Source organism: Mus musculus, chromosome 7, assembly GCF_000001635.26.
Source record: "Mus musculus strain C57BL/6J chromosome 7, GRCm38.p6 C57BL/6J".
Taxonomy (NCBI): domain Eukaryota; kingdom Metazoa; phylum Chordata; class Mammalia; order Rodentia; family Muridae; genus Mus; species Mus musculus.
In genome coordinates this window covers 15,551,287-15,695,465 of record NC_000073.6, presented here as the reverse complement: position 1 = coordinate 15,695,465, position 144,179 = coordinate 15,551,287, and the positions used below count along the sequence as shown (strand labels likewise).

Sequence of the window (144,179 nt, the reverse complement as noted above, 5' to 3'; positions counted from 1 at the left end):
GGATGGCTACTCCAGCTTGTTTCTTCATAGCATTTGCTTGGAAAATTGTTTTCCGGCCTTTCATTTTTAGGTAGTGTCTATCTTTTACTCTGAGATGAGTTTCCTGTAAGCAGCAAAATGTTGGGTCTTGTTTGTGTAGCCAATTTGTAAAAACATGGAACACTTCACGAATTTGCGTGTCAACCTTGTGCAGGGGCCATGCTAATTTTCTCTGTATCGTTCCAATTTTAGTATATTGCTGCCGAAGCGAGCACGCAATTTTTCAAGTCACTTCTGAACATTGTCATATCATTTAAATAAAGGTACTTTGATGTACTCCTTCCCCATATGTACCTCCTATACCTCCTACAAGTGTCTTTTTGATTAAGCTAAGAACTTCAAGTAATGCATTGAACAGATATGGAGAGAGTGGCAGCCTTGACTTGTTCCCAATTTTAGTGGAATTCTGTAAATGTTATGCCTGGTTCTTCCTCCCAGACTCTTCCTCCCAGAAATAAGTCTCAGATTAAAAAAAAACATTTTAAAATACCATGTCTAGGGCTGGAAAATGGCTCTGTGTTTAAGAGCACTGACTGCTCTTCCAGAGGTCCTGAATCAATTCCCAGGAACCACATGGTGGCTCAAACCATCTGTGAAGGGATGTAAGGCTCTCTGCTGGTGTGTCTGAAGACAGCTATAGCGTACTCGTGTACAAAAAATATTAAAAAAATACCATGCCTATAAATTTCAGCTCCTCTTTGACTAGATCATAACTTAGATGACTCAATTGTATTACCTTACCTTCTTCCATGTGGTTGATTACCTGTGCTCAGGTACTATACATCTGTCCTCCCTGACCCCCACATCTTCCTGAAGGCAGGTGTATTAACTCACCTGGAATTTCAACACTCAGGAGAAGCAAGAAGATGGCATGAAACACTTTGACAACCCATAATCCCTGTTTTCCTGATGTGAAGAGCAAGAAAGATACTATTGCTTTGATATTGATGGATGAAGATTCGCAGTCAAGAGGAAGGGATATGGGAGGCTTCTGCCATTACAGCTATTCATATGCCAACTTACCCCGCCTTCCTAGAAATTAGCATACTAGTAATAGAGGCACTGAAGAGAACACTTAAGTGGGTTGGGATACAGAAATGAACCTTTCCATAATGGGTGAGTAATGGAAGAGGTAGAAGGAGAAGGTGTATATTCTGTTATTGCGAAGTCCATGAAGATTATGTCCCCATACTCCAGTGACAATACAGAAGACAGAACTATGTCCGTTTTATAATTTTTTATTTTTTCACGCTTTGGGGAAGGGGAGGGCACAAAGGTGGGTAGACATAGCAGGACAGGGAACTGTGTGTAATCAAGTGGTAACCAATATAAAAATAGGAGAGAATCCATTTAATTGCTATGTTCAATGAATAGCTGTACCTTTGTGATACATTGAAAATAAATAACACTAGTTTAATTGCGACATTTTCACAAAGTCTTCCTTGAAAGCTTTCTACCTCATGTGTTCAGACAATCAGTCTCCAAGTTTAAACCTTTCACTTTGGTAGATGGAGAGAGGAGTGCCCCAAACTTCTGGATCAACAGTTCTTAGATGACATCCACAAGTCAGAAGTGCTCAGGGAAGTCAGACAGTGACACTTGGTCTGAGACAGAATCCAAGTCACTGAGATATACAGAGAAGAGCTGGTCTTATATAGCAGTCTGGTCTTAAACCCTATGAGTGTGTATTGAGCAATGGGTCTCCCTTGGATTCCCAGATGTCAAACCTTTGCTGGAATGTGGAGTTTGGGCTATTGCTGGTTCTTGATCTGCAGCAGGTTGTGCAGATAGTGCACAGATTGATAGTTGACAGACCATACCCCTGTTGCTGGGTTTCACTCAGCCTATAGAGACATCATGGCATCACTTAATAAATTCTCATTAATCTGAATAATGGACAAGGTTGACTCCGGGTCTGAGAACATACTTGGGCTGAAAGGAGGAGGAAAGCTGACATGACATGTTTCCTTCCACGCAGAAAATATGGATTCTGAGTCTGGAGATGTACTTGATGGGCTGCATGGAGGAGAACTGAACACAGACTGTCTCTCAGCCAAGGTATCCTGATAGGCAGAGCTTGGAAGAGAGACAGTGCCTTTAGGGCTTTCAGTTATTTCACAGGAATCCTGGCCATGCATCAAATTTTGCACCGTGTTCTTCTCCGTCTCCTTCCTTTGCTTCTTAGACCTTGTATTCTTTTGATAGATTTCACAGACCTGATCAATTTTGGAAAAGATGGCCATCTGGTCTAGGGAATTACTCAAGGGGCTGAGTTCAGGAAGAGGGCTCAAAACTGATGGTGTCTGGCACATGGAGAAGGTGGATTCTGAGTTTTGGGTCATACTTGGAGGTCCGAGTTGAGTAGAAAGGCTTAATCCTGAGGGTATGCCACACGAAGATTGAGCACTGGCTGGTGGAGAAGGTGAGGAAAGAACGTTGGAACAGCCAGACCTATCACTAGATAGGTGCCCCGGTTCCCTGGAAAGTTCTCTACATTTCTGCCTTTGATGCTCCGAGATAATGTGGCTCTTGCTGAAACACATGTCTTCCAAGGATTGATCAATGAGGGAAGAGTTGAATTCCTGGTGAGGGGAGTTCCTTGATGGTCTAAACTCAGGAGGATAGCTGACATTCACATGTCTCTGGCACACAGAATCTGGACTGGCAGCGAAATCAGGAACTTCACCACCACTGCTGGAAGTAGGCCTATAGTGAGGTCCACTTCCAATTCTCCGAGGGAGTTGTGAACTCTTCCGACATTCTTTAGCTCGTCTGTTCTTGAACCAGGTCTGGAAAACAAAGGAGACATCAGAGGAATACCTGATTGCTCCTAACGGGACCACAGGTTGAAGCCTTTAGATGGGAGGTGTTTTTATAGCCATAGAAACTGCATGAGGCAGAAACAGAGAAGTCTGAGGCTCTAAATCCTAAAGAGATCGCAGTAAGGTAGGATGTATATGACTTGGCACCAAAATCTGGGGAAGATTCAGGTAGTGTGTCCTGTGTCTTAGTAGAAGCCGTGGTGTATGGGTCTCTAAGACCCTGCAGGAAAATAATCTTGACCCAAAATGGTACCAGGTTGAATCAGAATGGGAGGTCCAGCCCTAGAGGGCTGAATATCCAGCATTCACAAATCTCCAAGGTGCCCATAGCACATAAGAAGCACAGAGTTCAGGTAATTGATTGAGGAAGAGACCCTTTTGGTGTTGAACAGAGGGAAAAGAGAGAGGCATACCTGGATCTTGTATTCTGTCACACCAATCAGTAATGCCAGTGCCTTCCGATGTTCCAGGTCTGGGTTCTGGCACTGGTGAAAATGTTCTTGCAGCAGACACTTTTGTTCTTTGGAGTACACGGTGCGTTCCTTTCGACACTTTCTTGGAGCCACAGGGCCAGATTGTTTGTTATAATATTTATCTGACAGTGGCATAGAACCTATGGGAACAGGGAAACCAGAACTCACTGAGGGTCTTGAAAGTATCTGATGACTTGGCTGCCCTGAGAGTCTTCTCAGAGTTGGTAAACCTGGGCCCATTACAACACTTGTTTGCATTCGCATACCCGAGTTTCTGGATGGTTCTTGGGACTCTTTCTGATGTAGGTCCCTTTCATGGACTGAATGACTTGATTGCAGTGGACGTTTTGGGGTCACTAGAGGACTCTGACACATTTGAAAAGGTAAGTACCTTGTAGGCTCTTTAGGCACTAGGAAACTGGTTTCTCTGGGTATATTTGAAGCCATTTGGAATTTAGGATGCAAGGAGGAATCTTTGGACATCTATGTGCTCTGAACTGATTGGAGTATGTTCCTGCACTGGAGAACCTGGATATAGGAAACACATCAAAAGAGCTCCAGAGAGCACCCATTTATACATCATGCCTACACAGCATTTGCTTTGGACTTCTTAGAAAGCAGGAATCAGGATTCCTCAGGTGGCCTCAGTCTTCCTGACAAACTGCCTCTGATTCCCAAAATCAGCATTCTCAGTATTGCAATAGACATGAAATTAGCTCCAGTGTTAATATCAGACCACAAAATAGGGCAATTGGCTGTCATCCCCTTGGGTTTAAAGCTAACATATCCTCTTCATTTCCACTGGTGTTCTCTCTCTCTCCCAACAAGGAGTCACGGGCCATGGAACAGGCAGCATCCATGTGATCCCACCCCACCCCTATCTCCTACACAAGAGCATTGATGATCTAATTACCCAGTATATCATGGGCTCTTACACCTAACCTAGACCTACCCTAGTATTGAAACTCTACTCCATGGACTTGGTCTTAATTGAATCTCCACCCAGTACACCCACATAGGTTCCTCTTTCATCCCCTCACATCCAGCAGATATTCCCACCCTGTAGCCTGGCTCAGTTGGCAGATATAACTTATGGAAACTTGGACAGGTGGCAGACACCTCTTTTGAGACAAGTTTTGTCTGTCTGACTTTGGCTGTCCTACAACTCGATTTGAAGACAAGGATGAAATTGAGCTCTCAGAGATACACCTGTCTGTGACGAACCTGTCCAGTGCCTCAAATAAATGCATGTAACACCGTATTGGACTCATTCTTTGGGGAGTCCTGCCCTCTTTGGTTTCATCCAGAAGAAATTTGTTCTACAATCTTCTGGGACCATCTCAAAAAACACCTCTTCTCATGCTAGAGCCCAAGGGGACCTGCTCATTCCTGCCCACTGTTTTCACCTTTTAATTGCCCTCTCTTTTCTTTTCTTGTCTCTTTCCTTTCCTTTCCTTTCCTTTCCTTTCCTTTCCTTTCCTTTCCTTTCCTTTCCTTTCCTTTCCTTTCCTTTCCTTTCCTTTCCTTTCCTTTTCCTTTTCCTTTTTTTTCCTTTTCCCTTTCCTTTCCTTTCCTTTCCTTTCCTTTCCTTTCCTTTCCTTTCCTTTCCTTTCCTTTTCCTTTTCCTTTTCCTTTTCCTTTTCCTTTTCCTTTCCTTTCCTTTCCTTTTCTTTCCTTTTTTTCTTTCCTTTCCTTTCCTTTCCTTTCCTTTCCTTTCCTTTCCTTTCCTTTTTCTTTTCCTTTTCCTTTTCCTTTTCCTTTTCCTTTTCCTTTTCCTTTTCCTTTCCTTTCCTTTCCTTTCCTTTCCTTCCCTTCCCTTCCCTTCCCTTCCCTTTCCTTTCTTTTCCTTCCTTTCTTCTCTCTCTCTCTCTCTCTCTCTCTCTCTCTCTCTCTCCCTTTTTTTCCTTTTTTCTTTTTCAAAATTGAGAATGGCAATTGTACATGTCCCTCACTTTCTGGATCCCACTACAATAACAAGCCAACCCTCAATATCAGAGTCCCACTGCCAATGGGTCCGGAGAACTGGGGTAAAATGTGAGCTCCACAAACCCAATATGATTACCTCTTCTTGTTGAATGAGGACCTGTTTAGTCATAAAGCTGACAAGTTGTCACACTTTCCAGTCAATATACCACCACCATGGTTTATTTTGGCCACCCCAGAGCTCACTTTGGTCCCAAGTCCACTCGAGATCTTATTGTGTGTTCATCCTACTCCTGCATGCCCATTTAAAGGGAAATAAATCAGAGAAACCCCACAGTTTAAATCTCCTCTTGTCAAGCCTCTATATCTAATGACTCAGGCTTTCTATACAACACAGCCCTCAGACCAGTGCCTAGAATTCAGAACAGAGAATCTAGGAGCCTCCTTAAGCTCATTCACAGACTGCTTGAATCCCTGCACCTGACTGATACTCAGCTCCTCATTTACATATTTTCTGCCTATCAAGCAACCATAGAAGCCAAATAGTGTGATCCAAGTTCCCCTTCTACTTTCTCCCAGTATTACCCTCTGTGATATCCCCTTCACACAACAACCTGAAACACATCATGATGCCCACTACCTCAACAGGTATCCAGTGGGCTGCTGTATCTTGGCCAATCCGCTATTTGACTTCTATTCAGAGGACCTGCACTTACATATCTCTCCAAACTCACTCTTTGGAATCTTTGAACCCTACGAACTTTCAAATCCATTATCCGCATTCACATTTGGTGCCACGCTGGTTTCAGAGTAACTGCTTAGAGCCCTACTCGTATGGGTATAATTCTACTTGTTTTTTTGTCTTTTGAGTCAGAGTGTCTCTACTAGCCCAGGCTATTCTAGACTTACTGAACATCAAAGGGCTCAGGTCTCTTCTTGGCTGGTACACAAAAGCACAGTAGCTGGGCCAGCAACATGGGGTCTTACCAGCCGTCTTGTTCTGTCATCTATGATCCCTGAATGCTTATGTTTTCCAGTGTTAACATCTATGTGGAAACATCTGCACTGCTCCTGCCTTTTCTCCAAGCTGCCCACTCAACTCTGGGGATGTGTTGGACCTCAATATCCAAACATGTACATCAGCTGCAGAATGATCACAAAAACCTCTTCATCTGCTAGATCCCTCTCTCCTCCATGAGATTAGCCACCCTCAGCATAGCCAATATATAAAAAATATATTCAGGACAAACACTCACCTGACAAACACTAGTTCTCTTTATCTTGTTCAGATTTCTTTCTGTTTGAACACTTCCTCAGGGAACAGCCTTATATACCTTGTCTGGGCAGGAACCTCAAATCTCCACCCACTCTTTGGCTCCTCCCACTCTGTGGACCTTCAAATTCAGTAGATAAACACTCCCTTCAGTTCCACTGGGATTTTGGCCCCACCCTAGAGAGTCTTTGTCTTTTTGATTGAATTACATTTTTTTGTTGTTTTGTTTATTTGTAAGTCAGTGTCTGTCACTGAGGGAAGTTGTCTTCATAGTCTATAAGGTGTCTAGTTCTCCCAAAAAAACAAATTCCTGGCTATTTAGGGGAAAATTTCCTACAATTCATTGCATCAGCCTTGCTGTCAGTATACCTTAATTCAAAGTACTCAGGAGTCAGAGGCAGGTCATCTGTGTGACTTCTAAACCGCCTTTCTCTACATAACACTTTACAGGACAAATAGAGCTACACAGAATAAAACAACCTCAAAATTACAAATATGCATCTAGAGAGATGAATATTTATGTAATCATAATCTTTCTCCTCCCCATGCTCTTATTCACATGTATACCCATCATACTTCAAGATCATGCTCTTAGCCATTCTGACTGGTGTGAGGTGGAATCTCAGGGTTGTTTTGATTTGCATTTCCTGATGATTAAGGATGTTGAACATTTTTTCAGGAGCTTCTCAGCCATTGGGTATTCTTCAGGTGAGAATTCTTTGTTTAGCTCTGAGCCCCATTTTTTAATGGGGTTATTTGATTTTCTGTAGTCCACCTTCTTGATTTCTTTATATATATTGGATAGCAGTCCCCTCTCTGATTTAGGATAGGTAAAGATCCTTTCCCAATCTGTTGGTGGCCTTTTTTGTCTTATTGACTGTGTCTTTTGCCTTGCAGAAGCTTTGCAATTTTATGAGGTCTCATTTTGATTCTTGATCTTAACAGCACAAGCCATTGCTGATCTATTCAGGATTTTTCCCCTGTACCCATATCTTCGAGGCTTTCCCCTACTTTCTCCTCCATATGTTTCAGTATGTCGGGTTTTATGTGGAGTTCCTTAATCCACTTTGATTTGACCTTAGTACAAGGAGATAGGAATTGATCAATTTTTCATTCTTCTACATGATAACCGCAAGTTTTGCCAGCACCATTTATTGAAAATGCTGGTTCCCCCCCCCCCCCCACTGGACGTTTTTTGCTCCCTTGTCAAAGATCAAGTGACCATAGGTGTGTGGGTTTATTTCTGGGTCTTCAATTCTATTCCATTGGTCTACTTGTCTGTCGCTATTCCAGTACCATGCATTGTTATCACAATTGCTCTGTAGTACAAGTTTAGGACACCATGGTGAATCCACCGGAGGTTTTTTTTTTTTATCCTTGAGCAGAATTTTTGCTATCCTAGGTTTTTTATTATTCCAGACGAATTTGCAGATTGCCCTTTCTAATTCGTTGAAGAATTGAGTTGGAATTTTGATGGGGATTGCATTGAATCTGTAGATTGTTTTTTGGCAAGATAGACATTTTTACTATATTGATCCTGCCAATCCATGAGCATGGGAGATCTTTCCATCTTCTGAGATCTTCCTTAGTTTCTTTCTTCAGAGACTTGAAGTTCTTATCATACAGATCTTTCACTTCCTTAGTTAGAGTTAAGCCAAGGTATTTTATATTATTTGTGACTATTGAGAAGGGTGTTGTTTCCCTAATTTCTTTCTTAGCCTGTTTATCCTTTGTGTAGAGAAAGCCATTGACTTGTTTGAGTTAATTTTATATCCAGCTACTTCACTGAAGCTGTTTATCAAGTTTAGGAGTTCTCTGGTGGAATTTTTAGGGTCACTTACATATACTATCATATCATCTCGAAAAAGTGATATTTTGACTTCTTCCTTTTCAATTTGTATCCCCTTGATATCCTTTTGTTTTAGAATTGCTCTGGATAGGACTTCAAGTACAGTGTTGAATAGGGGGGGGGGGGGGAGAAAGTGGGCAGCCTTGTCTAGTCCCTGATATTAGTGGGATTGCTTCCAGCTTCTCACCATTTACTTTGATGTTGGCTACTGGTTTGCTGTAGATTGCTTTTTATCATGTTTAGATATTGGCCTTGAATTCCTGATCTTTCCAAGACTTTTATTCTGAATGGTTGTTGGATTTTGTCAAATGCTTTCTCTGCATATATGGCTAAGATAAAAAAATTCAGGGGACAGCAGATGCTGGCGAAGATGTTGAGAACGAGGAACACTCCTCCCTTGGTGGGATTGCATGCTTGTACAAATATTCTGGAAATCAGTCTGGCGGTTCGTCAGAAAATTGGACATAGTACTACTGGAGGATCCTGCAATACCTCTCCTGGGCATATATCCAGAAGATGTTCCAACAGGTAGGAAGGACACATGCTCCACTATGTTCATAGCAGCCTTATTTATAATAGCCAGAAGCTTGAAAGAACCCAGATGCCCCTCAAAAGAGGAATGGATACAGAAAATGTGGTACATTTACAGAATGGAGTACTACTCAGCTACTAAAGACAATGAATTGAAGAAATTGTTAGGCAAATGGATGGATCTGTAGCATATCATCTTCATTGAGATAATGGAATCACAAAAGAACACATATGGTATACACTCATTTGTAAGGGGATATTAGCCCAGGTATTTAGAATACCCAAGATACAACTTGCAAAACATATGAAATTCAAGAAGAAGGAAGACCAAAGTGTGGATACTTAGCTCCTTCTTTTTTTTTTTCTTTCCATTTTTTATTAGGTATTTAGCTCATTTACATTTCCAATGCTATACCAAAAGTCCCCCATACCCACCCACCCCCACTCCCCTACCCGCCCACTCCCCCTTTTTGGCCCTGGCGTTCCCCTGTTCTGGGGCATATAAAGTTTGTGTGTTTAATGGGCCTCTCTTTCCAGTGATGGCCGACTAGGCCATCTTTTGATACATATGCAGCTAGAGTCAAGAGCTCCGGGGTACTGGTTAGTTCATAATGTTGATCCACCTATAGGGTTGCAGATCCCTTTAGCTCCTTGAGTACTTTCTCTAGCTCCTCCATTGGGAGCCCTGTAATCCATCCGTTAGCTGACTGTGGGCATCCACTTCTGTGTTTGCTAGGCCCCGGCATAGTCTCACAAGAGACAGCTACATCTGGGTCCTTTCGATAAAATCTTGCTAGTGTATGCAATGGTGTCAGCGTTTGGATGCTGATTATGGGGTGGATCCCTGGATAAGTCAGTCTCTACATGGTCCATCCTTTCATCTCAGCTCCAAACTTTGTCTCTGTAACTCCTTCCAAGGGTGTTTTGTTCCCACTTCTAAGGAGGGGCATAGTGTCCACACTTCAGTCTTCGTTTTTCTTGAGTTTCATGTGTTTAGGAAATTGTATCTTATATCTTGGGTATCCTAGGTTTTGGGCTAATATCCACTTATCAGTGAATACATATTGTGTGAGTTCCTTTGTGAATGTGTTACCTCACTCAGGATGATGCCCTCCAGGTCCATCCATTTGGCTAGGAATTTCATAAATTCATTCTTTTTAATAGCTGAGTAGTACTCCATTGTGTAGATGTACCACATTTTCTGTATCCATTCCTCTGTTGAGGGGCATCTGGGTTCTTTCCAGCTTCTGGCTATTATAAATAAGGCTGCTATGAACATAGTGGAGCATGTGTCCTTCTTACCAGTTGGGGCATCTTCTGGATATATGCCCAGGAGAGGTATTGCTGGATCCTCCGGTAGTACTATGTCCAATTTTCTGAGGAACCGCCAGACGGATTTCCAGAGTGGTTGTACAAGCCTGCAATCCCACCAACAATGGAGGAGTGTTCCTCTTTCTCCACATCCTCGCCAGCATCTGCTGTCACCTGAATTTTTCATCTTAGACATTCTGACTGGTGTGAGGTGGAATCTCAGGGTTGTTTTGATTTGCATTTCCCTGATGATTAAGGATGTTGAACATTTTTTCAGGTGCTTCTCTGCCATTCGGTATTCCTCAGGTGAGAATTCTTTGTTCAGTTCTGAGCCCCATTTTTTAATGGGGTTGTTTGATTTTCTGAAGTCCACCTTCTTGAGTTCTTTATATATGTTGGATATTAGTCCCCTATCTGATTTAGGATAGGTAAATATCCTTTCCCAATCTGTTGGTGGTCTCTTTGTCTTATTGACGGTGTCTTTTGCCTTGCAGAAACTTTGGAGTTTCATTAGGTCCCATTTGTCAATTCTCGATCTTACAGCACAAGCCATTGCTGTTCTGTTCAGGAATTTTTCCCCTGTGCCCATATCTTCAAGGCTTTTCCCCACTTTCTCCTCTATAAGTTTCAGTGTCTCTGGTTTTATGTGAAGTTCTTTGATCCATTTAGATTTGACCTTAGTACAAGGAGATAAGTATGGATCGATTCGCATTCTTCTACATGATAACAACCAGTTGTGCCAGCACCATTTGTTGAAAATGCTGTCTTTCTTCCACTGGATGGTTTTAGCTCCCTTGTCGAAGATCAAGTGACCATAGGTGTGTGGGTTCATTTCTGGGTCTTCAATTCTATTCCATTGGTCTACTTGTCTGTCTCTATACCAGTACCATGCAGTTTTTATCACAATTGCTCTGTAGTAAAGCTTTAGGTCAGGCATGGTGATTCCACCAGAGGTTCTTTTATCCTTGAGAAGACTTTTTGCTATCCTAGGTTTTTTGTTATTCCAGATGAATTTGCAAATTGCTCCTTCTAATTCGTTGAAGAATTGAGTTGGAATTTTGATGGGGATTGCATTTAATCTGTAGATTGCTTTTGGCAAGATAGCCATTTTTACAATATTGATCCTGCCAATCCATGTGCATGGGAGATCTTTCCATCTTCTGAGATCTTCTTTAATTTCTTTCTTCAGAGACTTGAAGTTTTTATCATACAGATCTTTCACTTCCTTAGTTAGAGTCACGCCGAGATATTTTATATTATTTGTGACTATTGAGAAGGGTGTTGTTTCCCTAATTTCTTTCTCAGCCTGTTTATTCTTTGTGTAGAGAAAGGCCATTGACTTGTTTGAGTTAATTTTATATCCAGCTACTTCACCGAAGCTGTTTATCAGGTTTAGGAGTTCTCTGGTGGAATTTTTAGGGTCACTTATATATACTATCATATCATCTGCAAAAAGTGATATTTTGACTTCCTCCTTTCCAATTTGTATCCCCTTGATCTCCTTTTGTTGTCGAATTGCTCTGGCTAATACTTCAAGTACTATGTTGACAAGGTAGGGAGAAAGTGGGCAGGCTTGTCTAGTCCCTGATTTTAGTGGGATTGCTTCCAGCTTCTCTCCATTTACTTTGATGTTGGCTACTGGTTTGCTGTAGATTGCTTTTATCATGTTTAGGTATGGGCCTTGAATTCCTGATCTTTCCAGAACTTTTTCATGAATGGGTGTTGGATCTTGTCAAATGCTTTTTCTGCATCCAACGAGATGATCATGTGGTTTTTGTCTTTGAGTTTGTTTATATAGTGGATTACATTGATGGATTTTCGTATATTAAACCATCCCTGCATTCCTGGAATAAAACCTACTTGGTCAGGATGGATGATTGCTTTAATGTGTTCTTGGATTCGGTTAGCGAGAATTTTATTGAGGATTTTTGCATCGATATTCATAAGAGAAATTGGTCTGAAGTTCTCTATCTTTGTTGGATCTTTCTGTGGTTTAGGTATCAGAGTAATAGTGGCTTCATAAAATGAGTTGGGTAGAGTACTTTCTACTTCTATCTTGTGAAAAAGTTTGTGCAGAACTGGAATTAGATCTTCTTTGAAGGTCTGATAGAACTCTGCACTAAACCCGTCTGGTCCTGGGCTTTTTTTGACTGGGAGACTATTTATAGCTGCTTCTATTTCTTTAGGGGATATGGGACTGTTTAGAAGGTCAACTTGATCCTGATTCAACTTTGGTACCTGGTATCTGTCCAGAAATTTGTCCATTTCGTCCAGGTTTTCCAGTTTTGTTGAGTATAGCCTTTTGTAGAAGGATCTGATGGTGTTTTGGATTTCTTCAGGATCTGTTGTTATGTCTCCCTTTTCATTTCTGATTTTGTTAATTAGGATTTTGTCTCTGTGCCCTCTAGTGAGTCTAGCTAAGGGTTTATCTATCTTGTTGATTTTCTCAAAGAACCAACTCCTCGTTTGGTTAATTCTTTGAATAGTTCTTCTTGTTTCCACTTGGTTGATTTCACCCCTGAGTTTGATTATTTCCTGCCGTCTACTCCTCTTGGGTGAATTTGCTTCCTTTTTTTCTAGAGCTTTTAGATGTGTTGTCAAGCTGCTAGTATGTGCTCTCTCCCGTTTCTTCATGGAGGCACTCAGAGCTATGAGTTTCCCTCTTAGAAATGCTTTCATTGTGTCCCAAAGGTTTGGGTACGTTGTGGCTTCATTTTCATTAAACTCTAAAAAGTCTTTAATTTCTTTCTTTATTCCTTCCTTGACCAAGGTATCATTGAGAAGAGTGTTGTTCAGTTTCCACGTGAGTGTTGGCTTTCTGTTATTTTTTTTGTTATTGAAGATCAGCCTTAGTGCATGGTGATCTGATAGGATACATGGGACAATGTCAATATTTTTGAATCTGTTGAGACCTGTTTTGTGACCTATTATGTGGTCAGTTTTGGAGAAGGTACCATGAGGTGCTGAGAAGAAGGTATATCCTTTTGTTTTAGGATAAAATGTTCTGTAGATATCTGTCAGATCCATTTGTTTCATCACTTCTGTTAGTTTCAGTGTGTCCCTGTTTAGTTTCTGTTTCCATGATCTGTCCATTGGTGAAAGTGGTGTGTTGAAGTCTCCCACTATTATTGTGTGAGGTGCAATGTGTGCTTTGAGCTTTACTAAAGTTTCTTTAATGAATGTGGCTGCCCTTGTATTTGGCGCATAGATATTCAGAATTGAGAGTTCCTCTTGGAGGATTTTACCTTTGATGAGAACAAAGTGCCCCTCCTTGTCTTTTTTGATGACTTTGGGTTGGAAGTCAATCTTATCAGATATTAGGATGGCTACTCCAGCTTGTTTCTTCATACCATTTGCTTGGAAAATTGTTTTCCAGCCTTTTATTCTGAGGTAGTGTCTATCTTTTTCTCTGAGATGTGTCTCCTGTAAACAGCAAAATGTTGGGTCTTGTTTGTGTAGTCAGTTTGTTAGTCTATGTCTTTTTATTGGGGAGTTGAGACCATTGATGTTAAGAGATATTAAGGAAAAGTAATTGTTGCTTCCTGTTATTTTTGTTGTTAAAGTTGGCATTCTGTTCTTGTGGCTGTCTTCCTTTAGGTTTGTTGAGGGATTACCTTCTTGTTTTTTCTAGGGCATTGTTCCCGTTCTTGTATTGGTTTTTTTCTGTTATTAACCTTTGAAGGGCTGGATTCGTGGAGAGATAATGTGAGAATTTGGTTTTGTCGTGGAATACTTTGGTTTCTCCATCTATGGTAATTGAGAGTTTGGCTGGGTATAGTAGCCTGGGCTGGAATTTGTGTTCTCTTAGTGTCTGTATAACATCTGTCCAGGCTCTTCTGGCTTTCATAGTCTCTGGTGAAAAATCTGGTGTAATTCTGATAGGCTTCCTTTGTATGTTACTTGACCTTTTTCCCTTACTGCTTTTAGTATTCTATCTTTATTTAGTGCATTTGTTGTTCTGATTATTATGTGTCGGGAGGAATTTCTTTTCTGGTCCAGTCTATTTGGAGTTCTGTAGGCTTCTTGTATGTTCATAGGTATCTCTTTCTTTATATTTGGGAAGTTTTCTTCAATAATTTTGTTGAAGATGTTTGCTGGTCCTTTGAGTTGAAAATCTTCATTCTCATCCACTCCTATTATCCGTAGGTTTGGTCTTCTCATTGTGTCCTGGATTTCCTGGATATTTTGAGTTAGGATCTTTTTGCATTTTCCATTTTCTTTGATTGTTGTGCCGATGTTCTCCATGGAATCTTCTGCACCTGAGATTCTCTCTTCCATCTCTTGTATTCTGTTGCTGATGCTCAAATCTATGGTTCCAGATTTCTTTCCTAGGGTTTCTATCTCCAGTGTTGCCTCACTTTGAGTTTTCTTTATTGTTTCTACTTCCCTTTTTAGGTCTAGTATGGTTTTGTTCATTTCCATCACCTGTTTGTATGTTTTTTCCTCTTTTTCTGTAAGGACTTCTACCTGTTTGATTGTGTTTTCCTGTTTTTCTTTAAGGACTTGTAACTCTTTAGCAGTGTTCTCCTGTATTTCTTTAAGTGATTTATTAAAGTCCTTCTTGATGTCCTCTACCATCACCATGAGATATGCTTTTAAATCTAGGTCTAGGTTTTCGGGTGTGTTGGGGTGCCCTGGACTGGGCGACGTGGGAGTGCTGGGTTCTGATGATGGTGAGTGGTCTTGGTTCCTGTTAGTAGGATTCCTACTTTTACCTTTCACCATCTGGTAATCTCTGGAGTTAGTAGTTATAGTTGACTCTGTTTAGAGATTGTTCTTCTGGTGATTCTGTTACCGTCTCTCAGCAGACCTGGGAGACAGATTCTCTCCTCTGAGTTTCAGTGCTCAGAGCACTCTCTGCTGGCAAGCTCTCTTACAGGGAAGGTGCGCAGATATCTTGTTTTTGGACCTCCTCCTGGTCGAAGAAGAAGGCCCAAAACAGGGCCTCTCTCAGAAGCTGTGTTGCTTTGGCAGTTCCCAGAAGCTGTCAGCTTCTGTGGTGCAGACTCTCACCTGTGCAGACTAAAATCCTAAGTTCCAGGGAGTCCTGGAACCAAGATGGTGACCGCTGCTCCTGAGGCTGAGGCCGTCTCCCGAGCCAGGCGGACACCTGTCCTCTGGTCCGGATGGTGGCCGGTTGTCTGTGGCCCGCCCAGGCTGCTGCCTCAGAGGCTCTCACTTAGCTCCTTCTTATAATTTTAAACAAAATACCCATGGATTGTGTTACAGTGACAAAGTTCAGGGCAGATATTGAAGAAATGACCATCCAGAGACTGCCCTACTTGGGGATACACCCCATAAACCACCACCAAACCCAGACACTAGGCAGATGCCAGCAAGAGCCTGCTGACAGGAGCCTAATATAGCTGTTTTCTGTGAGGCTGTGCCAGTGCCTGGCAAATACTGAAGTGGATGCTGACAGTCATCCATTGGACTGAGCACTAGATCACCAATTAAGAAGCAAGAGAAATATCCAGGAAGCTGAAGGGGACTTAGTCCCCATAGAAGAAACAACAATATGAACTAATTAGTACTCTCAGAGCTCCTTGGAACTTGTCTTAGTCAGGGTTTCTATTCCTTCACAAACATGACCAAGAAACATGTTGGGTAGGACAGGGTTTATTCGGTTTACACTTCCATACTGCTGTTTATCACCAAAGGAAGTCAGGCCTGGAACTCAAGCAGGGCAGGAAGCAGGAGCTGATGCAGAGGCCCTGGCTGGATGTTCTTTAATGGCTTGCTTCCCCTGGCTTGCTCAGCCTGCTCTCTTATAGAACCAAGACTACCAGCCCAGAGATGGTTCCACTCACATGGGGCCTTTCCCCTTTGATCACTAATTGAGAAAATTCCTTACAGTTGTATCTCATGGAGGGCCCCCGACCAGTGTCTCTAGTTGCATATGTAGCAGAGGATGATCTAGTATGCCATCATTGGGAAGAGAGGCTCTTGGTATTGCAAAGACCATATGCACCAGTACAGGGGAATGCCAGGGCCAGGAAGCAGGAGTTGGTGGGTTGAGGAACAGGGCAAGGGGAGGGTATAGGGGACTTTCGGGATAGCATTTGAAATGTAAAGGAAGAAAATAGCTACTAAAATTAATTGATTAATTAATTAATACATAAACACATGAAACATAAATAAATAAATGCCAGGAGAGGAATTGGAAAGGTAAAGAAAAAGGGAGGTGCTGGCAGCATGAGAAGAGAAGGCAGTTTTGCAGAAGAATTTGTTAGCACACAGTTTGACCAGGAGAAGCAAAGCTGAGAATGACAGTAGGCTAGAGCAGTTGTTATACTTTAGAGTATGGCATTGTGAAACTTGGAGAAGGGACTGTTTAAGCAATCTTTAAAAAACTAAGGGAGGAACTGTTGGTATAAATGTTTAAAAGAACTGGGAGGGAAACTTGGATTGGGGAAGGAGTTAAGAGAATTGTTCAGTGAAAATAGCCACTTTACAAAAGAGTCCCCCAGGTGGTGCTGGTTTTGAAGATCTGACAGGAGCATAAAGAGCAGCTGAGCGTTGGCACTCTGTAGCAGAGGTGTAGTCCCTGAAGGTAGTCCAGGTGAGGCTACTGTTGAAAGTGCGGGCCAGTTGCAGCAGAAAACCCCAGCATTTGGAGACAGCAGCAACCATGGGATAGTTACACAGAAGAGCAGCAGCAGTGAGATAGATCCACGCCAGACCCTAGGAGACAAGCTCCGGTGATGCATTGGCCAGAGCTGCAGACATTCGAATTGGAAAATTGCATTTAAAGTAGTCTTTTTTACCTTTTATTAAACATAGCTTCTCTTCTTATACAATATACTCCGAAAAGAAATTTCCCTCCCTCTACTCTTCCCACTTCTTTTTCCCTCCTCTTCCAACAGGGTCCACACCATTTCTCTCTCTTATTAGGCTTCTAAGAGGTAACTTTAAAAAACAGTAAAATATAGAAGACGAAACAAAAGCTACCATATGGAGCTTGGGCCTAACAAGTCAAGAGAAATATTCCTGACAGGAATGTTATAGAAACAATATGAAAAACCTGGCAGGAATGGAACAAAGTGTCTACAGTTATGCTTGGAGGGGTCAGTTTTCAACAACATCTTTTCCCCACTTTATATCAGGCTCACTGTATCTGGTATTATGTTGAGGTCTATAATCCACTTGGTCTTGAGTTTCTTGCAGGGTTATAAATATGTATCTATATTTATCCTTCTACAGGGAGGTATCTAGTCTGACAAGCATGTGGTGATGTCTACTCACTAGGTGTGAATTGTTTTCTTCTTCATCAAAAAATAAGGAATTGATATATGCATGTATTTATGTGCAGGTATTAAGTTTAATATAACTGAAAAATGTGTCTGTTTTTATGATAATACTCTGCTGTTTTTAATAACATAATTCAGGGTGTAGTCCATTTTGCTGAAGGTGACTGCTTCAGCAGTTCTTTTATTATTCAGGAGAGTTTTTCATAGTCTGGGTTATTTGTCTTTCCATAACTAAGTGGAAATTGTCCTCTGAAGATGTGTGAATCATTGTATGGGAATTTTGATGGGGATTGCACTGAATCTATAGATTGCTTTTGGTAGGCTGGCTGAGGATTGGAGATCTTTCTATCTTCTGATACCTTCTTCAATATTTTTCCTGAAATTTTTATCATAGAATATTTTTACTTGCTTGGTTAGAATTGCCTCAAGATATTTCACATTACTTGGGGCAATGTTAAAGGGTTTTTGCTTAATTTTTTTCTTAGTCAAATTGTTGTTTGTATAGAGAGGGGTACTGATTTTTCTGGTTAATTTAACACTACAGGTACTCTGCTGAAAGTGTTTCTCAATCATAGACATTCACTAGTGCAATTTCTCAAGTCACTTCTGAACATTGTCATATCATTTAAATAAAGGTACTTTGACATACTCCTTCCCCATATGTATTTCCTTTACCTCCTACAAGTGTCTTCTTGCTTAAGCTAAGAACTTCAAGTAATGCATTGAACAGATATGGAGAGAGTGGCAGCCTTGACTTGTTCCCAATTTTAGTGGAATTCTGTAAATGTTATGCCTGGTTCTTCCTCCCAGACTCTTCCTCACAGAAATAAGTCTCAGATTAAAAAAATATTTTAAAATACCATGCCTAGGGCTGGAAAATGGCTCTGTGGTTCTGAGCACTGACTGCTCTTCCAGAGGTCCTAAATCAATTCCCAGCAACCAAATGGTGGCTCACAACCATCTGTGAAGGGACGTAAGGCTCTCTGCTGGTGTGTCTGAAGACAGCTATAGTGTACTCATATACATAAAATAAATATTAAAAAATACCATGCCTATAAAGTTTAGCTCCTCTTTGACTAGATCATAACTTAGATGACTCAATTGTATTACCCTACCTTCTTCCATGTGGTTGATTGCCTGTGTTCAGGTACTATGCATCTGTCCTCCCTGACCCCCACATCTTCCTGAAGACATGTGTATTAACTCACCTGGATTTTCAACACTCAGGAGAAGCAAGAAGATGGCATGAAACACTGTGACAACCTATAATCCATGCTTTACCTGATGTGAAGAGCAAGAAAGATACTATTGCTTTGATATTGATGGATGAAGACTCGCAGTGAAGAGGAAGGTGTATGGAAGGCTTCTGCAATAACAGGTATTCATATGCCAACTTACCCCGCCTCCCAAGAAAGTAGCATACTAGTAATAGAGGCACTGAAGAGAACACTTAAGTGGGTTGGGATACAGAAATGTACCTTTCCACAATGGGTGAGTAATGTAAGAGGTAGATGGAGAAAGGGTATATTCTGTTATTGGGAAGTCCATGAAGATTATGTCCCCATACTCCAGTGACAATACAGATGACAGAAATATGTCCGTTTTATAATTTTTTATTTTTTCACGCTTTGGGGAAGGGGAGGGCACAAAGGTGGGTAGACATAGCAGGACAGGGAACTGCGTGTAACCAACTGCTAACCAATGTAAAAAGCTTAGAGAATTTTGTAGACCCATGGTTGAAACTATATTTCAAACTTAAAAAAGCTAATGCCCTTGATGTTCTTAATGAATTAGGTGATTCAGTGCACAAAGCTTTCTACAAGATTGGGAAAAAAATCGAAAAAATGATTTTCTTGGCTGGCTGCTCTTAGTATCTGTGGAAAAAATGATGAATGAAAGGAAGGATTTGTGTGATAAAATTGAAAGGCTCCAGACACAAGTAAATGATCTAAAAGTTGCTATGTGTGTCCTTGAAGAAAATCTTCTCTGTTGTAGCAATAGAGTTTAAGTTGCAGAAAATCAAACTGAAACCCTCATTGTAAGGTTGGCTGAACTACAGCGAAAATTCAAGTCTCAGCCTCAGAGTGTGTCGACAGTTAAAGTAAGGGCTGTAATTGGCAAAGAATGGGATCCTATAACATGGGATGGGGATGTGTGGGAAGACCATGTTGAAGCTGAGAATTTTGAATCTTCAGATTCTCAAAGGTTTGCCCCACCTGAGGAAGTAGTACCCTCAGCCCCACCCCTTGAAATAATGCCTTCCCCACATGAGGAAATTAATTTTGCAGAGTCTGATAAACCAGCAATGACTTTCACTACTGATGTTTCTCAAGGCCCACCAATAGTTTCTTCTAGACCTGTAACCAGACTCAAAGCAAAACAGGCTCCTAGAGGGGAGGTAGAAAGTGTAGTCCATGAGGAAATTTGCTACACTACTAAGGAGCTTAATGAGTTTGCTAATTCATTCAAGCAGAAACCTGGTGAATATGTATGGGAATGGATTTTAAGGGTGTGGGATAAGGGTGGAAGGAACATAAAACTACAGCAGGCTGAGTTTATTGACATGAGTCCTCTGAGTAGAGATTCTAGGTTTAATACGGAAGCTCGCATAGTTAAAAAAAGTGTCAAAAGTTTGTTTGAATGGTTGGCTGAGGTGTTTATCAAAAGATGGCCTACTGGAAATGACTTGGAGATGCCTGATATTCCGTGGCTTAGTGTTGATGAAGGGATTTTAAGACTTAGGGAAATTGCAATGCTAGAGTGGATATATTGTGTAAAGCATAATTGTCCACAATGGGAAGGTCCAGAAGATATGCCCTTCACCAGCTCTATAAGACGCAAATTGGTGAGAGGGGCACCAGCACATTTGAAGGGTTTTGTTCTTTCCCTTTTCCTTGTGCCAGATCTTAGCATTGGAGATGCTTCTGCTCAATTAGATGAATTAAATTCACTGAGTTTAGTTGGATTCCGAGGTAGCAAGGGCCAGGTGGCAGTATTGAATCGCCGGAGACAAGATGATCCTAGTTATTATAATGGACAGCGTAGACAAAAGAATGTTTATAATAACATACCCAGTAATGGTCAGCACAGAAGAGGTGAAATTTATAATGGCATGACTCGCTTGGACCTTTGGTACTGGCTAATCAATCATGGTGTTTCCAGGAATGAAATACATAGGAAGCCTACTGCATATTTGTTTGATCTGTATAAGCAGAAAAATTCTCAAACAAATGAAAGAAAGGCTACATTAGATCGTGGTAAACAGCAATCTCGGCCAGTGAATCAATTTCCAGACTTGAGACAGTTTTCAGATCTGGAACCCCTTGAATGAAGGGGTGGCCAGGTTCAGCTGAGGAAGGATCCTGATAAGACACCCAAAGGTTTTGCTGTTACCCTTTCTCCAGTTCTTCCCCAGAGGGACCTACGGCCTTTTACATGGGTAACTGTACACTGGGGAAAAGGAAATAATTAGACTTTTCGGGGTCTGCTGGATACTGGTTCTGAGTTGACACTGATCCCAGGGGATCCAAAGAAACATTGTGGCCCTCCAGTTAAAGTAGGGGCTTATGGAGGGCAGGTGATTAATGGAGTTTTGACTGATGTCCGACTCACAGTAGGTCCAGTAGGTCCCTGGACACATCCTGTGGTGATTTCCCCAGTTTCAGAATGTATATTTGGGATAGATATACTCAGAAATTGGCAGAATTCTCATATTGGTTCCCTGAACTGTAGAGTGAGGGCTATTATGGTTGGAAAGGCCAAATGGAAGCCTTTAGAGTTGCCTCTGCTAAAGAAAATAGTGAATCAAAAACAGTATCGTATTCCTGGAGGCATTGCAGAAATTATTGCCACTTTCAAGGACCTGAAAGATGCTAGGGTGGTGGTTCCCACCACATCACCGTTTAACTCTCCTATCTGGCCAGTGCAGAAAACAGATGGATATTGGAGAATGACAGTTGATTATCAAAAACTAAATCAGGTAGTAACTCCAATTGCAGCTGCTGTACCAGATGTAGTTTCGTTACTTGAGCAAATTAACACATCTCCTGGCAACCATTATGCGGCCATTGATCTGGCAAATGCCTTCTTCTCAGTACCTGTCCATAAGGACCACCAGAAGCAATTTGCTTTCAGTTGGCAAGGCCAACAGTGTACCTTCAGAGTTTTGCCTCAAGGATATATTAACTCTCCTGCCCTGTGTCATAATTTAGTTAGAAGGGATCTTGATCGTTTGGATCTTCCACAAAATATCACATTGGTGCACTATATTGATGACATTATGCTGATTGGACCAAGTGAGCAGGAAGTAGCAACTACTTTGGACTCATTGGTAACACATATGCGTATCAGAGGATGGGAAATAAATCCAACCAAAATTCAAGGACCATCTAATTCAGTGAAATTCTTAGGAGTCCAGTGGTGTGGGGCATGCAGAGATATTCCTTCTAAGGTGAGAGATAAGTTATTGCACCTGGCCCCTCCTACAACCAAGAAAGAAGCACAACGTTTAGTGGGTCTATTTGGATTGTGGAGATAACACATCCCTCACTTGGGTTTGTTACTTAGGCCTATTTACCAAGTGACTCGGAAAGCTGCTAGCTTTGTGTGGGGCCTGGAACAGGAGAAGGCCCTTCAACAGGTCCAGGCTGCTGTGCAGGCTGCTCTACCACTTGGACCATATGACCCAGCAGACCCGATGGTACTTGAGGTGTCTGTGGCTGATAGAGATGCTGTTTGGAGCCTCTGGCAGGCCCCTGTAGGTGAATCACAGAAAAGACCTTTGGGAGTTTGGAGCAAAGCTCTACCATCATCTGCAGACAACTATTCTCCCTTTGAAAAACAGCTCTTGGCCTGCTATTGGGCCTTAGTGGAAACTGAACGTTTGACAATAGGACACCAAGTTACTATGCGACCTGAATTACTCATCATGAGCTGGGTACTATCAGACCCTGCAAGTCATAAAGTGGGATGTGCACAGCAGCATTCTATTATCAAATGGAAGTGGTATATATGTGATCCGGCCAGAGCAGTTCCTGAAGGCACAAGCAAGTTACTTGAAGAAGTTGCTCAAATGCCTATGGTTTCTACTCCTGTTACAATGCCATCTGCTGCCAAGCATGTGCCTATAGCCTCATGGGGTGTTCCCTATGATCGACTGACCAAAGAGAAGACTAGGGCCTGGTTTACTGATGGCTCTGCATGTTATGCAGACACCACCCAGAAGTGGACAGCTGCAGCATTACAACCCCTTTCTGGGACAACCCTGAAAAACACAGGTGAAGGGAAATCTTCACAGGGGGCAGAACGTCGGGCAGTACACATGGTATTACAGTTTGTAAGAAGAAATGGCCAGATGTACGATTATTCACTGACTCATGGGCTGTAGTCAATGGATTGGCTGGATGGTCAGGGACTTGGAAAGATCACAATCTGAAAATTGGTGAGAAAGACATCTGGGAAAAAGTATGTGGATAGATCTCTCCAAATGGGCAAAGGATGTGAAGATATTTGTGTCCCATGTAAATGCTCACCAAAAGGTGACTTCAGCCGAGGAGGAGTTCAATAATCAAGTGGATAAGATGACCCGTTCTGTGGACAGTCAGCCTCTCTCCCCAGCCATCCCTGTCATTGCTCAATGGGCACATGAACAAAGTGGCCATGGTGGTCGAGATGGAGGTTATGCTTGGGCTCAGCAACACTGGCTTCCACTCACCAAGGCTGACCTGGCTACGGCTGCTGCTGATTGCCAGATCTGCCAACAACAGAAACCAACACTGAGCCCCAGATATGGCACCATTCCTCGAGGTGACCAGCTAGCAACCTGGTGGCAGGTTGACTATATTGGACCACTTCCTTCATGGAAAGGACAGCGTTTTGTTCTTACTGGAGTAGATACTTATTCTGGTTATGGATTTGCCTTTCCTTCACATAATGCCTCTGCTAAAACCATCATTCACGGATTGACAGAATGCCTTATCTATCGTCATGGTATTCCACACAGTACTGCTTCTGACCAAGGAACTCATTTCACAGCCAGAGAAGTTCGACAGTGGGCCCACGATCATGGAATTCACTGGTCTTACCACGTTCCCCATCATCCTGAAGCAGCTGGTCTGATAGAATGATGGAATGGCCTTTTGAAGATGCAGTTACAGTGCCAAATAGGTGGTAACAGCTTGGAAGGCTGGGGCAGAGTTCTTCAGAAGGCAGTATATGCTTTGAATCAGCGCTCGATATATGGTAAAGTTTCACCCATAGCCAGGATTCATGGGTCCAGGAATCAAGGGGTGGAAAAGGGAATAGTTCCACTTACTATCACTCCTAGTGACCCTCTAGGAAAATTTTTGCTTCCTGTCCCCATAACTCTAGGTTCTGCTGGCTTAGAAGTTTTGGCTCCAGAGAGGGGAGTGCTCCTACCAGGAGCTACAACAAACATTTCATTGAACTGGAAGCTCAGACTTCCCCCTGGTCATTTTGGGCTTCTAATGCCCTTAAACCAACAGGCTAAAAAAGGAATAACAGTGTTAGGAGGGGTGATAGATCCAGATTACATGGAGAAATTGGATTACCTCTTCACAATGATGGTAAGCAAGATTATATCTGGAGTGTAGGAGATCCCTTAGGGCGTCTCTTAGTACTACCATGTCCTGTGATTAAAGTCAATGGGAAACTACAACAGACTAATCCAAGCAGGATGACAAAGGGCGCAGACCCATCAGGAATGAAGGCATGGGTCAATCCTCCAGGAAAAGAGCCAAGACATGCTGAGGTGCTGGCTGAAGGTGAAGGAAATACAGAATGGGTAGTAGAGGAAGGTAGTTATAAATACCAATTAAGGCCACGTAACCAGTTGCAGAAATGAGGATTATAAAGTAATATGAATGCCCACTGTAAATTTACAAATGCGTTTGCGATTGTACGAGGGATAGTTATATCACGTTAGGCGTATTCACAACCTTGTTATTGTTTCATGTGAACATGAGATGTTATTTGTGTCAAGTTGACAAGGGGTGGATTGTAGTGGCTATTCCTGGTTGTCAACTTGACTATATTTGGAATGAACTACAATCCAGAATTGGAAGGCTCACTAGTGACCCTTATCTGGAGGCTTGGAGATCCCTATCTGGATCTTGGTATGGAGATCTTGAGCAATAGTGGCTATGGATTCCAGAAGATTAAGTCTCTGAGTTTAAGAAACACACCTTTAATCTGGGCTACACCTTTTCATCTGGGATTAAGGTTGTGGTGGAACACACCTTTAATCTGGATTACACCTTCTGCTGGAGACAATATAAGGACATTGGAAGAAGGGAGTCTAGCTCTTGCTCCTTCGCCTGCTTGCTGTGTGAGACTGAGTAACTGCTAAATCCTTGGACTTTCATTCACAGCTGCGATTGAACCATTGTTGGGATTTGGGCTACCGACTGTAAGTCATCAATAAATTCTTTTTTTTTTCTTTCCATTTTTTATTAGGTATTTAGCTCATTTACATTTCCAATGCTATACCAAAAGTCCCCCATACCCACCCACCCCCACTCCCCTACCCGCCTACTCTTTTACTATCTAGAAAATTCTTTTACTATCTAGAGACTATCCATAAGTTCTGTGACTCTAGAGAACCCTGACTAATACAGGTACTGATTGTTTGAACACCTGATGTAAAAAATTTCAAGGAAAATTTTGTGAATTTTTCTCAGTTAATGCGTATTATCTATTTTCAATATATCCCAAATGTACAGCCATTTATTCAACTTAACATTTGTATTGATTCTCTCATTCATATATATATATATATATATATATATATATATAGTTTTTTTCGAGACAGGGTTTCTCTGTATACCCTGGCTGTCCAGGAAATCACTTTGTAGACCAGGCTGTCCCCGAACTCAGAAATCTGCCTGCCTCTGCCTCCCGAGTGCTGGGATTAAAGGCGTGCACCACCATGGCCCGGCTCTCATATTTATTCGTATCAGATAACACCTGATCAAATGCACTGTCCTTCCATGCCCACCCACCCTTGTGACCACCTTGTCCCCTAAAGAGTGAAAATAAATAAAAATAACCTGATGAATTTGTGTTATGTATATTCTCACTGGAGCATGGGGACATACTCTTCATGGACTGCTCTATAAACAGAATATGTCACTTCCCCTCCTACACCCTTTCCATTAGCCATCAACTGTGCATTGGTACACTTCAGTGTTCCATCCCATTAATGAGTTCTCTTCAGTGCCTCCATGACTAGTATGTTACTTTCTTGGGAGGCAGGGTGAGTTGTCATATGCATAGCAGTTATACAGAAGCCTTCCATATCCCTCCCTCTCAACTGTGAGGCTGCAGTCATCAATATAACAGCAATATAATCCTTCTCACTCTTTACAGTAAGTGGAAGAATGGATTATGGGTGTTTACAGTGTTTCTGTAAAAACATACCATAAACACAGACCCTAGGAGCAGATGAATCATGGCCCCTGATAAGGTTCTCAGAGGCCTCCAGAATCATAGACACTGACATGGACTAAGGGAGAAGCATAGGTCACTCACCTCAATATGGTCTCTGTGCTCCAGCAAGGTCTGGTGACATCAACATGGCTTCAGGCTGCAGTCCAGACCATACAGATGTGTTTAGATACAGATCTCAAGTCGTCTAGGATAGCCTTTTTTTGGTCATTTTTTTTATTAGATAATTTCTTCATTTACATTTCAAATGCTATCCTGAAAGTCCCCTATAGCCTCCCCCTTCCAAGCTCCCCTAGCCACCCACTCCCACTTCTTGGCCCTGGCATTCCCCTGTACTGGGGCATATAAAGTTTGCAAGACCAAGGGGCCTCTCCTCCCAATGATGGCTGACTAGGCCATCTGCTACATATGCAGCTAGAGAAATGAGCTCAGTGGGTACTGGTTAGTTCATATTGTTGTTTCACCTATAGGGTTGCAGACCCCTTCAGCTCCTTGGGTACTTTCTCTAGCTCCTCTATTAGGTGTCTGTGTTCCGTTCATTAGATGACAATGAGCATCAACTTCTGTATTTGCCAGGCAATGACCTAGCGTCCCAAGAGATAGCTATAAGTGGGTCATTTCAGCAAAATCATGTTGGGATATGCCATAGTGTCTGTGTTTGGTGGCTGATTATGGGATGGATGCCAGTTGGGACAGTCTCAGGATGGTCCATCCTTTGGTCTCAGCTCCAAATTTTGTCTCTGTAACTCCCTCCATGGGTATTTTATTCCCCATTCTAAGAAGGAATGAAGTATTCAGACTTTGGTCTTCCTTCTTATTGAGTTTCATGAGTTTTGCAAATTGTATCTTGGGTATTCTAAGTTTCTGGGCTAATATCCACTTATCAGTGAGTGCATATCCTGTGTGTTCTTTTGTGATTGGGTTACCTCACTCAGGATTATATCCTCCAGATACATCTATTTGCCTAAGAATTTCATAAATTCATTGTTTTATTTTCTTCAAAATTTTATTAGATATTTTCTTCATTTACATTTCAAATGCTATCCAGAAAGTCCCCTATAGCCTCCCCCTTCCATGCTCCCCTACCCACCCACTCCTACTTCTTAGCCCTGGCATTCCCCTGTACTTTGGGCATATAAAGTTTGCAAGACCAAGGGGCCTCTCTTCCCAATGATGGCAAAGTAGGCCATCTTCTGCTACATATGTAGCTAGAGACACGAGCTCTGTGGGTACTGGTTAGTTCATAATTTTGTTCCACCTTTAGGGTTGCAGACCCCTTCAGCTCCTTGGGTACTTTCTCTAGCTCCTCCACTGGGGGGGGCCCTGTGTTCCATCTTATAGATGACTGTGAGCATCCACTTCTGTATTGGCCAGGCACTGGCATAGCCTCACAAGAGACAGCTATATCAGTGTCCTTTCAACAAAATCTTGCTGGCATATGCAATAATATCTGCGTCTGGTGGCTGATTATAGGATGGATCCCTGTTTGGGGCAGTCTCTGGATGGTCCATCCTTTGGTCTCAGCTCCAAACTGTGTCTCTGTAACTCCTTCCATGGGTATTTTGTTCCCAATTCTAAGGAGTAATGAAGTATCCATGCATTGGTCTTCCTTCTTGATTTTCTTGTGTTTTGCTAATTGTATCTTGGGTATTCTAAGTTTCTTGGCTACTATCCACTTATCAGTGAGTGCATATCAAGTGACTTTTATTGTGATTGGGTTACCTCACTCAGGATGATGCCCTCCAGGTCCATCCATTTGCCTAGGAATTTCATAAATTCATTGTTTCTAATAGCTGAGTAGTACTCCATTGTGTAAATATACCACACTTTATGTATCCATTCCTCTGTTGAGGGACATCTGGGTTCTTTCCAGATTCTGGCTATTATAAATAAGGCTGCTATGAACATAGTGGAACCTGTGTTCTTATTACCAATTGGAACATCTTCTGGGTATATTCTCAGAGAGGTATTGCTGGATCTTCTGGTAGTACTTTTCCAATTTTCTCAGGAACCACCAGACTGATTTCCATAGTGGTTGTACAAGCTTGCAACCCCACCAGCAACAGAGGAGTGTTCCTCTTTCTCCACATCCTCGCCAGCATCTGCAGTCACCTGAATTTTTGATCTTAGCCATTCTGACTGCTGTGAGGTGGAATCTCAGGGTTGAGACATTTTCCTGATGATTAAGGATGTTGAATATTTTTTCAGGTACTTGTCAGACCTTTGGTATTCCTCAGTTGAGAATTCTTTGTTTATCTCTGTACCCCATTTTTAATGGGGTTACTTGAATTTCTGGAGTCCAGCTCCTTAAGCTCTTTGTATATATTGGATATTAGTCCCCTATCAGATTTAGGATTGGTAAAAATCCTTTCCCACTCTGTTGGTGGCCTTTTTGTCTTATTGACAGTATCTTTTGCCTCACAGAATCTTTGCAATATTTTGAGGACTCATTTGTCGATTCTTGATATTACAGCACAAGTCATTGGTGTTTTGCTCAGGAATTTTCTCCCTGTGACCATATTTTCTAGGCTTTCCCCAACTTTCTCCTCTAAAATTTCAGCGTCTCTTGTTTTATGTGGAGTTCCTTGATCGACTTAGACTTGAGCTTTGGACAAGGAGATAAGAATGGATTAATTAAAATTCTTCTACATGATAACCGCCAGTTGTGCCAGCACCATTTGTTGAAAATGCTGTCTTTTTTCAACTGGATTGTTTTAGATCCCTTGTCAAAGATCAAGTGACCATCGGCGTGTGGGTTTGTTTTTGGGTCTTCGATTCTATTCCATTGATCTCCCTGTCTGTTGCTGTACCAGTACCATGCAATTTTTATCACAATTGCTCTGTAGTACAGCTTGAGGTCAGGCATGGTGAATCCTTCAGAGTTTCTTTTATTATTTAGAATAGTTTTTGCTATCCTAAGTTATTTGTTATTCCAGATGAGTTTGCCAATTGCCCTTTCTAACTCAGTGAAGAATTGAGTTGGAATTTTGATGGGGATTGCATTGAATCTGTAGATTGCTTTAGGCAGAATAGCCATTTTGACTCTATTAATTGTCTTAGTTAGGGTTTTACTGCTGTGAACAGACACCATGACCAAGGCAAGTCTTATAAAAAAAAAAACAACATTTAATTGAGGCTGGCTTACAGGTTCAGAGATTCAGTCCATTATCATTAAGGTGGGAGCATGGCAGTATCCAAGCAGGCATGTCACAGGCAGAACTGAGAGTTCTATGTCTTCATCCAAAGGCTGCTAGTAGAAGACTGACTTCTAGGCAAATATGGTGAGGGTCTTAAGCCCACACCCACAGTGACACACCTATTCCAACCAGGTCACACCTATTCCAACAAGGCCACACCTCCAGAGGGTGCTACTCCTTGGTCCAAGAATATACAAACTATTACATTAATCCTGCCAATCCATGAGCATGGGAGATCTTTCCATCTTCTGAGATCTTCTTTGATTTCTTTCTTCAGAGACTTGAAGTGCTTATCATATAGATCTTTCACTCCCTTAGTTAAAGCCACACCAAGGTATTTTATATTATTTGTGACTATTGTGAAGGGTGTTGTTTCCCTAATTTCTTTCTCTGCCAGTTTATCCTTTGTGTAGAGAAAGGCCACTGATTTGTTTGAGTTAATGTTATATCCAGCTACTTCACTGAAGCTGTTTGTCAGGTTTCGGTGCTCTCTGGTGGAATTTTTGGGGTCACTCATATATACTATCATATCATCTGCAAATAGTGATATTTTGACTTCCTCTTTCCCAATGTGTATTCCTTTGATCTCCTTTTGTTTTCTAATTGCTCTGGCTAGGACTTTAAGTACTATATTGAATAGATAGGGAGAAACTGGACAGCCTTGTCTAGTCCCTGATTTTAGTGGGATTGCTTCAAGTTCTCTCCATTTAGTTTGATGTTGGCTACTGATGTGCTGTATATTGCTTTTATTATGTTTAGGTATGGGCATTGAATTCCTGATCTTACCAAGATTTTTATCCTGAATGAGTGTTGGATTGTGTCGAATGCTTTCGCAGCATCTAATAAGATGATCATGTGGTTTTTGTCTTTGAGTTTGTTTATATAGTGGATTAGGTTGATGGATTTCTGTATATTGAACCATCCCTGTATCCAAAGATGAATCCTACTAGATCATGGTAGATGATCATTTTGATGTGTTTTTTTTTTTAATTCGGTTTTCAGGAATTTATTGAGTATTTTTGCATTAATATTCATAAGGAAAAATGATTTGAAGTTCTCTTTCTTTTTGGGTCTTTTTGTGGTTTAAGTATCAGAGTAATTGTGGCTTCATAGAATAAATTGGGTAGAGTACCTTCTGTTTCTATTTTGTGGAATAGTTAATTAGGTCTGCTTTGAAGGCCTGATAGAACTCTGTACTAACCCTATCTTTTGGTCCTGGGCTTGCTTTTTTTTTGGGGGGGGGTGCGAGTCTTTAGATTATTTTTAAAAATTAATTAATTAATTAATTAAATATAAGTACTCTTTAGCTGTCTTCAGACACACATAAAAAGGCATCAGACCTCATTACAGATTGTTAAAGCATTCCTCCATGGCCTCTGCATCAGCTCCTATTTCCTGACCTGCTTGAGTTTCAGACCTGACTTCCTTTAATGATGAACAGCAATGTAGATATATAAGCTGAATAAACCCTTTCCTCCCCAACTTGCTTCTTGGTCAGGAAACTCAAGCAGGTCAGGGTGTAGGAGCTGATGCAGAGGCCATGGAGGAATGCTTCTTACTGGATGGCTTCCCCTGGCTTGCTCAGCTTGCTTGCTTATAGAACCCAAAACTACCAGCCCAGAGATGGTACCACACACAAGGGTCCCTCCTCCCTTGATCACTAATTGAGAAAATGCCTTACAGCTGGATCTCATGGAGGCACCTCCTCACCTGAAGCTCCTTTTTCTGTGATAACTCTAGCTTGTGTCAATTTGACACAAAATCAGCCAGTCCAATGGCCACGTAATTCATTACCAGATTTGTGAAACCTTTCAGAAGCAAGGCCAATTAATGTTTCTCCATGGTAAGTTGTTCTAGGTAGTCTGTTTTGCCTTTGATGTCGAGAAAGAAGAATGAGGAATTGAAGGACAGCTTTGACTATACAGGAGCACCAACCTTGCATCAGCTGCAGATGGCAATGCTTTGAAAGGAAAAAAAAATACACGAAGTAACAACAGGCTAAAACTCTCCATGAGACTGGAGGATTTCAAAGAGAGGAATATTCATACACTCTTAATGTCATCATCGGCTACAGGAAAATCAGAACTGAGACCACAGGACTGTAATCCCAGCTACTTGGGAATCTGCTAGAGAACTGAAAATTCAATGATAGCTTGGGTGGCAGAATGACTTTGAAGTTAACCAGGGATATGTGACCAGAACTTTTCATTTGAAGACAGGGGAGTAGAGACTATAAATGTATCTCAGTGGGACACTTCTTTCTGTCTTTTTATGAACTAAACCCTGATTCAATCTCTATTATTCAGAAAACAAGAAAAAGGAGGATTGAAAATTATTTCACAAAATTACTAAATTTTGTGAAGGCCTAGCAAGAATCAAATGAGAGTCAATGTCTGGTTTATGTTGAGATGAACATGAAAGCCTCGCCTTTGCTCTCATGTAGGACTCTAAACCACAAGGAAACACCCAGTCCAAGAAGGGAGTAAAGACTATCACCTAAATCCTTCAGTCAAATTAAGCAAGCTTTATTTTCTGTCACACAGTGCTATCTTCCTAAAGCAGAGTTTGAAAATATAGAATCAAACACAGGCAAGGATCGGGTTATGTAGTCCAAAAAACTGCAAGGCTAGAGAGTTTTCAAGGATGCGGAATGTACAGAGAAATTCCAGAATCAGGTTAAAGCACTGTCTATTTGAATGTTGCAACCAGCAGAAGTGAACTTGCTCTGACCTTACACCAAAATAGTTCCCATCCTAAGGGTGGAGTGAGGCTAATTCATCAGTACTGCATATTCTACAACCATTATTCTGTTAAGGGACACCTGTTGGAGTCCAGCTCGACCCAGGATTGGAGTTCTCAAATGGAAGCAGGGATATCTGGAAGACACATAATAAATACACACAGACTACTTTTGGGGCACAAGCTGACAGGGAATTTTTCAAGGCTTAAAATTTCTCTCTCTTCTCTCTCATTTTCTGCTCTTGTTCTTGCTCATTCACTCTCAGCTTGAAGCTGCACACATTCTTCATTCTCCTGAACACACTGCTTTTCTCCTGTGCACTGCTCTTTACACACCTGTCCACACACATCTCACACACACACCACATGCACTTTTCTTTCACTTACACACACACACACGCACTCCATACACACCTCACAGTCTCTCTTTACTCACTCTTCACATTCTCTCTCCACTCAATCTTCACATGCTTTTCTCGTGCTCTCTTGCCTTTCCTTGCCCCAGTCTTTTATTGATATTCCAAAAGCAAATTTACAAAAGACATTTATATAATCATTGCCAAATCAAATTCAAAAGAATAAACACGTCCCACAAAAAAAAATCAAGAATTACAGTTGTTCCCCAAAGTTTCAAGCTTCCCTATTCCCAGGCCAATAGCCATAATAATAATAATAATAGCAAACTTATTATTCTTTAACTTTAAGTTATTATACTTCAGTGCTCAGAGCTCTGAGGCCAGCTACTTAAATTTTCTTGTGAAGCGCTAATGATAAATGATGTGGGCAAAGCTGCCAGGCAGTGACCAGAAAGAATGAAGTTACCCTTAACACAGTAGTTCTGCTAGCTTTCTGTTCCTGCACATTGCATACAACGACTCTCCTAAGAGTCCCAGTGATTTGACTTAGCTTTACTAATAAAAGATTTTACATATTCTATACTTGCTTATCGAGGAATCACTTTCAAACGTTTTGAAAAATTTATTTCATAACTTAAATAGTTTTTGGGTGGTGGGGAGCTGATGAAATGGCTCAGAGGTTAAGAGCACCAACTGCTCTTCCAGAGGTCCTGAGTTCAAATCCCAGTAATCACATGGTGGCTCACAACCATCTATAATGAGATCAGATGCCCTCTTCTGGTGTGTCTGAAGACAGTTACAGTGAACTTACATGTAATAAATAAATAAATATTTTTTAAAAGTAGGGTTCTCTTTTCTTTCTTGGGGTCCCAATGTTTGCTCTATTTTATTCTAATAATTTCTTCAAACTTTATTTGCAATTCAAGCATTAATCTGGAACTACCATTGTGCAGTTATTACATTGTTTCCAAGATGGGAACAGACAGCATCCACCTGGGCCATTAGTACTGTTGTACTGTGCCCCATGCCTCAATATTTTTTATTACGTATTTTCCTCAATTACATTTCCAGTGCTATCCCAAAAGTCCCCCATACCCTCCACCCCCACTTCCCTACCCAACCATTCTTATTTTTTTTTGGCCCTGGCATTCCCCTGTACCGGGGCATATAAAGTCTGTGTGTCCAATGGGCCTCTCTTTCCAGTGATGGCCGGCTAGGCCATCTTTTGATACATATGCAGCTAGAGTCAAGAGCTCTGGGGTACTGGTTAGTTCAAAATGTTGTTCCACCTATAGGGTTGCAGATCTCTTTAGCTTCTTGGGTACTTTCTCTAGGTCCTCCATTGGGAGCCCTGTGATCCATCCAATAGCTGACTGTGAGCATCCACTTCTGTGTTTGCTAGGACCCAGCATAGTCTCACATGAGACAGCTATATCTGGGTCCTTTCAGCAAAATCTTGCTAGTGTATGCAATGGTGTCAGCATTTGGAAGCTGATTATGGGGTGGATCCCTGGATATGGCAGTCTCTAGATGGTTCATCCTTTCGTTGCAGATCCAAACTTTGTCTCTGTAACTCCTTCCATGGGTGTTTTGTTCCCAATTCTAAGAAGGGGCACAGTGTCCACACTTTGGTCTTCATTCTTCTTAAGTTTCATGCATTTAGCAAATTGTATCTTTTATCTTGGGTATCCTAAGTTTTGGCCCATGCCTCAATTTTAACGGTTTAAGAATCATTACATTAAGGAAAATCTAGTTTCACAGAATGTACCAGAGCAGAAGAAAGAAGTAAGAAAGTCAGATATAATAGAATAAGTATGGACTCCAATGCGAAATGAAAAGCAGTCATGCACAAATGAAACCTATATGACCGTTGTCTGTGCCTAAAGTTAGGAGAAATGGGAACACTTTTTTTTTTTTTTACATGCTACTGAAATATCTCCATCCTGGCCTACTACAGGCAGTCCCTATTCTTGTATGCTGTCCCCAGCAGACACCTAGGCTATTTCTAATCTCTGGCTATTATGAATAGAGCAGCAATGTACACTGTTGATCAAGTGACCTTGTGGTGGGGAAAAGCACCCCTTTGATATATGCCCAGGAGTGGTACAGCTAAATCAAGAGAAAGATCCAATCCCATATTCTGACAAACCACTCCACTGAATTCCAGTGATGGAGGAGTGTCCTCTTGCTCAATAACATCATAAGACATCAATGGTGTTATTGACCTTCGCTATCCTAATAGGTCTAATATGGAATCTCAAAGTAGTTTTGATTTGTATTTTCCTGACAGTTAATGAAGTTGAATATTTCTTTGTTTCTCAGACATTTGATGTTACACTATTGCGAATTCTCTGCTTGGATCTATACCCCCATTTTAACTGGATTTTTTGGGTTTTAATGTCTAGTTTCCTGTGTTCATTCTACAATATTTATATTAGGCTTCTATCAGATGTGCAGTTAGCAAAGTTCTTTTCCTATTTTGTAGGCTTCTGCTTTGTCTGAATGACAGTGTCCTTTGTCTTACAATAGATTTCCAGTTTCATGAGGTCCTGCTTATTGATTGTTGATCTTACTGTCTGCAGAATCAGGGTTCTCTTCAGAAAGTCTTCCCCTCTACCAATGACTTCAAATCTGTTGGAGTCCAGGAGTCACCTAGAAACCACACAAACACTTATCTCAGTCAGACAGGGATGGTCTATTGAACATACACCCTAAGACTGATCAATCAGAGCTGTAGCTCAGAATTCAAGGGCTGAGGCTACAACTGTGAACAATTTTCTGTGCTCTCTTATAAAGGCTAAAACCAAACTAACTACAATGAGCTCACATGCAAGTGATGGAAGCACTGCTTTGTGGTTCAAGCCATGTTAGACATAGTAGTTCATATAGACTTTTAAATTTTAATTTTATTTGTAATTCATTTTTTACACTCCATATTCCATTCCCCACCCTGCCCCATCCATCCTCTGAGGACGTCCAGGTCTGTGTTCATTCATACAGACATTGAATACAATGGTGCTACATGAAGTCTATACTTGTGGAATTTCTTTTTTTTTCTTTCCATTTTTTATTAGGTATTTAGCTCATTTACATTTCCAATGCTATACCAAAAGTCCCCCATACCCACCCACCCCCACTCCCCTACCCGCCCACTCCCCCTTTTTGGCCCTGGCGTTCCCCTGTTCTGGGGCATATAAAGTTTGTGTGTCCAATGGGCCTCTCTTTCCAGTGATGGCCTACTAGGACATCTTTTGATACATATGCAGCTAGAGTCAAGAGCTCCGGGGTACTGGTTAGTTCATAATGTTGATCCACCTATAGGGTTGCAGATCCCTTTAGCTCCTTGGGTACTTTCTCTAGCTCCTCCATTGGGAGCCCTGTAATCCATCCATTAGCTGACTGTGGGCATCCACTTCTGTGTTTGCTAGGCCCCGGCATAGTCTCACAAGAGACAGCTACATCTGGGTCCTTTCGATAAAATCTTGCTAGTGTATGCAATGGTGTCAGCGTTTGGATGCTGATTATGGGGTGGATCCCTGGATAAGGCAGTCTCTACATGGTCCATCCTTTCATCTCAGCTCCAAACTTTGTCTCTGTAACTCCTTCCAAGGGTGTTTTGTTCCCACTTCTAAGGAGGGGCATAGTGTCCACACTTCAGTCTTCATTTTTCTTGAGTTTCATGTGTTTAGGAAATTGTATCTTATATCTTGGGTATCCTAGGTTTTGGGCTAATATCCACTTATCAGTGAGTACATATTGTGTGAGTTCCTTTGTGAATGTGTTACCTCACTCAGGATGATGCCCTCCAGGTCCATCCATTTGGCTAGGAATTTCATAAATTCATTCTTTTTAATAGCTGAGTAGTACTCCATTGTGTAGATGTACCACATTTTCTGTATCCATTCCTCTGTTGAGGGGCATCTGGGTTCTTTCCAGCTTCTGGCTATTATAAATAAGGCTGCTATGAACATAGTGGAGCATGTGTCCTTCTTACCAGTTGGGGCATCTTCTGGATATATGCCCAGGAGAGGTATTGCTGGATCCTCCGGTAGTACTATGTCCAATTTTCTGAGGAACCGCCAGACGGATTTCCAGAGTGGTTGTACAAGCCTGCAATCCCACCAACAATGGAGGAGTGTTCCTCTTTCTCCACATCCTCGCCAGCATCTGCTGTCACCTGAATTTTTCATCTTAGACATTCTGACTGGTGTGAGGTGGAATCTCAGGGTTGTTTTGATTTGCATTTCCCTGATGATTAAGGATGTTGAACATTTTTTCAGGTGCTTCTCTGCCATTCGGTATTCCTCAGGTGAGAATTCTTTGTTCAGTTCTGAGCCCCATTTTTTAATGGGGTTGTTTGATTTTCTGAAGTCCACCTTCTTGAGTTCTTTATATATGTTGGATATTAGTCCCCTATCTGATTTAGGATAGGTAAATATCCTTTCCCAATCTGTTGGTGGTCTCTTTGTCTTATTGACGGTGTCTTTTGCCTTGCAGAAACTTTGGAGTTTCATTAGGTCCCATTTGTCAATTCTCGAACTTACAGTACAAGCCATTGCTGTTCTGTTCAGGAATTTTTCCCCTGTGCCCATATCTTCAAGGCTTTTCCCCACTTTCTCCTCTATAAGTTTCAGTGTCTCTGGTTTTATGTGAAGTTCTTTGATCCATTTAGATTTGACCTTAGTACAAGGAGATAAGTATGGATCGATTCGCATTCTTCTACATGATAACAACCAGTTGTGCCAGCACCATTTGTTGAAAATGCTGTCTTTCTTCCACTGGATGGTTTTAGCTCCCTTGTCGAAGATCAAGTGACCATAGGTGTGTGGGTTCATTTCTGGGTCTTCAATTCTATTCCATTGGTCTACTTGTCTGTCTCTATACCAGTACCATGCAGTTTTTATCACAATTGCTCTGTAGTAAAGTCAGGCATGGTGATTCCACCAGAGGTTCTTTTATCCTTGAGAAGAGTTTTTGCTATCCTAGGTTTTTTGTTATTCCAGATGAATTTGCAAATTGCTCCTTCTAATTCGTTGAAGAATTGAGTTGGAATTTTGATGGGGATTGCATTGAATCTGTAGATTGCTTTTGGCAAGATAGCCATTTTTACAATATTGATCCTGCCAATCCATGAGCATGGGAGATCTTTCCATCTTCTGAGATCTTCTTTAATTTCTTTCTTCAGAGACTTGAAGTTTTTATCATACAGATCTTTCACTTCCTTAGTTAGAGTCACGCCGAGATATTTTATATTATTTGTGACTATTGAGAAGGGTGTTGTTTCCCTAATTTCTTTCTCAGCCTGTTTATTCTTTGTGTAGAGAAAGGCCATTGACTTGTTTGAGTTAATTTTATATCCAGCTACTTCACCGAAGCTGTTTATCAGGTTTAGGAGTTCTCTGGTGGAATTTTTAGGGTCACTTATATATACTATCATATCATCTGCAAAAAGTGATATTTTGACTTCCTCCTTTCCAATTTGTATCCCCTTGATCTCCTTTTGTTGTCGAATTGCTCTGGCTAATACTTCAAGTACTATGTTGAAAAGGTAGGGAGAAAGTGGGCAGGCTTGTCTAGTCCCTGATTTTAGTGGGATTGCTTCCAGCTTCTCTCCATTTACTTTGATGTTGGCTACTGGTTTGCTGTAGATTGCTTTTATCATGTTTAGGTATGGGCCTTGAATTCCTGATCTTTCCAGAACTTTTATCATGAATGGGTGTTGGATCTTGTCAAATGCTTTTTCTGCATCCAACGAGATGATCATGTGGTTTTTGTCTTTGAGTTTGTTTATATAGTGGATTACATTGATGGATTTTCGTATATTAAACCATCCCTGCATTCCTGGAATAAAACCTACTTGGTCAGGATGGATGATTGCTTTAATGTGTTCTTGGCTTCGGTTAGCGAGAATTTTATTGAGGATTTTTGCATCGATATTCATAAGAGAAATTGGTCTGAAGTTCTCTATCTTTGTTGGATCTTTCTGTGGTTTAGGTATCAGAGTAATAGTGGCTTCATAAAATGAGTTTGATAGAGTACTTTCTACTTCTATCTTGTGAAAAAGTTTGTGCAGAACTGGAATTAGATCTTCTTTGAAGGTCTGATAGAACTCTGCACTAAACCCGTCTGGTCCTGGGCTTTTTTTGACTGGGAGACTATTTATAGCTGCTTCTATTTCTTTAGGGGATATGGGACTGTTTAGAAGGTCAACTTGATCCTGATTCAACTTTGGTACCTGGTATCTGTCCAGAAATTTGTCCATTTCGTCCAGGTTTTCCAGTTTTGTTGAGTATAGCCTTTTGTAGAAGGATCTGATGGTGTTTTGGATTTCTTCAGGATCTGTTGTTATGTCTCCCTTTTCATTTCTGATTTTGTTAATTAGGATTTTGTCTCTGTGCCCTCTAGTGAGTCTAGCTAAGGGTTTATCTATCTTGTTGATTTTCTCAAAGAACCAACTCCTCGTTTGGTTAATTCTTTGAATAGTTCTTCTTGTTTCCACTTGGTTGATTTCACCCCTGAGTTTGATTATTTCCTGCCGTCTACTCCTCTTGGGTGAATTTGCTTCCTTTTTTTCTAGAGCTTTTAGATGTGTTGTCAAGCTGCTAGTATGTGCTCTCTCCCGTTTCTTCATGGAGGCACTCAGAGCTATGAGTTTCCCTCTTAGAAATGCTTTCATTGTGTCCCAAAGGTTTGGGTACGTTGTGGCTTCATTTTCATTAAACTCTAAAAAGTCTTTAATTTCTTTCTTTATTCCTTCCTTGACCAAGGTATCATTGAGAAGAGTGTTGTTCAGTTTCCACGTGAGTGTTGGCTTTCTGTTATTTTTTTTGTTATTGAAGATCAGCCTTAGTGCATGGTGATCTGATAGGATACATGGGACAATGTCAATATTTTTGAATCTGTTGAGACCTGTTTTGTGACCTATTATGTGGTCAGTTTTGGAGAAGGTACCATGAGGTGCTGAGAAGAAGGTATATCCTTTTGTTTTAGGATAAAATGTTCTGTAGATATCTGTCAGATCCATTTGTTTCATCACTTCTGTTAGTTTCAGTGTGTCCCTGTTTAGTTTCTGTTTCCATGATCTGTCCATTGGTGAAAGTGGTGTGTTGAAGTCTCCCATTATTATTGTGTGAGGTGCAATGTGTGCTTTGAGCTTTACTAAAGTTTCTTTAATGAATGTGGCTGCCCTTGTATTTGGAGCATAGATATTCAGAATTGAGAGTTCCTCTTGGAGGATTTTACCTTTGATGAGAACAAAGTGCCCCTCCTTGTCTTTTTTGATGACTTTGGGTTGGAAGTCAATCTTATCAGATATTAGGATGGCTACTCCAGCTTGTTTCTTCATACCATTTGCTTGGAAAATTGTTTTCCAGCCTTTTATTCTGAGGTAGTGTCTATCTTTTTCTCTGAGATGTGTCTCCTGTAAACAGCAAAATGTTGGGTCTTGTTTGTGTAGCCAGTTTGTTAGTCTATGTCTTTTTATTGGGGAGTTGAGACCATTGATGTTAAGAGATATTAAGGAAAAGTAATTGTTGCTTCCTGTTATTTTTGTTGTTAAAGTTGGCATTCTGTTCTTGTGGCTGTCTTCTTTTAGGTTTGTTGAGGGATTACCTTCTTGTTTTTTCTAGGGCATTGTTCCCGTTCTCGTATTGGTTTTTTTCTGTTATTAACCTTTGAAGGGCTGGATTCGTGGAGAGATAATGTGAGAATTTGGTTTTGTCGTGGAATACTTTGGTTTCTCCATCTATGGTAACTGAGAGTTTGGCTGGGTATAGTAGCCTGGGCTGGAATTTGTGTTCTCTTAGTGTCTGTATAACATCTGTCCAGGCTCTTCTGGCTTTCATAGTCTCTGGTGAAAAATCTGGTGTAATTCTGATAGGCTTGCCTTTGTATGTTACTTGACCTTTTTCCCTTACCGCTTTTAGTATTCTATCTTTATTTAGTGCATTTGTTGTTCTGATTATTATGTGTCGGGAGGAATTTCTTTTCTGGTCCAGTCTATTTGGAGTTCTGTAGGCTTCTTGTATGTTCATAGGTATCTCTTTCTTTATATTTGGGAAGTTTTCTTCAATAATTTTGTTGAAGATGTTTGCTGGTCCTTTGAGTTGAAAATCTTCATTCTCATCCACTCCTATTATCCGTAGGTTTGGTCTTCTCATTGTGTCCTGGATTTCCTGGATATTTTGAGTTAGGATCTTTTTGCATTTTCCATTTTCTTTGATTGTTGTGCCGATGTTCTCTATGGAATCTTCTGCACCTGAGATTCTCTCTTCCATCTCTTGTATTCTGTTGCTGATGCTCAAATCTATGGTTCCAGATTTCTTTCCTAGGGTTTCTATCTCCAGTGTTGCCTCACTTTGAGTTTTCTTTATTGTTTCTACTTCCCTTTTTAGGTCTAGTATGGTTTTGTTCATTTCCATCACCTGTTTGTATGTTTTTTCCTCTTTTTCTGTAAGGACTTCTACCTGTTTGATTGTGTTTTCCTGTTTTTCTTTAAGGACTTGTAACTCTTTAGCAGTGTTCTCCTGTATTTCTTTAAGTGATTTATTAAAGTCCTTCTTGATGTCCTCTACCATCATCATGAGATATGCTTTTAAATCTAGGTCTAGGTTTTCGGGTGTGTTGGGGTGCCCTGGACTGGGCGAAGTGGGAGTGCTGGGTTCTGATGATGGTGAGTGGTCTTGGTTCCTGTTAGTAGGATTCCTACTTTTACCTTTCGCCATCTGGTAATCTCTGGAGTTAGTAGTTATAGTTGACTCTGTTTAGAGATTGTTCTTCTGGTGATTCTGTTACCGTCTCTCAGCAGACCTGGGAGACAGATTCTCTCCTCTGAGTTTCAGTGCTCAGAGCACTCTCTGCTGGCAAGCTCTCTTACAGGGAAGGTGCGCAGATATCTTGTTTTTGGACCTCCTCCTGGTCGAAGAAGAAGGCCCAAAACAGGGCCTCTCTCAGAAGCTGTGTTGCTTTGGCAGTTCCAGAAGTTGTCAGCTTCTGTGGTGCAGACTCTCACCTGTGCAGACTAAAATCCTAAGTTCCAGGACTCCCTGGAACTTAGGATTTTAGTCTGCACAGGTGAGAGTCTGCACCACAGATACTTGTGGAATTTCTTAAGTTTAACAAACCTCATAACATAAGAAGATAGCAGGGTATGTGGTCAGCATGACCCTGATCTGAGTCTTTTTTTTTGTCTTTGAAAATGACTGGCAGTCATTTTATAGCAACAATATTAAGTAGCTGGCAGGCATGGGACAAAATGTCTACAGCTATGCTTATGGGGCAGTACTGAACAAATGCTATTCCCCATTTTCTCTTATATCTGGCTCAGTGTATCTTGTAGAGATTATGTTCAGATCAATAATTCACTTGGATTTGAGTTTTGTACAGGGTGATAAATGTGGGTCTATTTTTATTCTTCTACATGTAGGTATCTAGTTTGACCAGCAGTAGATGATGACTTTTTTTTAATGTGAATTTTTGGCTTCTTTATCAAAAAATAAGGTGTCCATATATGTATGAATTTATGCCTGGGTCTTAAGTTTAATCTAATTGATAAATCTCTCTCTCTCTCTCTGTCTCTCTCTCTCTCTCTGTCTCTCTCTCTTTTTTTTTTTTTACAATGCCCACTATGCAGTCCAGGCAAGAAGATCTCAATGTCACTAGGAAAAGAAAATGAAAAGACTCTGTTCCACCCTCTTCCATAGCCCAGAGTCAGAGTTGCTCTAAAACTCCATGTGATGTTTCTGGTCTTTGTGATGTCAAGTTGGTGAAGAAAGCCAAGACTATGATGAAGAAAGCTCAGAAGAAGATGAATCGCTTGGGGAAGAAAGGGGAAGCAGATAGGCATGTTTTGATATGAAGGCCAAGCACTTGTCTGGGAAGAGGAAAGCTGGTAAACAGGACAGGAGATAATGCCCTCTTCGGCTGTTACAGTTTAACTAGACTCTTGATTATTTTGGGGTGTGGTATGGTGTGTTTATAGAATTTGTAGTCACCATCTGTTAACCAAAAGAAACAAGAGGGATGACATTTATTTATTTATTTATTTATTTATTTATTTATTTAGGAATGGCTTTTAAATGCTTGTTGCTTTGCTGAAAACTGGTAAAGCTGACTAAGTGTGCAGTGCTGTGGTCACTGTGCAGTTCGGGTGTTTACATACAGAGCGTTCTGTACTTGATGAGTTTCTTTCAACATTTTACAGAAAGACTTATTGGTGTAAGGAGGCTGCTTGGGTGGGGAAAAAACTGGACTGGGTTTTTTGTCACCCAAAGTACCTATTTTTGTTAAGAAAGTATCCCTGCTGGGAAGTCTAAGAAGAAGGCTCCCCTCCTTACATTTAGGGTGTGTCAGAGCTTAAACTACTCTCCTAAATTATTTTCTAAACCTGTAGTACAATGTATTACTGTAACTCCAACCATTTTATCCAAAGTAAACATCCAGCAAAAACATAGTTTGATTACATAACATTTTGTTTGATTCAATTGCAAGACACTTGAGGGCCAAAAGAAGGTGGGGCAGGGGATAGGACTTTGTTTTTTTGTTCTTAGAGCAGAAATACTTTTTTTTTAAAAAAGGAAATAAGTGGCTAGGGTATGGGTTCAAAACAACAACAACAAAAAAAGACTTCTTTCATAAACAATTGCTGAATTAAGATTGATGTCCCAGAAAGTACAGAACCATCTATGAGAGGGACCCTGGTCTACTTGGAGCTACAGCCTGTCCACAGATTAGAAGATTTTCTTCAAACTGTCAGTGCTTCCTCTTAGAGTTACGGCTTCTGACTTTTATCAAAATCCAACAACTTACCAATGTATTACGTACTCTATCCTAAAATTATATGGACTCAATTGAGAATTCCTTTTTTTTTAGTTTAAAATTTAATTTATTATGAAAGGTGATTACAAAGTTTAGCTTTTTAAAATCTCAAATTCACAAGGCTTAATACTTTTTAAAGTATGAGTATAGAACAATAGTAGTATAACCTTTGGTATTCAGTTCTTGAACACAAATATTGAAATATTAATCTGTTATATATCTATATATATCTATATATATATATATATGGTAATTATTTCATTTACATTTCCAATGCAATCCCAAAAGTCCCCCACCTGCTCCCCCACCCACACCCCCAACCACCCACTCCCACTTCTTGGCCCTTCTTTTTTTGAATTGGTTTTTAATGTGTTTTAGTTCTGTAATGAAATTTATGTCTTGATCTATTTTTTAAATGTCTAGATGAATAAAATCTATAATCATTAAAAATGAGTCTCTTTTATGATAACACTGTGTTGTTATTGTCATTACTCAGTGTGTAGTACAACTTGCTAGAGGTGAGATCTTCCACAGTTCTTTTATTGTTCAGGAGAGTTTTACATATCCTGGGGGTTTTAATCTTTCCATAACTAAGTGGAAATTGTCCTCTCAAGATCTTTGTCTTGGCATTTTATTGGGATCGCATTGAATCAGTAGAATCAATATGGAGGTGGATGCTCACAGTCAACCAACCATTGGACTGAGCACAGGGTCCCCAGTGGAGGAGTTAGAGAAAGGACTGAAGGAGCTGAAGGGTCTTGAAACACAAGGGAAGAAAAACAGTATCAACCAAACAGACTCCCCCAGAGTTCCCAGGGACTAAACTACCAACCAAAGAGTATACATGGAGGGACCCATAGCTCCATCCTCAATGTAGCAGAGGATGGCCTTGTTGAGCATTAATGGAAAGAGAGGTCCTTGGACCTGTGAAGGCTCGATGCCTCAGTGTAGGGGAATGTGAGGACAGGGAGGCAAGAGTTGGTGGATGGGTAGGGGCACATTCTCATAGAAGCAGGGAGAGGGGTGATGGGATAGGGGATTTTCAGCGGGGAGGGGAACCAGGAAAGGGGATAACATTTGAAATCTTACATGCTTAGTTAGAGTTACTGTAAGATATTTCATATTATTTGGGGGCAATGTTAAAAGATGTTTTTCCCTAGTTTCTTTCTTAGTCAAATTCTTGTTTGTATATAGTTAGGAAGGGTACTGATTTTTCTGAGTTAACTTTGCAATACAGCTAATCAGTTGAAAGTGTTTATCAATCATAGGCATTCACCAGTGCAATTTCAGTTCAACTACTAAACACTATTATATCAGATGCAAAGAAAGATACTTTGACTTATTCCTTTCCCATATGTATCTCCTAAACTTCAAGTAATGTATTGAATAGAAATGGAGAGAGTGGCAGTCTTGACTTTTTCCTTATTTTAGCAGAATGGTGTAAAAGGTAAACCTGGTTCTTCCTCCAAGCCCCATTCTTCCAGAAATAAGACTCAGACTCAAAATAACTTAAAAGATACCTTGACTATATTGCTAGGCTCTTCTTTGATTAGATAATAAATTACATAACTCAATTATTTTAACCTATATTCTTCCATTTGGGTGGTAACCTGTGCTCAGCTACTATGCATCTGTCCAATCATCTTCCTTGGCAAATGTTCCCATTTTGTTCACTCCCAGAATGTTCTCTACCTACAAGATGTTTCTGCTTCCATTTCGTGCCTATGTCATAGACCACAGACTTTTTAAGTCATGAGTGAAGCATCCAAACATTACACAAGGCACTCACTACAGAATTACTTTGATTTCTGCTCCATTTAAGTTGATGTTGTCGATGGGCTTTTTGTAATCTGACCTTATTATGTTTAGGTATGTCCCTTTAATCCCTTAGATCTCCAGAACATTTCTCATGAACAGGAATTGGATTATGTCAAACACCTTTCTTCCACCTATTGAGAAGAGTATTACACAGCTATTAAAAACAATGGATTATGAAATTCTTAGAAAAATGGATGGATCTGAAGGATATCATCCTAAGTGAGGTAGCCAAATCCTAAAAGTACACACATGGGCTGGAGAGATGGCTCAGTAGTTAAGAGCGCCGACTGCTCTTCTGAAGGTCATGAGTTTAAATCCCAGCAACCATATGATGGCTCACAACCATCCTTAATGAGATCTGATACCCTCTTCTGGGGTGTCTGAAGACAGCTACAGTGTACTTACATATAATAAATAAATAAATAAATAAATAAATAAATAAATAAATAAAAAAAAAAGAATGCACATGATATGCACACACTGATAAGTGGATATTAGCCCAGAAGTTTAGAATACCCAAGATACAATTTGCAAAGTACATGAATCCCAAGAAGAAGGAAAACTAAACTGTGGATACTTCGATCCTTCTTAGAATAGGGAACAAAATAGACACGGAAGAAGTTACAGAGAAAGTTTGGAGCAGAGATTGGAGGAATGAAAATCCAGAGACGGCCCCACCTGGGGATCCATCCCATAAACAACCATCAAAGTCAGACACTATTGCATATGCCAACAAGATTTTGCTGACAGGAGCCTGATATAGCTGTCTCCTGAGAGGCTCTGCCAGTGCCTGACAAATACAGAAGTGGATGCTCACAGCCATCTATTGGATGAAGCTCAAAGTCCCCAATGAAGGAGCTAGAGAAAGTACCCAAAGAGCTGAATGGGTTTGCAGCCCCTTAGGAGGAAAAACACTATGAACTAACCGGAACCCCCAGAGCTTCCTGGGACTAAACCACTAATCAAAGAAAATACATGTGGAACTTGTGGCTCTAACTGTATATGTAGCAGAGGATGGCCTAGTCGGTCATCAGTAGGAGGAGAGGCCCTTGGTCCTGTGAAGGATCTATGCCCCAGTATAGGGGAATGCCAGAGCCAGGTAGTAGGAGTGGGTGGGTTGGGGAGCAGGGGGAGTGGGGAGGGTATAGGAGATTTTCAGAGGAGAAACTAGGAAAGGTGATAATATTTGAAATGTAAATAAAGAAAATATCTAATTAAAAAAAGAGGAGATCATGCACTTCCTTTCTTTCTGATTGTTTGTTGATGATGAATCACATTTATGAATTTTTTTTCAAGACAGGGTTTCTATGTTTAGCCCTGGCTGTCCCGAAACTCACTCTGTAGACCAGGCTGGGCTGGAACTCAAAAATCCTCCTGCCTCAGCCTCCCAAGTGCTGGGATTAAAGGTGTGCCTGGCCTTTTTTTTTTTTTTTTAGATTTATTTATTTATTAAGTACACATTGTTCTGCTTGCATTTATGCCTGCAAGCCAGGAGAGGGCACTAGTCCTCATTCCATATGGTTGTGAGCCACCATGCGGTTGATGGGAGTTGAACTTATGACCTCTGGAAGAGCAAACAGTGCTCTTAACCTCTGAGCCATCTCTCCAGCCATGAATTTTCTCATATTGAAACATCCATGCATCTGTGAAGTGAAAAGCCTACTTGATCATGGTCCATGATCTTTTGGATGTGTTCTCCTAAAAGGTCTGTTTATTGGTTTGACTAGGTTTGCACCCCCCCCCCCCATGTTTGAGTTCTTGGCCCATAAGGAGTGTCACTATTAGGAGGTGTGTCCATATTGAAGGAAGTTGTGAAGCAAGGGGAACATGTCTCCACTTCTGGTAAAAGTACAAACATGTACATACACTCTGGAAATCAAGGGTTCCATTGATGGGTATTGGGATATACACAGACAGTCTGGTTTCCAGTTGACCTGAGGTGTGGAACCCCGGGACCCAGTGGTGATAATTCACCTCCATGGGATGGAAGGAGTTCCCTCATTGCTCATAGAAACCTGGCTCCTGTTGAAGTTACAGCTGCAGTAGCCCCCACAGGAGAAGTGTGGCTAATAGTCACATAGACAATTTCCCAAGCTTCTGACCTTCAGGCTAAACTCCTCTCCAGTTACCTAGCATCAGTAAAGATAACAACATACCATAAGAAGGGCTGCTTGTCCCCTCCTCACTCTCTTTCTCTCTTGCTCATACTCTCCTTATTCTCCTCTAACTTTCTCTCTCTCTCTCTCTCTCTCTCTCTCTCTCTCTCTCTCTCTCTCTCCTTGTCCTCTCCTCTCCTCTCCTCTCCTCTCCTCTCCCTTTCTCCCTCTTACTCTCTAGCCTTTCTTTCTCTATCCTTTTACCCCTTCTCTCCTCTTGATCATGCCTGCTCTCTCTCTCTCCTCCTCCTCCCTCTCTCTCTCTCTGTCTCTCTTTCTCCCTTCTCTCCTTTCTCCCTGCTTTTCTACAATAAAGTTCTAAAACCACAGACTGTCTCTGTTCATCAAGGCCTGCTGTGCTTACTCTCCCCTGCATGGGAACCTCTCTTCTATAACCCTGGGTCTACAGGGTGTCGCCCCGGGGCCATGGTCAGGAGCTGCCTCTTGTCCACCCCCACCCCCACTCCCCCACCCCCTTCGAGTGTAGTCAGTGGCTTAGATGCCTACCCAGGGCTGAGAGGAAAACATCTGGCATCCCCCCTGCCTTGCATCTGCCTGCTCAGAGCATAGGAGGAACTCTGGCTGGGTGTGGGCTATCCTCCCTAAGATAGCCTAAGAGGCAATTACTTAGACAATGGAATACTATTAAGCCATTAAAAACAAGTATATCATTTCCAGTTTCCATCTCTGCCGGAGCTGACCCTATGCAACAGCTCTCCATACCCAAATACTGCCGGGAGAGAGTGCTGACATACCTGTGAGCACTCATTAAAAACAATGAATTCATGAAATTCTTACACAAATGGATGAATCTGGAGGATATCATCCTAAGTAAGGTAACTCAGTCACAAAAGAACACATATGATATGCACTCACTGATAAGTGGATATTAGCCCAGAAGCTCAGAATACCCAATATAAAATTTGCAAAACATGAAACTCAAGAAGAAAGAATATCAAAGTATAGTACTTCGATCCTTCTTAGAAGGGGTAACAAAACACCCATGGAAGGAGTTACAGAGACAAAGTTCAGAGCAGAGATGGAAAGAATGACCTTACAGAGACTGCCCCACCTGGGGATCCATCCCATAAACAACCATCAAAGCCAGATACTATTACATATGTCAACAAGATTTTGCTGACAGGAGCCTGATATAGCTATCTCCTGAGATGCTCTGCCAGTGCCTGACAAATACAAAAGTGGATGATCACAGCCATCATTGGATAAGCTCAAGGCTCGAAATGAAGGAGCTAGAGAAAGTACCCAAGGAGCTGAATGGGTTTGCAACACCTTTAGGAGGAAAAACAATATGAACTAACCAGTACCCCCAGAGATCCTTGGGACTAAACCAGCAATCAAAGAAAACATATGGTGGGACTTGTGACTCTAGCTTCATATGTAGCAGAAAATAGTCTAGTCGGTCATCAGTTGGAGGAGAGGCCCTCGGTTCTGTGAAAGTTCTATGCCCCAGTACAGTGGAATGCCTGGGCCAGCAGGCTGGAATTGGTGGGTTGGGGAGCAGGGGGACGGGGTAGGGGATAGGCGATTTTCAGAGGGGAAACTAGAAAAGGGGATAACATTTGTAATGGAAATAAAGAAAATATCTGATTTAAAAAAAAGCAGAAATGTAAATGCCACATATGTTGAAACTGAAGTATATGCTGTATTTAAGGGATTGTCAAAGATATGAAAAAAAGAAAAAGAGAAGAGAGCAGCATCATTGAGGTGAAATCTTCTGGGAAGTGTTTCCTGAGAGCACAGAGGCTGAGTTACAGAGGTAGCCATAGTTGTAACTTGTGCAGTGGCTGGACTTTGTAAGGCTTAAGAGTCACCCAGGTGGTACTGGTTTTGAAAGCATGAAGTGGTCATGAAGAGCAGCTGAGGCTCAGTACTGTGAGAGTCCATGGAATGCCATTGATGAAGGTTCAGCCTCAATTGCAATTGATGGCCCAGGACTTGAAGGGGTTATGCAAAGGAGTTGAGGCTTGGCACCAAGAAGAGAGCCTATGAAAGGCTACTGGAGAAGCCTAGTTGAAGTGAAAGACAGCAGTGTTTCGGGTATGCCTGTACCATGAGATGACTACGAAGAACAGCAGCAGAGGTGGAGTACAGGCATCTGGAGCATAGAAGACAAGGTATGTACAACAAAGTGCAGGGCTGGAGAAGTGACCCAAGCCCTTGGAGGAGCCTAGAAGAAAGAGAGTGGATCCCAGACATTGGACAGTTTTGGAGTTTGATTTTGCATTTGATTGTGACTGTGCCCTAATATTTTTATTTCCCCTCTGGAAGAAATTACTTTAATGGAGCCCACGGCTAAGAGACTTTTAACTGTAAAAAGACTGAAATTTAAAAGAGATTGATTATTTTAAAGAAATTGAAATTTTAAGAATTTGCAAAGACTGTGGGCCTTTTAAAGTTATTTAGATGTTTGGGATGAATAAGAAAGTAAGGGTTGAGGCTTAATAAATAATGTTGTGTTTGTGTGTCAAGTTGACAAGAGGTCAATTGTACTGATTGGGTTTATGTCAACTTGACAGAAGCTGGAGTTATCACAGAGAAAGGAGCTTCAGTTGAGGAAGTACCTCCATGAGATCCAGTTGTAAGGATCCTTGTGTGTGGTACCATCTCTGGGCTGGTAGTATTGGGTCCTATAAGAAAGCAAGCTGATCAAGCCAGGGGAAGCAATTCAGTAAAAAACATCTCTTCATTGCCTCTGCATCAGCTCATGCTTCCTGTCCTGCTGACCTCCTTTAGTCATGAACAGCAATGTAGAAATGTAAGCCGAGTAAACCCTTTCCTTCACAATTTGCTTCTTTGTGAAAATTGTGTTTGTGCAGGAATAGAAAATATGACCAAGACAGCCATCAACCTTGGTTCTATGTAAAGAATCAGTTTCTTTAGGATTCAGCCCCAGGAGAGCAAGAATGATGTTCTCTTACTCACCATCTTCCTCATAATCCTGCTCAGTAGGTGTTGTGTAAAAGAATGATTAAACTCTGGGTGATTCTAGTTACCCACACCTTTAATGCTAGCACTGTAGTAAGGTAAGGTAAATTAATGTGAGTGAGTGTAAGGCCTGGCTGCTCCACACAGTACATTTTAGTATACCTTGGTTTACAGTAAGAGACCTTGAGTCAAAATCAAACAAGAGAAAAGAAAGCAATTATGATTCAATCAATAAAATTAGGACTCTCTTGGGTGGGGCACAAATGTGAGTGGCTTCTGTTTGTACATCTAAAAGATTTGTGGGCAAGCCGGGCGTGGTGGCTCACACCTTTAATCCCAGCACTGGGGAGGCAGAGGCAGGTGGATTTCTGACTTCGAGGCCAGCCTGGTCTACAAAGTGAGTTCCAGCAGGACAGCCGGGGCTATACAGAGAAACCCTGTCTCGAAAAAGCCAGAAAAGGAAAAAAAAATTGTGGGCCTGCAAGGTCAGAGGATCCAAAGACTGGGCAGACCTTTGGCATTCTTTCGTGGACAATATATGTAAGCCCGGGTGTCAATGAATTTTAATCCAACAATATGGCGGCTCTGAGCAGATTCAAAGACAATCTATGTCCCTGTGATTTGTCTGGAATACAGATTGTCACACACGTTAATCATTCTGGCTGGAACTCTTGAGTTTTGTTCAGTTTTTCACTCCTTTCTTTGGAGTATCCTGGTTCAGCAGCACACCAGGCAGGGAGGATGAAACACAGGTGATTTTCACACCGTGCTTCTTTCCTTGGGATATGTGGAAGCTGATGCACACCAGGTGGGAAAGTATGATACAAAGTTCAGAATAGGTGGGTCAGCATGACTACGTGGCATTTCTAAAGTTAAAGATTGGTGTTGGGCTCCTGAGATCAGATGGAGAAGATGAAGCATTGAAAAGAAGAAAGACTCCTCTGTTTCGTGCTGAGGTTAGTAAGGCTGTATGGACGTAGTAGACCACAACTTTCCTAAGGTGGGAAGTACAACACTTTAGCACCTACATTTAATTGCAAACAATGACATTAAATTGAGGGGCAGAGAAAGTGATGAATTAAAGAAAAATTTGACAGAATGAGTCAGAGATAGGATGCATCAAACACTCATGAGTACAGCTACTTGAGAATATAGCAGAGAGAGGCAGTTGAGTGAGTTGAGTTAATTGAGAGTCAGTGCCCTGAGTGCAGGTCAGGTCAGTGGAGTTGAGTTTTTCTCTCTGTGAGTTCATTCAGTGCATATCAGCACAGGCACTTGAAGACAGAAAATAAGAAAGATGCAGAAGACTAGCACTAATTGACAGTTAGTTTGGGGACAAGCAGAGAAATTCAATGAGAACCTGACAGAAGATAGATTAAATAAGTCAGATTGCAAAGAAGGTTGAACCAAAACTGTTGAATCAAACCAGCAAGACAGGGTTCAGAAAGAGCTTTAAAATGTGAGTTATTCAGCAAAAAGACTCCAATATGGCACTTACATCAAAGGAAACAAAAGTTACATTTATATCCTGGCCATTGTCGTCGGGGTCAAACACAGAGAGGCATAATAACTTCCTGGTTATCTGGTGAGTTGGTCTTGTGAATAAAGTTTGTGTATGATGTGTAGGATTGGAGGGGTTACATTCATGAAAGAGAGAAGGCCCTTGTGGAGGAGATCCTTTGGTAGCATTCAGGAGATGGTTTGTGTGTGTTTGGAGATAGTGGTTTGTCAAAGGCCCAGCTTGATGGGTGTAGGGCCTTGAGAAAATACAGGAGAAGTTTGCAAGTTTTCAACATACAGAGATCCATAGGAGTTCAAGAATCATAGAGGACATGTGGAAAGTGCTGCTCAGACATCAGGGTGCTAGTTCAGTTACTACTATGCTTTGTGGACTTTTCATCAGTTCAACATGAGGCATTAGCCTCATATTATATAAGAAGTCTAGAGGAATTGATGTGGAGGCCTGAGTATAGAAGCTAGGGACTGTGGGGTCTTCTCTTATCTATTTTTATTTCTATGTTCTCCTGAGCATACTGGTCTCCCAATGGGAATTAATTTCCATGCAATGCTAAATCTGAAGTTCTCTCAGGCTTCCCTTTGCCACCTGATCCACAAATAATCAGAGGACATTCTAACTCCAAGTAACAAATCCTTTACGTTTCCAGTGAACCCAGACTGTGAAGCTTCTCAGGTTGCTTCAGGTCTACCAAAGTCAACAACTTCTCCTGACATCCCAAGTGTCTCTGGTGTCACAAGTCTCTTCCAAAGATTCAAGGAGGCAGAGGATAGACCTCACTGTATTCATTAAGAAAAAAGGTAGTCCTGGAAGAATATTTTAATATGCTCAAGTATCCATGCAAGGCACAACCAATGTCACTGGCTCAGATGTTGGATTGATTGACCACAAGATCAAGTTATGGCCTGTCTTATTTCTCCCCCCTCTAGTGAGGTAGACATTCCCCATCACCTAAGCACACACTTCCCTGACTGTCCATGTCCTTGCCCAGTTCCAAGTTGTAGAAGGGTTGTTAAGATGAATTCCGGGCTGGATTTCCATTGCCTTTAGTCTTGCAATGCAGAAATCTGGTACAGTTGTGAGGCATAGACAGTGGCTCCACAGTGTCTGGGAGGCATAAACCTCAGGGCACTCCTCCAAATTTCTGAGTCTTAAAAGACACATCGTTACACTGTGGCTTTCATGTCCAGGTCGTTCTGCTTCCTTGTTTCTTGGGTTCAGGAAACTTCCTGTTTTGCGATGAATTTTGTAAGGTTAAGGACAGATTCCAAAGACTGAACTACCTGTTTCCTCTGCCAGTGCAGTTTCTGCACACCCGATGCATTTGGACATCATCCGCTCTCTTATAATCTGTCCACTGATTACCTCTTCAGACTAGGAATCAAACTTCTCCCCATTGATCAAATCTTGAAAAAGAACTGCTTCAGGAAGGGCCATATTAGGGGGCAGCCACATAGCCAGAAGGGTAGAGAACTGTCTACAATGCAAGACCAACTATGTAGTGGCAGTTCTGGATTTCCCAAATTTTGTGTCCCCCTTCCTGTGTCAGCCAGTTCAGTTTTTATGTTTGAGAAACCACTGGGGTATCAGCACTCCTCCTCAACTCAGTTATTCAACTCTTGCCCCAAACTCAGAATCCACCTTCTCCATGTGTCAGAAACCAGCAGCTGTGAGCCCTCTTTCTGAACTCAGAACTTATAGTAATTCCTCAGACCAGGAATGCATCTTCTCCAACACTGGTCAAGGCTGTATGGAGCTCTATCTAAAGAATACAAGATGTAGGGCACAGAGGCAGCAGAAAAATGAATTGGGTCAGTTTTTTTTTTCACCTACATATCTACTGAAGCATGGTCATATTCTTCATGAACTGCCCCTTAAATATAACAGGGTGGTGTCCCTACATCACCCTGGCAAGAAACTGTCAACTGTGGAGAGATACACTTCAGTATCCCATCACATTTAAGAGATTTTTTCCTGTTGACTTCCTGCCTAGTTTGTTAGTTTTTAGGGATGGATTGCGTTGGCATGTAGTTATTGATTGTCAGAGAATATTTCCCTGTCATTCTCTCTCAACTGTAAGGATGGAGATACCAATATCACAGCAATAATATCCTTGCTGCTCTTCATAGTCAGTGGGAGCATATATCATTGGCATCCACATGGTTCCTTGAGAAAAAACAGAACAGGAATATGGCCCCCAGCAGGAGGAGAATGATGGAACCAGACAAGGCTCACAGAGCCAGGCAGGACCATTGACATGGACTTAGGTGAAATTATAGGCCACTCACATCAATATGGTCTTCCAGTAACAGCAGGCCTGCTGACCACAGCGTGGCTTAAAAATACAGCATAGACGACTGATATTTATTAGATACAGCACTTCTTCTTGGAGATAAGCATGGCCTTAACATTCTGTCTTTCTTCTTTCTTTTTCTGAGTATGGCGATTCCTAGTGTGTGCTAACACACTAGTTTTATTATCACCTACAGTCAATTAATAAGTTGAAGTAGTCTTCTATTGTGTTCTTTATACTTTATCCTTAAATCAATAATGCGATTTCTTTTGTGGTTTTTTGTTGTTGTTGTTGTTTCTTTGGAGACAGGGTTTCTCTGTGTAGCTCTGGCTGTTTTGGAACTCACTTTGTAGACCAGGCTGGCCTCGAACTCAGAAATCTGCCTGCCTCTGCCTCCCGAGATCAGGGATTGAAGGTGTGTGCCACCACACCTGGATTTTTTTTAACACAATAATACACGTCTCTCATACTTTACACTGTGTCACAACATCAAGAAAATTAAAATCTTGGGTACCAGTTCAGAGAAACCAGTTCAGTTCTCAATATTTCTGTTCTTTGTCTCTCCACTTTCAGAACATCCAGTGCAGCCTCTTCCACACTCTTCCAGACTTATGTGTTCATACATTCACAAATGCACATACTGCTTTCATACACTCAGTTGAGAAGACAGAATGCAGAAGCAGACATTTGTACAGTACAAAGAGTGGAGAAAGTTGGTTATGTTTTACCTTTAATCTCAGCATTCAGGAGAGAAAGGCAGGATCTGGGTGTGAGAGGATAAGGGGAGGGCAAAAGTGAATCATGATCTGGTGTAGGCAGTGGTTTGTGGGGGAGAGAGGAGAAAAGCCCTGAGGGCCAGCAGAATGAATGGAAATATGCAAACTCTGAGGGTGGGAGGTGGGGGACCTTGTAGAAAGTACAAAAGGCCTTGGAGGTGAGAGACTCTCAGGACTCAAGGGGCAGGATCTTAGATAAAATCTTCACCATTGGAGACAGGGAAGTCATGTAGTCCACCTCCAGTAGAAAGACAGGTCATACAGTGGAGGGATGGTATTGCTATCCCACAGTAAAAAACTCTCACCCAGAATTGTTTCTGTCTAACAAACAAACAAACAAACAAACAAAAATAAAAATAAAAAAAAAACAAAAAAACTGCAGGGACAAAAATGGAGAATGGACTGAGTAAGTGGAGTTCCAGTGACTGGCCCATCTTGGGATCCATGTCAAGAGGAGGCTCCAAGGCCTGACAATATTATTGATGCTATTGAGTGCTTATAGACAGCAGCTTAGCCTGGCTGTCTTCTGAGTGGCCCATCAGCAGTTGACTGAGACTGATGTATGTACTTACACCCAGGGATTGGACAGATGCCATGAAATCCTGTGGTTAAATTAGGGATATGTTCAATAATCAGAGGAGGAGGCCAACCCCATAGGATGAGAAGCAGTCTCACCTAACCCAGACCCCTGAGTTCTCTCAGACACTGAAAAACCAATCAGGGAGCATACATGGGCAGCCCTATGCCCCTGACACTTAAACAGCAGAGGACCTCATAGTGTAGCCTGAGTGGGAGAAGAGAAACCTAACCCAGGAAAGACCCAGGGTGTGGGGAGGCCTGGTTTAGAGGGCATCCTCCTGGAGTTGGGGGATGAGGAATGAGGTGAAGAATTGCAGGAGGGGGTACTGGGAAGAAAGCAGTGTTTTGACTGTGAAATAATAGAAGTAATGAAATATAAAATAAAAAGAAAGAAAGGATTACAAAGGAAAAAAAAAGGCATGGGCTTTACCACCAGAGGAGTATCAAAGGGTGTGTGAGAATTAAGGATTTGAATATTGTAAGTAGGTGGAGCCAACGTGTGGGAGGAGCATTGGATTCCAAGTTTGGAGAGATATATAAGGGCAGGTCTTCTGAGTAGAATTAAAACAGCCAGAGGATTTAGCAAGTTACAGCAACCGTCTGGATTCCTGGTGAGTTGGTGGGCTGAATGAAATATTTAAGGTTGCTGTGTGAAGGGGATATCATGGTGGAGCCTTGGTAACTTTTTGTAGTTTGTATGGGTTTTTGTTTGGTGACGTCTAAAATTTGCCCTGTGCATAGGCAGAAGATATTTAAAATTCGTAGATTTTTCAAGTCTATCCCGTACATATGAACAGTAAGGACCAGCAAAATGCCTGGATTGGGCAATCTATGAATGAACTTTTAAGAGACCTCTAGGTGCTCTATTCTTCATTTTAGGCAGAGGTCCAAGTCCTGGATTGTATAGAGAACCCGACATCAACCAATGGAGAGGCCTGCTTCTAGGACGAAGGTACTGTATGCATTCTCCAATTCATTTTCCTTTAAACATATATGCAGGACTAGAAAGAACTCACAATAGGATATTGAGAGACCTTGAGATCAATGGAAGCTCCAGATTGGCTAGATCAGGTATAGTGGTGGTATGCTGGCTCAAAAGTTTAACACTCAGGATGGTTTTTGGCTGAGCAGGCCCTTCTTCATCTAGAACGTGTAACCATATTGGTTTGTGGACCACACCTTTAACCCCAGGATTTAGGAACCAATGGCATGTAGATTTTTGTGATCAAGAGGCCTCACTTGTCTGTATAGTGAGATCCAGGAAGTCAGGGACATGTACATGGACCTTGCTCCAGTCTTAAAAAGAGAAAGATTGGAGAAATTAAGAGGTGACTGCAGTGAGCAGGAATGTGCATGTCCTCTGAGCAGCAGCATGAGAAGAGACCCATTTCTTGAAATGGTGACTAGAGAGTAAGGACAAAATTTTTCTGGATGGAGCCCAAGAGGGGAGTAAATCCCAAAGGATGGGACAGTTGTTTGTTACACACCTTTAATCCTAGCCCTGTGTGGGAAGGAACAGGCAGGTGAGTCCCTATGAGTCCTAGCTCAGACTTGTCTTCATTTTGACTTACACACAGCACAGTTCATACAGAGAAACTGTCTCAGAAGAAAAGAAGAGAAGAGAAAAAAAAGAAAAGCAAACAAAAAAATTTCTTTCACCTGGCCAGGTTTCCATTAGGTGTTAAGGTGTGGCTACAGACTGGGTGTGGCCACGAGGAGTGAATGTCTGCTGGATGTGAGAGGATGCAAGGTGGAGCTTGTAGGAGGGTCCTGTATAGGGAGATTCATTTAAGGCTATTTGACTTTATTGAAGTTCAATAACAGGGGGCATCTGGGTTAGGTGTTAAGAGTCTTCTGATGTCCAGGGTAATTAAATCATCAATGCTCTTGGATGGATGAGTGTGGAATGGGATCTATTGGATCTTGCCTGTTCCATGGCCCTTTATTATTTGTTTTGAGACAGATTGTCCAGTAGAAAGGAGGAGAATCTAGGACTCTCTCTCCTTTTTTTTACATTTATGATAATATTCCTTTTTTAAAAAAATAAATTTTATTTAATCTTTTTTTAACCTAGATTTTAGGCTAGATTTTATCCCCCTTCTGGTCCACCCACTGACTGTTCTGTATCCCATACCTTTTTTTCCTTCTCCAAAAGGATGTCCCCTATCCCCACCCCCTACCCTACAAGACCTTTCCACTCCCTGGGTCCTCCTGTCTCTTGAGGGTTAGGTGTATCTTCGCTGACTGTGTCCAGACCCGCAGTCTCCTGCTGAATATGTGTTGGTGGCCTCATATCGTCTGGTTATGCTGCCTTGTTGGTGGCCCTGTTTCTGAGAGATTTTTGGGGTTCAGGTTAGTTGAGACTGCTGGTCTTCCTATAGGGTTGTCCTCCTCCTCAGCTTCTTCCAGCTTTCCCCTAATTCAACCTCAGGGGTCAACAGCTTTTGTTAATTTGTGGGGTATAAATATCTTCATCTGACTCTTTCATCTGCTTGCTGGGTCTTTTTGGGAGGCAGACATGATAGGCATCCTTTTTTTAACACACCAAATTCTCAGTGATAGTGTCAGTCCTTGGTGCCTCTCCTTGAGCTGGATCCCAATTTGGGCCCTGTAACTGGATCCCCTTTTCCTCAGGCTCTTCTCCATTTTTGCTTCTCCAGTGTTCTCAGACAAGAACAAGTCTGTGTCAGCTGTGGAATGGCAACACCTTCCCTCACTTGATGCCCTATCTTTCTTCTGGAGGTGGGCTCTACAAGTTCCCCACTGTGGGGCATTTCATCTAAAGTCCCTCCATTTGACTCCTAAAGGTTTCTCACCTCCCAGGTCTCTGCTATTCTGGAGTGTCCCCCTACGTCCTACCTACCAAGCTTGCCTCTTTCCATTCTTTTGCTGGTCCTCAGGTTTTTAGTCCTGTTCCCCCAACCCAATACCTGATCATGTTCCCCTCTTCCCCTCTCTGTCTGCTTTCCCACAAAAGTCCACTCTCCCCCCTTTCAATGTTTCTTCTCCCTCCCAAGTGGAATTGAGTCATCCTCACTTTGGCCCTTTGGCTTGTTAAAATTTTTGAGTTTTGTGGATTGTATTCTGGGCATTCTCTACTTTTTTTGGCTAATATCAACATATTAGTGATTACATACCATGCATATCCTGTTGGATCTGAATTATGGCATTCTGGATGATATTTTTTAGTTCCTTCCTTTTTGTTTTGCCTGCAAAACTCAGGATGTCCTTGTTCTTAATACCTGAGTAGTATTTTATTGTGTAAATGGACCACATTTTCTGTATCCTTTCTTCTTTGTGGGGCATCTGGGTTGTTTCTAACATCTGACTATCACAAATAAGGTTTTCATGAAAATAGTGGAGCATGTGTCCATGTGTCGTGGTGGGGCATCTTTTAATTATATGTACAAGATTGGTATAGCTGGATCTTCAAGTAGATCTATTTCCAATTTTCTGAGGAATCTCCAGATTGATTTACCGAATGGTTGTACCAGTTTGCAATCCCAGCAGCAATTGAAGAGTGTTCCTCTCCACATGCTCTGCAACATGTGCTGTCACCTGAGTTTTTGACCTTACCTACTCTGATTGTATAAGGTGGATTCTCAGGGTCATTTTGATTTGCAATTCCATGATCACTAAGAATTTGAACATTTCTTTAAGTGTTTCTCAGTCATTTCAGATTCCTCTGTTGTGAATTGTTGGTTTAGTTCTATACCTCATTTTTGATTGGGTTGTTCAGTGTTTCTGGTGGTTAACTTCTTGAGTTCATTTATATTTTGGATATTAGACATCTATTGGATGTGGTGTCAGTGAAGTTTTTCCCCCAATTTGTAGGTTGCCAATTTGTCCTATTGACTATGTCCTTCGACTTACAGAAGATTTCCAGTTTCAAGAGGTCCCATTTACCAATTCTTGATCTTAGAGCCTGAGCCATTGGAGTTCTGTGTAGGAATTTTTTTCTTCTTCCAATGAGTTCAAGGCTTTCTCATTTTCTTTTCAATTAGATACAGTGTGTTTGGTTTTATGTGGAGGTGCTTTACCTACTTGGACTTGAGGTTTGTGCATGGTGACAAATATGTATATATTTTCCTTTTCCACATACAGACTGCCAGTTACTCCAGGATCATTTATTGAAGTTGCTTTCATTTTTCTCCATGTTTATTTTTGGGTTCTTTGTTAAAGATGAAGTGTCCATAAGTGTGTGGTTTCATTTCTGGGGCTTCAGTTCTATTCCATTGATCAACATGTATGGCTCTGTACCAATACTATGCTGTTTTTATCACTATTGCTCTGTAGTATAGCTTGAGGTCAGGGATGATGATTCCCCCAGAAGTTCTTTCATTTTTAAGAATTGTTTGAGAATTTCCCTGTCCATTTGTTTGAAGAATTGTGTTGGGATTTTGATGGGTAGTGAATTGAATCTATAGAATGCCTTTGGTAGGATAGCCCTTTTTACTCTGTTAATTCTTCCAATCCATAAGCATGGGAGATTTCTCCATTTTCTGAGATCTTCTTTGATTTTTTTCTTGAGAGACTTGAAATTATTGTCATACAAATCTTTCATGTGTTTGGTTACTTACTCCAAGATATTTTATATTATTTGTGTCTGATGTGAAGGGTGTTGATTCTCTAATTTCTTTCTCAGTCTGTTTATCATCAGCATAAAGGAAGGCTTATGATTTATTTCAATTAATTTCTTATCCAGTCACTTTAACTAAGTTTATCAGCTGTAGAAGTTCTCTGGTATTATTTTTGGGGTCATTCATGTATACTGTCACACCTTCTGCAAAGAGTGATACCTTTAATTCCTCTTTGCCAATTTTGTATCCTCTTTATCCATTTTGGTTGTCTTATTGTTCTAGCTAGAACTTTGAGTACCATATTGAATACATATTCAGAAGGTGTGCATCATTCTCTTGTTCCTGATTTTAGCGGAAGCACTTTCATGTATCTCTCCATTTAATTTGATATTGGTTATTGATTTGCAGTAAATTGCTTCTATTATATTTAGGAATGGGTCTTGAATTCCTGATCTGTCCAATAATTTTAACATGAAGGTGTGTTGTATTTTTTCAAATCTTTTTGGGTATCTAAAGAGCTTATCATCTGATTTTTTTTCTTTGAGTTTGTTTAAATAGTAGTATACATTAATGGATGTTTACATATTGAACCAACCTTACATCCCAGGGCTGAAGCCTACTTGTTCATGGTAAGTGAAGGTTTTGATGTGTTCTTGGATTGAGTTTACTAGAATTTTATTGAATAATTTTGCACAGTTATTCAGAAGCAAAATTGGTCTGAATGAAGTTCTTTTTTTTTAATGTGTGTCTTTGTGTGGTTTATGTATCAGAGTAATCAGCTTCCTAGAATGAGTTCTGTAGTATTCCTTCTATTTTATTTTATGGAATACTTTGAGGAATATTGTTATTAGTTCTTCTTTGAATGTCTGGTAGACTTCTGGGCTAAAGCCATCTGACCCTTGGCTTTTATTGGTTGGGAGATTTTAATGACTTCTTTTTTCTCCTTAGGGTTTGTGGGCCTGTCTAGTGGTTTACTTGCTCTTGATTTAACTTTGAAATGTGGTATTTGTCTAGAAAACTATCCATTTCATCTAGATTTTCCAGTTTTGTTGAGTATGGTCATTTGTAGTAGGATCTGATGACTTTTTGAATTTCCTCAGTTTCTGTTGTTATGTCTCCCTTTTCATTTCTGATTTTGTTAATTTGAAAACTGTCCCTGTGCCCTTTGTTAGTTTTGCTAGGGGTTTACCTATCTGGTCTATTCTCTCAAACAACCAGCTTTTTTTTTTTTAAGATTCTTTGAATCCTTCTCTTTGTTTCTCTTTATTTGATTTCCACCGTGTTTGTGACTTTTTCCTAGAGCTCTCAGCTGTGCTTTTAGGTTGCTGGTGTAGGATCTCTCCAGTTTCTTTTCCAGGGCACTTAGCATTATGAATTTTCCTCTTAGTACTGTTTCCATTGTGTTCCATAATTTGGGTATTGTGTCTCATCATTTTCTTTTTCTTTTTCTTCTTTTCTCTTTCTTTCTTTCTTTCTTTCTTTCTTTCTTTCTTTCTTTCTTTCTTTCTTTCTTTCTTTCTTTCTTTCTTTCTTTTTGAGTCAGGGTTTCTCTGTGTCGCTCTGGCTGTCCTGGAACTCACTTTGTAGACCAGGCTGGCCTTCAACTCAGAAATCTGCCTGCCACTGCCTCCCATGTGCTGGGATTAATGGCATGGTCCACCACCACTGGCTCCATCATTTTCATTGAATTCTTTGAAGTCTGTAACTTCTTCCTTCCTTCATGCCTGCCTTCTCTTTCCTTCCTTCCTTCCTTCCTTCCTGCCTGCCTGCCTGCCTGCCTTCCTTCCTGCCTTCCTGCCTTCCTGCCTGCCTTCCTGCCTTCCTGCCTTCCTGCCTTCCTGCCTTCCTGCCTTCCTGCCTTCCTGCCTTCCTGCCTGCCTGCCTTCCTGCCTGCCTGCCTTCCTGCCTTCCTGCCTTCCTGCCTTCCTGCCTTCCTGCCTTCCTGCCTTCCTCTCTCTCCCTCTCTCTTCCTTTCTTTTTTCTCTCTCCCCTGACTTTATTATCACTGAGTAGAAACTTGTTCAGTTTCCATGTATATGTGGGATTTCTGCTGTTTTTGTTGTTATTGAAGAACAGTCTTTTGGTTGATGATCTGATAGGATGCATAGAATTATTTCAATCTTTTTGTATTGGTTGAAACTTGTTTTTTTTTTTTTAGTGTGATATAGTGATTATAAAGTCAGGGGAGAAAGAAAAAAGAAAGGAAGAGAAAAGGAGAGAGAGGGAGAGAGGAAGGCGGGAAGGCAGGAAGGCAGGAAGGCAAGAAGGGAGGAAGTCAGGAAGTCAGGAAGTCAGGAAGTCAGGAAGTCAGGAAGGCAGGAAGGCAGGAAGGCAGGAAGGCAGGAAGGCAGGCAGGCAGGCAGGCAGGCAGGCAGGCAAGAAGGCAGAAAGGCAGGAAGGCAGGCAGGCAGGCAGGCAAGAAGGCAGGAAGGCAGACAGGCAGGCAGGCAGGCAGGCAGGCAGGAAGGCAGGAAGGCAGGCAGGCAGGCAGGCAGGCAGGAAGGCAGGAAGGCAGGAAGGCAGGCAGGCAGGAAGGCAGGCAGGCAGGCAGGCAGGCAGGCAGGCAGGCAGGCAGGCAGGCAGGCAGGCAGGAAGGCAGGCAGGAAGGCAGGCAGGCAGGCAGGCAGGCAGGCAGGCAGGCAGGCAGGCAGGCAGGCAGGAAGGCAGGAAGGCAGGCAGGCAGGCAGGAAGGCAGGCAGGAAGGCAGGCAGGCAGGCAAGAAGTCAGGAAGGCAGGAAAGCAGGCAGGCAGGCAGGCAGGCAAGAAGGCAGGAAGGCAGGAAGGCAGACAGGCAGGAAGGCAGACAGGCAAGCAGGCAGGCAGGCAGGAAGGCAGGAAGGCAGGCAGGCAAGCAGGAAGGCAGGAAGGCAGGAAGGCAGGAAGGCAGGCAGGCAGGCAGGCAGGCAGGCAGGCAGGAAGGAAGGAAGGAAGGAAGGAAGGAAAAAGAAGGCAGGCATGAAGGAAGAAGTTACAGACTTCAAAGAATTCAATGAAAATGATGGAGCCATTGGTGCTGGGCCACGCCATTAATCCCAACACTTGGGAGGCAGTGGCAGGCAGATTTCTGAGTTGAAGGCCAGCCTGGTCTACAAACTGTGTTCCAGGACGGCCAGAGCGACACAGAGAAACCCTGACTCAAAAAAAAAAAAAAGAAAAGAAAAGAAAAGAAAAGAATGAAAGAAAGAAAGAAAGAAAGAAAAGGAAAAAAGAAAAAGAAAAAGAAAAAAATCCCCCTCAAAATCCCAACCCAGGGCTGGTAAGATGGCTCAGTGGGTAAGAGCACCCGAGTGTTCTTCCGAAGGTCCAGAGTTCAAATCCCAGCAACCACATGGTGGCTCACAACCATCCGTAACAAGATCTGACTCTCTCTTATGGAGTGTCTGAAGAAAGCTACAGTGTATTTACATATAATAATAAATAAATCTTAAAAAAAATCCCAACCCAATTCTTGAAACACATGGACAGGGAAAATCTCAAATTCATTTGGAAAAGGAAAAAAAAAAACCTAAGAATAGTGAAAATAGTTCTTAAAAATAAAAGAACTTCTGGGGGAATCATCATCCCTGACCTCAAGCTATACTACAGAGCAATAGTGATAAAAACTGCATGGTATTGGTACAGAGCCATATATGTTGATCAATGGAATAGAATTGAAGACCCAGAAATGGAACCACACACTTATGGACACTTAATCTTCAACAAAGAACCCAAAAATGTACAAGGAGAAAAATGAAAGCAATTTCAATAAATGATCCTGGACTAACTGGCAGGCTGAATGTGGAAAAAGGAAAATAGATACATATTTGTCACCATGCACAGACCTCAAGTCCAAGTAGATCAAGCACCTCCACATAAAATCAAACACACTGTATCTAATAGAAAAGAAAGTGAGAAAGTCTTGAACTCATTGGCACAGGAGAAAATTTCCTACACAGAACTCCAATGGCTCAGGCTCTAAGATCAAGAATTGATAAATGGGACCTCTTGAAACTGGAAATCTTCTGTAAGACAAAGGACATAGTCAATAAGACAAATCGGCAACCTACAAATTGGGGGGAAAAATCTTCACTAACACCACATTCAATAGACGGCTATTATCCAAAATACAAAAGAACTCAAAATATAAAAGAACTCAAGAATCTAACCACCAGAAAAACTGAACAACCCAATCAAAAATGAGGTATAGAACTAAACCGAGAATTCACAACAGAGGAATCTGGAATGACTGAGAAATACTTAAAGAAATGTTCACATTCTTAGTGATCAGGGAATTGCAAATCAAAATGACCCTGAGATTCCACCTTACACAATCAGAGTGGGTAAGGTCAAAAACTCAGGTGACAGCACATGTTGCAGAGGATGTGAAGAGGAACACTCTTCAATTGCTGCTGGGATTGCAAACTGGTACAACCATTCGGTAAATCAATCTGGAGATTCCTCAGAAAATTGGAAATAGATCTACTTGAAGATCCAGCTATACCAATCTTGTACATATACTTAAAAGATGCCCCACCATGGCACAGGGACACATGCTCCACTATGTTCATGAAAGCCTTATTTGTGATAGTCAGATGTTAGAAACAACCCAGATGTCCCAAAATAGAAGAAAGCATACAGAAAATGTGGTCCATTTACACAATAAAATACTACTCAGCTATTAAGGACAAGGACATCCTGAGTTTTGCAGGCAAAACAAAAAGGAAGGAACTAAAAAAATATCATCCAGAATGCCATAATTCAGATCCAACAGGGTATGCATGGTATGTAATCACTAATATGTGGATATTAGCCAAAAAAGTAGAGAATGCCTAGAATACAATCCACAAAACTCAAAAATTTTAACAAGCCAAAGGGCCAAAGTGAGGATGACTCAATTCCACTTGGGAGGGAGAAGAAACATTCACAGGAGGGGGGAAGGGTGGACCTTGGTGGGAAAGGGGACAGAGAGGGAAAGAGGGGAACATGATCAGGTATTGGGTTGGGGGAACAGGACTGAAACACTGAGCACCAGCAAAAGAATGGAAAGAGGCAAGCTTGGTAGGTAGGAGTTAGGGGGACACTCCAGAATAGCAGAGACCTGGGAGGTGAGAAACTCTTAGGACTCAAATGGAGGGACTTTAGATGAAATACCCTACAATGGGGAACTTGTAGAGCCCACCTCCAGCAGAAAGATAGGGCATCAAATGAGGGACGGTGTTGCCATTCCACAGCTGACACAGAATTGTTCTTGTCTGAGAAAACTGGAGAAGCAAAAATGGAGAAGAGCCTGAGGAAAAGGGGATCCAGTTACAGGGCCCAAATTGGGATCCAGCTCAAGGAGAGGCACAAAGGACTGACACTATTACTGAGAATATAGTGTGTTAAAAAGGAGGCCTATCATGACTGCACCCCAAAAGACCCAGCAAGCAGATGAAAGAGTCAGATGAAGATATTTATACCCCACAAATTGACAAAAGCTGCTGACCCCTGAGGGTCACACTATATCACACTATATCACAATAACAGTCTTTTGGTTGATGATATGATAGGATACATAGAATTATTTCAATCTTTTTGTATTGGTTGAAACTTGTTTTGTGACCAAGTATGTGGTCAGTTTTGGAGAAGGTACCATTAGGTGCTGAGAAGAATGTGTATTCTTTTGTTTTAGGATGAAATGTGCTATAGAAATCTGTCAAATTCATTTGGTTCATAACCTCTCTTAGTTTCACTGTGTCTATTTAGTTTCTGTTTCAATGACTTATCCATTGGTGAGAGCGGGGTGTTGAAGTGTCCCACTATTATTGTGTGGGGTTCAATGTGTGTTTTGAGCTTTTGCAAAGTTTCTTTCTATCAATGAGGATGTGATTTCCTATGGGGCATATATGTTCATATTGAGACTTTCACTTCGTGGATTTTTCCTTTGATGAATAGAAGTGTCCTTTCTCATCTTTCTTGATAATTTTGGTTGAAAGTCTATTTCATTGGCTATTAGAATGGCAATGCCAACTTGTTTCTTGGGACCATTTGCTTGGAAGAACTTTTTCCAGCCTTTTCGTTTGAGGTAATGACTGTATTTGTTATTGATGTAGGTTTCTTGAATGCAAGGAAATGTTGGATCTTGTTCTCATATCCAGTCTGTTAGCTTTATGTTCCTTATAGGTGAGTTTAGTTCATTAATATTGAAAAATATTAAAGACAGATGATTGGTAGTTCCTGTTATGTTTGGTTTTTGTAGCTGGCATTATGTGCATGAGGTTCTCTCCTTTTGGCTTTTTAAAAAGATGATTATTATCTTGTTTTTTTCCCTTTGGTGTATGTACCCTCCTTGTGCTGGAGTTTTCCTTCTAGAATCCTCTGTAGGGCTCGATTGGTAGATAGATATTGTCAGAATTTTGTTTTGTCTTGGAGTATTTTGGTTTCATCATGTATGCTGATTGAGAGTTTTGCTGGATATGGTAGCATGGGCTGGCATTTCTGTTTTCTTAGAGTGTACATGACCTCTGTCCAGGCTCTTCTGGCTTTTAGTGTTTCTGTTGAGAATTCTGGTGTAATTCTGATAGGTCTGCCTTTGTATGCTACTTGGCTCTTTTATTGTGAGTAGAGGAATTTCATTTGTGGTTTCATCTGTTTGGTTTTTTTCCTCGTTTCCTGTATGCTTATGGGCATCTCTTTATTTAGTTTAGGGAAGTTTTCTTCTATAAGTTTGTTGAGGATGTTTGCTGGCCATTGGAGTTGGGATTCTTCAGTCTCTTCTCTACCTATTATTCCTAGGTTTTGTCTTTTCATTGTGTCCTGGGTTTCCTGGATGTTTTGGGTTAGGATATTTTCATGTTTTGAATTTTCATTGACAGTTGTGTCAATCTCTTCTATGGTATCTTTTACACCTGAATTTCTCTCTTCTATCTCTTGTATTCTGTTGCTTATGCTTACATCTCTAATTCTTGACCTCTTTCCTAGGTTTTTCATTTCAAGGGTTGCCTCAATTTGTGTTTTCATTATTGTCTGTACTTCCACTTTTAGGTCTTTAACAGCTTTAATCAATTTTTTCACCTGTTGGCATGTGTTTTCCCATATATCTCATGGGATTTATTGTTTCTTCATTAAGTGCTTCTACCTGTTTACCTGTGCTTTCCTGTATTTCTTTCAGTGAGTAATTTATATCCTCCTTAATGGAATCTATTATCTTCATGAGATAGGATTTTAGGACAGAGTCCTGATTTTCGGATATATTGGCATATCCAGGGCTTGCTCTTATGGGAGAACTGGGTTCTTTCTGATGATGCCAATGTATACTGGATTCTGTTTCATATGACCTTGCACTTGGCTCTTGACATATGGTTATTCCTAGTGTTTGCTGGCCTGGTTGCCTCTGTCCGGATGGAGCCTGCCTCTTTTGTCCCTGGCCTGCTTCAGGTCACCTGGTAGGCCAGTGGCATTGACTGCAGCAAATGTCCTGTGGTGCCTTCTGACTGTGGGGTCTTCAGAGGGACATGCACACTGGTGACTTGTTGCCCTGGCTGCAGTTGTCTTTTTGGATGCCTTTGAACTGTGGGATTTTCAGAGGGACAGAGAATCTTCTGATATGTTGCCCTGGCTGCAGGAGATCTACTAGGAGGCATTCAGACTGTTGGTTCTTCAGAGGATTAGTCAAGGTGTTGCCCTGCCTGTAGCTGTTCTTTCTCCAGGGAGGCCTAAGTATTGTGAGTTCTGTTTCCCTGTGTGAAGCAGAACTTTAGGGAGGCTTTCAGAAGTTTGATACATTTCCTGATGATCTTCTGGGAAGTCTTCAGACTTTGGTGTCAGTTGTCCAGTTGCCTTGTTTGTAGAAGAACTCCTGGCATTTGATTAGTCCATTGGTGTCAGTGGCAGGGTGTGAGCACAATGCCTGGGATTACTTCAGGCTGTGTTTGTTCAGGGGTGGGTTGCAGACGAGCTGGTTATCAGTTGTTTTGTGTGCAGTTGAACTTCTGAGATGTCTTTAGGCTGTGGTGTCTTCAGTAGAGCAGACAAGATGATGAGCAGTTACCCGGCATGCACAGGAACTCTTGGGATGCCTTCAGGCTGTGTTTTTTCATGGAAGGGGCAGACTAGCTGGTAGTCTGCCTTAGCAGAAGTTGCCAGCCAGAAGGGCAGGATCTAGGACATTTAAACATAGAGGGAGAACATCCAATTGCCAGCCCATCTCGACTGAACATCTCTTATCAATACTGGTGCTAAATGCATATTTATTGTAATACTGAAAATACTTTTAAGATTGGGAAACAGAGGCAGTTGTTCAGAAAGAATGAGGGTCCTGATGGATTCCTGCTCTAAAATGTCCACAACAAATGCTGGGTAGGTGTGATGGGTAAATGGGTGCTCTCTGGAGCTTTTCTATTGTGTTTCCTTTTACCAGGTTCTCCAGTACAGGAACATACTCCAATAAGTTCTGAACACACACATGGCCGAAGGCCCCTCCTTGCATCCAAAACTCCAAGTGGCTTCGAATATACCCATAGAACTCAGTTCCCAAATACCTCAAGACCCTGCAAGGAACTTAGCTTTTCAAATGTGTCAGAATCCCCTAATGACTCCAGGAAGTACAATGCAATCAAGACTTTCAGTCCCTGAAAGGAACCTACTTCAGCAAGAGTCTCAAGGACCAACAAGACAATCAGGTATCCAAATGCAACCAGGTGCTTTAATGGGCCCTGGTTTACCAACTCTGAGAAGACTCTCGGGGCATCCAAGTCATTAGATACCTTCAAGATCCTCAGTGAAATCTTGTTTTCATCTTCCCATAGGTCGTATGCCACTGTCAGATAGATATGTTAACAAACAAACTGGCCCTATGGCTTTAAGAAAGTTTCGAAAAGAACGCACTGTGTACTCCAAAGAACAGCAGTGCCTGCTGCAAAAACATTTTGATGAGTTCCAGTACCCAAACGAGAAGAAAATTGTGGAGCTGGCACTATCAGTTGGTGTTACAAAGAGGGAGATCAAGGTTAGCTTCTCTCTTTTTCCTCAGTCCAACAGCAACAATCTCTGCTTTCTCATTAGGAACTTGTATTGTGTGCTTCTGAAAGGCATAGGGGAGAGTGGACAAATATAGGTGGTGGATATTGATGTATCCATTGCTGGGCCTCACATTCTCCTGTAACCAGGTACCAGTATCAAAGAACATTATTCCCATGTAGGGTCTCAGTGACCTAGATATCAGATATCCTACTAAAACACAGGGCATACTAGCTCAATATCCCCGTTTTTTTTTTTGTTTGTTTTTTTTTTTTTTTTTTTTTTTTGATGTCTGTTCATACACAGTCTACCTTACTACAATCTCCTAGGGATCTTGAGTCTATGCTTTCTGTTGCTGACTTGTGAAGTATTGTTATAGAAACTCTGATTCAAAAGTTTCACCTTGTGGTCCAGTTGGGGGCAAAGAGGTATTCTTTTGATGTTTGCTTTGTTTTTCAGATCTGGTTCAAGAACAACCGAGCTAAGTACAGGCGGATGAAGCTCCAGAATATAAAACAAGCACTGCCAGAGACAAATGAAAGCTCTAAAGCGGTTTCTGAGTCAACCCATTTTCCTGGTTCCATACCTGTTGTTGACTCGGACAATGGAGAGTCCATGTGTTCAGGCACATTTGGTGAGGATTCCATTCCCAAACTCAACTGCAGCCAGGAATCTTCCCTGCATTGTTTTCAGGCCTGTGATGGGGACATGTGTTGTCCGCAAGAATACCAAGAATACCAAGAATACCTGCTTCATGGCCATGCCCCTGTTACAGCTTGGAACTCTGGTCAATCAGCAGCATTTGAATCTCAAACTGACTTAGCAGTAGCTGAAGTTCCAGTCGGCCTGGCATATGCCGCCCAAGCCCCAGAGGATGCTCACAATTCAGGTCCATGTGAAGATGAGCTCTGGCAAAGGATCCTTGAAGACTTGGACACATCAGATGACTGGCTTACTCTGAGAAACCTCTCCACTCCAGTTTACACCACTGAGGTCCTTGACCAGTCCAAGCCTTACAGCCATGAAGAAGTGTGTTATACACACCTTTAGTGTCAGTATTTGGAGAAAATTTTATTTTACTTTTTTATTGGGTATTTATTTCATTTACATTTCCAATGCTATCCCAAAAGACCCCCCTACCCTCCCCCCTTCCCTTCCCACTTCTTGGCCCTGGCATTCCCCTGTACTGAGGCAGATAAAGTTTGCACGACCAATGAGTGTAATCACTTTGAGAGCACATAATTCGGAGTCCATTGGTAGAAAATGATACTTTGTTTAGTATATATTTGGGGTGGCTGTGGATTCATGCAATATAGGGACTCGCTATCAAGTCTAACTCCAGTTATATGATTACCTACGCCCTCTCCTTGCTTCAGAGGTCACTACATGCAACAGGAACCCTCATATACATGCAGAACTTGCAATCATATGATAGAAAAGCAATACATCTGATAAATAAATACTGTGAGCCAACTCCCCACAGAACTATATCTCATTTCTTATGTACAAAATAGTTTTGTTTATTTTGAGCACTAATAGCTATTATGTGTGAATAGAGGTAAGAGGAAAATTGGCAGGGATTATTATTCTCTTTCATCCTTGTTAGTCTCAAGGCTGGAACACAAGGTCAGGCATTGTAGGAACATGCTTGTCCACAAGAGTCGAGCCACCTACAGGGCCCTTCTGCACTGCTGCTTTTTACTTTGATAATGGGTCTCACTGACCTGCCAAGCCTGCCTCGATTTGCCTTCTGGCTTCCTCAGCCTGGAGTGGCTGGCCTTCTAGATCTGAACACCCACCTGATATTTGAGGAATAACCCCATTATTTCTTTTTTAGAAATTTTCTTCCTTTTCCCTTTATTTATATATTTATTTACACTCCAGCTTTTATTCCCCCCAGCCCCCATGCACCCTCTGACTGTTTCACATCCCATAGCTCCTCCTCACCCCACAGTCTCCACAATGATGTCCCCACCACTCACCCTGGATCCATCCAGACCTCTAAACTCCCTGGGACCTCCAGTCTCTTGAGGATTATGTTCATCTTCTCTGAACCTAGACTCAGCAGTAACCTCTGCTGCATATATGTTGGGAGCTTCATATAAGCTGGTGTAACCTGCCTGATTGGTGGTCCAGTGCTTGAGAGATCTTGGAGGTCCAGGTTAATTGAGATTGCTGGTCCTCCTACAGGTTCTCACTTCTCAGTTTCTTCCAGCTTTTCCCTAATTCAACCACAGGGGTCAGCAGCTTCTGTCCATTGGTTGGGTGCAAATATCTGTATCTGACTCTTTCAGTTGCTTGTTGGATCTTTTGGAGGGCAGTCATGATAGGTCCTTTTGTGTGAGTGCTCCATAGCCTCATTAATCCTGTCAGGCCTTGGGGCCTCCCCTTGATCTGTAGCCTACTTTGGGCCTGTTGCTGAACCTTCTTTTCCTCAGTCTCCTCTTCATTTCCATCTGTGAAATTCTGCTTAGGGGGAGATCAGCCTGTCTCTCACTCTCTCTTACTGCGGCATAGTTTGCAGTGCTCCCAGGAGATCTGCTACACCCCAGGCACACAGGAGGAAGGCTCCAAACAGAGACATCTAGAAATTCCAAACTTATCGGGCACAATGAAAGTAGTGCCAAGGGAAAAAGCCATAGCTCCTAGTTCCCTTGTAAGGAAACTGTAGAGATCCTACCAACTCCACTATTTCTTTAGTACCTGTGCTAGGTTTCTCCCCACCAGCAGTGCATAAATGTTCCTCCTTGCTGACAACTTCTCCATCATTTATTTTCATTGGTTTTTATTGATCTTTGCCATTCTGACAAGGTAAGATAAACTGTCATTTAGTTATAATTTGCTTTGTTTTGATTGCTAAATATGGTGTAGTTTGCTTGTTTGTTATTTTGGTACGATGCCTTTCTATTAAAAGTCCCGGAGGTACTGGACCTCTTTTGGTAAGTCAGGTTGGAATGAATTTCACAATGGTCTTCCTGTCCATATCTCCTAAGACCTAGGATAAATGCTATGTTTTTAACAATCCCGGCATGTTTAACATTTATTAAAGTGTTTCTCTGGGATTTTGTTTATCTTTTAATAATTTCCCTTTAGTTCTATACATTTTAAAAATCTGATTACTGGTTTTCTTGGTTTTGCTTTATTTATTGTTGTTTTGTTGTTTGTTTTGGGACAGGGTTTTTCCTGTATGAGCCATAGCTCTTCTGGCCTTTCCCTTTTTAGATCAGCCTGAGCTTGCCTTCTGAATGCTGGGATTAAAGGCATGCACCATCAGGCATGGGTTGCTTAGGTTTGAAACTTAGTTTGTCTTTGTACCCCTGGCTTTTCTAGGCATTTTAATTAGATCAGGATGGCTTGGAACTCATAGAGATCTACTTGCCTCTGCCTCCACACATACTATGATGGCTACTTGTTCTTAGTCCCCATTTTAAAAGATGTTTTGTATATTCTAATCATTACCCCTCTGCTATTGTTGTATCAGCTAGTAAAAACCCTGAAGAGACCACCAGGAATCACAACCTGCTGTAATTGCATGAGAGTCTTTATTCCAGCTCAAGCTTGGGCCACCAACCTTCCTGAGTGAACCCCCAGGTCTAAGTGAAAGCATTTTATAAAGGAAAGAAAAACCACAGGCTGGGTTTGCAAGCCTTGGCATTATATGAGAGGGTAAAGGAAGGACATCCTTCAAATCTGATAATGTTGGTCAGATATTGAGACAGAACCGTGCAGCTGGAAAGAAACCTTTCTGACCTGGAAAAAGAAACTTGTGCTATCAGAGGCTGGTGTATTTTTACAACTGACCACAGCTGTATGGGAGCACTTCCTTGCCCTTCTCTCATGGTTAATTAGTGGGGCATTTATGGTTTTTTTTTGACAGTTACTGTGGTGTTTATTCAAATAATAAATTCTTTTTTATTAGGTATTTTCTTCATTTACATTTCTAATACTACCTCAGAAGTCCCCCAAACCCGCCCTCCCTGATCCCCTCCCGCCCCCACTCCCACTTCTTGGCCCAGGCGTTCCCCTGTACTTAGGCATATAAAGTTTGCAAGACATTTCATAAAAACAGACACATTTATCAGTTAGATTAAACTTAATACATGCACATAAATACATGCATATATCAATTCCTTATTTTTTGATGAACAAGATAACAATTCACACCTAGTGAGTAGACATCACCATGTGCTTTTCAGACTAGATATCTCCATGTAGAATAATAAAAGTAGATCCATAGTTATCACCCTGCATGAAACTCAAGTCCATGTGGATTATAGATTATTTCTCTTAGCTTGTTAGGTCAAAGTTTCATATGGTAGCTCTTGTTTTATCTTCTATACTTTACTGTTTTTCAATGTTACCTCTTAGAAGCCTAGTAAAAGAGAGAAATGGTGTGGACCCTGTTGGAAGAGGAGGGAAAAAGAAGTGGGAGGAGTAGAGGGAGGGAAATTTCTTTTCAGAGTATAATGTATGAGAAGAGAAGCTATGTTTAATAAAAGGTAAAAAAGACAACTTTAAATGCAATTTTCCAATTAGAATGTCTGCAGCTCTGGCCTCTGCATCACAGAAGCTTGTCTCCTAGGGTCTGGCTTGGATCAATATCACTGCTGCTCCTGTTCTGGGTAACCATCCCATGGTTACTGCTATCTCCAAAATGCTGGGGTTTTCTGCTGCAACTGGCCTGCATTTTCACTAGTAGCCTCACCTGGACTACCTTCATGGACTCCACCTCTGCTACAGAGTGCCAAGGCTCAGCTCCTCTTTATGCTACTGTCAGATCTTCAAAACCAGCACCACCTGGGGGACTCTTGTAAAGTGGCTATTTTCACTGAACAATTCTCTTAACTCACGTGTCCACTCCAAGTTTCCCTCCCAGTTCTTTTAAACATTTATACCAACAGTTCCTCCCTTAGTTTTTTAAAGATGGCTTAAACAGTCCCTTTTCCAAGTTTCACAATGCCATACTCTAAAGTATAACAAGTGATCTAGCCTACTGTCATTCTTAGCTTTGCTTCTCCTGGGACAAACTCTGTGCTAAGAAAATCTTCTGCAAAACTGCCTTCTCTTCTCATGCTTCCAGCACCACCCTTCACCTTTTCAATTCCTCTGCTGGCATTTATTTATGCATGTATTCATGTATTTATGTATTAAATAATTAATCAATTTATTCTAGTAACTATTTTCTTCCTTTACATTTCAAATGCTATCCTGAAAGTTCCCTATACCCTCCTTTTGCCCTGCTTCCCAACCCACCAACTCCTGCTTCCTGGCCTTGGCATTCCCCTGTACTGGGGCATATTGTCTTCGAAATACCAAGAGCCTCTCTTCCCAATGATGGCTTACTAGGCCATCCTCTGCTACATATGCAACTAGAGACACAGGTCTGTAGTTGGGGGTGTACTGGTTAGTTCATATTGTTGTTCATATAGTGTTTAGACCACTTAAGCTTCTTTGGTACTTTCTCTAGCTCCTTAATTAGGGGCCCGGTGTTCCATCCAATAGATGCCTGTGAGTATTCACTTCTGTATTTGCCAGGCACCGGCATAGCCTCACAAAAGAGAGCTATATCAGGGTACTGTTAGCAAAATCTTTCTGGCATATGAAATAGTATCTGGGTTTCGTGGTTGTATATGGGACAGATCCCCAGGTAGGACAGTCTCTCAATGATCTTTCCTTCAGTCTCATCTCCGAACTTTGTCTCTGTAATTCTTTTTTTATTAAATATTTTCTTAATTAAATTTCAAATGTAATCCTCTTACCTAGTTTAATTTCAGAAAATCCCCTATCACTTCCTCCCTCCCACTGCTCTCCAACACACCCACTCCCATTACTGGTCCTGTCATTCCCCTCTACTGGGTCATAGAAATTTCGATGTACCAAGGGCCTATCCTCTCATTGATGACCGACTTGGCTAACCTCTGCCACATAAGTAACTAGAGCCATAAGTTCCAACATGTGTTTTCTTTGACTGGCGGTAGAGTTCGGTACTGGCTACTTTTTGTGTCAACTTGACACAGCTGGAGTTATCACAGAGAAAGGAGCTTCAGTTGAGGAAATGCCTCCATAAGATACAACTGTAAAGCATTTTCTCAATTAGTGATCAAAAGGGAAAGGCCAGTTGTGAGTGGGACCATCTCTGGGCTGGTAGTCTTGGTTCTATAAGAGAGCAGGCTGAGCAAGCCAGGGGAAGCAAGCCAGTAAGGAATATCCCTCCATGGTCTCTGCATCAGCTCCTGCTTCCTGACCTGCTTGAGTTCCAGTTATGACTTCCTTTGGTGATGAACATCACTATGAAAGTGTAAGCCAAATAAACCCTTTCCTCCCCAACTTGTTTCTTTGTCATGATGTTTGTGCAGGAATAGAAACCCTGGCTAAGACATATTGGTACCAGCATAGTGTGGTATTCCTGTGACAATCTGACCATGTTTTGGGGAGGAATGTGGAAGGACTTTGGAACTTTGGGTTTGTAGATCCATTCGTTGTTAAGAGCTCTGTCAGATGTTGTGTAGGAGCTTGGAAGATAATGTTGAGAACAGTGCAGAAGATGACGGTCTGGCTTGTGAAATTTCAGAGGGAAAAATTAAAGATTCTTTTCAGGGCCATTGATGTTTTGATTGTGAAGATTCTGTAGTTCTGATTAGCTGGGGCTGAAGAATCAGCTGTGATTAACAAGATACCAGAACTACTAAAGCAAAAGCTTTGCATTACTGGGACTATTAATACTAGTTAGCTGGAGCTAAGAAATTAGTGGTGATTAAGAAGAGACCAGGAGCCATCTTGGTCTTCTCAATGATACCTCGGTCAAGGAAGGAATAAAGAAAGAAATTAAGGACTTTATGGAGTTTAATGAAAATAAAGCCACAACATACCCAAACTTATGGGACACAATGAAAGCATTTCTAAGAGGAAAACTCATAGCTCTGAGTGCCTCCAAAAAGAAACTAGAGAGGACACACATTAGTAGCTTGACAACACACCTAATATCTCTAGAACAAAAGGAAGCAAATTCACCCAAGAGGATTAAAAGGCAGGAAATAATCAAACTCAGGGGTGAAATCAACCAAGTGGAAACAAGAAGAACCATTAAAAAAATCAATCAATCAATCGAGGAGCTGGTTCTTTGAGAAAATCTACAAGATAGATAAACCCTTAGCCAAACTCACTAAAGGGCACAGGGAAAGCATCCTAATTAACAAAATCAGAAATGAAAAGGGAAACATAACAACAGATCCTGGAGAAATCCATAACACAATCAGATCCTTCTAAAAAAGGCTATAATCAGCAAAACTGGAAAACCTGGATGAAATGGACACGTTTCTAGACAGATACCAGGTACCAAAGTTAAATCAAGATCAGGTTAATAATCTAAACAGTCTTATATCCCCTAAAGAAATAGAAGCAGTCATTAATAGTCTCCCAACCAAAAAAAGCCCAGGACCAGATGGGTTTAGTGCAGAGTTCTATCAGACCTTCAAAGAAGATCTAATCCCAGTTCTTCACAAACTATTCCACAAAATAGAAACAGAAGATACTATTCCCAAATCATTCTATGAATCCAGAATTACTCAGATACATAAACCACAAAAAAACCCAACAAAGACAGAGAACTTCAGACCAATTTCCCTTATGAATATCGATGCAAAGATCCTCAATAAAGTTCTTGCTAACTGAATCCAAGAACACATCAAAACAATCATCCATCCTGACTAAGTAGGTTTCATTCCAGGGATGCAGGGATGGTTCAATATAGGGAAATCCATCAACATAATCCAGTATGTAAACAAACTCAAAGACAAAAACCACATGAACCTCTCGTTAGATGCTGAGAAAGCATTTGACAAAATCCAACACCCATTTCTGATAAAAGTCTTGGAAAGATAAGGAATTCAAGGCCCATACCTAAACATGATAAAAGCAATCTACAGCAAAGCAGTAGCCAACATCAAAGAAAATGGTGAGAAGCTGGAAGCAATCCCACTAAAATCAGGGACTATACAAGGCTGTTCACTCTCTCTCTACCTATTCAACATTGTACTTGAAGTCCTAGCCAGAGCAATTAGACAAAAAAAGGATATCAAGGGGATACAAATTAGAAAGGAAGAAGTCGGCCAGCAGAGTCTTGCCCAACACTCGCAAGGGCCCACACGGGACCCCCCACGGGATCCTAAGACCTCTGGTGAGTGGAACACAGCGCCTGCCCCAATCCAATCGCGCGGAACCTGAGACTGCGGTACATAGGGAAGCAGGCTACCCGGGCCTGATCTGGGGCACAAGTCCCTTCCGCTCGACTCGAGCCCCGGGCTACCTTGGCAGCAGAGTCTTGCCCAACACCCGCAAGGGCCCACACGGGACCCCCCACGGGATCCTAAGACCTCTAGTGAGTGGAACACAACTTCTGCCAGGAGTCTGGTTCGAACACCAGATATCTGGGTACCTGCCCTGCAAGAAGAGAGCTTGCCTGCAGAGAATACTCTGCCCACTGAAACTAAGGAGAGTGCTACCCTCCAGGTCTGCTTATAGAGGCTAACAGAGTCACCTGAAGAACAAGCTCTTAACAGTGACAACTAAAACAGCTAGCTTCAGAGATTACCAGATGGCGAAAGGCAAACGTAAGAATCCTACTAACAGAAATCAAGACCACTAACCATCATCAGAACGCAGCACTCCCACCCCACCTAGTCCTGGGCACCCCAACACAACCGAAAATCTAGACCCAGATTTAAAAACATTTCTCATGATGATGATAGAGGACATCAAGAAGGACTTTCATAAGTCACTTAAAGAATTACAGGAGAGCACTGCTAAAGAGTTACAGGCCCTTAAAGAAAAGCAGGAAAACACAGCAAAACAGGTAGAAATCATTAAAGAAAAACAAGAAAACATCCAAACAGGTGATGGAAATGAACAAAACCATACTAGAACTAAAAGGGGAAGTAGACACAATAAAGAAAACCCAAAGCGAGGCAACGCTGGAGATAGAAACCCTAGGAAAGAGATCTGGAACCATAGATGCGAGCATCAGCAACAGAATACAAGAAATGGAAGAGAGAATCTCAGGTGCAGAAGATTCCATAGAGAACATCGACACAACAGTCAAAGAAAATACAAAATGCAAAAGGATCCTAACTCAAAACATCCAGGTAATCCAGGACACAATGAGAAGACCAAACCTACGGATAATAGGAATTGATGAGAATGAAGATTTTCAACTTAAAGGGCCAGCTAATATTTTCAACAAAATAATAGAAGAAAACTTCCCAAACATAAAAAAAGAGATGCCCATGATCATACAAGAAGCCTACAGAACTCCAAATAGACTGGACCAGAAAAGAAATTCCTCCCGACACATAATAATCAGAACAACAAATGCACTAAATAAAGATAGAATATTAAAAGCAGTAAGGGAGGAAGGTCAAGTAACATATAAAGGAAGGCCTATCAGAATTACACCAGACTTTTCACCAGAGACTATGAAAGCCAGAAGAGCCTGGACAGATGTTATACAGACACTAAGAGAACACAAATGCCAGCCCAGGCTAGTATACCCGGCCAAACTCTCAATTACCAAAGATGGAGAAACCAAAGTATTCCACGACAAAACCAAATTCACACAATATCTTTCCACGAATCCAGCCCTTCAAAGGATAATAACAGAAAAGAAGCAATACAAGGACGGAAATCACGCCCTAGAACAACCAAGAAAGTAATCATTCAACAAACCAAAAAGAAGACAGCCACAAGAACAGAATGCCAACTCTAACAACAAAAATAAAAGGGAGCAACAATTACTTTTCCTTAATATCTCTTAATATCATTGGACTCAATTCCCCAATAAAAAGACATAGACTAACAGACTGGCTACACAAACAGGACCCAACATTCTGCTGCTTACAGGAAACCCATCTCAGGGAAAAAGACAGACACTACCTCAGAGTGAAAGGCTGGAAAACAATTTTCCAAGCAAATGGACTGAAGAAACAAGCTGGAGTAGCCATTTTAATATCGGATAAAATCGACTTCCAAAGTTATCAAAAAAGACAAGGAGGGACACTTCATACTCATCAAAGGCAAAATCCTCCAAGAGGAACTCTCAATTCTGAATATCTACGCACCAAATGCAAGGGCAGCCACATTCATTAGAGACACTTTAGTAAAGCTCAAAGCATACATTGCACCTCACACAATAATAGTGGGAGACTTCAACACACCACTTTCTTCAAAGGACAGATCGTGGAAACAGAAACTAAACAGGGACACAGTGAAACTAACAGAAGTTATGAAACAAATGGACCTGACAGATATCTACAGAACATTTTATCCTAAAACAAAAGGATATACCTTCTTCTCAGCACCTCATGGGACCTTCTCCAAAATTGATCATATAATTGGTCACAAAACAGGCCTCAATAGATACAAAAATATTGAAATTGTCCCATGTATCCTATCAGACCACCATGGCCTAAGACAATAACAACATAAATAATGGAAAGCCAACATTCACGTGGAAACTGAATAACACTCTTCTCAATGATACCTTGGTCAAGGAAGGAATAAAGAAAGAAATTAAAGACTTTTTAGAGTTTAATGAAAATGAAGCCACAACGTACCCAAACCTATGGGACACAATGAAAGCATTTCTAAGAGGGAAACTCATAGCTCTGAGTGCCTCCAAGAAGAAACGGGAGACAGCACATACTAGCAGCTTGACAACACATCTAAAAGCTCTAGAAAAAAAGGAAGCAAATTCACCCAAGAGGAGTAGACGGCAGGAAATAATCAAACTCAGGGGTGAAATCAACCAAGTGGAAACAAGAAGAACTATTCAAAGAATTAACCAAACGAGGAGTTGGTTCTTTGAGAAAATCAACAAGATAGATAAACCCTTAGCTAGACTCACTAGAGGGCACAGAGACAAAATCCTAATTAACAAAATCAGAACTGAAAAGGGAGACATAACAACAGATCCTGAAGAAATCCAAAACACCATCAGATCCTTCTACAAAAGGCTATACTCAACAAAACTGGAAAACCTGGACGAAATGGACAAATTTCTGGACAGATACCAGGTACCAAAGTTGAATCAGGATCAAGTTGATCATCTAAACAGTCCCATATCACCTAAAGAAATAGAAGCAGTTATTAATAGTCTCCCAACCAAAAAAAGCCCAGGACCAGATGGGTTTAGTGCAGAGTTCTATCAGACCTTCAAAGAAGATCTAATTCCAGTTCTGCACAAACTATTTCATAAAATAGAAGTAGAAGGTACTCTACCCAACTCATTTTATGAAGCCACTATTACTCTGATACCTAAACCACAGAAAGACCCAACAAAGATAGAGAACTTCAGACCAATTTCTCTTATGAATATCGATGCAAAAATCCTCAATAAAATTCTTGCTAACCGAATCCAAGAACACATCAAAGCAATCATCCATCCTGACCAAGTAGGTTTTATTCCAGGGATGCAGGGATGGTTTAATATACGAAAATCCATCAATGTAATCCACTATATAAACAAACTCAAAGACAAAAACCACATGATCATCTCGTTAAATGCAGAAAAAGCATTTGACAAGATCCAACACCCATTCATGATAAAAGTTTTGGCAAGATCAGGAATTCAAGGCCCATACCTAAACATGATAAAAGCAATCTACAGCAAACCAGTAGCCAACATCAAAGTAAATGGAGAGAAGCTGGAAGCAATCCCACTAAAATCAGGGACTAGACAAGGCTGCCCACTTTCTTCCTACCTTTTCAACATAGTACTTGAAGTATTAGCCAGAGTAATTCGACAACAAAAGGAGATCAAGGGGATACGAATTGGAAAAGAGGAAGTCAAAATATCACTTTTTGCAGATGATATGATAGTATATATAAGTGACCCTAAAAATTCTACCAGAGAACTCCTAAACCTGATAAACAGCTTCGGTGAAGTAGCTGGATATAAAATAAACTGAAACAAGTCAATGGCCTTTCTCTATACAAAGAATAAACAGGCTGAGAAAGAAATTAGGGAAACAACACCCTTCTCAATAGTCACAAATAATATAAAATATCTTGGCGTGACTCTAACTAAGGAAGTGAAAGATCTGTATGATAAAAACTTCAAGTCCCTGAAGAAAGAAATTAAAGAAGATCTCAGAAGATGGAAAGATCTCCCATGCTCATGGATTGGCAGGATCAACATTGTAAAAATGGCTATCTTGCCAAAAGCAATCTACAAATTCAATGCAATCCCCATCAAAATTCCAACTCAATTCTTCACCGAATTGGAAGGAGCAATTTGCAAATTTGTCTGGAATAACAAAAAACCTAGGATAGCAAAAAGTCTTCTCAAGGATAAAAGAACTTCTGGCGGAATCACCATGCCAGACCTAAAGCTTTACTACAGAGCAATTGTGATAAAAACTGCATGGTACTGGTATAGAGACAGACAAGTAGACCAATGGAATAGAATTGAAGACCCAGAAATGAACCCACACACCTATGGTCACTTGATCTTCGACAAGGGAGCTAAAACCATCCAGTGGAAGAAAGACAGCATTTTCAACAATTGGTGCTGGCACAACTGGTTGTTATCATGTAGAAGAATGCGAATCGATCCATACTGATCTCCTTGTACTAAGGTCAAATCTAAGTGGATCAAGGAACTTCACATAAAACCAGAGATACTGAAACTTATAGAGGAGAAAGTGGGGAAAAGCCTTGAAGATATGGGCACAGGGGAAAAATTCCTGAACAGATCAGCAATGGCTTGTGCTGTAAGATCGAGAATTGACAAATGGGATCTAATGAAACTCCAAAATTTCTGCAAGGCAAAAGACACCGTCAATAAGACAAAAAGACCACCAACAGATTGGGAAAGGATCTTTACCTATCCTAAATCAGATAGGGGACTAATATCCAACATATATAAAGAACTCAAGAAGGTGGACTTCAGAAAATCAAATAACCCCATTAAAAAATGGGGCTCAGAACTGAACAAAGAATTCTCACCTGAGGAATACCGAATGGCAGAGAAGCACCTGAAAAAATGTTCAACATCCTTAATCATCAGGGAAATGCAAATCAAAACAACCCTGAGATTCCACCTCACACCAGTCAGAATGGCTAAGATCAAAAATTCAGGTGACAGCAGATGCTGGCGTGGATGTGGAGAAAGAGGAATACTCCTCCATTGTTGGTGGGAGTGCAGGCTTGTACAACCACTCTGGAAATCAGTCTGGCGGTTCCTCAGAAAATTGGACATAGTACTACCGGAGGATCCAGCAATACCTCTCCTGGGCATATATCCAGAAGATGCCCCAACTGGTAAGAAGGACACATGCTCCACTATGTTCATAGCAGCCTTATTTATAATAGCCAGAAGCTGGAAAGAACCTAGATGTCCCTCAACAGAGGAATGGATACAGAAAATGTGGTACATCTACACAATGGAGTACTACTCAGCTATTAAAAAGAATGAATTTATGAAATTCCTAGCCAAATGGATGGACCTGGAGGGCATCATCCTGAGTGAGGTAACACATTCACAAAGAAACTCACACAATATGTACTCACTGATAAGTGGATATTAGCCCCAAACCTAGGATACCCAAGACATAAGATATAATTTGCTAAACACATGAAACTCAAGAAGAATGAAGACTGAAGTGTGGACACTATGCCCCTCCTTAGATTTGGGAACAAAACACCCATGGAAGGAGTTACAGAGACAAAGTTTGGAGCTGAGATGAAAGGATGGATCATGTAGAGACTGCCATATCCAGGGATCCACCACATAATCAGCATCCAAACGCTGACACCATTGCATACACTAGGAAGATTTTATTGAAAGGACCCAGATGTAGCTGTCTCTCGTGAGACTATGCCGGGGCCTAGCAAACACAGAAGTGGATGCTCACAGTCAGCTAATGGATGGATCATAGGGCTCCCAATGGAGGAGCTAGAGAAAGTAGCCAAGGAGCTAAAGGGATCTGCAACCCTATAGGTGAAACAACATTATGAACTAACCAGTACCCCGGAGCTCTTGACTCTAGCTGCATATATATCAAAAGATGGCCTAGTCGGCCATCACTGGAAAGAGAGGCCCATTGGACTTGCAAACTTTATATGCCCCAGTACAGGGGAACACCAGGGCCAAAAAGGTGGAGTGGGTGGGCAGGGGAGTGAGGGTGGGTGGATATGGGGGACTTTTGGTATAGCATTGGAAATGTAAATGAGCTAAATACCTAAAAAAAATATGGAAAAAAAAAAGAAAGGAAGAAGTCAAAATATCACTTTTTGCAGATGATATGATAGTATATATAAGTGACCCTAAAAATTACACCAGAGAACTCCTAAGCCTGATAAACAGCTTCATAGAAGTAGCTGTATATAAATTGAAGTCAACCAAGTCAAAGGCCTTACTCTACACAAAGGATAAACAGGCTGATAAAGAAATTAGGAAAACAACACCCTTCTCAATAGTCACAAATAATATAAAATACCATGGCGTGACTCTAACTAAGGAAGTGAAAGATCTGTATGATAAAAACTTCAAGTCCCTGAAGAAAGAAATTAAAGAAGATCTCAGAAGATGGAAAGATCTCCCATGCTCATGGATTGGCAGGATCAACATTGTAAAAATGGCTATCTTGCCAAAAGCAATCTACAGATTCAATGCAATCCCCATCAAACTTTCAACTCAATTCATCAACGAATTAGAAAGCACAATCGGCAGATTCATCTGGAATAACAAAAAACCTAGGATAGCAAAAACTCTTCTCAAGGATAAAAGAACCTCTGGTGGAATCACCATGCCTGACCTAAAGCTGTACTATAGAGCAATTGTGATAAAAACTGCATGGTACTGGTATAGTGACAGACAAGTAGACCAATGGAACAGAATTGAAGACCCAGAGATGAACCCACACACCTATGGTCAATTGATATTTGACAAGGGAGCTACAACCATCCAGGATAGCATTTTCAACAAATGGTGCTGGCACAACTTGCGGTTATCATATAGAAAAATGTGATTTTATCCATTTCTATCTCCTTGTACTAAAGTCAAATCTAAGTGGATTAAGGAACTCCACATAAAACCAGAGACACTGAAACTTATTGAGGAGAAAATAGAGAAAAGCCTCGAAGATATGGGTACAGGGGAAAAAAATGCCTGAACAGAACAGCAATGGCTTGTGCTGTAAGATCGAGAATCGATAAATGGGACCTCATAAAATTGTAAAGCTTCTGCAAGGTAAAAGACACTGTCAATAAGACAAAAAGACCACCAACAGATTGGGAAAGTATCTTTACCTATCCCAAATCGGATAGGGGACTAATATCCAATATATATAAAGAACTCAAGAAGGTGGACTCCAGAAAACCAAATAACCCCACTAAAAAATGGGGCTCAGAATTGAACAAAGAATTCTCACTTGAGGAATACCAAATGGCTGAAAAGCACCTGAAAAAATGTTCAACATACTTAATCATCAGGGAAATGCAAATCAAAACAACCCTGAGATTCCATCTCACACCGGTCAGAATGGGTAAGATCAAATATTCAGGGGACATCAGATGCTGGCAAGGATGAGGAGAAAGAGGAACACTCCTTCATTGTTGGTTGGATTGCAAGCTTGTACAACCACTCTGAAAATCAGTCTGGTGGTTCCTCAGAAAATTGGACATAGTTCTACTGGAGGATTTCGCAATACCTCTCCTGGGCATATATCCAGAAGATGTCCCAACGAGTAAGAAGGACACATGCTCCACTATGTTCATAGCAGCCTTATTTATAATAGCCAGAAGCTGGACAGAACCCAGATGCCTGTCAACAGAGGAATGGATACAGAAAATGTGGTACATTTACATAATGGAGTACTACTCAGCTATTAAAAAAAAGAGTTTATAAAATTCCTAAACAAATGGATGGACCTGGAGGGCATCATCCTGAGTGAGGTAACCCAATCACAAAGGAACTCTCACAATATGTGCTCACTGATAAGTGGATATTAGCCCAGAATCTTAGGATACCCAAGATATAAAATACAATTTGCTAAACACATGAAACTCAAGAAGAACGAAGACCAAAGTGAGGAAACTTTGCCCCTTCTTAGAAATGGGAACAAAACACCCATGGAAGGAGTTTCAGAGACAAAATTTGGAGCTGTGACAAAAGGATGGACCATCTAGTGATTGCCATATCCAGGGATCCATCCCATAATCCGCTTCCAAACGCTGACACCATTGCATACACTAGCAAGATTTTGCTGAAACTTCCCAGAGATAGCTGTCTCTTGTGAGACTATGCCATGGCCTAGCAAACACAGAAGTGGATGCTCACAGTCAGCTATTGGATGGGTCACACCCCCCAATGGAGGAGCTAGAGGAAGTACCCAAAGATCTAAAGGGAACTGCAACCATATAGGTTGAACAACAATATAAACTAACCAGTACCCCTGAGATCTTGTCTCTAGGTGCATATGTATCAAAAGATGGCCTAGTCAGCCATCACTGGAAACAGAGGAAACAGGGGAACGCCAGGGCCAAAAGGGGGGAGTGGGTGGGTAGGGGATTGGTGGGATGGGTATGGGGGACTTTTGGGATAGCATTGGAAATGTAAACGAGGCAAATACCTAATTAAAAAAAAAGAGAGAGGAAAAATGAAATTAACTGAAATAAGTCATTAGCCTTCTTTTATGCATATGATAAACAGGCTGAGAAAGAAATTAGGGAATCAATACCCTTCACACTAGCCACAAATAATATAAAATATCTTGGACTAAGTAAGCAAAGAAGTGAAAGATCTGTATGACAATAACTTCAAGTTTCTCAAGAAAGAAATCAAAGATCTCAGAAAATGGAGATATCTCCCATGCTCATGGATTGGAAGAATATCATCATGAATGTAAAAAAAAAGGAGAGAGGGTGCTAGATTCTCCTCCTTTCTACTGGACAATCTGTCTCAAAACAACTAATAATGGTCCATGGAACAGGCAAGTCCAATAGATCCCATTCCACACTCATCTGTCCAAGAGCATTGGTGATATAATTACCCTGGATATCAGAAGACTCTTACACATAACCCAGAAGCCCCCTGTTATTGAATTTCAAGAAAGTCAAATAACCTTAAATGAATCTCCCTTAAAGGACCCTAGCACAGGCTCTACCTTTCATCCTCTCACAGCCAGGAGACATTCACACCTTGTGGCCACACCCAGTCTTCTGCTTATGCACAAGGCACATTTTAGACTTCACCAATCAAAAACCCATACAACCTACAAAAAGTTACCAAGGCTCCACCATGACATCCCCTTCACACAGCAACCTTAAATATTTCATGTAGCCTACCAACTCACCAGGAATCCAGAGGGTTACTGTAACTTTCTAAATCCTCTGTCTGTTTTAATTCTACTCAGAAGACCTGCCCTTATATATCTCTGCAAACTAGGAATTCAATGCTCCTCCTACACATTGGCTCCACTCACTTGCAATATTCAAATCCTTAATGCTCCCCCACCATTTGATTCTCTGAAAGATCCTGACAGAATGTAAAGGTCACATAAGCCCTGAAATTGGCAAGATAAATGTTACTGTTAGCAGCACTAGCTTCACTGTTTTAGAAAAAAAGAGGTGCACAATGCTCTGGCCACTCCTTGAACCTGTGTGTCTGCCAATGTTTTGACCGTTCCTTGATCCCATTTGTGTGCTCACTGATGAAGCCCATTGCCAGGTGTTTGTGATATTGGTTGCTGAGAAAGAGTCAGAAAATCTCCCCAGCAACCACAGTCCGGTCAATCCTGAGTTGCTACACCTGTACCAGACTCTTTCCTTGTACCCTTCCCATACCCATTTCTTGAGAATAGACATTGTTTAGATCAGGAAATCCCCTATTCCCCCTTCTCCTTTCTCCCCTGAGGGCCTATAAAAATGGGACTTCTTACCCCTCGAGGTTGACTCCTCTACCCCTTGTGGGATATGAGTCATCCCCAGAGCTCTGGCTTTCCCTGAATAAAGCTTCATGTGGTTTGCATCAAGCTTGGTCCATTGTGAATTCTTGGGTGTCTGCTATTGTCCTGAGATCTGAGCAAGGGGCTCCACTCGGAATCTTTCATTTGGGGGCTCGTCTGGGATCTCGTGACCACCCACATCTCTGAAGACCCACTTGGAGGTGAAATTTTTTGTCTAAAAATATTTCTGTGAGCCGGCGAGGTTCAGTGTTGAAATTTGCAGCCTCTATGTTTCATGAGAAACGGAGACCTTTGCCTCAGGATGAGGCACTGAGTGTGAACAGCAGACGTGCTGGAATCACCGGATGCTGCTCGCACTGGGGGACCCCCCTGATCAAGGGAAAGGACTCCAGGAGTCCTTCTGGGGCGGGTTGTGCACTTCCCCAACCTTCTGCATTTCTGAGTTGGTTTTGACAGTCCGTTAGAAAATGTGCATCTGTCAATGTGTGTATGTGTGTTTTCTGTGTTTGTTTCGTGTTTTACGTGGTGGTGTAAATGATGGGGCAGGCTGTAAAGACCCCCCTAAGTTTGACTTTAGACCACTGTACTGAAGATATATCAAGGGCCCATAATCTTTCAGTAGAAATTAAGAAGGGACCTTGGCAGATTTTTGTGCCTCCGAGTGGAGTAGCCGACTTTAAATGTAAAATTGTCACTGCAGGGGACTTTTGGTTTGACTCTTATCTTTGAAGTTAAAGCCATTGTTTTTCAGAGCAGACCTGGGTCCCACCTGGATCAACAGCCTTACCTTGTCCAGAATTCACTGCCATAAATCAAACCAAAGATTCCCGGAGCATCTCAGAGCCCTCCCCCCACTGCTCTCATGTGTGTGGGTGCGTCAGCACAGAGCCCTTGCTTTCTGCCCTAAGAAGCAGTAAGCACAGTGGTGGCAGCAGCAGAGGCAGTGAGTACCCTGCCTGGACCAGCACACTTTCTGGCCCAGTGATGAGAATGCGCAGGGCTCCTCCTCCAGCTGCTCCCACTCCTCAGGCAAGCATGCAGCCCTGAGCCTGAACAGAACTGAAACCACAGGCTCTGCCCGAAACAGAGCCTCCTCTTGAACCCCAAGATCTATCCTGAAATTGAAGGGACTCCCAAGTGGCCAGGGTCCCCTCCCCCTCCACTCTATCTTCTGCCTCTGCAGGTCCCTGAACCCGGCTCTGGGATTGCTGGCAGCAGTCAGTGTACCAAGACTGGCGGCAGGGACCGGTAACCGACTAGCCCTTCAGCAGATGGAGCTACTGACACCACTTTTGCCTTTTCCTTTGCGAGCTGTAGATGACCTGCCCACAGACCCACAGTCTCTGCAGACCCTCCAATATTAGTCTTTTGTCATCATCTGATCTATATAATTGGAACGCTGGGTTCCGTCTGGACATGCCAGATTAGAACTACAACAAGGTTCAAGGTAGGGAAATGTTGACATTTTACTGGTCGGGCTCTAGCCTAAAGGGAGTGATGAGACTCTGCACCAATTTGGCTCAGGTAAGAGAAGTGATGCAGGGCCCTACAGAGCCCCTATCTGTTTTTCTAGAAATATTCATAGAAGCGTATAGATACTATATTCCTTTTAACCAACAAGCCGCGGTTGCTATGGCTTTTAAAGATTACATGCCATGGCTTTATAAGATTTAGTCAGGGAGGCAGAAAAGGTGTATCACAAGAGAGGGAGAATAAGAGGGAAAGAAGACAGGACAGGAATTTAAGCAGGATTTTGGCCGCAGTAGTAGGGGAACGTGAAGAAAGGAACAGGCCAGAGAATAGACAGACAGGGTACCTAGGCAACAAGGAACCCAGACCTGAAGGAAGAAGGTCTGTCCAGAAGATTTTAGAGAAGGAACAATGTGCCTATTGCAAGCAAAAAGGACATGGGCATGGGAATGCCCAAAGAAGGAGGGAAGGGCCCCTAAGTACCTGACTCTGAAAGATGATGAATAGGGGAGCCTAGGGTAACCCTGATGGTGGAGGGGACTCCCATGGACTTTTTAATTGACACAGGGGCAGAGCATTCTGTGTTGAAACATCCGCTGGGAAAATTTAAAAAAATAAAAGAACCATAGTGATTGGAGCCACTAGTCAGAAACAATACCCCTGGACACTGCGTGCACTGTAGATCTGCGGAAAGGCCAAGTGAGTCATTCCTTCTTGGCCATTCCGGAATGTCCCACACCGCTTCTAGGAATAGATCTTCTGACTAAATTAAAGGCCCGGATTAGCTTTACCCAAGAAGGGCTGAGAATAAGTTGGGAACCTCCCACCTCTGTAGTTTTAGCCCTGCAGCTTGAGGAAGAATACAGACTGCATGAAGGCATAAAGCAAACGGAGGTGCCAGACCTAAAAGATTGGTTGACTGCTTTCCCTAGAGCATGGGAAGAGACTGGAGGCATGGGAATGGTTGTCAAAGTTTCCCCTGTGGTTATGGGACTGAAAACAGACCCAACCCCTATAGGAGTGAGACAATACCCAATGAGCCATGAAACAAGAGATAAAATCAGGCCATATATTCAGAGACTATTTCAAGTAGGTATTTTGGTAATTGCCAGTCACGCTGGAATACTCCTGTACTGCCAGCAGAGAAAGCTGGCACGAGTGACTATCGACCAGTCCAAGACCTGAGAGAGGTTAATTAGAGGGTACAAGATATTCACCCAACTGTTTTTAATCCCTATAACCTCCTCGGCCCACTCTCTCTGGAGAGAAAATGGTACACAGTACTTGATTTAAAAGATGCTTTCTTTTGCCTGAAGTTACATCTCTCCAGCGAGCCCATATTCGCGTTTGAGTGGAGAGATACTGACACTGGACAAATGGGACAATTGACCTGGACTCGGTTACCCCAGGGGTTCAAAAACTCCCCCACCCTTTTGATAAGGCCGCACAATGAGATTTAGCCTCCTTCTGAGCTGAAAACTCCCAGATAACTCTGCTTCAATATGTTGATGACCTGCACCTTGCTGCAACCACGGAGAGAGAATGCTGGCAGGGGACCAAGAGATTGCTAGCAGAACTGGCATTATCCGCCAGCCCCCAGACTGATGGATGACAAATGCCGGGATGACTCACTACCAGATTCTGCTGCTGACTGAACGGGTCATGTTTGCTCCTCCTGCTATTCTCAGACCTGTTACCTTCCTGCCTGAAATGGACGATTCCTCACCCTTCACTGCTGTGCAGACATCCTTGTGGAGGAAATTGGGATTCGAAGTGATGTACGCGACTTGCCATGGCCAGGTGTTCCAAACTGGCAGACAGATGGAAGCAGTTTCCTAGTGGAAGGTAAGAGGATGGCAGGTGTGGCAGTGGTAGATGGTAAGCGAATCGTGTGGGCTAGCAACCTGCCAGAAGTTACATCAGCTCAAAAAGCTGAATTAATTGCCCTGACCAAGGCCCTTCAGATGGCTGAGGGGCAGTCCATTAACATTTACACCAATAGCAGGTAAGCTTTTGCTACAGCCCACGTCCAAGGTGCCATCTATAGACAAAGAGGGTTGCCGATGTCAGCAGGAAAGGACATAGAAAATATACAGGAGATTCTGAGTCTCCTTGAGGCTATGCATCTGCCTGCCAAAGTGGCCATTATATATTGTCCTGGACATCATAAAGGACACAATGCTGTGACAAGGGGAAATAACATGGCTGATGTTAAAGCTAAACAGGCTGCACTCAGCCCTATGATACTGCCCTTCAGGCCTCGACAGAGAGAATCTCTCCAGAAAGTTGCTTTGCCAGAACTGAAACTGTGTAGCCAGAGTTTTGAGTATACCTATCCCTGAAGATATGAAACAAATGGACAATTTAGGGTTTACTGCAGAAAATTCACAGTGCCAACCAGCAGCCAGTAATGGTAAAATAATATTGCCACAAAAAGAAGGGAAAAGATTTATTGAAAATATACATCTGCTGTCCCACCTGGGAGCCAAACACCTGCAAACACTGGTCAAAGCATCTACTTTTTATGTTTTAAGACTCTCTGATGTTGCAGAAGCAGTAGTTAAGAAGTGTGTACTATGTGCCATGACTAATGTAGGACATTCAAGATATCCTCCTGGGAGAAGACTATGAGAAGATCACCCTGGAGCCTATTGGAAAGTAGATTTTATTGAAGTAAAGCCAGCTAAGTATGGTAATAAATATCTTTTAGTTTTTTTTAATTTTTAATATTTTTTATTACGTATTTTCCTCAATTACATTTCCAATGCTATCCCAAAAATCCCCCATAACCCCCCCCCCCCCAATTCCCTACCCACCCAAAACCAACTTTTTGGCCCTGGCATTCCCCTGTACTGGGGTATATAAAGTTTATGTGTCCAATGGGCCTCTCATTCCAGTGATGGCCGACTATGCCATTTTTGATACATATGTAGCTAGAGTCAAGAGCTCCGGGGTACTGGTTAGTTCATAATGTTGTTCCACCTGTAGGGTTGCAGATTCATTTAGCTCCTTGGGTACTTTCTCTAGCTCCACCATTGGGAGCCCTGTGATCCATCCATTAGCTGACTGTGAGCATCCACTTCTGTGTTTGCTAGGACCCGGCATAGTCTCACATGAGACAGCTATATCTGGGTCCTTTCAGCAATATCTTGCTAGTGTATGCAATGGTGTCAGCGTTTGGAAGCTGATTATGGGGTGGATCCCTGGATATGGCAGTCTCTAGATGGTCCATCGTTTTGTCACAGCTCCAAACTTTGTCTCTGTAACTCCTTCCATGGGTGTTTTGTTCCCAATTCTAAGAAGGGGCAAAGTGTCCACACTTTGGTCTTCGTTCTTCTTCAGTTTTATGTGTTTTGCATCTTGTACCTTATATCTCGCTATACTAAGTTTCTGGGCTAATATCCACTTATCAGTGAGTACATTTCATTTGAGTTCTTTGTGATTGCGTTACCTCACTCAGGATGATGCCCTCCAAGTCCAACCATTTGCCTAGGATATTCGATAATTCATTCTATTTAATAGCTGAGTAGTACTCCATTGTGTAAATGTATCACATTTTTTGTATTCATTCCTCTGTTGAGGAGCACATGGGTTCTTTCCAGCTTCTGGCTATTATAAATAAGGCTGCTATGAATATAGTTGAGTATGTGTCCTTCTTACCGGTTGGAACATCTTCTGGATATATGCCCAGGAGAGGTATTGCGGAATCCTCCAGTAGTACTATGTCCAATTTTCTGAGGAACCACCAGACTGATTTCCAGAATGGTTGTACAAGCTTGCAATCCCACCAACAATGGAGGAGTATTCCTCGTTCTCCACATCCTCGCCAGCATCTGCTGTCACCTGAATTTTTGATCTTAGCCATTCTGACTGGTGAGATGGGATCTCAGGATTGTTTTGATTTGCATTTCCCTGATGATTAAGGATGTTGAACATTTTTTTCAGGTGTTTTTCAGCCTTTCATTATTCCTCGGGCGAGAATTCTTTGTTCAGCTCTGAGCCCCATCTTTAAGGGGGTTATTAGATTTTCTCGAGTCCACCCTCTTGAGTTCTTTATATATTTTGGATATTAGTCCCCTATATGATTTAAGATAGGTAAAGATCCTTTCCCAATCTGTTGGTGGTCTTTTTGTATTACTGACTGTGTCTTTTGCCTTGCAGAAGCTTTGCAGTTTCATGAGGTCCCATTTGTCAATCCTCGATCTTACAGCATAAGCCATTGCTGTTCTATTCAGGCATTTTATCCCTGTGCTTATATCTTCAAGACTTTTACCCACTTTCTCCTCTATAAGTGTCAATGTCTCTGGTTTTATGTGATGTTCCATGATCCACTTAGATTTGACCTCAGTACAAGGAGAGAGGAATGGGTCGATTCGCATTCTTCTGCATGATAACAACTGTTATTAACGCGTTCTCACGCCTGGCCAGGAAGAACACAGCAAACCAGAATCTTCTGCGGCAAAACTTTATTGCTTACATCTTCAGGAGCAAGAGTGTAAGAAGCAAGAGAGAGAGAAAACGAAACCCCGTCCCTATTAAGGAGAATTATCCTTCGCCTAGGACGTGTCACTCCCTGATTGGCTGCAGCCCATCGGCCGAGTTGACGTCACGGGGAAGGCAGAGCACATGGAGTGGAGAACCACCCTCGGCACATGCGCAGATTATTTGTTTACCACTTAGAACACAGCTGTCAGCGCCATCTTGTAACGGCGAATGTGGGCGCGGCTCCCAACATATCCCCCTTTCCTTTTAATAAGAGCAAATAGGCCACCCATATTAATGAGAGTGGAGATAGAGGTCAAATCCCCAGTGTGTAGGTAAAGGAGCCATGTACAGGATTAGCTCTTAGGCTCACAGGCTTTTACCCAGAGCAACCCTGACCTGCTCCCGTGTCGTTTTGCCTGGAGAGAAGGACACTTGGACACTCAACCTTCTTGAAAGATGACATGTCTCCCTAGAATAGGCTCATATATGCCGCAGAGCCTTTCTACTGCAGTGCTTAGCCGTGCAACTCTCTCGGGCTGCTGAAGCACACTCACTCTATCCCGTGCAATGAGACTAGCCTCATGGGATATAAGAGCTGAGTGGCCAGCGACCTATTGCCTAAGCATAGATATATCAGGGGAAGCTCCACGTTCTAGTCCTGCAAGCGCCTGGGCAATAACCACCTTGTCTCTCCTAGTTTGGGCCTTAAGCTTACAGACCAATCAAAGAAGCAACACTAATCCACAGCAAAGTGTATCTCCAAATAATATTAATCCCACCCATTTTTTAAAGAAAGAAAATGCTGAGGAGATCCAATTGGGTAATCCTTTGGTCAGGGACAGGTCCAAGCGCGTGGAGTTGACCTGAAGTCTCAATTCCCGAAGGATCTGTTCAAATTCAGCCGTCCAATTCTGTAACATATACTGAAAAAGACTTTTTGACAAATTAGCTGCCCTAGTAAATTTAACATACTGAATGGAAATAACACACAATCCCGGAAACTTTTGTTCACATCCCAGCTGAGTTATTTGTCATAATACATCTAGTTGTATCTGGACAAGATCTATGAGTTGATTAACCAGCATGAGACCTCTCTGTATCTTGACATTAGCTGAGGCCTGTTTATCTATGACTGTAGTCACTGAGGCTGACAAAGTGTTAATGGTGTCAGTCGTCTGGACCTGTCCAGACAGAGCCAAGGCTGTCTGAATTAAGGCCAAACCCAGTTCCCAGTTAGTGGTAAAAAAGCAGGAGAATACTTGAGCATTATACATCACCGTCATTGGGAGTGGAAATGTCGACATTATCCCCCAACGCTGCTCTCTTTTTATTATTGACGCCCTGGACATCACCAAGACGAGGGACATCAGTATTCCCTTGGTCAGTCTGGATTTTTCGGGTGAGTCTTTCTGGTATCCAAAATGGGTTGTCTTCATTCTGTGGGAAAACACAGATAGCTCCCCTGGATCTTATCAAAATAGGATCCGGGCCATACCATTTATTATCAAGGACATTTTTCCATTTAACCATCTCATTGGGCCTATCTGGCTCTGTACAATGACGTTCAGCCGCAGTATGGCCATGAGCATCAATATTTAAAAAATTGAGTGTAAAGAGTGCCATAGACACAGACACTCTTGGTGCTCGGGGTAAAATCTCTTCAATTCCCCTCTTCTGTTTTATAAGATAGGTTTTGAGGGTGCGATGCGCACGCTCAACAATACCCTGTCCTTGAGGGTTGTATGGAAGTCCAGTCAGGTGGGTCACGTCCATCTGACGGCAGAACTGTTGGAATTTTTGAGACGTATAAGCTGGTCCATTATCAGTCTTAAGGAGTCTGGGTTTCCCCCAAGCACTCCATGCCTCAAGGCAATGTTGAATCACATGTGAGGCTTTTTCTCCGGTTAACGGAGAGGCAAACATGATGCCAGAACATGTGTCAATGGACACATGGAGATATTGAAGTTTTCCAAAGGAAGAAACATGTGTAACATCCATTTGCCAGACCTGTAGAGGTCGAATACCGCATGGGTTAATTCCCACATGAGGAACTGGCAAGAACTCACAGCAGCTTTGACATTGAGTAACAATGTCACGGGCTTCTTTTCTTGTCAAGGAGAAACGACTGCGTAATGTTTCAGCCGTCACATGAAAATTGTTATGAAAATTTCTTGCAGCCTCTACCGGGGATGATAGGGCAGCAGCCACCACTTTAGTGGCCTTATCTGCCAAATCGTTTCCCAGAGCCATGGGGCCAGGTAGGCCTGAATGGGCTCTAACATGAGTAATATAAACAGGAGATCTTCTAGATAACAAAACTAATTGTATCTGCTGAAAAATATTGGCAACTCTACTGGAAGGCTTAATCACTCCAGCCACTTCTAAAAGATTTACTGCATTAACCACATAACAGGAATCTGACACAATATTAAGGGGTTCTAAAAAGGTTTTTAAAACTTCTAAAACCACTAAACATTCTACCACTTGAGGTGAAATTTCATTATACTGTTTGGATACCACTTTACCATTAGCCACATAGGCACCTATGCCAGTTTTTGATCCATCAGTATATACCACAATCCCATTTTTAAGTGGGTTTCTTACTGTTATTTGTGGAAACACAACAGATTGATTTTGGGCAAACTGTAAGATTGGATGCTTTGGATAATGGTTATCTATTTTTCCTGAAAAGGAGGTAACTAAAACTGCCCAATCATTAGATGTGGCTGCCAAGGTTTGAACCTGTGCAGCGGTATAAGGTACAATTAAAAGATATGGACTTCGCCCAAAGTGGGTGATTGCTGCTTTTAGACCTTTAAGGGCAAGCTGTGCAATTGCATCAGGATACCAATCTATTATTTTAGCTGGGGATACGTTTGGATGGATCCACAACAATGGCCCATTCTGCCACAAAACTGCAGTTGGCAATTGTGCTGTCTTAAAGACACACAAACTGAAAGGCTGCGAATCCTCAATACGTTGTAATTGTGCATTTTGTAAGGCTTTTTCCACCTTTTGTAAGGCCTGGTTAGCAGCTAGAGTAAGAGTCCTAGGGGAGGAGATATGAGGATCTCCTTCTAAAATACCAAACAAAGGCCTTAACTCAGCGGAAGGAATCTTTAAAAAAGGTCTGAGCCAATTAATATCTCCCAACAGCTTTTGAAAATCATTTAAGGTATGGAGGTGATCTCTTCTTATCTCTACCTTTTGGGGCACAATCTTATCTGGGGACACCACAGAGCCCAAGAATTGTCCTGTATCAGAAATTTGGACCTTTTCTGTGGCTATCTGTAAACCCCACTGACTTAAAGTTTTAAGTAGAAAAGGATATGCCTTTTGTAGCATGGTAAGGTCTTTATGGCACAGGAGGATGTCATCCATGTAAAGGAGCAAAATTAAAGAGGGGAGTTGTTCCCTCACTGGCAAAAGAGCTTCTTGCACATAAAGTTGGCACATTGTAGGACTATTGGACATTCCCTGTGGTAAGACCTTCCATTGATACCTCTTATCAGGTTCCATGTGATTAATAGAGGGGATGGTAAAGGCAAATCTGGGCCTATCCCTTGGACACAAAGGTATAGAAAAGAAACAATCTTTAATATCTATAATAATTAAATTCCAGCCACGTGGTAAGGCGGAAAGTACAGGGAGACCCCTCTGTACTGGGCCAAATAAGTTCATTTGCTCATTAATGGCTCTGAGGTCATGGAGCAGTCTCCACTTTCCTGACTTTTTCTTAATTACAAAAATTGGAGTATTCCAAGGTGAGGTAGATGGCTCAATATGGCCTAGTTTTAATTGTTCCTCTACCAGTTGAATCACAGCTTCCAGTTTTTCAGAGGATAGGGGCCATTGAGGAACCCACACTGGATTCCCCGTTTTCCATGGTATGGGCCGTGCTGCCCCAATGGCCACTAAGGAAAAACCCAGACCCTGTCTGTCTTGGTTTCCATTAGGTGAGATGGGCTCTATCCTTCCCTGTTCTTGATGTCCTAACCCTTTTCCTTCTTTATAACCCATCTTTGCCATGATATTTTTTGCTTTAGCTGAATACCCTCCCGATGGGGCGTTTTCATTGGACAAAATAAGGCCCAAATGCTGCATAATATCCCTTCCCCAGAGGTTAACCGGGAGTGGGAGCACATAAGGTATGAATTTCCCTTGCTGCCCTTCAGAGGATTCCCACGTCAAGGCAATGGAGCTTATAGTGGGACATGATTGATAACCTAGGCCCTGTAATGAATGAGATGACTCTGTGGTGGGCCATGCTTTGGGCCACCAATGTGTAGAGATTATACTTTTATCTGCTCCGGTATCAAGGATGCCTTCAAACTCTTTTCCATTAATCTTAAGGCGGAGCTTAGGTCTATCATTTAAAGATACAACCAAATAGGCAGAATCATTTCCTGAGGAGCCCATTTTCTTTATCTCAGGTCCTGCAGATTTCTCCCTGGTATTATCAGGGAGGAGCAGCAGCTGAGCTATCCTATCTCCTTTACTAATAGAAAAAACGCCCTTAGGGCTTGAGCACAGGACCTGTATTTCAGGGGAATGTTGACAATCCATAACTCCAGGGTGGACTACTAAGCCCTGCAAGGTGAGTGAACCCCGGCCGAGAATAAGGCCCATGGTTCCCGGGGGCAAGGATGGTATAGGCTCCACCGGCACCGGCTGAATACTCATTTGAGGCATTAATAGGAAGTCGGAGGCGGCACGCAGGTCCACCCTTGTGGGTCTTCCTGGGTCGCCTCTCTGACTGCTTCCTGGGTCCTGACAAACCGGTTCCCATATCTTTGAGGGCCCTGGGACCGAGGGCCCGATGACCCGTTTTTTGGCACATCAGTTGATTGACTATCAGGTGGGGGAAGGATTCTGCCCTTTATATCCCTCACAGAGCGACACTGGTCAGCTCTATGATAACCCTTGCCACACTTAGAGCAAAGAGTGAGAGTCCCCCCCTGTTTATCTGGAGCTCTGCAATCTTTCTTAAAATGCCCAGGCTTTCCGCAATTAAAACATGTCCTCTGATCATTTCTGCTCATGGAGCGGTTCTGAGATTGGAGGATGGCGGCCGCTAAGCCTGCATTGGTGAGAGGTCCCCCAAGCTCTCGACAGACCCTGAGCCAGTCTTGTAAGCCTTTGTTCTTTCTTGGGGCTATGGCCGCTCGGCACTCCTTTGTGGCTTGCTCATAGATTAGCTGTTCTACCAGAGGCGCGGCTTGCTCTGAATCTCCAAAAATACGCTCTGCTGCCTCTGTCATTCTGGCCACAAAATCTGAGAAGGACTCCTGAGGTCCCTGGACAACTTTTGTTAATTGACCAGTGGTTTCACCTGCTCGGGAGAGCGCCTTCCAGGCCCTAATAGCCGTGGAAGAAATCTGGGCATAAGCTCCCCAATGGTAGTTTGTCTGGTCAGCAGAATAAGCTCCCTGACCCGTTAACAAGTCAAAAGTCCAATCTCTCTGCTCTGGAGTCAAAGCAGCTGCGTTTGCTCGGGCCTGCGCTTGTGCAGTTTCATGCCAAAGAGCTCTCCATTCCATATATTTGCCCATACTAGGGAGAGCGGCTTTTACAACCGTTTGCCAGTCGGCAGGAGTTAGTGCCATGCCGGCAAGCCTGTCTAACTGCACCAAGGTAAAATTAGCATTGGTTCCGTATTTACGGACCGACTCGGCGAGTTCTTTAATTTGTAAGTATTCTACCGGAGCGTGGACACGCCCACCCTCGGCTCCTTCAAAGACTGGAAATGCCTGTTGTATTTTCCTTTGTTCCTCTCTGGGAATGAATGAGTCTGCGCACTGCCTCTCTGCGCATTGTCTCTCTGCGCAGGGCTGACGCACTACGCAGGGCGGGGACTCCGCATAGGGCGGACCTTGAAGCCGACTGCCCTGAGGCCAATCAGCAAACTGGCCTTCGCCAGCCGCTTTTGGCTTCCTTAACTGATTAGCTAGCACTTTACCTGGCTGGTACCCTTTTTTCTCATAATGAGCTGCTTCTTCCTCCCAGTCTGTTTCTTCAGAGGAGAATTCATCATCTGATTCAGAGCTACCAAGAGCTGGCTCCCCGAGCCCATCCAGCGATGAGCACAGGCTCCTTTTCCTAGAGACCTCCGCTAATTGATCTTTCTTCTTTTCCCTTTTTCCTCTTTTTCTTCTAATCTCTCTCCAGGTATTCCTACCTAACCTTAACTTTTCCTCGGGTTCAAGACCCTTGGAAAGGCCTGTATACTTATTTTGTGTACCATATTTCCTCTTTGTTCCTACTCTCTCTCCCCACTTTACTTCTGATAGCTTGTCCTGAATTTCCTCTAGAATTTTCAGCCCTATCTTAATCACTTGATAACATGTGAAAAGGAACAAAAGGGCTCCTAACACCAGAAAAAATTCAAGGCCAAACATATTCCACTTTACTTCTGATAGACTGTCTTGAATTTCCTTAGAAAGTTCAAGACCAGGCTTACCTCGTAAAGCTATACTCACTGGTACTCTCGTTCCCCAGCTGAAAAGTTCTGTATTCATACAGTTGAATCCTTCTTAACAGTCTGCTTTACGGGAACCTTTATTACCGCGACCCGCAGTTCTGGTTCTGGAATGAGGGATCTTCCTTGCGCCAGTCCCGAGTTTTTTCTCGTCCCGGAATTCGGCACCAATTGTTATTAACGCGTTCTCACGCCCGGCCAGGAAGAACACAGCAAACCAGAATCTTCTGCGGCAAAACTTTATTGCTTACATCTTCAGGAGCAAGAGTGTAAGAAGCAAGAGAGAGAGAAAACGAAACCCCGTCCCTATTAAGGAGAATTATCCTTCGCCTAGGACGTGTCACTCCCTGATTGGCTGCAGCCCATCGGCCGAGTTGACGTCACGGGGAAGGCAGAGCACATGGAGTGGAGAACCACCCTCGGCACATGCGCAGATTATTTGTTTACCACTTAGAACACAGCTGTCAGCGCCATCTTGTAACGGCGAATGTGGGCGCGGCTCCCAACAAACAACCAGTTGTGCCAGCACCATTTGATGAAAATGCTGTCTTTCTTCCACTGGATGGTTTTAGCTCCCTTGTCGAACATCAAGTGACCATAGGTGTGTGGGTTCATTTCTGGGTCTTCAATTCTATTCAATTGGTCTACTTGTCTGTCACTATACCAGTACCATGCAGTTTTTATCACAATCTCTCTGTACTAAAGCTTTAGGTCAGGCATGGTGATTCCACCAGAGGTACTTTTATCCTTGAGAAGAGCTTTTGCTATCCTAGGTTTTTTGTTATTCCAGATGAATTTGCAGATTGCTCTTTCTAATTCGTTGAAGAATTGAGTTGCAATTTTGATGGGGATTGCATTGAATCTGTAGATTGCTTTTGGCAACATAGCCATTTTTACAATGTTGATCCTGCCAATCCATGAGCATGGGAGATCTTTCCATCTTCTGAGATCTTCTTTAATTTCTTTCTTCAGGGACTTGAAGTTTTTATCATACAGATCTTTCACTTCCTTAGTTAGAGTCACGTCAAGATATTTTATATTATTTGTGACTATTGAGAAGGGTGTTGTTTCCCTAATTTCTTTCTCAGTCTGTTTATTCTTTGTGTACAGAAGGGCCATTGACTTGTTTGAGTTAAATTTATATCGAGCTACTTCACCGAAGCTGTTTATCAAGTTTAGGAGTTCTCTGGTGGAATTTTTAGGGTCACTTATATATACTATCATATCATCTGCAAAACATGATATTTTGACTTCATTGTTTCCAATTTGTATCCCCTTGATATCCTTTTGTTGTATAATTTCTTTGTCTAGGACTTCAAATACAATGTTGCATAGGTATGGCGAGAGTGGACAGCCTTGTCTAGTCCCTGATTTTAGTGGAATTTCTTCCAGCTTCTCACCATTTACTTTGATGTTGGCTACTGGTTTGCTGTAGATTGCTTTTATCATATTTATGTATGGGCCTTGAATTCCTGATCTTTCCAAGACTTTTATCATGAATGGGTGTTGGATTTTGTCGAATGCTTTTTCTGCATCTAATGCGATGATCATGTAGTTTTTGTCTTTGAGTTTGTTTATATAATGGATTACATTGATGGATTTCCTTATATTGAACCATCCCTGCATCCCTGGAATAAAACCTACTTGGTCAGGATGGATGATTGCTTTAATGTGTTCTTGGATTCGGTTAGTGAGAATTTTATTGAGGATTTTTGCATCGATATGCATAAGGGAAATTGGTCTGAAGTTCTCTATCTTTGTTGGATCTTTCTGTGGTTTAGGTATCAGAGTAATTGTGGCTTCATAGAATAAGTTGGGGAGAGTTCCCTCTACTTCTATTTTGTGGAATAGTTTGTGCAGAACTGGGATTAGATCTTCTTTGAAGGTCTGGTAGTACTCTGCACTAAACCCATCTGGTCCTGGGCTGTTTTTGTCTGGGAGACTATTAATGACTGCTTCTATTACTTTAGGGGATATGGGACTGTTTAGATCGTTAACTTGATCCTGATTTAACTTTGGTAGCTGGTATCTGTCTAGAAATTCGTCAATTTTGTCCAGGTTTTCCAGTTTTGTTAAGTACAGCCTTTTGTAGAAGGATCTGATGGTTTTTTGGAATTCTTCAAGATCAGTTGTTATATCTCCCTTTTCATTTCTGATTTTCTTAATTAGGATGTTGTCCCTGTGCCCTCTAGTGAGTCTAGCTAAGGGTTTATCTATCTAGTTTCTTTTTGGAGGCACTCAGAGCTATGAGTTTCCCTCTAAGAAATGTGTCCCATAGGTTTGGATATGTTGTGGCTTCATTTTCATTAAACTCTAAAAAGTCTTTAATTTCTTTCTTTATTCCTTCCTTGATCAAGGTATCATTGAGAAGAGTGTTGTTCAGTTTCCACGTAAATGTTGGCTTTCCATTATTTATGTTGTTATTGAAGATCAGCCCTAGTCCTTGTTGATCTGATAGCATGCATGGGACAATTTCAACATTTTTGTATATGTTGAGGCTTGTTTTGTGTCCAATTATATGGTCAATTTTGGAGAAGGTACAATGGGGTGCTGAGAAGAAGGTATATCCTTTTGTTTTAGGATAAAATGTTCTGTAGATATCTGTTAAGTCCATTTGTTTCATCACTTCTGTTAGTTTCACTGTGTCCCTGTTTAGTTTCTGTTTCCATGATCTGGCCATTGGTGAAAGTGGTGTGTTTAAGTCTCCCACTATTATTGTGTGAGGTGCAATGTGTGCTTTGAGCTTTACTAAAGTTTCTTTAATGAATGTGGCTGTCCTTGTATTTGGAGCATAGATATTCAGAATTGAGAGTTCCTCTTGGAGGATTTTACCTTTGATGAGTATGAAGTGCCTCTCCTTGTCTTTTTTGATTATTTTGTGTTTGAAGTCGATTTTGTTAGATATTAGAATGGCTACTCCAGCTTGTTTCTTCATAACATTTGCTTGGAAAACTGTTTTCCAGCCTTTCATTCTTAGGTAGTGTCTATCTTTTTCTCTGAGATGAGTTTCCTGTAAGCAGCAAAATGTTGGGTCTTGTTTGTGTAGCCAGTTTCTTAAAAATATGGAACGTTTTTTGAATTTGCTTGTCATCCATGTGCAGGGGCCATGCTAATTTTCTCCGTATCCTTCCAATTTTAGTATATTGCTGCCGAAGCGAGCACGCAATTTTTCAAGTCAATTCTGAACATTGTCATATCATTTAAATAAAGGTACTTTGACGAACTCCTTTCCCATATGTATCTCCTTTACCTCCTACAAGTGTCTTCTTGCTCAAGCTAAGAACTTCAAGTAATGCATTGAACAGATATGGAGAGAGTGGCAGCCTTGACTTGTTCCCGATTTTAGTGGAATTCTGTAAATGTTATGCCTGGTTCTTCCTCCCAGACTCTTCCTCCCAGAAATAAGTCTCAGATTAAAAATATTTTAAAATACCATGCCTAGGGCTGGAAAATGGCTCTGTGTTTAAGAGCACTGACTGCTCTTCCAGAGGTCCTGAATCAATTCCCAGCAACCACATGGTGGCTCAAACCATCTGTGAAGGGACGTAAGGCTCTCTGCTGGTGTGTCTGAAGACAGCTGTAGTGTACTCATGTACATAAAATAAATATTAAAAAAATACCATGACTATAAATTTTAGCTCCTCTTTGACTAGATCATAACTTAGATGACTCAATTGTATTACCTTCCCTTCTTCCATGTGGTTGATTACCTGTGCTCAGGTACTATGCATCTGTCCTCCCTGACCCCCACATCTTCCTGAAGACAGGTGTATTAACTCACCTGGAATTTCAACACTCAGGAGAAGCAAGAAGATGGCATGAAACACTGTGACAATCCATAATCCATGCTTTACCTGATGTGAAGAGCAAGAAAGATACTATTGCTTTGATATTGATGGATGAAGACTCGCAGTCAAGAGGAAAGGATATGGGAGGCTTCTGCCATAACAGTCATTCACATGCCAACTTACCCCGCCTCCCAAGAAAGTAGCCTACTAGTTATAGAGGCACTGAAGAGGCCACTGAAGTGAAGAACACTTAAGTGGGTTGGGATACAGAAATGTACCTTTCCACAATGGGTGACTAATGGAAGAGGTAGAAGGAGAAGGTGTATATTCTGTTATTGGGAAGTCCATGAAGATTATGTCCACATACTCCAGTGAGAATACAGATGACAGAAATATGTCCGTTTTATAATTTTTTTTTTTCACACTTTGGGGAAGAGGAGGGCACAAAGGTGGGTAGACATAGCAGGACAGGGAACTGTGTGTAATCAAGTGGTAACCAATATAAAAATAGGAGAGAATCCATTTAATTGCTATGTTCAATGAATAGCTGTACCTTTGTGATACATTGAAAATAAATAACACTAGTTTAATTGAGACATTTTCACAAAGTCTTTCTTGAAAGCTTTCTACCTCATGTGTTCATACAATCAGTCTCCAAGTTTAACCCTTTCACTTTGGTAGATGGAGAGAGGAGTGTCCCAAACTTCTGGATCAACAGTTCTTAGATGGCATCCACAAGTCAGAAGTGCTCAGGGAAGTCAGACAGTGACACTTGGTCTGAGACAGAATCCAAGTCACTGAGATGTACAGGGAAGAGCTGGTCTTGTATAGCAGTCTGGTCTTAAACACCTATGAGTGTGTATTGAGCAATGGGTCTCCCTTGGATTCCCAGATGTCAAAGCTGTGCTGGAATGTGGAGTTTGGGCTATTGCTGGATCTTGATCTGCAGCAGGTTGTGCAGATAGTGCACAGACTGATGATTGACAGACCATACTCTCCCCTGTTGCTGGGTTTCACTCAGCCTATAGAGACATCATGGCATCACTTAATAAATTCTCATTAATCTGAATAATGGACAAGGTTGACTCCGGGTCTGAGAACATACTTGTGCTGAAAGGAGAAGGAAAGCTGACATGACATGTTTCTTCCCATGCAGAAAATATGGATTCTGAGTCTAGAGATGTACTTGATGGGCTGTATGGAGAACTGAACACAGACTGTCTCTGAGCCAAAGTATCCTGATAGGCAGAGCTTGGCAGAGAGACAGTGCCTTTAGGGCTTTCAGTTATTTCACAGGAATCCTGGCCATGCATCAAATTTTGCACCGTGTTCTTCTCCGTCTCCTTCCTTTGCTTCTTAAACCTTGTATTCTTTTGATAGATTTCACAGACCTGATCAATTTTGGAAAAGATGGCCATCTGGTCTAGCGAATTACTCAAGGGGCTGAGTTCAGGAAGAGGGCTCAAAACTGATGGTGTCTGGCACATGGAGAAGGTGGATTCTGAGTTTTGGGTCATACTTGGAGGTCCGAGTTGAGGAGAAAGGCTTAATCCCGAGGGTATGTCACACGAAGATTCAGCACTGGCTGGTGGAGAAGGTGAGGAAAGAACGTTGGAACAGCCAGACCTATCACTAGATAGGTGCCCCAGTTCCCTGGAAAGTTCTCTACATTTCTGCCTTTGATGCTCCGAGATAATGTGGCTCTTGCTGAAACACATGTCTTCCAAGGGTTGATCAATGAGGGGAGAGTTGAATTCCTGGTGAGGGGAGTTCCTTGATGGTCTAAACTCAGGAGGATAGCTGACATCCACATGTCTCTGGCACACAGAATCTGGACTGGCAGCGAAATCAGGAACTTCACCACCACTGCTGGAAGTAGGCCTATAGTGAGGTCCACTTCCAATTCTCCGAGGGAGTTGTGAACTCTTCCGACATTCTTTAGCTCGTCTGTTCTTGAACCAGGTCTGGAAAACAAAGGAGACATAATAAGAATACCTGATTGCCCCTAACGGGACCACAGGTTGAAGCCTTTAGATGGGAGGTGTTTTTATAGCCATAAAAACTGCATGAGGCAGAAACAGAGAAGTCTGAGGCTCTAAATCCCTAAGAGATCGTAGTAAGGTAGGATGTATTTGACTTGGCACCAAAATCTGGGGAAGATTCAGGTAGTGTGTCCTGTGTCTTAGTAGAAGCTGTGGTGTATGGGTCTCTAAGACCCTGCAGGAAAAGAATCTTGACCCAAAATGGTACCAGGTTGAATCAGAATGGGAGGTCCAGACCTAGAGGGCTGAATATCCACCATTCAAAATCTCCAAGGTTCCCTTAGTACATAAGAAGCACAGAGTTCAGGTAATCGATAGAGGAAGAGACCCTTTTGGTGTTGAACAGAGGGAAAAGAGAGAGGCATACCTGGATCTTGTATTCTGTCACACCAATCAGTAATGCCAGTGCCTTCCGTTGTTCCAGGTCTGGGTTCTGGCACTGATGAAAATGTTTTTGCAGCAGACACTTTTGTTCTTTGGAGTACACAGTGCATTCCTTTCGACACTTTCTTGGAGCCACAGGGCCAGATTGTTTGTTATAATATTTATCTGACAGTGGCATAGAACCTATGGGAACAGGGAAACCAGAACTCACTGAGGGTCTTGAAAGTATCTGATGACTTGGCTGCCCTGAGAGTCTTCTCAGAGTTGGTAAACCTGGGCCCATTACAACACTTGTTTGCATTCGCATACCTGAGTTTCTGGATGGTTCTTGGGACTCTTGCTGATGTAGGTCCCTTTCATGGACTGAATGACTTGATTGCAGTGGACGTGTTGGGGTCACTAGAGGACTCTGACACATTTGAAAAGGTAAGTTCCTTGTAGGCTCTTTAGGCACTAGGGAACTGGTTTCTCTGGGTATATTTGAAGCCACTTGGCATTTAGGATGCAGGAGGAATCTTTGGACATCTATGTGTTCTGAACTGATTGGAGTATGTTCCTGCACTGGAGAACCTGGAAATAGGAAACACATCAAAAGAGCTCCAGAGAGCACCCATTTATACATCATGCCTACACAGCATTTGCTTTGGACTTCTTAGAAAGCAGGAATCAGGATTCCTCAGGTGGCCTCAGTCTTCCTGACCAACTGCCTCTGATTCCCAAAATCAGTATTCTCAGTATTGGAATAGACATGCAATTAGCTCCTGTGTTTATATCAGACCACAAAAGAGGGCAATTGGCTGTCATCCCCTTATGGCTGTTTAAACCTAACAGATCCTCTTCATTTCCACTGGTGTTCTCTCTCTCTCCCAACAAGGAGTCAAGGGCCATGGAACAGGCAGCATCCATGTGATCCCACCCCACCATCATCTCCTACACAAGAGCATTGATAATATAAATACCCAGTATATCATAGGGCTCTTACACCTAACCTAGACCTACCCTAGTATTGAAACTCTACTCCAGGGACTTGGTCTTAATTGAATCTCCACCCAGTACACCCACATAGGTTCCTCTTTCATCCCCTCACATCCAGCAGATATTCCCACCCTGTGGCCTGGCTCAGTTGGCAGATATAACTTATGGAAACTTTGACAGGTGGAAGACACCTCTTTTGAGACTTGTTTTGTCTGACTATGGCTGTCCTACAACTCAATTGGAAGACATGGATGAAATTGAGCTCTCAGAGATACACCTGTCTGTGACCAACCTGTCCAGTGCCTCCAATAAAGGCATGCAACACCATATTGGACTCATTCTTTGGGGAGTCCTGCCTTCTTTGGTTTTATCCAGAAGAAATTTGTTCGACAATCTTCTGGGACCATCTAAAAAACATCTCTTCTCATGCTAGAGCCCAAGGGGAACTGCTCATTCCTGCCCACTGTTGTCACCTTGTAATTACCCTCTCTTTTCTTTTCTTTTCTTTTCTTTTCTTTTCTTTTCTTTTCTTTTCTTTTCTTTTCTTTTCTTTTCTTTTCCTTTCCTTTCCTTTCTTTTCCTTTCCTTTCCTTTCCTTTCTTTTCCTTCTCTCTCTCTCTCTCTCTCTCTCTCTCTCTCTCTCTCTCTCTCTCTCTCTCTCTTCCCCCTTTTCTTCCTTTTTTTTTTTTTCAAAATTGAGACTCGCCATTGTACATGTCCCTCACTTTCTGGATCCCACTATAATAACAAGCCAGCCCTCAATATCACAGAGTCCCAGTGCCAATGGGTCCGGAGAACTGGGGTAAAATGTGTGCTCCAAAAACCCAATATGGTTACCTCTTCTTGTTGAATGAGGACCTGTTTAGTCATAAAGCTGACAAGTTGTCACACTTTCCAGTCAATATACCACCACCATGGTCTATTTTGGCCACCCCAGAGCTCACTTTCGTCACAAGTCCACTGGAGTTCTTATTGTGTGTTCATCCTAGACCTGCATGTCCATTTAAAGGGAAATAAATCAGAGAAACCCCAAAGTTTAAACCTTCTCTTGTCAAGCCTCTTTATCTAATGACTCAGGCTTTCTATACAACACAGCCCTCAAACCAGTGCCTAGAATTCAGAACAGAGAATCTAGGAGCCTCCTTAAGCTCATTCACAGACTGCTTGAATCCCTGCACCTGACTGATACTCAGCTCCTCATTTACATATTTTCTGCCTATCAAGCAACCATACAAACCAAACAGTGTGATTCAAGTTCCCCTTCCACTTTCTCCCAGTATTACCCACCATGATATCCCCTTCACACAACAACCTGAAACACATCATGAGGCCCACTACCTCAACAGGTATCCAGTGGGCTGCTTTATCTTGGCCAATCCGCTATTTGACTTCTATTCAGAGGACCTGTGCTTACATATGTCTCCAAACTCACTCTTTGGAATCTTTGCACCCTACGAACTTTCAAATCTATTATCCACATTCACATTTGGTGCCATACTGGTTTCAGAGTAACTGCTTAGAGCCCTACTCTTATGGGTATAATTCTACTTGTTTTGTTGTCTTTTGAGTCAGAGTGTCCCTACTAGTCCAGGCTCTTCTAGACTTACTGAACATCAAAGGGCTCAGGTCTCTTCTTGGCTGGTACACAAAAGCACAGTAGCTGGGCCAGCAACATGGAGTTTAACCAGCCGTCTTGTTCTTCCATCTATGAGCCCTGCATGCTTATGTTTTCCAGTGTTAACTTCTACGTGGAAATATCTGCACTGCTCCTGCCTTTTCTCCACACTGCCCACTCAACTCTGGGGATGTGTTGGACCTCAACATCCAAACATGTACACCAGCTGCAGAATGATCACAAAAAGCTCTTCATCTGCTAGCTCCCTCTCTCCTCCATGAGATTAGCCACTCTCAACATAGCCAATGTATACAAAATATATTCAGGACAAACACTCACCTGACAAACACTAGTTCTCTTTATCTTGTTCAGATTTTTTCTGTTTGAACACTTCCTCACTTCCTCAGGGATCAGCCTTATATACCTTGTCTGGGCAGGAACCTCAAAGCTCCACCCACTCTTTGGCTCCTCCCACTCTGTGGACCTTCAAATTCAATAGATAAACACACCCTTCAGTGCCACTGGGATTTTGGCCCCACCCTAGAGAGTCCTTGTCTTTTTGATTGAATTACATTTTTTTTGTTTTGTTTATTTGTAAGTCAGTGTCTGTCACTGAGGGAAGTTGTCTTCACACTCTATAAGGTGTCTAGTTCTCCCCCAAAAATAAATTCCTGGCTACTTAGGGGAAAACTTCCTACAATACATTGCCTCAGCCTTGCTGGCGGTATACCTTAATTCAAAGTACTCAGGAGTCAGAGGCAGGTCATCTCCGTGACTTCTAAACCGCCTTTCTCTATATACCACTTTACAGGACAAATAGAGCTACACAGAATAAAACAACCTCAAAATTACAAATATGCATCTAGAGAGATGAATATTTATGTAATCATAATCTTTTTCCTCCCCACACTCTTATTCACATGTATACCCATCATACTACAAGAGCACGCTCTTAGCCATTCTGACTGGTGTGAGGTGGAATCTCAGGGTTGTTTTGATTTGCATTTCCTGATGATTAAGGATGTTGAACATTTTTTCAGGATCTTCTCAGCCATTGGGTATTCTTCAGGTGAGATTTCTTTTTTAGCTCTGAGCCCCATTTTTTAATGGGATTATTTGATTTTTGGTAGTCCACCTTCTTGATTTCTTTATATATATTGGATTTCAGTCCCCTCTCTGATTTAGGATAGGTAAAGATCCTTTCTCAATCTGTTGGTGGCCTTTTTTGTCTTATTGACTGTGTCTTTTGCCTTGCAGAAGCTTTGCAATTTCATGCGGTCTCATTTGTCGTTTCTCGATCTTAACAGCACAAACCATTGCTGATCTATTCAGGATTTTTTTCCCCCTGTACCAATATCTTCGAGGCTTTTCCCTACTTTCTCTTCCATATGTTTCACTATGTCTGGTTTTATGTGGAATTCTTTAATCCACTTAGATTTGACCTTAGTACAAGGAGATAGAAATGGATCAATTTGCATTCTTCTACATGATAACCGCCAGTTGTGCCAGCACCATTTGTTGAAAATGCTGTCTTTTTTCCACTGGATGTTTTTTGCTCCCTTGTCAAAGATCAAGTAACCATAGGTGTGTGGTTTCATTTTTGGGTCTTCAATTCTGTTCCATTGGTCTACTTGTCTGTCCCTATACCAGTACCATGCAGTTTTTAACACAATTACTCTGTAGTACAACTTTAGATCACCATGGTGAATTCACAGGGGAGGTTTTTTTAATCCTTGAGCAGAATTGTTGCTATCCTAGGTTTTTTGTTATTCCAGATGAATTTACAGATTGCCCTTTCTAATTCGTTGAAGAATTGAGTTGGAATTTTGATGGGGATTGCATTGAGTACGACGTAGATTGCTTTTGGCAAGATAGCCATTTTTACTATATTGATCCTGCCAATCCATGAGCTTGGGAGATCTTTCCATCTTCTGAGATCTTCTTTAATTTCTTTCTTCAGAGACTTGATGTTCTTATCATACATATCTTTCACTTCCTTAGTTAGAGTCAGGTCAAGTTATTTTATATTATTTGTGACTATTGAGAAGGGTGTTGTTTCCCTAATTTCTTTCTCAGCCTGTTTATCCTTTGTGTAGAGAAAGGCCATTGACTAGTTTGAGTTAATTTTATATCCAGCTACTTCACTGAAGCTGTTTATCAGGCTTAGGACTTCTCTGGTGGAATTTTTAGGGTGACTTACATATAGTATCATATCATCTGGAAAAAGTGGTATTTTGACTTCTTCTTTTCCAATTAGTATCCCCTATATATCCTTTTGTTGTCGAATTGCTCTGGATAGGACTTCAAGTACAGTGTTGAATAGGTAGGGAGACAGTGGGCAGCCTTGTCTAGTCCCTGATATTAGTTGGATTGCTTCCAGCTTCTCACCATTTACTTTGATGTTGGCTACTGGTTTGCTGTACATTGCTTTTTATCATGTTTAGGTATTGGCCTTGAATTCCTGATCTTTTCGAGACTTTTATCCTGAACGTGTGTTGGATTTTGTCAAATGCTTTCTCTGCATATATGGCTAAGATAAAACATTCAGGGGACAGCAGATGCTGGTGAGGATGTGGAGAAAGAGAAACCCTCTTCCATTGTTGGTGGGATTGTATGCTTGTACAAACACTCTGGAAATCAGTCTGGCGGTTCCTCAGAAAATTGGACATAGTACTACAGGAGGATCCTGCAATACCTCTCCTGGGCATATATACAGAAGATGTTCCAACCATTAAAAGGACATACGCTCCACTATGTTCATAGCAGCCTTATTTATAATAGCCAGAAGCTGGAAAGAACCCAGATGCCCCTCAACAGAGGAATGGATACAGAAAATGTGGTAAATTTACAGAATGGAGTACTACAGCTACTAAAGACAGTGAATTGAAGAAATTCTTAGGCAAATGGATGTATCTGGAGGATATTATCCTGTGTGAGATAATGCAATCATAAAAGAACATATATGGTATACACTCATTGATAAGGGGATATTAGCCCAGGAAGTTAGAATACCCAAAATACAACTTGCAAAACATATGAAACTCAAGAAGAAGGAAGACCAAAGTGTGGATACTTAGCTCCTTCTTATAATTTTAAACAAAATACCCATGAATTGATTCACAGTGACAAAGTTCAGAGCAGATATTGAAGGAATGACTATCCAGAGACTGCCCTACTGGGGGATACACGCCAGAAACCACCACCAAACCCAGACACTAGGCAGATGCCAGCAAGAGCCTGCTGACAGGAGCCTGATTTAGCTGTTTCCTGTGAGGCTGTGCCAGTGCCTGGCAAATACAAAAGTGGATTCTCACAGTCATCCATTGGACTGAGCACAAGTTTTTAAATTAAGGGGCAAGAAAAATACCCAGGGAGCTGAAGGGGACTGAGTCCCCATAGAAGAAACCACAATATGAACTAATTAGTACTCTCAGAGCTCCTTGGAACTTGTCTCAGTCAGGGTTTCTATTCCTTCACAAACATCACGACCAAGAAACAAGTTGGGTAGGACAGGGTTTATTCAGCTTATACTTCCATACTGCTGTTTATCACCAAAGGAAGTCAGGCCTGGAACTCAAACAGGGCAGGAAGCAGGAGCTGATGCAGAGGTCATGGAGGGATGTTCTTTACTGGCTTGATTCCCCTGGCTTGCTCAGCCTGCTCTCTTATAGAACCAAGACTAGCAGCCCAGAGATGGTCCCACTCACATGGGGTCTTTCCCCTTTGATCAGTAATTGAGAAAATGCCTTACAGTTGTATGTCATGGAGGCCTCCGACCAGTGTCTCTAGTTGCATATGTAGCAGAGGATGGACTAGTAGGCCATCATTGGGAAGAGAGGTTCTTGGTATTGTGAAGACCATAAGCCCCAGTACAGGGGAATGCCAGGGCCAGGAAGCAGGAGTTGGTGGGTTGAGGAACAGGGCAAGGGGAGGGTAGAGGGGCCTTTCGGGATAGCATTTGAAATGTAAAGGAAGAAAATAGCTACTAAAATTAATTGATTAATTAATTAATAAATAAACACATGAATACATAAATAAATAAATGCCAGCAGAGGAATTTGAAAGGTAAAGAAAAAGGGAGGTGCTGGCAGAGTGAGAAGAGAAGGAAGTTTTGCAAAAGAATTTGTTAGCACACAGTTTGTCCAGGAGAAGCAAAACTGAGAATGACAGTAGGCTAGATCAGTTGTTATACTTTAGAGTATGGCATTGTGAAGCTTGGAGAAGGGACTGTTTAAGCTATCTTTAAAAAACTAAGGGAGGAACTGTTGGTATAAATGTTTAAAAGTACTGGGAGGGAAACTTGGAGTGGGCAGGGAGTTAAGAGAATTGTTCAGTGAAAATAGCCACTTTACAAGAGTCCCCCAGGTGGTGCTGGTTTTGAAGATCTGACAGGAGCATAAAGAGCAGCTGAGCCTTGGCACTCTGTAGCAGAGGTGGAGTCCCTGAAGGTAGTCCAGGTGAGGCTAGTGGTGAAAGTGCGGGTCAGTTGCAGCAGAAAACCCAGCATTTTGGAGATAGCAGCAACCATGGGATGGTTACCCAGAACAGCAACAGTAGTGAGATGGATCCAAGCCAGACCTTAGGAGACAAGCTTCTGTGATGCAGAGGCCAGAGCTGCAGACATTCTAATTTGAAAATTGCATTTAAAGTTGTCTTTTTAACCTTTTAGTAAACATAGCTTCTCTTCTCATACAATATACTCTGAAAAAAATCCCCCCCTACTCCTCCCACTTCTTTTTCCCTCCTCTTCCAACAGGGTCCACACCAGTTCTCTCTCTTACTAGGCTTCTAAGAGGTAACATTAAAAAACTGTAAAATATAGAAGATGAAACAAAAGCTACCATATGGAACGTGGGCCTAACAAGTCAAGAGAAATATTCCTGACAGGAATGTTACAGAAACAATATGAAAAATCTGGCAGGAATGGAACAAAGTGGCTACAGTTTTGCTAGGAGGGGGGCAGTTTTCAACAACATCTCTTCCCCACTTTATATCAGGCTCACTGTATCTGGTATTATGTTGAGGTCTATAATCCACTTGGACTTGAGTTTCCTGCAGGGTTATAACTATGGATCTACATTTACTCCTCTATAAGGAGATATCTAGTCTGACAAGCAGGTGGTGATGTCCACTCACTAGGTGTGAATTGTAATCTTCTTCATCAAAAGATAAGGAATTGATATATGCATGTATTTATGTGCAGGTATTAAGTTTAATCTAACTGATAAATGGGTCTGCTTTTAGGATAATACTCTGCTGTTTTTTTTTTTTTTTTTTTAGATTTATTTAGGTTCATTTAGATGAGGTATTCTATCTCATATAATTTTTTTCTTTTCCATTTTTTATTAGGTATTTAGCTCATTTACATTTCCAATGCTATACCAAAAGTCCCCCATAGCCACCCACTCCTACTCCCCTACCCACCCACTCCCCCTTTTTGGCCCTGGCGTTCCCCTGTACTGGGGCATATAAAGTTTGCATGTCCAATGGGCCTCTCTTTCCAGTGATGGCCGACTAGGCCATCTTTTGATACATATGCAGCTAGATTCAAAACTCCGGGGTACTGGTTAGTTCATAATGTTGTTCCACCTATATGGTTGCAGACCCCTTAAGCTCCTTGGATACTTTCTCTAGCTCCTCCATTGGGAGCCCTGTAATCCATCCATTACCTGACTGTGAGCATCCACTTCTGTGTTTGCTAGGCGCCGGCATAGTCTCACAAGAGACAGCTACATTTGGGTCCTTTTGATAATATCTTGCTAGTGTATGCAATGGTGTCAGCGTTTGGATGCTGATTATCGGGTGGATCCCTGGATATGGCAGTCTCTACATGATCCATCCTTTCATCTCAGCTCCAAACTTTGTCTCTGTAACTCCTTCCATGGGTGTTTTGTTCCCAAATCTAAGGAGGGGCATAGTGTCCACACTTCAGTCTTCATTCTTCTTGAGTTTCATGTGTTTAGCAAATTATATCTTATGTCTTGGGTATCCTAGGTTTGGGGCTAATATCCACTTATCAGTGAGTACATATTGTGTGAGTTTCTTTGTGAATGTGTTACCTCACTCAGGATGATGCCCTCCAGGTCCATCCATTTGGCTAGGAATTTCATAAATTCATTCTTTTTAATAGCTGAGTAGTACTTTATTGTGTAGATGTACCACATTTTCTGTATCCATTCCTCTGTTGAGGGGCATCTGGGTTCTTTCCAGCTTCTGGCTATTATAAATAAGGCTGCTATGAACATAGTGGAGCATGTGTCCTTCTTACCAGTTGGGGCATCTTCTGGATATATGCCAGGAGAGGTATTGCGGGATCCTCCGGTAGTACTATGTCCAATTTTCTGAGGAACCGCCAGACTGATTTCCAGAGTGGTTGTACAAGCCTGCAATCCCACCAACAATGGAGGAGTGTTCCTCTTTCTCCACATCCACGCCAGCATCTGCTGTCATCTGAATATTTGATCTTAGCCATTCTGACTGGTGTGAGGTGGAATCTCAGGGTTGTTTTGATTTGCATTTCCCTGATGATTAGGATGTTGAACATTTTTTCAGGTGCTTCTCTGCCATTCGGTATTCTTCAGGTGAGAATTCTTTGTTCAGTTCTGAGACCCATTTTTTAATGGGGTTATTTGATTTTCTGAAGTCCACCTTCTTGAGTTCGTTATATATGTTGGATATTAGTCCCCTATCTGATTTAGGATAGGTAAAGATCCTTTCCCAATCTGTTGGTGGTCTTTTTGTCTTATTGACGGTGTCTTTTGCCTTGCAGAAACTTTGGAGTTTCATTAGTTCCCATTTGTCAATTCTCGATCTTACAGCACAAGCCATTGCTGTTCTGTTCAGGAATTTTTCCCCTGTGCCCATATCTTCAAGGCTTTTCTCCACTTTCTCCTCTATAAGTTTCAGTGTCTCTGGTTTTATGTGAAGTTCCTTGATCCACTTAGATTTGACCTTAGTACAAGGAGATAAGTATGGATCGATTCCCATTCTTCTACATGATAACAACCAGTTGTGCCAGCACCAATTGTTGAAAATGCTGTCTTTCTTCCACTGGATGGTTTTAGCTCCCTTGTCGATGATCAAGTGACCATAGGTTTGTGGGTTCATTTGTGGGTCTTCAATTCTGTTCCATTGGTCTACTTGTCTGTCTCTATACCAGTACCATGCAGTTTTTATCACAATTGCTCTGTAGTAAAGCTTTAGGTCAGGCATGGTGATTCCACCAGAGGTTCTTTTATCCTTGAGAAGAATTTTTGCGATCCTCGGTTTTTTGTTATTCCAGATGAATTTGCAAATTGCTCCTTCTAATTCATTGAAGAATTGAGTTGGAATTTTGATGGGGATTGCATTGAATCTGTAGATTGCTTTTGGCAACATAGCCATTTTTACAATGTTGATCCTGCCAATCCATGAGCATGGGAGATCTTTCCATCTTCTGAGCTCTTCTTTAATTTCTTTCTTCAGAGTCTTGAAGTTTTTATCATACAGAACTTTCACTTCCTTAGTTGAAGTCATGCTGAGATATTTTATATTATTTGTGACTATTGAGAAGGGTGTTGTTTCCCTAATTTCTTTCTCAGCCTGTTTATCCTTTGTGTAGAGAAAGGCCATTGACTTGTTTGAGTTAATTTTATATCCAGCTACTTCACCGAAGCTGTTTATCAGGTTTAGGAGTTCTTTGGTGGAACTTTTAGGGTCACTTATATATACTATCATATCATCTGCAAAAAGTGATATTTTGACTTCCTCTTTTCCAATTTGTATCCCCTTGATCTCCTTTTGTTGTCGAATTGCTCTGGCTAATACTTCAAGTACTATGTTGAAAAGGTAGGGAGAAAGTTGGCAGCCTTGTCTAGTCCCTGATTTTAGTGGGATTGCTTCCAGCTTCTCTCCATTTACTTTGATGTTGGCTACTGGTTTGCTGTAGATTGCTTTTATCATGTTTAGGTATGGGCCTTGAATTCCTGATCTTTCCAAAACTTTTATCATGAATGGGTGTTGGATCTTGTCAAATGCTTTTTCCGCATCTAACGAGATGATCATGTGGTTTTTGTCTTTGAGTTTGTTTATATAATGGATTACATCGATGGATTTTCGTATATTAAACCATCCCTGCATCCCTGGAATAAAACCTACTTGGTCAGGATGGATGGTTGCTTTAATGTGTTCTTGGATTCGGTTAGTGAGAATTTTATTGAGGATTTTTGCATCGATATTCATAAGAGAAATTGGTCTGAAGTTTTCTATCTTTGTTGGATCTTTCTGTGGTTTAGGTATCAGAGTAATAGTGGCTTCATAAAATGAGTTGGGTAGAGTACCTTCTACTTCTATCTTGTGAAAAAGTTTGTGCAGAACTGGAATTAGATCTTTTTTGAAAGTCTGATAGAACTCTGCACTAAACCCGTCTGGTCCTGGGCTTTTTTTGGCTGGGAGACTATTAATAACTGCTTCTATTTCTTTAGGGGATATGGGACTGTTTAGAAGGTCAACTTGATCCTGATTCGACTTTGGTACCTGGTATCTGTCCAGAAATTTGTCCATTTCGTCCAGGCTTTACAGTTTTGTTGAGTATAGCCTTTTGTAGAAGGATCTGATGGTGTTTTGGATTTCTTCAGGATCTGTTGTTATGTCTCCCTTTTCATTTCTGATTTTGTTAATTAGGATTTTGTCCCTGTGGCCTTTAGTGAGTCTAGCTAAGGGTTTATCTATCTTGTTGATTTTCTCAAAGAACCAACTCCTCGTTTGGTTAATTCTTTGAATAGTTCTTCTTGTTTCCACTTGGTTGATTTCACCTCTGTGTTTGATTATTTCCTGCTGTCTACTCCTCTTGGGTGAATTTGCTTCCTTTTTTTCTAGAGCTTTTAGGTGTGTTGTCAAGCTGCTAATGTGTGCTCTCTCTAGTTTCTTTTTGGAGGCACTCAGAGCTATGAGTTTCCCTCTTAGAAATGCTTTCATTGTGTCCCATAAGTTTGGGTATGTTGTGGCTTCATTTTCATTAAACTCCAAAAAGTCCTTAATTTCTCTCTTTATTCCTACCTTGACCAAGGTATCATTGAGAAGAATGTTGTTCAGTTTTCACATGAATGTTGGCTTTCTACTATTTATTTTGTTATTGAAGATCAGCCTTGGTCCATGGTGATCTGATAGGATGCTTGGGACAATTTCAATATTTTTGTATCTGTTGAGGTTTGTTTTGTGACCAGTTATATATGGTCAATTCTGGAGAAGGTACCATTAGGTGCTGAGAAGGTGGTATATCCTTTTGTTTTAGGATAGAATGTTCTGTAGATATCTGTTAGATCTATTTGTTTCATAAGTTCTGTTAGTTTCACTGTGTCTCTGTTTAGTTTCTGTTTCCATGATCTGTCCATTGGAGAAAGTGGTGTGTTGAAGTCTCCCACTATTATTTTGTGAGGTGCAATATGTTCTTTGAGCTTTACTAAAGTTTCTTTAATGAACGTGGCTTTCCTTCTATTTGGAGCATAGATATTCAGAATTGATAATTCCTCTTGGAGGATTTTAACTTTGATGAGTATGAAGTGTCCCTCCTTGTCTTTTTTGATAAATTTGGGTTGAAAGTCTATTTTATTAGATATTAGCTTGGTTACTCCAGCTTGTTTCTTCATAACATTTGCTTGGAAAATTGTTTTCTAGCCTTTCATTCTGAGGTCGTGTCTATCTTTTTCCCTGAGATGAGTTTCTTGTAAGCAGCAAAATGTTGGGTCCTGTTTGTGTAGCCAGTCTGTTAGTCTATGTGTTTTTTTTTGGGGGGGGGGGGAGTTGAGTCCATTGATATTAAGAGATATTAAGGAAAAGTAATTGTTGCTTCCTATTATTTTTGTTGTTAAAATTGGCATTCTGTTCTTGTGGCTGTCTCATTTTAGGTTTGTTGAGGGATTACCTTCTTGCTTTTTCTAGGACGTGGTGTCCATCCTTGTATTGTTTTTTTTTTTTTCTGTTATTATCCTTTGAAGGGCTGGATTCATGGAAAGATAATGTGTGAACTTGGTTCTGTCATGGAATACTTTCGTTTCTCCATCTAAGGTAATTGAAATTTTGGCTCGGTATAGTAGCCTGGGCTGGCATTTGTGTTCTCTTAGGGTCTGTATAACATCTGTCCAGGATCTTCTGGCTTTCATAGTCTCTGGTGAGAAATCTGGTGTAATTCTGATAGGCTTGCCTTTATATGTTTTTGACCATTTTCTCATACTTCCTTTAATATTCTCTCTTTATTTAGTGCATTTGTTGTTCTGATTATTATGTGTCGGGAGGACTTTCTTTTCTGGTCCAGTCTATTTGAAGTTCTGGAGGTTTCCTGTATGTTCATGGGCATCACTTTCTTTAGGTTTGGGAAGTTTTCTTCTATAATTTTGTTGAAGATATTTGCTGGCCCTTTGAGTTGAAAATCTTCATTCTCATCAACTCCTATTATCAGTAGGTTTGGTCTTTTCGTTGTGTCCTGGATTTCCTTGATGTTTTGAGTTAGGATCGTTTTTTATTTTCCTATTTCTTTGTTTTGCAGATGTTCTCTATGGAATATTCTGCACAAGAGATTCTCTCTTCCATCTCTTGTGTTCTGTTGTTAATGCTTGCATCTATGTTTCCAGATTTCTTTCCTATGGTTTCTATCTCCAGTGTTGCCTCACTTTGGGTTTTCTATATTATGTGTACTTCCCCTTTTAGGTCTTGGATGGTTTTATTCAATTCCATCACCGGTTTGGTCATGTTTTCCTGCAATTCTTTAAGGGACTTTTGTGCTTCCTCTTTAAGGTCTTCTACCTGTTTAGCAGTGTTCTTCTGTATTTCTTTAAGTAAGTTATTAAAGTCCTTCTTGATGTCCTCTACCATCATCATGAGATATGCTTTTAAATCCGGGTCTAGCTTTTTGGGTGTGTTGGTGTGCCCTGGACTGGGCGAAGTAGGAGTGCTGGGTTGTGCTGATGGTGGTGGTCTTGTTTTCTGTTAGTAAAATTCTTACATTTACCTTTCGCCATCTGGTCATCTCTGGAGTTAGTTGTTATAGTTGTCTCTGGCTACATATTGTTCCTCTGGTGATTCTGCTAGCCTCTATCAGCAGACCAGGGAGACTAGCTCTCTTCTCTCAGTTTCAGTGGTCAGAGCACTCTCTGCAGGCAAGCTCTCATCTTACAGGGAAGGTGCACAGATATCTGGCATTCGGACCTCCCTCCTGACCGAAGATTAAGGCCCAAAACCGGACCTATCCCAGAAGCTGTGTTGCTTTGGCCTGTCACAGGAGCTGTTAGCTTCTGTATTCCACACTCTCACCTATGCAGAATACTATCAGCAGAATCCCGAAACCACGATGTCTGCTGCTGATGCTCAGGCAAAGCGCTCCCGGGCTGGGAGGACCCCTATCCTATGGCCAGGAAAGAGGCCGGATGTCTGGTTCCAGAAAAGGGGGCTGCCTTAGAAGCTCTGTGGCTCCCACCTGTCCCAGAAGCTGTTAGCTTCTGTATTCCGCACTCTCACAAATGCAGAATACTCTCTGTAGAGTCTGAAACCAAGATGTCTGCTGCCAATGCTTAGGCAAAGCGCTCCAGGCCTTTCTTTCATTTTTTGAGAAAGTGTTTCTCTGTGTATGCCTGGCTCACCTAGAAATCACTCTGAAGAACATGCTGGTCTCAGACTCACAGAGATAGAACTGCCTATTCCCCTCAGGTGCTGGGAATAAAGTCCTCAGCCTCCCCTGCCCAGTCTTTATCCAGATTCTTAGGCTTCTACTAAGACACTGGTCCTATAACTGATCTTGTTATAAGCCAGAGCATTTATATTGTAGAAGACTTGACCAGTGTACTTTCTATTGAAAAAAAATTCTTATAATACTTTTATTTTATGTCATGCCTTTTATATCCTAAATGGGCCCCAAAATTGCTGGATAGTTGATGATGACCCTGAGAAACTTGGATGATCGCATGTCTCACCACACAGTAAACTGCCTAGTAAAGATGGTGCTATTTTACACTCAGAGATCCAACACAATATTTTTTTGGGTTGATTTGCTGAGGGACCAAGGTGGAGGGATAAGGACATTAACCAATCCATGGAATTATTTACCCAAAATTTGTCAGGTCTAAAAGAAATTAACGACAAAGATGGACCAGAGAGAAAAAACCAGCCCAATTTGAGACTCATTCCATGGGCAAGGAATGTTAAATCCCTAACAACATTATGCTTTCACACAGGATCTTAGCATAACTCTCTACTGAGAGGCTCCATCCTGTAGCTGAAACAGAGGTAGAGAACCAAAATCAAACACTGAATAGAGCTCAGGCACTCTACTAGAAATGGTCGGGAAAGATTGTAGGCTCTGAAAGGTATAGGAACTCCAGAGAAAGACCAACAGAGTCAGCAAAACCTGAATATTTGAGGGCTTAGAGAGACTGAAGCACAAAACCATTTCTACCTTGGGATAGACCTAAACCCTGCACATATGTAACAGATAGGCAGGTTGGATTTCATGCATGTCCCCAAACAACTGGAGGGGAGACTGTCCCTCAATATGTGTTGTATCTGTGGATCTCATTTTCCTAGTTGGGATGTCCTACTTGGCCTCAGTGGGAAAGGATAAGCCTAGTGTGCAGAAATTTGATGTACTGGGTTGTAGTGATCCTCAGTTGGGTCTCCCTATACTTAGGAGAGACTAGAGAGAGAGAATAGGGTGAGAAGTTGTGGGATATGTGGAGACTGGGAGGAGGAAGGGGTGATATTTAGGTGAAAAGAGAATAAATAATTAACAACAAAAGAAAGAAAATATCACATTAGAATCAATCTGCAGTTCTACCACACTTTGTACGCATGCAATGTCAGGTGCTTTCTCTTTTCTCGCTCTCTCCCTCTCTCACTTCCTCTATCTCTCTTTCTTAAAACATTTTATTTATTTACATTCCAAATGTGTCCCCCCATCCTGATCTGCCCTCCTAGAGTTCTTCACTTCATCACCCCTCACCTTTGGCTCTGAGATGGTGCTCCTCTATCTTTACTCCCTATATGCTCCCAGCCCTCACTCCTCCATTCCACCTGACACTACACACCCATCCCATATTCCCCTTACGTGGGGCATCAGTGATCTACAGATCAAGCAGTTCCTCTCCCACTGAAGCCAGACAAGGCTACTATGGGCCAGGAAATATGGATCATCATATTTATGCTTTTGGGTTGATGATTTAGTCTCTGGGTCAGAGTTCACAGTCTTGATCTTTTGGGGTTACCATCCCCTTTGATTCCTCATGACTTCCCCTAGCTCTTCAATAGGGGTCCCTGACTGATCTCAGTCCAGTAGTTGGCTGTACATATCTACACATGTCTGAGTCAGCTACAGGTAGAACCTCTCACAGGACAGCCATGCAAGGCTCCTGTGTTCAAGCACCACCAGACATCAGTAATAGTATTAGGATTTGGTGCCTGCCCATGGGATAGATGCCAAGTTGGGCTAGTCACTTAATGGCCTTTCCTTCAGTCTCTGTTCTAATTTTACCTCTTTATTTTTTAGACAGAAAAAATTCTGTGTCAAAATTTTTGAAGGTGGCTGGTGGTTCCATCCCTCCACTGAGGGTCGTGGCTCAAGGTGGTCTCTTCTGGTCACATCTCAGCACCATTGAGCATTTATGCAAAGGTCATCCCCATTGAATCCTGGGAGTCTCTCACATTCCAGGTCTCTGGTACTTTCTAGAGGTTCCACCCAACTCCTTTAGCTGCATATTTCCATTCATTCTCCTCACCTACAGGGCTTCTTTTCTGTTTTCTCCCATACTGGATTCTTCCCCCATTTCTGCCCTTCACCCTCCCACCAGTTCCCCTTCTTCCTTCCAGCTCCTGTTATTATTTTGTTCCTCCTTCTAAGAAGGATTATAGTATACTCAATGGGGCCTTCCTTTTTAAAAACTTCTTAGTGTCTGTATCAAAGGTATTTTGTAGTTTATGGCTAATATCCACCTATACGTGAGTACATACGATGCATAATCTTTTAGGCCTGTCAGGTAGATATTTTGTAGTTCCATTCATTTTCTTGCAATATTCATGATGTCCTTGTTTTTTTCATAGCTGAATAGTACTCCATTTTGTAAATGAACCACGTTTTCTGTATCCATTATTAAACTGAGGGATATCTGGGTTGTTTCCAGATTATAGCTATTACAAATAAGGCTGCTATAAAAATATTGGAATACCTGTCTTTTCGGTATAGTAGAGCATCTTTTAGGTATATGACCAGGAGTATATTACTAGGTCTTCAGGTTCCTCTTTCATCACATCCTAGACAGCATGTGCTGGCACTTGAGTCTTTGATCTTATACATGCTGGTTGATGTAATGTGGAATCTTATGGTCATTTTAATTTCATTTCCCTGATGACTAAGGATGTTAAACATTTCTTCTCTGCCATTTGATATTACTCTGTTGAGAATTCTGTTTACCTTTGTACCCAATTTTAAAAATAATTTTACTTATTCATATTCCAGCCATTGGGAGAAGACAGGAAGTCCAGAAGAATAAATGGAAGTATGCAGCCTCTGGGTTTAGAATGTACAGGGACCCTCTGGAAAATACCAGAGAGGAGGTGAGAGACTCTCAGACTCAATGGGCGTGACCTTTTCCATAATGTCCAACAGTGGGCAGAGGGAACTCCAAGAGTTCACCTCCAGTAGATAGTAAGGACCTCAAGTGGAAGGATAGTGTTAACAACATCACAGTCAAGATTTCTGACCTCAAATTGTTCCTGTCTAAAAGAACTATAGGGATAAAAAATAGGAAAGTAAATGAAGAAAAGGAGGTCCAGTGGTCAGCCCAAATTGGGATCCATCTTATGTGCTGCTACCAATGCCTGACACTCATACTGATGTTATGATGTGCTGACATGGGCCTAGCATGCCTGTCCTCTGAAAGGCCCTACAAGCAGCTGACTGAGGGAGATGCAAATACTTATCCCAACCATTGGACTGAAGTCTGGAAACCCTAAGGTTGAATTAGGAGAAGGATTGAAAAAGCTGAAGGGGAGGACAATCACATCGGAAGGACAGCAGTCTCAAATAACCTGGATGCTTAAGAGTTCCCTGAGACTGAGCCACCAGTCATGTAGCAGACATGGGCTGGTTTGAGGTCCCCAGCACATAAGTAGTAAAGTACTGCCTGGACTGGCTTTACTGGGTGAAATTAGTTAGATCCTTTAGAGACTTGAAGCCTCAGTGAAGAAGCATGCATTATTTAGCTTTTTGAAATCTAACTTCTTGAATTCTTTATATATTTTGGATATTGGGCCTCTAACAGATTTAGGGTTACTGAAGATGTCCTATTGGCAGAATCTTTTAAATTTCATTAGATTCCATCTGTCATTTTTGATATTAGAGTTTGAGCCATTGGTGTTCTTTTCAGGAAAATTTTCCCTGTGCCACTGAGTTCAAGGCTATTTTCCATTTTCTCTTCTATTGGATTCAGTGTATCTGGTTTTATGTTGAAGTCCCTGATCCATTTGGACTCGTGGTTTGTATAAGATGATAAATAAGATAAGATGTACAAATATGGATCAGTTTGCATTCAGGTACAGGCAGAAGTCCAATTAGGCCAGCATCACTTGTTGAAGATGCTTCCTATTTTCCCACTGTATGTCTTCGGGTTCTTTGTCAAAGATCAAGTATGCACAGGAGTGTAGGTATATTTCAAGACCTTCAACTGCATTTGATTTATCAACAGGTCTGTGTCTATACCAATACCATGAGGTTTTATCACTACTGCTCTGTAGTACAGCCTGAGGTCGTGGATGATGGTTTCCCTAGAAGTTCCTTTATAGTTGAGATAACTTTTGGGTACCTTAAGTTTTTTGATTTGCCATATTAAGTTGAAAATTGTTCTTTTCATGTTTGTTAAGAATTATGTTGGAATTTTGATATGGATTACTTTGAATCTGTAGATTACTGTTGGCTGTGTTCACCATGTTAATCCTCCCTATACCTGAGCACGGTAGATCTTTCCATCTTCTGAGATCTTCAGTTTCTTTCTTCAGGGATGTGTAGATCTTGTCGTATAGATCTTTCCCTTGCATGGTTAGAGTTACACCAAGCTGTTTTATATTACTTGAGGCTATTCTGAAGGGATGTAGATTCCCTAAGTTCTTTCTCAGCACATTTATTATTTGTATCAAGGAAGACTACTGGTTAATTTGAGTTAATTTTATAATGAGCCACATTCCTGAAATATTTTTTCATCTGTAGGTCTTCTTTGGTACAACTTTGGGGGTTGCTTTTGCATCCTATCATATCATATCATCTGCAAATAATGATATTTTGCCTTATTCCTTTCCAATATGTTTCTCCTTTACCTCTTATTGTTCTCTAACTTCTCTAGCAAGAACTGTGGATGCTGTATTGAATAGATAGGCAAAGTTTGGATATCCTTGATTGTCCCTAATTTTAGTGGGATTGCTTCATGTTTCTCTTTAATTTTATGTTGGCTGTTGGTTTCCTTATGATTGCTTTATGTTTAGGTGTGTCATTGAATTCCTAATCTCTGTATGACTTATAACAGGAAAGCGTGTTGCATATTTTCAAAGGCTTTTAAGGCATCTAAAAATATAAGCATAAAAAGTTTTGGAGTTTATTCATATAGTGGATTGTGTTGATGGATTTTTGTATACTGAACCATCCCTTCCTTCCTGGGATGAGGCCTACTTGACCACAATGAATGATGCTTTTAATGTGTTCTTAAATTTGTTCTGAGAGAATTTTTTTTAGTAGTTTTGCATTGCTATTCCTAAGCAAATTTGGTCTGAAGTTTTCTTTGTTTGTTGGATCTTTGTATCATTTAGGTATCAGAGTAAATGTGGTTTCATGCAATGAATTAGGTAGTAGACTTTTTGTGTCTGTTTTGTGGAATAGTTTGAGGAGTATTGGTATTAGTTCTTTTTTGAAGGTCTGGTAGAATTCTGCCATAAAACCATCTGGTCCTGGGATTTCTTTAGATGACTTCTACTTCTGTTTCCTCAGGTGTTGTGGAACTCTTTAGATAGTTTACCTGATGTTGATTAACATTGGTAGGTTTTGTCAGTCTAGAAAATCATCCAATTTCTTCTAGATTTTCCAGTTTTGCTGCATATAGGATTTAGAAGCAAGATCTCATGATTCATTGAATTTTCTCAGTTTTTGTAATGTCTCCTCCTTATGATTTTTTTTAACTTGGATACAGTCTCTGTGCTCTTTAGTCAGTTTTGTCAAAAGGTGTATTTATCTGTGAATTTTCTCCCAGAACCATGTCCCAGTTTTCTTGATTCTTTGTATCATTCCCTTACTTTACTATTGGTTGATTCCAGCCCTGACGTTGTCCATTTTCTTCCATTTACTGCTCTTAGGTGTGTTTGCTTTTTTCATAAATATAGGTAAATAGAGAATTAAATAAACCATACCCAAAACGTACAAAGAAAAACACACATAGGAATAGAGAGAGGGGACGACAGACAGTCAGAGACAGAGGCAGAGAAACTGAAATTGTGTCCAATAAACCAACAATTAATGAATTGACCATGGTGCTTACACAACAGGATGTTTCTTATATTCAGTGTTGAACAATCTCTAAGTAACCCTATAGGTAAAACAACAATATAAACTAACCAGTACCCCAAGAGTTTGTGTCTCTAGTTGCATATGTACCAGAAGTTGGCCTAGTCGGCCATCATTGGGAAGACAGGCCCCTTGGTCTTGCACACTTTATATGCCCAAATACAGGGGAATGCCAGGACCAAGAAGTGGAAGTGTCTGTGTACAGGAGCAGGGCAGGGGGAGGGTATAGGGGACTTTCAGGATAGCATTTGAAATGAAAATAAAGAAAATATCTAATAAAAATTTAAAAAAATTCTCAATAAAATCCTCACAAAATGAATCCAAGAACACATCAAAATGATTATCCCTCATGATCAAGTAGGCTTCATCCCAGGGCTGCAAGGATGGTTTAATATAAGGAAATCTATCAATATAATCCACTATATAAACAAACTCAAAGACAAAAACCACATGAGCATCTTGTTAGATGCTGAGAAAGAAGTTGACATAATCCAACACCCGTCCATGATAAACGTCTTGGAAAGTTCAGGAATTCAAGGCCCATACCTAACAATAATAAAAGCAATATACAGCAAACCAGTAGTCACTATAAAACTAAATGGAAAGAAACGTGAAGCAATCCCACTAAAATCAGGGAGTAGACTAGGCTGCCTATTTTCTCCCTACCTATTCAATGCAGTACTGAAATTCCTAGCCAGAGCATTAGACAACAGAAGGGCATCAATGTGATACTAATTGGAATAGAAGAAGTCAAAATATCACTATTGCAGATGATATGATAGTATATATGTGACTCTACAAATTCCACCAGAGAACAACTTAACCTGATAAACAGCTTCAGTGAAGTTGCTGGATATAAAATTCACTCAAACAAGTCAATGACCTTTCTCTACACAAAGGATAAACAGGCTGAGAAAGAAATTAGGGAAACAACACCCTTCACAATAGTCACAAAAATATAAAATACCTTGGTGTGACTCTAAATAAGAAAGTGAAATATCTGTATGATAAGAACTTCAAGTCTCTATAGATAGAAATCGTAGAAGATATCAGAAGATGGAAAGATCTCCCTTGTTCATGGATTGGAGTGATCAATATAGTAAATATGGCTATCTTGCCAAAAGCAATCTACAGACTCAATGCAGTCCAGATCAAAAGTCCAACTCAATTCTTCACAGAGTTAGAAAGGGCAATTTGCAAATTCATCTAGAATATCAAAAAACCTAGAATAACAAAAACTATTCTCAACAATAAAAGAATCTCTGGTGGAATCACCATGCCTGACCTCAAGCTGTCCTACTGAGCAACTATTGTAAAAACTTCATGATACTGGTACAGCGATAGGCAGGTAGATCAATGGAATAGAATTGAAGATGAAGAAATGAACCCACACACCTATGGTCACTTGATCTTTGACAAAGGAGCTAAAACCATCCAATGGAAAAAGACAGTATTTTCAATGGGTGGTGCTGGCTTAACTGACTGTTATTACGTTGCAGAATGTGAATTGACCCATTCTTACCTCCTTGCACAAAGCTCAAGTCTAAGTGGATCAAGAAACTCCACCTAAAACCAGAGACAGGGAAACTTATAGAGGTCAAAATGTGAGGAAAACCTTGAAGATATTGGTACAGGGGGAAATTCCTGAACAGAAGAACAGCGGTGGCTGGTGCAATAAGATGGAAAATTGACAAATGGGATCTCATAAAATTGCAAAGCTTCTGTAAGGGAAAAGACACTGACAATAAGACAAAAAGGCCACCAAAAGCTTGGAAAAGGATTTTTACCAATCCCAAATGTGATAGGATTATCCAATATCTAATATATACAAAGAACTGAAGAAGCTGAACTCCAGAAAAATCAAATAACCAAATTTAAAAATGGGGCAGAGAGCTAAACAAAGAATTCTCAACCGAGGAATACCGATTGCCTGAGAAGCAGCTGAAAAAATGTTCAACATCCTTAATCATCATCGAAATGCAAATCAAGACAACCCTGAGATTCTACCTCACACCAGTCAGAATGGCTAAGATCAAAAATTCAGGTGACAGCAGATGCTTGCGAGAATGTGGAGAAAGAGGAACACTCCTCCATTGCTGGTGGGATTGTAAACTTGTACAACCAATCTTGAAATCAGTCTGGCAGTTCTTCAGAAAATTGGATATAGTAATACTTGAAGATCCAGAAATACCTCTCATGGGCATGTACCCAGAAGATGTTCCAACTGGTAATAAGGACACATGCTCCACTATGTTCTCAGCAGCCTTATTTATAATAGCCAGGAGCTGGAAAGAACCAAGAGATCCCTCAACAGAGGAATGGATAAAGAAAATGTGGTACATTTACACAATGTAGTACTGCAGAGCTATTATAAACAAAGAATTTAGGAAATTCTTCAGCAAATGGATGGGTCTGGAGGATATCATCCTGAGTGAGGTAAACCAATCACAAAAGAACTCACATAGTATGCACTCACTGATACGTGGATATTAGCCCAGAAACTTAGACCATCCAGGAAACAATTTGCAAAACATATGAAACTCAAGAAGAAGGAAGAACAAAGTGTGGATACTTCGTTCCTACTTAGAATGGGGAACAAAATACAAATGGATGTAATTACAGAGATAAAGTTTAGAGCTGAGTTGGAAGGAAGGACCATGCAGAGTCTGCCCTGACTGGGGATCCATCCCATAAACAACCACCAATCACAGACACTATTGCATATGCCAGCAAGATTTTGCTCACAGGACCCTGATATAGCTGTTTCTTGTGATGCTATGCCAGTGCCTGGAAAATACAGAATGGATGCTCACAGTCATATATTGGATAGAACACAGGGCCCACTATGAAGGAGCTAGAGAAAGTACCCAAGGAGCTAAAGGGCCTGCACCGCTATAGGTTGAACAACACTATGAACTCACCAGTAGCCCCCAGAGCTTGTGTCTCTAGTTGGGTATGTAGCAGAGGATGGCCTAATTGACCATCAATGGGAGAAGAGGCCCTTGGGATTGAGAAGATTATATGCCCCAGGACAGGGGGATGCCAGGACCAGGAAGTGGTAGTGGATAAGTTGGGAAGCAGGGTAGGGGTCGGGTATAGGGGACTTTAGGGATGGCATTTGAAATGTAAATTAAAAAATATCTAATAAAAGAGGCTCCTGCCTCTTCAGAGACAAGCAGGTCTCCAAAGAGTTTATTTGAAGGCTTAGTCACCAAAAAGGATGGAGAGTGGAAGTGTGCTGTTTATTCTGTACAAAATGAGAGCTCTTTCCAAAATTGTGTGGCTTGTGAAGCCTCCAAGCCAACTCATAAGCCACATGAAGCTCCTTCAGCTTTCACAGTGGGCTCAAAATCACAGTCAAGTGAATCTGCAGGAAGTCAAGTAGGAACAGAATTCAAAAGTAACTTTCCAGAAAAGAATTTTAAAATTGGCATTTCAGAGAAGAAATTAAATTTGGGCATGTGGATCCAGAAAAAAACATCTTCTTTTGCCTTTCAGGATAGCTCTAATACAGAATTTAATTCAATCAATGATGGATTTATTGGAGAGATCAGGAATTTAAATCCCATTTCTAAACATCCTAGAAGCAAATTACTGCAAACAAATATCCAATATCAAATTAAATGTAGAGATACTTGAAGCACCAAACTTAAATCATGGAGAAGAGAAGGATGCACACTCTCTCCATATATATTCAATATAGTACTCAAAGTTCTAACTAGAGCATTAACACAATAGAAAAGGATTAAGGGGATGGCACAGAAGAATTACAGGTATCACTGATTGCAGATGACATAAGAGTGTCCATGAGTGACCCCAAAAATACTACCAGAGAACTTTAACATCTGATAAACAGCAAAGTGACTGAATGTGAAATTAACTCAAATAAATAATTAACTTTGTTTATTCCAATGATAAACAGGCTGAGAACGAATTTAGCAAACAACACCCTTCACACTAGCCACAAATAATATAAAATCTTAGGGTAACTCTAACCAAACAAATGAAAGATCTATATGACAAAGACATCAAGTCTCTCAAGAAAGAAATCGAAAAAGATCTCAAAAAATGGAGAGATCTCCCATGCTCACGCATTGGCAGAATTAATATAGTAAAACTGGCCATCCTACTAAAAGCAATCTACAGATTCAATGCAATCCCCCAAAACATCCTGACACAATTCTTCAAAAACATATAAAGAGAAATTCTCAAATTCATCTGGAAAGACAAAAAACCAAGAATAGCAAAAATAATTCTTTTTTAGTTTGTTTGTTTGTTTGTTTGTTTGTTTTTTTCAAGACAGGGTTTCTCTTTGTAGCCCTGGCTGTCCTAGAACTCACTGTGTAGACCAGGCTGGCCGCAAACTTAGAAATATGCCTGCCTCTGCCTCCCAAGTGCTGGAATTAAAGGTGTATGCCAACAAGCCCGGCTACAAAAATAATTCTTAGAAATTAAAGAAAGCCGGGCATGGTGGCATACACCTTTAATCCCAGCAATCAGGAGGCAGAGGCAGGCTAATTTCTGAGTTCGAGGTCAGCCTGGTATACAAAGTGAGTTCCAGGATAGCCAGGGACTTAGAGAGAAACCCAGTCTCAGGAAAAAACAAAAAAACCAGAAATTAAAGAACTTCTGGGGGAATCAACATCCTTGACTTCAAGCTAGACTACACTGAAATAGTGATTTTAAAAAAACTGTATTGAGTTGGGACAGAAATAGGCATGTTGAAAAATGAAATTGAATTGAAGATGCAGAAATAAAACAACACAGCTATGGACACCTGATCTTTGAGAAAGAAACCAAAAATTTACAATGGAAAAAAGAAAGCAGAGAGCCACAGAGCTTCTGAGGTGGCACCATTTTTGGCTCCAGACAACCAGCCACCTTCCTTGTCAGAGCACAGGTGTCTGCTCAGCCCGGGAGGCTTCTGCCTCAGGCTCCACGGAAGCCACCTTGGTTCCAGGACTTCGTGGCAGGCAGTCTGCAGGTGAGAGTGTGGAATACAGAGGCCAGCAGTTTCTGGGACAGGCAAGAGCCACAGAGCTTCTGAGGCTGGGCCATTTTTGGCTCCAGACAACCGGCCACCTTCCTGGTCAGATCACAAGTGTCCACCCACCCCGGGAGGCTTCTGCCTCAGGTTCCGCGGGAGCCACCTTGGTTCCAGGACTCTGCAGAGGGCAGTCTGCACAGATGAGAGTGTGGACTACTGAAACAATGGCTTCTGTGACAGGCCAAAGCAACACAGCTTCTGGGAAAGATACTGTTTTGGGCCTTCATCTTCGGCCAGGAGGAGGTCCAAATACCAGATAACTGTGCACCTTCCCTGAAAGAGGAGAGCTTGCCTGCAGAGACTGCTCTGACCACTGAAACTCAGAGAAGAGACCTAGTCTCCCAGGTCTGCTGATAAAGGGTAACAAAATCACCAGAGGAAAAATCTCTAAACAGAGACATCTATAACAACTAACTCCAGAGATTACAGATGGTGAAAGGTAAATGTAAGAATGTTACTAACAGAAGCCAGGACCAGTCACCATCATCAGAACCCAGCACTCCCACTTCGCACAGTCCAGGGCACCCCAACACACCTGAAAAGCTAGACCTGGATTTAAAAGCATATCTCATGATGATGGTAGAGGACATCAAGAAGGACATATATAACTCACTTAAAGAAATACAGGAGAACACTGCTAAAGAGTTACAAGTCCTTAAAGAAAAACAGGAAAACACAACCAAATGGGTAGAAGTCCTTATAGAAAAACAGGAAAACACATCCAAACAGGTGATGGAAATGAACAAAACCATACTAGGCCTGAAAAGGGAAGTAGACACAATTAAAAAAACCCAAAGTGAGGCAACGCTGGAGATAGAAACCCTAGGAAAGAAATCTGGAACCATAGATGCAAGCATCAGCAACAGAATACAAGAGATGGAAGAGAGAATCTCAGGTGCAGAAGATTCCATAGAGAACATCGGCACAACAATCAAAGAAAATACAAAATGCAGAAGGATCCTAACTCAAAACATCCAGGAAATACAGGACACAATGAGAAGACCAAACCTACGGATAATAGGAGTTGATGAGAATGAAGATTTTCAACTAAAGGGCCAGCAAATATATTCAACAAAATTATAGAAGAAAACTTCCCAAACCTAAAGAAAGAAATGCCCATGAACATACAGGAAACCTACAGAACTCCAAATAGACTGGACCAGAAAAGAAATTCCTCCCGACACATAATAATCAGAACAACAAATGCACTAAATAAAGATAGAATATTAAAAGCTGTAAGGGAGAAAGGTCAAGTAACATATAAAGGCAAGCCTATCAGAATTACACCAGACTTTTCACCAGAGACGATGAAAGCCAGAAGAGACTGGACAGATGTTATACAGACACTAAGAGAACACAAATCCCAGCCCAGGCTACTATACCCGGCCAAACTCTCAATTATCATAGATGGAGAAACCAAAGTATTCCGCGACAAACCCAAATTTACACATTATCTTTCCACGAATCCAGCCCTTCAAAGGATAATAACAGAAAAGAAGCAATACAAGGACGGAAATCACGCCCTAGAACAACCAAGAAAGTAATCATTCAACAAACCAAAAAGAAGACAGCCACAAGAACAGAATGCCAACTCTAATGACAAAAATAAAAGGAAGCAACATTTACTTTTCCTTAATATCTCTTAATATCAGTGGAATCAATTCCCCAATAAAAAGACATAGACTAACAGACTGGCTACACAAACAGGACCCAACATTCTGCTGCTTACAGGAAACCCATCTCAGGAAAAAAGACAGACACTACCTCAGAGTGAAAGGCTGGAAAACAATTTTCCAAGCAAATGGTATGAAGAAACAAGGTGAAGTAACCATTCTAATATCTAACAAAATCGACTTCCAACCCAAAATAATCAAAAAAGACAAGGAGGAGCACTTCATACTCATCAAAGTTAAAATCCTCCACGAGGAACTCTCAATTCTGAATATCTACAATCCAAATACAAGGGCAGCCACATTCATTAAAGAAACTTTAGTAAAGCTCAAAGCACACATTGCACCTCACACAATAATAGTGGGAGACTTCAACACACCACTTTCACCAATGGACAGATCATGGAAACAGAAACTAAACACGGACACAGTGAAACTAACAGAAGTGATGAAACAAATGGACTTAACAGATATCTACAGAATATTTTATCCTAAAACAAAAGGATACACCTTCTTCTCAGCACCTCATGGTACCTTCTCCAAAATTGACCAAATAATTAGTCACAAAACAAGCCTCAACATATACAAAAATATTGAAATTATCCCATGCATCCTATCAGATCACAATGGAGTAAGGCTGATCATCAATAACAAAATAAATAATAGAAAGCCAACATTCACGTGGAAACTGAACAACACTCTTCTCAATGATAAGTTGGTCAAGGAAGGAATAAAGAAAGAAATTAAGGACTTTTTGGAGTTTAATGAAAATGAAGCCACATCATACCCAAACTTGTGGGACACAATGAAAGCATTCCTGAAAGGAAAACTCATAGGTCTGAGTGCCCCCAAAAAGAAACTGGAAAGAGCACACACTAGCAGCTTGACAATACATCTACAAGCTCTAGAACAAAAGGAAGCAAATTCACCCAAGAGGAGTAGAAGTCAGGAAATAATCAAACTCAGGGGTGAAATCAACCACGTGGAAACAAGAAGAACTATTCAAAGAATTAACCAAACGAGGAGTTGATTCTTTGAGAAAATCAACAAGATAGATAAACCCTTAGCTAGAGTAAGTAGAGGGCACAGGGACAACATCCTAATTAACAAAATCAGAAATGAAAAAGGAGACATAACAACAGATCCTGAAGAAATCCAAAACACCATCAGATCCTTCTACAAAAGGCTATACTCAACAAAACTGGAAAACCTGGAAGAAATGGACAAATTTCTAGACAGATACCAGGTACCAAAGTTAAATTAGGATCAAGTTAAAGATGTAAACACTCCCATATCCGCTAAAGAAATAGAAGCAGTCATTAATAGTCTCCCAGCCAAAAAAAGCCCTGGACCAGATGGGCTTAGTGAAGAGTTCTACCAGACCTTCAAAGAAGATCTAATTCCAGTTCTGCACAAACTATTCCACAAAATAGAAGTAGAAGGAACTCTACCCAACTCTTTCTATGAAGCCACAATTACTCTGATATCTAAATCACAGAAAGACCCAACAAAGATAGAGAACTTCAGACCAATTTTTCTTATGAATATCGATGCAAAAATCCTCAATAAAGTTCTTGACAACCGAATCCAAGAACACATCAAAACAATCATACATCTTGACAAGGTAGGTTTCATCCCAGGGATGCAGGGATGGCTTAATATACGGAAATCGATCAATGTAATCCAGTATATAAACAAACTCAAACACAAAAACCACATGATCATCTTGTTAGATGCTGAGAAAGCATTTGACAAAGTCCAACACCCATTCATGATAAAAGTCTTAGAAAGATCAGGAATTCAAGGCCCATACCTAACCATAATAAAAGCAATCTACAGCAAACCAGTAGCCAACATCAAAGTAAATGGTGAGAAGCTTGAAGCAATACCACTAAAATCAGGACTAGACAAGGCTGTCCACTCTCGCCCTACCTATTCAACATTGTACTTGAAGTCCTAGCCAGAGCAATTAGACAACAAAAGGAGATCAAGGGGATACAAATTGGAAAGGAAGAAGTCAAAATATCACTTTTTGCAGATGATATGATAGTATATATAAGTGACCCTAAAAATTCCACCAGAGAACTCCTAAGCCTGATAAACAGCTTCAATGAAGTAGCTGGATATAAATTTAACTCAAACAAGTCAATGACCCTTCTGTACACAAAGGATAAACAGGCTGAGAAAGAAATTAGGGAAACAACACCCTTCTCAATAGTCACAAATAATATAAAATACCTTGGTGTGACTCTAAGTAAGTAAGTGAAAGATCTGTATGATAAGAACTTCAAGTCTAATAAGAAAGAAATTAAAGAAGATCTTAGAAGCTGTAAATTTCTCCCATGCTCATGGATTGGCAGGATCAACATTGTAAAAATGGCTATGTTGCCAAAAGCAATCTACAGATTCAATGCAATCCCCATCAAAATTCCAACTCAATTCTTTAACGAATTAGAATGAGCAATCGGCAGATTCATCTGCAATAACAAAAAAAGTAGGATAGCAAAAACTCTTCTCAAGGATAAAAGAACCTCTGTTGGGATCACCATGCCAGACCTAAAGCTGTACTACAGAGTAATTGTGATAAAAACTGCATGGTACTGGTATAGTGACAGACAAGTAGACCAATGGAATAGAATTGAAGACCCAGAGATGAACCCACATACCTATGGTCGCTTGGTCTTTGACAAGGAAGCTAAAACCATCGAGTGGAAAAAAGACAGCATTTTCAACAAATGGTGCTGGCACAACTGACGGTTATCATGTAGAAGAATGCGAATTGATCCGTTTGTATCTCCTAGTACTAAGGTCAAATCTAAATGGATTAAGGAACTCCACATAAAACCAGAGACACTGAAACTTATAGGGAAAAGCCTCGAAGATATGGGTACAGGGGAAAAATTCCTGAATAGAACAGCGATGGCTTGTGCTGTAAGATCGAGAATCAATAAATGGTACCTCATAATATTGCAAAGCTTCTGCAAAGCAAAAGTCACTGTCAATAAGACAAAAAGGCCACCAACAGATTGGGAAAGGATCTTTACCTATCCCAATTCGTATAGGGCACTAATATCCAATATATATAAAGAACTCAAGAAAGTGGACTCCAGAAAATCAAATAACCCCATTAAAAATGGGGCTCAGAGCTGAACAAAGAATTCTCACCTGAGGAATACCGAATGGCAGAGAAGCACCTGAAAAAATGTTCAATATACTTAATCATCAGGGAAATGCAAATCAAAACAACCCTTCATAGAATTGGGACCAAAACACCCATGGAAGGATTTACAGAGACAAAGTTTGGAGCTGAGATGAAAGGATGGACCATCTAGAGACTGCCATATCCTGGGATCCATCCCATAATCATTCTCCAAACGCTGACACCATTGCATACACTAGCAAGAATTTGCTGAAAGGACTCAGATAGAGCTGTTTCTTGTGAGACTATGCTGGGGTCTAGCAATCACAGAACTGTATGCTCACAGTCAGCTATTGGTTGGAACACAGGGCTCACAATGGAGGAGCTAGAGGAAGTAACCAAGGAGCTAAATGGATCTGCAACCCCATCAGTGGAACAACAAAATGAACTATCCAGTACCCCCCAGAGTTTGTGTCTCTAGCTGCATATATAGCAGAAGATGGCCTAGTAGGCCATCATTGGGAAGAGAGGCCCCTTGGTCTTGTAAACATTATATGCCTAAGTACAGGGGAACACCTGGGCCAAGAAGTGGGAATGTGTGGGAGGGGAATAGGGAGGGAGGGTTTGGGGGACTTCTGGGGTAGCATTAGAAATGTAAATGAAGAAAATACCTAATAAAATAAGAATTTATTATTTGAATAAACATGACAGTAACTGTCAAAAAAAAAACCATAAATGCCCCACTTATTAGTCATGAGAGAAGAGTAAGGAAGTATTCCCTGACAGCTTTGGTCAATTGTAAAAATACACAAGCTTCTGATAGCACAAGTTCCTTTTCCCAGGTCAGAAATGTTTCTTTCTAGCTGCATGGTTCTCCCCAATGTCTGACCAACCTTATCAGATTTGAAGAATGCCATTACTTTACCCTCTCATATAATTCCAAGGCTTGGAAACGTAGCTTGTGGTTTTTCTTCTTTATAAAATGCGTTCACTTAGACCTGGCGGTTCACTCAGGAAGGTTGGTGGCCCAAGCTTGAGCTTGAATAAAGACCCTCATGCAATTACAGCAGGTTGTGATTCCTGGTGGTCCCTTCAGGGTTTTTACAATCTGAGCAGAAGAATAGCAGTGGGGTAATGATTAGAATATACAAAACATCTTTCAAAATGGGGAGTAAGAACAAGTAGCCATCATAGTGTGTGTGGAGGCAGAGGCAAGTAGATCTCTATGAGTTCCAAGCCATCCTGATCTAATCAAAATGCCTAGAAAAGCCAGGGGTACAAAAACAGACTAAGTTTCAAAACAAAGCAACACATGCCTGATGGTGCATGCCTTTAATCCCATTATTCTGTAGGCAATCTCAGGCTTATCTAAATAGGGGAAAGTCGAGGGGAGCTATGGCTCATACAGGAAAAACCCTGTCCCAAAACAAATAACAAAACAACAGAAAATAAAGAAAAACCAAGAAAACCAGTAATCAGATTTTTAAAATGTATAGAACGAAAATGAAATTATTAAAAGATAAATAAAAATCTCTGAGAAACCCTTTAATAAATGTTAAACCTGCTAGGATTGTTAAAACATAGCATTTATCCCATGTCTTAGGAGATATGGACAGGAGGACCATTGTGAAGTTCATTCCAACCTGACTTACCAAAAGAGGTCCAGTACCTCCAGGACTTATTATAGAGAGGCATTGTATCAAAATATCAAACAAGCAAACTAAACCATGTTTAGCAATCAGAACAAAGCAAATTATAACTAATTGACAAGTTATCTTACCTTGTCAGAATGGTAAAGATCGATAAAACCAATGAAAATTAATGATGGAGAAGTTGTCAGCAAGGAGGAACATTTGTGCACTGCTGGTGGGGTGAAACATAGCCCAGATCCTAAAGAAATAATGGGGATGGTAGGATCTCTCCAGTTTCCTTACAAGGGAACATTGTGCTACAGATTTTTCCCTTGGCACTGCTTTCATTGTGCCCAATAAGTTTGGCTGGTCGAGATGTCTCTGTCTGTACCCTGCCTCCTATGTGCCTTGGGTGTAGCAGAACTCCTGGAGCACTGCAAACTATGCTGCATTAAGAGAGAGTGGGAGACAGGCTGATCTCCCCCTAAGCATAATTTCACAGATGGAAATGAAGAGGAGACTGAGGAAAAGAAGGTTCAGCAACAGGCCCAAAGTAGGCTACAGCTCAAGGGGAGGCCCCAAGGCCTGACACTATTAATGAGTCTATGGAGCACTCACACAAAAGGACCTGTCATGACTGCCTTACAAAAGACCCAACAAGCAACTGAAAGAGTCAGATACAGATATTTGCACCCAACCAATGGACAGAAGCTGCTGACCCCTGTGGTTGAATTAGGGAAAAGCTGGAAGAAGCTGAGAAAGGAGAACCTGTAGGAGGAAAATTTCTAAAAAAGAAATAATGGGGTTATTCCTCAAATATCAGGTGGGTGTTCAGATCTAGAAGGCCAGCCACTCCAGGCTGAGGAAGCCAGAAGGCAAATCGAGGCAGGCTTGGCAGGTCAGTGAGACCCAGTATCAAAGTAAAGAGCAGCAGTGCAGAAGGGCCCTGTAGGTGGCTCGGCTCTTGTGGACAAGCATGTTCCTACAATGCCTGACCTTGTGTTCCAGCCTTGAGACTAACAAGGATGAAAGAGAATAATAATCCCTGCCAAATTTCTTCTGACCTCTATTCACATATATTAGCTATTAGTGCTGAAAATAAACAAAATTATTTTGCACATAAGAAATGAGATATAGTTCTGTGGGGAGGTTACTCACAGTATTTATTTATCAGATTTATTGTTTTTCTATCATATGATTGCATGATGTGCCTGTATTTGAGGGTTCCTGTTGCATGTATTGACCTCTGAAGCACGGAGAGGGCATAGGAACTCATATAACTGGAGTTAGACTTGATAGTGGGTCCCTATGTTGCATGAATCCACAGCCACCCCAAATATATACTAAACAAAGTATCATTTTCTACCAATGGACTCTGAATTATGTGCTCTCAGAGTGATTACTCCACATAATTTATATCTTGCAGAGGATCAGAGTTGACTTCCAAGCTCACACCTGTGAGAACACCACTGTCTATAGTTTCACTACAGGAGAGCCTACACTCTTTTTTTACTCCAACTCCAAAGACACTTGCATACATGCATTCTTGCTTTTGCATGCATAAATGTTAGAGGAAAATATCTGACAGCATGTGTTGGATGTGGAACTGTGGGTCAGGGGTACTAAGGGAGTAAGGACTGGAAAAATGAATAAAATAATGAATTAAAAGAATTTTAAAAGTACTATTTTCTCCTTTTATTTAATGAACATATACTCTAACAATAAAAAATTAAGACCTAAACTGAATTTCAAACAATCGCACTACATAAAACACAGTGGTATGATGCTTCTACAGATAAGACTGGTTATTTCTCCAAATACAGAGAATAAAGGTGTATATAACACACTTCTTCATGGCTGTAAGGTTGGACTCGTCAAGGACCTGAGAGGTGTAAGCTGGAGTGGAGGGGTTTCTCATGGCAAGCCAGTCATCTGATGTGTCAAAAGTCTTCAAGGATCCTTTGCTAGAGCTTGTCTGCAGATGGAGCTGAATTGTGAGCATCCTCTGGGGCTTGGGCAGCATATGCCAGCCCGACTGGAGCTTCAGCTACTGCTAAGTAAGTGTGATATTCAACTGCTGCTGATTGACCAGAGTTCCAAGCTGTAACAGGGGTATGGCCATCAAGCACGTATTCTTGCGTACAACACATGGCCCCATCTCAGGCCTGAAAACAATGCAGGGAAGATTCCTAGCTGCAGTTGAATTTGGGAATGGAATCCTCACCAAATGTGCCTGAACACATGGACTCTCCATTGTCAGAGGCAACAACAGGAAAATGGGTTGACTCAGAAACCGCTTTAGAGCTTCCATTTGACTCTGGCAGTACTTGTTCAATATTCTGGAGGTTCATCCGCCTGTACTTAGCTCGGTTGTTCTTGAACCAGATCTGAAAAACAAGGCAAACATCAAAAGAATACCTCTTTGCCCCCAACTGAAACACAAGGTGAAACTTTTGAATCGGAGTTTCTATAACAATACTTCACAGGTCAGCAGCAGAAAGCATGAGACTCAAGATCCCTAGGAAATTGTAGTAAGATAGACTGTGTATGACTTGACATCCCCCCCGACAAAAAACTGGGGAGATTGAGCTAGTATGCCCTGTGTTTAATAGGATATCTGATATCTAGGTCACTGAGACCCTACATGGGAATAATGTTCTTTGATACTGGTACCTGTTTAATGGAGAATGTGAGGCCCAGCAATGGATGCATCAATATCCACCACCTATAATTGTCCATTCTCCCCTAAGCCTTTCAGAAGCACACAATACAAGTGCCTAATGAGAAAGGGGACATTGTTGCTGTCGGACTGAGGAAAAAGAGAGAAGCTAACCTTAATCTCCCTCTTTGTAACACCAACTGATAGTGCCAGCTCCACAATTTTCTTCTTGTTTGGGTACTGGCACTCATCAAAATGTTTTTGCAGCAGGCCCTGCTGTTCTTTGGTGTACACAGTTCGTTCTTTTCGAAACTTTCTTGAAGCCATTGGGCCAGTTTGTTTGTTAACATATTTATCTGACAGTAGCATACAACCTATGGGAACATGAAAACAAGAATTCATTGAGGGTCTTTTACGTATTTATTGACTTGGATGCCCTGAGAGTCTTCTCAGAGTTGGTAAAACTGGGCTCATTATAGCACCTTGTTGCATTTGGATACCTGATTGTCTTGATGGTCCTTGAGACTCTTGCTTAAGTAGGTTCCTTTCAGGGACTGAAAGACTTGATTTCGTTGTACTTCCTGGGGTCACTAGGGGACTCTGACGCATTTGAAAAGCTAGGTTCCTTGCCGGTTCTTGAGGTATTTGGGAACTTATTTCTATGGGTATATTCGAATCCACTTGGAGTTTTGGATGCAAGGAGGGACCTTCCGCCATTTGTGTGTTCTGAATTTATTGGAGTATGTTCCTGTACTGGATAACCTGATAAAAGGAAACACAAGAGAAAAGCTCCAGAGAACCCCCATTTACCCATCCCACCTACTCAGCATGTGTTGTGGACCTTTTGGAGCAGGAATCAATCAGGACCTTCATTCTTTCTGAACAACTGCCTCTGTTTCCCAATCTTACAAGTATTTTCAGTATTGCAATAAATATGCATTAAACAGCAGTGTTAGTAAGAGACTGTTAGTCCAGATGGGCTGACAATTGGTTGTTCTCCCCCTATGTTTAAATGTCCTAGCTCCTGTCTTTCAGGCAGGCAAATTCTGCTAAGGCAGACCAACACCTAGTCTGCCCCTTCTATGAAAAAACACATCCTGAAGGCATCCCAAGAGTTCCTTTGCATGCAGGGAACTCCCACCAACTTCTCTGCTCTACTAAAGACACCACAGGCTAAAGACATCTCAGAAGTTCAACTGCACACCAAACAACTGATAACCAGCTCATTGGCAACCCCCCCCCCCCTGAAAAAACACAGCCTGAAGTACTCCCAGGCAATGTGCTCAAAACACAGTCACTGACACCAATGACTAATCACATCCTAGGATTTCTTCTACAAACAAGGAAACTGGACAACTGACACCAAAGTCTGAAGAATTCCCAGCAGATCTTCAGTAACTGTACCAACTGTCTGAAAGCCTCCCTAAAGTTCTGCTGCACATAGGGAAAAAGAACTCACACTCCTTAGGCCTCCATGGACAAAGAACATCTACAGTTAGGACAACACCTTGACTAATCCTCTGAAGACTGAATAGTCTGAAGGCATCCCAATATATCTCCTGCAGCCAGGGCAACATATCAGAAGCTTCTCTGTCCCTTTGAAAATCCCACAGTTCAAAGGCATCCAAAAGGCCACTGTAGCCAGGGCAACAAGTCACCAGTGTGCATGTCCCTGTGAAGACTCAACAGTCAGAAGGCACCACAGGACATGTGCTGCAGTCAAGGCCACTGGCCTACCAGGTGACCTGAAGCAGGCTAGGGACAAAAGAGGCATTCTACATCCAGACAGAGGCAACCAGGCCAGCAAACACTAGGAATAACCATATGTCAAGAGCCAATTGCGAGATCATATGAAACAGAATCCAGTCTACATTGGCATCATCAGAAAGAACCCAGTTCTCCCATAAGAGCAGACCCTGGATATGCCAACATATCTGAAAATCAGGACTCTGTCCTAAAATCCTATCTCATGAAGATAATAGATTCCATTGAGGAGGATATAAATTACTTACTGAAAGAAATACAGGAAAGCACAGGTAAACAGTTAGAAGCAATTAAAAAGGAAACAATAAATTGCATGAGATATACAGGAAAACACAAGCCAACAGGTGAAATAATTGATTAAAGCAGTCCAAGACCTTAAAATAGAAGTACAGACAATAATGAAAACACAAATTGAGGCAACCTTGGAAATGAAAAACCTAGGAAAGAGGTCAAGAATTACAGATGTAACCATAAACAACAGAATACAAGAGCTACAAGAGAGAAATTCAGGTGTAAAAGATACCATAGAAGAGATTGACACACTGTCAATGAAAATTCAAAACATGAATATCTCCTAACCCAAATCATCCAGGAAATCCAGGAGACAATGAAAAGACCAAACCTAGGAATAATAGGTAGAGAAGAGACTGGAAAATCCCAACTCGAATGACCAGCAAATATCCTCAACAAAGTTATAGAAGAAAACTTGCCTAAGGTAAAGAAAGAGATGCCCATAAGCATACAGGAAACGAGGAAAAAACCAAACAGATGGGATCACAAATGAAATTCCTCTAGTCACAAGAAAAGATCCAAGTAACATATAAAAGCAGACCTATCAGAATTACACCAGAATTCGCAACAGAACCACTAAAACCAGAAGAGCCTGGACAGAGGTCATGTACAGTCTAAGAAAACAGAAATGCCAGCCCAGGCTACCATAGCCAGCAAAACTCTCAATCAGCATACAAGAAGAAACCAAAATAATCCAAGTCAAAACCAAATTCAGACAATATCTGTCTACCAATCCAGCCCTACAGAGGATTCTAGAAGGAAAACTCCAGCACAAGGAGGGTACATACACCAAAGCGAAAAACAAAGATAATAATCATCTTTTTAAAAGGCCAAAAGGAGAGAACCACATGCACATAATGCCAGCTACAAAAACAAAGAACAGGAACTACCCATCATCTGTCTTTAATATCTCTCAATATTAATGAACTAAACTCACCTATAAAAAAACATAAAGCTAACAGACTGGACATGCAACAGGATCCAACATTTCCTTGCATTCAAGAAACCTACATCAATAATAAATACAGTCACTACCTCAAACGAAAAGGCTGGAAAAAGTACTTCCAATCAAATGGTCCCATGAAGCAAGTTGGCATTGCCATTCTAATAGCCAATAAATAGACTTTCAACCAAAATTATCAAGAAAGATGAGAAGGAACACTTCTATTCATCAAAGGAAAAATCCACGAAGTGATAGTCTCAATATGAACATCTATGTCCCATAGGAAATCGCAATCTCATTGATAGAAAGAAACTTTACCAAAGCTCAAAACACACATTGAACCCCACATAATAATAATGGGACACTTCAACACCCCGCTCTCACCAATGGATAAGTCATTGAAACAGAAACTAAATAGACACAGTGAAACTAACAGAGGTTATGAACCAAATGGATTTGACAGACTTCTATAGCACATTTCATCCTAAAACAAAAGAATACACATTCTTCTCAGCACCTGACGGTACCTTCTCCAAATCTGACCACATACTTGGTCACAAAACACGTTTCTACCAATACAAAAAGATTGAAATAATCCTATGCATCCTATCAGATCATCATGCAAATGACTGTTATTCAGTAACAACCAAAACAGCAGAAATCCCACACATACATGAAAATTGAACAAGTTTCTACACAGTGATAATAAAGTCAGGGGAGAAAGAAAAAAAGAAAGGAAGAGAGAGGAAGAGAGAGAGGGGGGAAGGAAGGAAGGAAGGAAGGAAGGAAGGAAGGAAGGAAGGAAGGAAGGAAAGAAGGAAAGAGAAGGCAGGCAGACAGGAAGGAAGACATTAAAGACTTCATAGAATTCAATGAAAATGATGGATCCAGGGGTGATGGCCCACGCCATTGATCACAGCAAAATTGGGAGGCAGAAGTAGGCAGATTACTGAGTTCAAGGCCAGCCTGGTCTACAAAGTTTGTTCCAGGACAGCCAGAGCTATACAGAGAAACCATGTCTCAAAGAAAAAAAAAAAAAAGAAAGAAAAAGAAAAAAAATGATGACACACCAAACCCAAATAATGGAATACAATGGAAACAATACTAAGAGGAAAATTCACAACCCTAAGTGCCCTGGTAAAGAAACTGGAGAGATTCTACACCAGCAACCTAACAGCACAGCTGAGAGCTCTAGGAAATAGTCACAAACAGCGTGGAAATCAAATACATAGAAACAAAGAGAAAGATTCAAAGAATCTTTTTTTAAAAAGCTGGTTGTTTGAGAGAATAGACAAGATAGGTAACCCCCTAGCAATTCTAACAAAGGGCACAGAGATAGTATTCAAATTAAGAAATTCAGAAATGAAAAGGTAGACATAACAACAGAAACTGAGGAAATTCAAAAAGTCATCAGGTCTTACTAAAAATGCCCATGCTCAACAAAATTGGAAAATTTAGATGTAATGGATAGTTTTCTAAACAGATACCACATTTCAAAGTTAAATCAGGAGTAAGTAATATACTAAACAGACCCACATACCCTAAAGAGAAAGAAGAAGTCATTAAAATCTCCCAACCAATAAAAGCCAAGGGT

At 41.4% G+C, this 144,179-nt stretch overlaps 2 protein-coding genes, 2 non-coding genes and 3 pseudogenes across 4 annotated transcripts in view; 2 read left to right on the top strand and 5 right to left on the bottom strand.

Moving 5' to 3' along the window:
- Positions 1-148: 148 nt before the first annotated feature.
- On the bottom strand, positions 149-253 carry Gm23714. The gene has a single exon (XR_003947198.1). It is a non-coding gene; the product is annotated as a U6 spliceosomal RNA (small nuclear RNA).
- Positions 2,105-3,862, bottom strand: Obox4-ps33 (oocyte specific homeobox 4, pseudogene 33; annotated as a pseudogene).
- Positions 52,258-53,278, top strand: Obox4-ps32 (oocyte specific homeobox 4, pseudogene 32; annotated as a pseudogene).
- On the top strand, positions 55,689-70,160 carry Obox3 (oocyte specific homeobox 3). Its single transcript, NM_145707.3, has 5 exons — positions 55,689-55,736; positions 56,005-56,077; positions 68,083-68,344; positions 68,471-68,670; positions 69,141-70,160. Exons 3-5 carry the CDS (start codon positions 68,128-68,130, stop codon positions 69,729-69,731), a joined length of 1,008 nt encoding a protein of 335 aa, NP_663753.3. The 5' UTR covers positions 55,689-55,736; positions 56,005-56,077; positions 68,083-68,127; the 3' UTR covers positions 69,732-70,160.
- Positions 70,161-102,130: 31,970 nt separating this feature from the next.
- On the bottom strand, positions 102,131-102,235 carry Gm25354. The gene has a single exon (XR_003946910.1). It is a non-coding gene; the product is annotated as a U6 spliceosomal RNA (small nuclear RNA).
- Positions 104,103-105,858, bottom strand: Obox4-ps31 (oocyte specific homeobox 4, pseudogene 31; annotated as a pseudogene).
- Obox1 (oocyte specific homeobox 1) overlaps positions 138,620-144,179 on the bottom strand; it is a 9,590-nt gene continuing 4,030 nt past the window's right edge. Inside the window, exons 2-4 of the mRNA NM_027802.2 lie at positions 140,088-140,349; positions 139,762-139,961; positions 138,620-139,315 (exon numbers count right to left, since the gene is read on the bottom strand). Coding sequence (NP_082078.1) covers positions 139,118-139,315; positions 139,762-139,961; positions 140,088-140,304 — 615 coding nt within the window. The 5' untranslated portion in view covers positions 140,305-140,349 and the 3' untranslated portion in view covers positions 138,620-139,117. The remainder of the gene's footprint in view (positions 139,316-139,761; positions 139,962-140,087; positions 140,350-144,179) is intronic.

Bases quoted from the DNA above. Each gene is read 5' to 3' on its own strand.
- Obox3 (NM_145707.3), top strand. From the start codon at position 68,128: ATGGCCGAAGGCCCCTCCTTGCATCCAAAACTCCAAGTGGCTTCGAAT. The intron at 68,345-68,470 runs GTATCCAAATGC...ATCTTCCCATAG, and splicing joins AGGACCAACAAGACAATCAG to GTCGTATGCCACTGTCAGAT. The intron at 68,671-69,140 runs GTTAGCTTCTCT...TTTGTTTTTCAG, and splicing joins TTACAAAGAGGGAGATCAAG to ATCTGGTTCAAGAACAACCG.